Source organism: Limanda limanda, chromosome 12, assembly GCF_963576545.1.
Source record: "Limanda limanda chromosome 12, fLimLim1.1, whole genome shotgun sequence".
Classification (NCBI taxonomy): domain Eukaryota; kingdom Metazoa; phylum Chordata; class Actinopteri; order Pleuronectiformes; family Pleuronectidae; genus Limanda; species Limanda limanda.
The window spans coordinates 26,604,770-26,723,724 of record NC_083647.1 but is presented as its reverse complement, the minus strand read 5'-3'; the positions used below and the strand labels follow the sequence as shown (position 1 = coordinate 26,723,724).

At 44.3% G+C, this 118,955-nt stretch overlaps 1 protein-coding gene across 1 annotated transcript; it reads left to right on the top strand.

Annotated features, from left to right (window-relative positions):
- The first annotated feature begins 12,675 nt into the window (after positions 1–12,675).
- kcnh5b (potassium voltage-gated channel, subfamily H (eag-related), member 5b) lies at positions 12,676–114,768 on the top strand. The gene is made up of 13 exons (XM_061082835.1): positions 12,676–12,748; positions 17,611–17,734; positions 18,662–18,768; positions 20,294–20,422; positions 30,194–30,309; positions 32,476–32,868; positions 43,216–43,373; positions 44,637–44,908; positions 76,129–76,328; positions 76,596–76,655; positions 77,813–78,005; positions 87,378–87,574; positions 113,689–114,768. Exons 1-13 carry the CDS (start codon positions 12,676–12,678, stop codon positions 114,766–114,768), a joined length of 3,102 nt encoding a protein of 1,033 aa, XP_060938818.1.
- Positions 114,769–118,955: the final 4,187 nt, after the last annotated feature.

The window sequence follows — 118,955 nt, the reverse complement described above, 5'->3', positions numbered from 1 at the left end:
GCGACGTCTCGTCACATGACATGAAATCATTCTCCATAGATTCAGATTTTTTGCTCATTAATCTTCGTGTTGCAATGTTTTCTTCAGGTTATAAAATAATCCAGAGGATGTTTGTCTCTACATTAAATGTCACCGTACAAACAGGAAGCTGCTGCAGCAAGTTTGGTTCTTCAGGCAACGTCCCACTTCCCCTCTGCTTCACGCCGGGCATGATGGGAAATGAAGTCTTTGGATCAATTCATTAAAAATGTCTTCAATGTTATTTTTTTTTGTTTTTTTTTTTAGTTTCCCAACACTGACACTTTCTACGTTCACGTCCGAGCTGTCGTTAACCTGCGAGCGCACAGACGCCAAACCCCGGGCGCCAAACGCCATCGGATGTTTTGATCGTATCTTTCTATTGCGAAAGAGTTGTGTCCTGATGCTGCTGTGACCTCACTTCCTGTCGTCCAACACGTGTTTCTACTTTCGTGGTCGAGTTTCTGCTCTCGCTGTCGCAGACTTTATCCGATTCGATGACCTGAGGACGACTGAAGGAACACAGATCTGTTTCCATGTAAACGCACTCCTCCTCCTCCTCCTCTTCTTCCTCCTCCTCCTCCTGGGACTCACTTTACATCACGTGATTCTTCTCCTCCTTCTCTCTCTCCTTCTCCCTCTCTCTCTCTCTCTCCCGACCCACCAAAACCACCACGTGTCCCTGGAACCAGTCTGGCACTGGAACTCCGACTTCAGAAACAAACACAAAAAGAGAAAAGAGTCTTCAGAGGAGCGCCAAACAATCTTCCTCCTGGTGTGAAGAAGACGAGTGTCCCTCCTCATCGGGGGGGGGGGGCTGTGACAAAGAGAAGCCGACCCTGTACATTATTGAATGCAGTACACTGATAATCTTGTATCTTGTAGTAATTTAGCCTTTGTTTTGCTTAGGAATCTGTGGAGAGGCGTGTCCAGTATATAAAGAGGTATTATGGAAGAAGACTTCCTGGTATTTATGATAGTGCCCCCCCCACCCCACCCCCTCTCCCTCTCTATTACTTTCTTCTCCGTCTCTCGCTCCCTCTTTGGTTTTTATCTCATTTTGGATATTTTTTGCTGAAGTTTCTTTTGACCATTGGATATATTTTTTTTATTTTGGGAAGGGTGGGGGAGGGGTTTAGGGGTGAGGGTGACGGCAGGTAGGCCGGGGGTCAGAGGTCAGACCAGGGGGAGGGAGGGGAGGAACACGTCGTCGGGGGATGTGACGGTGACCCCCCCTCCTCCCGGGCAGAATTAATGTGTGCTTTAGAACGGCCCAGAAATAATATGATTTAAAAACTGAAAAAATAAAAAAAGATAAAAAAGGGTTGGAGAAATACAAATGTTTAATTATTTTAAAAAATAAAGAGATATTAAATTAAACCTGTTTTGTGATAAAGCCCAGACGCCGAATCGCTTTATTTACTGGGTTCACAGTGTGTGTCTGTCTGTGTGTGTTTGTGTGTGTCTGTGTGTGTGTGTGTGAGAGAATTCAACCTGACACTTTCTCATCTGTGAACATAAACAGATTTAATGCAGATTTAAAACATTTAGAAGTTTCATGTTGGGTTTCTAAATTTGAAATCAATCAACTAAAGAGGCAAGAGTGTGAGTTATAGTTTTAATATTTAATGTAATACAATTTAAGAAACAGCAGGGAAGCTGATGTTTCTCCAGAAGTCTTCACAGAACAGAACAATGATGAAGATCTGAGACTCGACTCTTTAACTTCTCTCTGTGACTCTTTGGCTCCGACTCACGACGTAGAATCTATAAAAAGGATCAAATGTCATTTTTAAAAAGCAGTTTTCACTGAACACAATAAGAAAATCGTGGCAGAACTTCTTGTTTGTGTGACCTCTCCATGACCTTTTCATGTTTCTCCTAACCAGAGAAAACTATCACTTCTGACGTCCTGGTTAAGGTGGAAGGTCAGATATGAAGGGTCATTAGTTAAGGTAAGGGTTATTTATTAAATGGTTAAGGTTTATAAATAAGTCAAAGGGAAGTCCTTATTAGGAACACTGCACAAACCTGTGTGTGTGTTTGAGGTTTTACTCATGTTGTGGGGACTTAAATCTGCACAGGGACAAAAATCAAATCGACATAACGTGAAACATTAAAATGTGAAGTGAAGAGATTACTTTTAAGATTCGGGTAATAAAGGAATAAACAATATCATCAGATTTATATATATTATAATTAAATCAGGTCTGTGTTTATGAGACATGTGAGTGTCAGTCATCTTATTATTATCATAAGAGACAAGAGATGAAGATGAAGAACTTCAGAAAGTCCTGATTGATGAATCCAAGAAGAAGAAGAAGTTCTCATGAACAGAGGACCAGGGGTCATTGAACGCACCATGACTGGTCTGATGATAGAAACAGGGATCAGTGTCTTTGGGCCTTAAACGCATCATGTGATTCAAAAATATGTTATCTTTAATCTTTGATGTTTATCTGGAAACATCTGGGATCATGTGAAGTGAACAAACAGAAGGTGAAGACATTTTAGACATTTTAAAGAGGAAAAGTATATTATTATTATTATTTCCTTGCAGTTGCATCCTCTTACCAGTAGTAGGTGCTGCAGCCCCCTCATCAGCCTACTTCCGGCATCACTCTCTGACCAATCAGAGCAGGAGGTTCATTCAAACACGGAAGCACCTGTTCAGGTTAATGAAGGAGCAGAGCGCGTGGTCACGTGATCGAGAAACTTTATCCTAGCAGAGGAAAGTTTAATTCAATGTTAAAATTAAATTAATGTTGTTTTCTTTCTGCTGAACTGGATCCAAACTGATCTCACATCCTGTTTTTATACAAATACATGAAGAGAGAGAGAGAGAGAGAGCAGTACCTCGGTCTGCCACTAGAGGTCAGCACAGACCTGCACTTCAGAGAGAAGTGTCTGTGTGAGTGTGTGAGTCAGTACAGTACACATTTTGTTTATTTAGCTGCAATATAAAACATGTTTTATATTAATGACTCATTTACAGTATCAAAAGTTTGTCGTTTTTAAATATGAAACAGTCGATTCCTTCAGCTCAGACTCGTCCTGCAGATCAGCTCCAGATGTTTTCAGCTCCAGATGTTTTCAGCTCCAGATGTTTTCAGCTCCAGATGTTTTCAGCTCCAGATGTTCAGGAGGCTCCTGGTGTTTCTTCTGGCTCCTGATTCTCTTTCTGTCATCTGTCGCATGTTTCCTGTGTCACTGTACTGATGTAAGGATTTAGTAATAGATTACTCAATTTCCTTTGGGATCAATTAAGTATTTTTATTTAGTCTCTCTAACTTTATCTCTATCCATCTTTTTATCTGTCTTTTATTTTGTTATTACTTATTTTAGTTTTTTCTTTTGTTTTGTGTTTTCTCTCTCTCTCTCTCTCTCTCTCTCTCTCTCTCTCTCTCAATCATTTCCTCTTCTGTCTTCTCCTTTTCCTTTCCTCTCCATTTTTCCTCCTTCGTGTCCATCTCTCTCTCTCTTTATTCTTCTCTTCTTCTCCTCTATCTTATCTCTGCTCTTATTGCTCCTATTTTCTACCTCTTTTCTCCTTGTTCCCTCTCCTTTTCTTGTGTCATCTGTCTTCCTTGTTTCTCCCTCCTCTCTCTCTCTCTCTCTCTCTCTCTCTCTCTCTCTCTCTCTCTCTCTCTCTCTCTCTCTCTCTCTCTTCTTTTCTTTCATTGCCGCATCACTTCAGTTCCCTCCTTTTTCTAATCATCTCCTCTCCTCTTTTGTTTACCTCCATCATTTCCTCTTCTGTCTTCTCCTTTTCCTTTCCTCACCATTTTTCCTCCGTGTCCATCTCTCTCTCTCTTTATTCTCCTTTACTTCTCTCCTCTCTTATCTCTGCTCTTATTTCTCCTTTTTTCTACCTCTTCTCTCCTTGTTTCCTCTCCTCCCCCTGTTCTCTTTTCTCCTTTTCTTGTGTCATCTGTCTTCCTTGTTTCTCCCTCCTCTCTCCTCCTCTCTCTCTCTCTCTCTCAGTCTGGATTTCCCTCCTCTCTTTAATCCCTGTGCAGTTATGAATGTTGTATGTATGTATATTTATATAAGCCTGTTAATCCCATATTGCTTCGGGCTAATCTTTTGCCATTTTGTGAATCTGGATAGAAAAACTAAAGATGCAGGAGTTGAATCCACGACGTCTCCGGGGAAGTTTCCTCCCATCAAAGCTTTTGAGGACGTATAGAAATCATAAAGACATTCTTCTTTTTTATTGTTAATTGATTTGTGAGCCACCGACAAAGATTTCTGGAATTGGTCGGGAGATAATTGACCAAAACCTTTGTATGTTTTTGTAATTGCTTGGACACGGTCGCTCATATCTACTTACGTTTACGTTAGATCCTCTCTTCATTCTAGTTGTGTGTGTTTTTGAATCGTAGCATCGAACCTGAACTCAATCCTTTGCTCGATCTGGGATTTCAATCAGTATTGTGCTGTTTTCACAATCTACAGTAAATGCAGTGAAGCAACATCTGGATCTTTGTGGAGCACTGCACTGTAGAAACATCAGCACATGGCTGGTTCTGGACTTGTTGTCAGAGGAGAGAAGAGGAATCTGCAGGTTTCACTCAGAACTCTGCAGCAGGTGGATTATGAATCATATCAATATCAATCAATATGATCCACAAAGAGTTGTTGTGATCGTTTGACACAAAGTGAAACCAGATAAAAGCTTTGAACACAGAAGTTTGAACACGTGTGAATCCTCCTGTTGCTTTTACATTTAATCTCGAAGCTTATTGAGCTTATTTATTTGTCTTTATTGTATTTGTGTGTTTTGGAAGTTTGAACCATCCAGAGACTTTTCAGCTTCTGTTTCAGTGATTCTGAAGGAAATCCCTCCTGAATCCCTGTGGTCGGACATCCACAGTACTACAGTACTCCACATTACTTCTTCTTCTTCTTCTTCTTCTTCTTCTTCTTCTTCTTCTTCTTCTTCTTCTTCTTCTTCTTCTTCTTCTTCTTCTTCTTCTTCTTCTTCTTCTTCTTCTTCTTCTTCTCCTTCTTCTTCTTCTTCTTTTTCTTCTTCTTCTTCTTCTTCTTCTTCTTCTTCTTCTTCTGTTTAATTCTGTTTCTACTTCCTTGGATTGGTCCAAAAGTCCAAACTATCCAAGTGTTTCACTCTGGAACAGAACCAGGTTCAGTTTGATCCAGAACCCAGAACTCCTCTTCTGCTGTGAGGAACCGTTCACACCTGATGTTCAGGTTCACACTGAACTGAAGAGTCTGAAGGTCTGAACCAAACCAGGTGTGAACGAGTCCCGACAGAAACACAATCAACCTTTTTTCAGATGCTGTTTTCCCCAAACTCTCCAGTTTTTTTTTCAGTCTTTAATATTTCAGCCTCTTGCAAAACCACATTCTTCTCGTTGCTGTGACAAACTGAGTCGTCCCTCGTGTCCTCCACAGTTTGATCATCACAGTCGAGGAGACGCTGCACGATTCAGAGTGAGAGAGGATCACAGATGTTGAAACGTAAAGAGTCACATCTCACTCCCTCACTTTCACAAACTGTCATTTCCTGCCGGTTTGAATCAGGCTTCATTCAGTTGATCTGAAAACCTGCTGAGTCAGCGTGACGCATCACATCTGCTTCAGTGGGATTTGTTTCCTGCTGTCGAGTCAAATCACATTTCACCAGTTTGTCTGAAGGATAAACTCTGATCAGTTATTTCAGATTCACCAGTTTGTGATTTTACGCTGATGAAGCAGAGATATTTTTGGATTGGATTCTTTCCATCTGGGCCATCGGCTCGTTTCATGTAAAACGCTCTTTGATGGCTTTCATCTCACTTATTTATATTTCCTCCTCATGTTGCAGCTCTGTCTGTGAATCGATCTCTGTAAAGCTGATGTGTTCAGAGGGAATTCTGGGAAAAGGAAAAAGAAGGAAGAGAAGACGACTGAAATCCATGAGGACTCGAAACATCCGTTTCAAGACAGAGTGGATGAATATTTAATGACTTAATGCATCTTCATCCTCTCCATCCTCCTCATCCTCCTCATCCTCCTCATCCTCTTGTTCATCCTCCTCATCCTCCTCACCCTCCTCATCCTCCTCATCCTCCTCATCCTTCTCCCCCTCTTCATCCTCTTCATCCTCTTGTTCATCCTCCTCATCCTCCTCACCCTCGCTCTTCCTCCTCATCCTCCTCATCCTCCTCATCCTCCTCACCCTCTTCATCCTCTTCATCCTCTTCATCCTCTTGTTCATCCTCCTCATCCTCCTCACCCTCCTCATCCTCCTCATCCTCCTCATCCTCCTCATCCTTCTCACCCTCTTCATCCTCTTCATCCTCTTCATCCTCTTGTTCATTCTCCTCATCCTCCTCACCCTCGCTCTTCCTCTTCATCCTCTTGTTCATTCTCCTCATCCTCCTCACACTCCTCACCCTCGCTCTTCCTCTTCATCCTCCTCCTCATCCTCATCCTCCTCACCCTCCTCACCCTCCTCACCCTCCTCATCCTCCTCCTCACCCTCCTCACCCTCCTCATCCTCCTCACCCTCCTCATCCTCTTCATCCTCCTCATCCTCCTCACCCTCCTCATCCTCCTCACACTCCTCACCCTCCTCACCCTCCTCATTCTCCTCATCCTCCTCACACTCCTCACCCTCGCTCTTCCTCTTCATCCTCCTCCTCCTCCTCCTCCTCCTCCTCCTCCTCCTCCTCCTCCTCCTCCTCCTCCTCCTCCTCCTCCTCCTCCTCCTCCTCCTCCTCCTCCTCCTCCTCACCCTCTTCATCCTCCTCACCCTCGCTCCTCCTCTTCATCCTCCTCATCCTCCTCATCCTCCTCATCCTCCTCACCCTCATCATCCTCCTCATCCTTCTATCTCTTCATCCTCCTCACCCTCGCTCTTCCTCCTCACCCTCTTCATCCTCCTCATCCTCCTCACCCTCAAATGTTTGCATTGAATAAAAACTTGTGTTGGATGTTTGAGAGATGGACATTTTTTAGTTTAACATTTAATTTATTTTAGAAGCTGCTGTTATTGTAGGTTTCATGAGCCGATAGTGAAATCTAGTCCGTTTGGTTTACGAGTGATGACTCAGCGAGTTGTGTACGAACATTTCCTCAGTGGCTCTGACTTGAGGATTCAGAGTTTTCGAACAATTTCCCAGACAGGAGCGAGTTCTGCAGATTATTCCCGACACCACATGAACGTGCAGTGATATTTATGAGTTTGTGTAACTTGGTGCAGATGGAAATAAAGATTTAAATGTGTTTCCCTGAGGAGACGAGAGGTTCGAGCTCCACTCAGAGACTTATGGTCTCATTTTGTTTTGCTGGTTCCTCGTGATGTTTATTGTTTCTGCTTCTAATCGTTTATCATGTTCGTGTCACATGATCTCATCTGAACCTCACATCACATATCTTTACCTCGTTCATCTCGTGTGATTATTATTTTTTAATATTCACGGTCCATTCTCCTCCTGCACCTCCCTGTGACGCAGCTTCCTTCCTGTCACTCTCTCCTCCCAGTTGATATGGAAACTGAAGACATTAATAACTGTGGCTGACGAGGTGACTCACTGTGTGTCCTGCAGAGAAACTTTTCCTCCAGACTGAAGATTAGTTTGTCAGTTTGCGTTTTTACCGACCGACGAACATTAAAACAGACTTTTCTACTTCCTCTGTCCTTCAGTCATCAGCGTGTTTGTCGTCTTCAACTCTAATTTAAGCAGAAACAGAATCTTAAAATACGACGGAGCTTCAGTTTGTCACTGAGGGAACGAGGGAGGACGGTGACTCACACAAAGTCCTGAGACGCTGCTCGACGATACAGATTCTACCAAAGTCTCGGACTAAAGAATCATGTAAATCAGAAGGTTTCTCCTCGGGGCGGCTGCTCTTTAATGTAAAAGCCTTCATCTTGTAATACTCGTCTCTAACGTCTCCACAGACGACCTGCAGCCAAACTAAAATCTGAGAAAAATGAAATATAAAATCGATGTGGACAATCCTCAGGGCGGCATCAATTTGATTCGTGATTTCCGAGGCAACGTGCTCGTTATAGTTTATTTCTTTTTCTGCATGTTGGGAAATTTGGCTCGAGGGTGAAAATCCAAACGCTTCGTCCTCTGAGGATCACGAGTGTTACTGTAAAGGAGTCAAACTTGGGAGTTGTGCTAAAATAGTCATGATAACAATCATGAATATACAGAAAAGGGTCGTTAGGTTTCTAGATATCATATCACGGATCAGTTATTACATGTTTCTGCTCATCAAGGGATCAGATGGTTGTAAATATCTATGGAAAGTGAAATTAGAACATATCTTTCAGAGAGAGAACTTCTGCTTCTTCTTGTTGACGATCCTCTAATGAGCCTCAGGTTTTACATCCAGCTTCCCGAGGCCGTTGACTCTTTACGAGCGACGGCTGCCGAGCAGGAAGAAGAAGAGAGGGACGAACAGGAAGCTCCAGAGGAACTGATCCAGGATGAGCCTCACGAAGCTGTGAAAGCTTCCACTCTGTCCACAGGACGAAGACCGAACCCGACAGAAAGAAAGTGTGAAGTGAAAGTGCAGCGGAAGACGCTTCGATAAACGCCACAGCCAGCGGTTCCCTCGCCCACCAGGTGACACCTCACTGTCGTTAAGCTGGAGGAGGCGGAGCAGGAAGTCCCACCGACGGGTTTACTGTCGGATCAGAGACCAGTGACGTCCATGTTCTGTGAGAGGAAGGTTCACTGATCCTGAGTCCAGATGATTCCTGTGTCACGATCCAGATCCTGGTCCCCAGAGGAGCCGAGGAGGACTTCTCCGAGAAATAAGTTTGTCACCTCCACCGAGTCGTCACATTTACAGGTTGTGTTTCTTTTTGTTGGTCTGTTAGCACGATTACCATCAAACAACAGAACAGATCTCCATGTAACTTGGAGAAAGGTTGTGCATGTGAATCTGCAGAATCTGGAGCTGCTCCAGAATTTAATAAGTTCTTCTCTGGGTCACATCCCTTCACAAAATCTTATGGAAATCCATTCGGCTGTTTTTGTGTAATTCTACTAAAAGACACACGCCCAAGAAATTGATTATAAAGCATCTTTTACGTCTTTATTATTTGATCTTATATTCTGCTCATGTGGTTCTTTTTCCTTATTAAAGTTTTGTTGAATCAAATAAACTACTGGACACAGAAAACTAGGGAGAAGTGATATCTCCACATCTTAAGTCTGTATAATGACGCTGCTTCTCGGGACATTAGAGGTGAATTCACGAGGCTGAGAGGACGGTGATGGTTTGTGTGTTGGGTTAGTGTGACACTGAAAACAACCTTTTCCCACTGAGGGTAATGGAGCTTTAGTTATTGACCATTACAGTAATTTAGGCTCCTGCTGGTCACATGACACAAAGAGACGCGTCTGGATAAAATCCTTTTAAAGATCTGATCTCTAAACCTGAACCTCAAACACCATCCTCTGCAACAACACTTTATTATTCAGCTTTGACCTTTGAACTGGGACCTGGACGTGTGTGTGTGTGTGTGTGTGTGTGTGTGTGTGTGTGTGTGTGTGTGTGTGTGTGTGTGTGATATTCAACCTCCTCCTTTCATTTTCAGGCCGATGAGAGTGAAACAAGAAGCTGGACTAATTAGTTGTTGGATCAATACGGAGGGATGCAGCTGTGTCTCCGTCCAGATGTTCAGGATCTGCATCGATCGGCGCTCGGGGGTTCGATTCCTCGACCCACTTCTCTTCTCTCTCTCTCCCTGCACGGATGAGGCAGCAGCTTCTTCTGTGTCACTGAGATGATTTGCTCATCGGGCTTCGTGAGGCCGGTGGCTCGAGCGCCGGTTCCACATGAACAACGATGGCCGCCTGCTGAATGCTGATTGGGCGTAATTGGGGGTTAGTCATGCAGTTTAATTAGAATGATCACAGTCATTAAATCCCTGTGGAGACTCGTCTCTGTCCAATGAGATCGGTCCGAGACACGTAGTGAAGAGATGCTAAAGTTTACTCAGCTGATGCACCTGTTCTGATTTTAATCTACTTTGGGATTATAACTCAAACGCTGGTTTTATGCAGAGAAGAAGATTGAATTCCTAAAACACCAAAATGAACAACTTCTCTTATTCTCGTGATGGAGCTCAGTCTGTGGTCGTTCCGCCTCCACGCAGCCCGACTCCTCCCACAGAGACTCGGTGGTTTGAGATCTGTGGTGCAACCCTCACACCAACACAAACGCTGACTCATCATTTTCACTTATTAATGACAAAACTATTAAACGAGCATAAAATAAATCCCATCGGTGCACGAGTCAGGATCCGAGGGTTTGTGAATCAGAGGAGGAGCAGGAGGCGGAGTCACACAACTTTATCTCCACAATATTCTATTTGGTCACGGCTCATAACTTCACCACTGTTGTATTATTTGTTCTTCATATAGAAGTTCAGCAGAGTTCGGAGAACATTTTCCATTCCTGTCTTTCTCTGAAGAATCTGCACCGTGACACTAACATCACATGATCGAAGAAGTCGACCAATCACAAAAGAGCTGGGGCCTGTCGACCAATCAGAGCAGACTCCAGGTGAAGAGCTAGCCTCGGGTGAAAACAATCACGAGTTCTTGTTTAATCGTCGTTCACACGATTCCGACACAAAAAGCCTCGAGTCATCTGTCAAACTGTCAAGCTCATCAACCTCTTCATCATCAGATACATCACTTCCTGTTGGAGCTCGTTAACTTCCTGTTTCAAGTTAAAACCCAATTCACTGATTTATTGAGACTTGTTCCCAGCAACACTTCAATAAGCCTCCTTATGTTTACTAGAGAGAGAGGGGGGTGGAGAAAGAGAGAGAGAGGGTGGGAGAGAGAGAGAGAATGACGAGGCACAACAGAGGTGCAGCAGACTGCAGCCGTCCCACCTGTGCTGTCACATGTTTGATTCCCCATGATGCAACTGGGCCAATTAAGGGCGTCCCCCGGGAGCCGTTGACACTTTGCACATTTACTGACGACACAGACGCAGCTGCAGAATGTCGACAGACGAGCTGACGGAGGCGGATCGGGGGGGTTAGAGAACGAGACGAGAGATTTGAGATTAGAGATTTGTGTCCATACATCTGTTATTATAGAGAAGTGATGCTTGGGGGGGAACGTTGTTTATTTATCTCTCATCTATTCGATCCAGGCTGAAATATCTCTGTAACTATAAGTTTGATTCGCCCGAAATGTTGGATTCGAACATTCGCGATCCCCTCGGGACAATGTGTGATAACTTTTCCGATCCTTTAACTTCCCAAATGTTCAATCGGCAAGTTCGATGCATTTGTTTATGAGTGAAAACCTGCGAGAGGACAGATTCACAGACTTCAGATCGGGCGTCTGCGGATACGAAGGCTTGGGCGAGTTTAACCAAAGACCAAAGATGGACTCGGTCTGGAAACACAAGGGCCTGTAAAGCTGTTTGTCACGTAGCTGTAGCTAGCTGAGGATATTTGTGGTTGACTCAGAGAAACGATGATGTTCTGTCCACAGTGGAATCAGATCAGGAAACAATCACATGAGGAGACAGTTAGTTTTTAGTATTTATGACTTCTGTCTTCATGTCCTATGTTGTAGTTTTCACTATCTTTCAGTCAAGTTGCATTCTCTTCGGTTGCATCAGTGTAGTCATGATTCTTATTGTACGTCCTGCTCTTATAAAGCATCTCCTCCTGAAACCTGAGCCGCTCCATCAGGACGTCAGTGCTTCATCTCAGGAGGAAACAAAGAAGCTAACGGAAACGACTCTAATGCTCGAGACTGTTTCAGCTTCGTGCAGTCGATGCTTCGGATGCAGAGTCGGAGCCGTCGGTAAACTGTGGTGTGGCTCCTGGGATCCCAGGGGCCCAGGGAGAACCAGGTGCTCCTCTCTGGGCTCCGGGGGTCCCAAGGGCCCATAGAGGACCACTCTGGGCCCCTGGGTTCCTGGGCTCCCAGGGGTCCAGATGGAACCAGGTGCTCCTCTCTGGGCTCCGGGGGTCCCAGGGGCCCCATTAACCCTTCATACAAGCTAATGAGCGTCCCTGATAAACGAGGTGAAACTGTTCTCACTGTGATCAACAACAGCCTGAAGAACCTTTCAGTGGTTTCAGTCACGTTTCGATGTTCTTATCAGTCTGATTCATAAACAGTGACTTTATCAATTATTATTCATCTGAAACACATCATTAGAAAGTGAGAAACGTATTAATTCATGTATTAGTTTAAGTGAATCACAGCTATAAGATGTATTACTTATTATGAAGTATTTATCTATTATAAATCTATGAAACATTTAGTAAACAGTTGATTAACATGTGAAATATCTGATTTTTGTATCTTCTGGTGTTTATGATTATTAGCAGAAAGAAACCCGATTTGAATTTGTCCTATAGGAAATGATCAGGATGTTTTTGTCAAGCTACACAACATGTTGTGTAGTTGTGTGTGTGTGTGTGTAGGTGCGCATCCTCTCGTGTCTGTAGAACACGTGTTGAGGACCGAGCCCTCAGCCTCCCGCACGCATGCGCCCTGGAGCCGCTGGGGGTGGGGGGGGGGGCAGCGGGACTGGCTCAGTGCGCACGGAGCCGCGGAGCGCACGGTACCATGAGCTGCTCCACCGGACCGACTGATCCTCAGAACCGAGCCCGGAGCCGAGCACCGTCCGAGCCGCAGCCGGGGCACGATGCCCGGGGGAAAGAGAGGGCTGGTGGCACCGCAGAACACCTTCCTGGAGAACATCGTCCGCAGGTCCAGCGGTGAGTCCGGATCCTGGGTGGGTCGGGTTCGGGTTCCCGGTTCGGACCCGCAATCCGCTGGGATGATTCTGTGCGTGAACCACGGAGCACGAACCCGCAGGAAGTCACTTTTATTCCCGCAGTAATTGGCTGTGGAGGAGTTGAACCCGCTGCCCCAGTGTCCGGGGATCCATCATGATGAGGACCGTTAGATGGACTGGTTCCACTGGTTCTACTGGTTCCACTGGTTCCACTGGTTCTACTGGTTCCACTGGTTCTACTGGTTCTACTGGTTCCACTGGTTCCACTGGTTCCACTGGGACACACGCACATGCAAAGAGATTTGATCTTTTTATCTGGGATTCTGTTTTCTCTGGTTTCATTCCCACCGCATCTTACTGGGTCTCGATGCTCCGGAGTCACTGGGAACTCTGGTTTTACGCAGCGTCACTGGCTGAATATGGAAAGTTGATCCCGGTCTGTAACTCGTCTGTTCGTGGGGATCGAACCCGTGACACCGGGAGCTGGTCGCTGGTCGGTGGTCCTCCGGTGGGAGTCGGTGGTTTCAGGGACCAGACTTCAGGAGGAGCGAGTCGTGATGTTTTCATTATGTAACAGGAGCAGGAGCAGGAGCAGGAGCAGGAGCAGGAGCAGGAGCAGGAGCAGGAGCAGGAGCAGGAGCAGGAGCAGGAGCAGGAGCAGGAGCAGGAGGTGCGTGTTGTCAGGAGACAGGTCGGGGAGTCAAAGTGAGGAAACCTCGATCAGCTGCAGATCTTCATCTCCTGGATGAGCAGCTGCAGCTTGTGCTTCCTCTTCTTCCTCCACATGCGCCACAAGCTGGAGCTGGACTCGTGATGGGATGGATTCCTCTACCTTCACCTCCCGGAGTCAGGGTGATGGGTGGAGATAAGGTCCTGGTCCAGAGAGGAGCTCAGGGGTCCTCAGCTCGGACTGAGGAGGCTTCGGTGCAGAGACTCGGATCAGGACGTGTGTATCTAGTTGTCTTCAGTCCTACGTGCTGCCAGAAATCAATACATCAGATACAGTGATGATAATAATAATAAGCTTTATTTATTGAGCACCTCTCAAGACAGTTTAAGGCAAACGAGAGGAATCAGTTGAAAAGCAGTAGAGCACAAATACAGAAATAAAACATGTGAAATATGAGAAAAGAGTGAAAGCAAGATAAAGTAAAACAGTTTTTAGAATGATTAAAATAGACGGTAAGGTCAGAACAAGGAGAGCGAACATCTATAGAAATATGTCTTTCGGAGTGGAAAGAGATGAAATGTACTTAAAAATTAACAATAACATCTTAAAATCAATTTGAAAAGTAACTTGAAGCCAATGAAGAGAAGCTAAATTCGGAGTTATTTGCTCTTTTAGCAGATTTGATGAGTCTGATCAAAAAAACAAAACAAAACCAATATATATATGTTTTGAAACTATATGAACATATTAATGAATGCATGAGAATTAAAATACAAAAGTGAAAAACTAATCAGACATTTAACAACCTTCCCACAAAATCTCATCTGAGTTTGTCGGAGTGCGACACAAAAAGATTTCTCAGTTTGCAAATATTCAAAACAGAGACATTTACTTGAAAAGTCACTGAAATTATTATTGAATTATCAGAAAACGTTGCAGATCAATTTTCAGTTGATTCGCTGACAAATCTTTTTTTTTTTTTATTCCAGAAAACAATTGCTGCTTTGCACGAAATGCTGAATCTGCAATAATCAGCGTACAGTTCATTGCATAATCTCTGAGTTATGTATTTAGTTTCTGTGGCTCCAGATAAGATCAATATTTTCTGAAAATGTCTGGAATGTGTTTGTTTCTCTGGATGCAACCGTGGAACGTGAGTTATGATCTGATCAAAACAGTTTGTTAAAGAAAATGTTGATTAAATCAGAAACAGTCTCGTCTGTGGGTTCTGGATCGAGACCTGAACTCCCATGATGCATCAGAACTCCCATGATGCATCAGAGGCTTCTCCTGGCTCATATCGGTCAAACTTTGCTTTTTCTGGGTAATTGATTACGTTGAAAGAAGAGAAGTGCAAAAGGTCGAGATGATTCTGTGTCTTGTTGTGCGAGTGTGCGAGTGTTGTGTTAACTCGTAGTCAGCTCTTTACTTTAAAGGTTACACACGTAGCATCCGACTTCGGGCTGAAAACAGGGAGGAGTCAATTTAAAAGAGTTAAAGTTCCTTTCTGTGCTGAAGTGTTGGAACAAAAGGGAAAAAAAGAAGAGGTTGATACTGTGGTTGTTGTTGTTGTTGTTGTTGTTCGTTAACAGTGTGGCCCTCACACACCTCAACCCCCCCCAGTGCTCTGCAGTCTCCTGGGATTTGTTTTAACCAGTGAAGAAGACGGGAACTCGTCCAGCTGCAGAACACTTTGAGGTTTCACAGGAAGAGAATAATGACGTTAGAGGAGAATTCAGTTAAAAGTGTCTTTTCAAAGTAAAACTGAACATTTATTCCAGGGATTTAAATCAGTGAAAGAAAACTGATGCTGCTCATATTCAGGTTGATCAGTTTAACTTGTGTTATTGCTGTAAAAAGTGATTGACACAGAGGAAAGAGTGAAATTGTGAGTTCTGCATGGTCGGTAAAAACTTTATGGATGAAAACACAAGCGAGCAAGAGATATTCAATGTTATTATAAGAAGTGCAATTTGTTTCGGATCATTACGAAGCGGTGACGGGACCGATGAGCCTCTGGTGTTTGGTTGAGTTGTTTTGGTTAAATATTGTAAAGCTGTAAAAGGGTTATGGTTAGTGTTATGGTTATGGTTTGACGTGATTGTTGGACGGACTTTGAATTTAATCTTCCTGCTACGCTTCTGATACAACAGAGGATTACAGTGAGAATGTTTTATTAAAGCTGTTATTGTTTTATATCATCAGACGTCAGAGCAGTGGAGTCGATGCAGCTGCTCACACATCTTCATTCACCTTCATCTGTCTGTGCTGCATCACAGGAGCGTGAAGCTCTGAATGCTGTTGCACACGTTTCTCCCCCCCCTGCTGTGAACAGAGTGCACTGTGGGTAACAGGCTCTTCCTGTATCGGTCTGTTCCAGATTCACCTGCCAACTGTTCCTCTGGCGAACAGGAAGTTCTCTGAATGATGAACGATTCACCGGAGGTAGAGCCGGCCGGGCAGCTGCTGAAGGACGCCAGCGGCTGTTTAGCAAATGTTTCAGCTCGTTAATTACAAACTGTGTAACTTTGCATTGTGCTGATGGTCGTCTCCAGCCGGACGGAGCTCCACCCGTCAGCTGCAGCTGCTCGAGCAACTTCCATCCGGGGTTTAAAAAACTGACCTGAGACACAGCCGGAGACGAGACAGAGAATCGATGACGGTGCAGATTTAGAGGATTGGCTGGGAAAAGGGTTTTGTGTTTGTGGGAAGAGGATTTTTAAATCCATTTAATTGTTGTCTTCATGTCACAATTCTTCTTTCTTTTTTTTCCGTCTTTGTTATGAAATGTACAGTTGAGAATATTCAGATTGAACAGTCTTTCATGACTCAGCAGCTTTTAATTCACTCTATTGGATCATATTGGATCTTCACAGATCTTAATTACATTTTTCATGCTGATTTGGTCGTAGGAGAAAACCATGGAACCGAAAAGTCTCGTGTCTCAGACGCTAATTAAGGAACTTTTTGGGGGAGACTCTGACTTTGGTAAAAAATTAAACTCCATATTGCTGTGATCTTTTATATTTGGAATATGCTGTTAAATATATGAAGCTGGAATAGAGCTTTATAAATGATATTAGAACAATCTCTCTCTCTCAATTCCTTTAAATTCTGGTGCGGTTCTGGATCAGGAGGCAGATCTAGATTTCTTTTCCACTTTTCACGGATCTTGATGAAATAAATCCGGCAGAGTTAAGAGATTCAATGTGTGATATTTGGTGCAGATCAGAATCTATTGAATTGAAATGTGGTTCCTTAAGGACACTGCTTCCACTCTACTGGTTATTACCAATGAGGTTGTGTTTCCATCAGCATCCTCTGGTTGGTTTGATGGTTGGTTCGTTTCCCAGCAGCAGAACTCAAAGTGGACCCAGTAGATCAACCCTCAGCTGGAAGGACTGGTTTACACTAACTGGACCGAACCGTGGACAACTTACAGAAGTGACCATGGAGCCGGTCCTCTGTGGGAGCCCACCTGGAGCCCACCTGGAGCCCACCTGGAGCCCACCTGGAGCCCACCTGGAGCCCACCTGGAGCACACCTGGAGCACACCTGGAGTCCACCTGGAGCCCACCTGGAGCCCACCTGGAGCCCACCTGGAGCCCACCTGGAGCCCACCTGGAGCACACCTGGAGTCCACCTGGAGCCCACCTGGAGCCCACCTGATGCCCACCTGGAGCCCACCTGGAGCCCACCTGGAGCCCACTGGTCCCAGTCCCTCAGACAAAACCCTGAAGAAGACGAGCAGCCCGGCTGGACACGGCACTGGTGTGATGAAATAATGAGACTACGCAGAAACCAATGAACAGATTCCCATGGAACTCGGAGGAAGGATGAGAAACTACTCACAGAATAATTCTGGGTTCCTGCAGCGTGATTGGATTCACCGTTGGGTCTCGGTGGAGGTTTGAGCTCGAGTGTCATTCTCGTTTCGTTGCTGTGATCCATCCTCCTCTTTCTGGCGGATTATTATTTAAGTTTTATTCTCCCAAGTATTTCCTCTTCTCTCTCTCGGTCTTGCATCATCATCGAGTCCCGACGGTACCCGAGTGGAAACCAGGACTCGCTTTGTTCCCTGGAACCCAGAAGCTCCGTGGTCTTTCATCTGTCTCTTCTCATTCGGTGCTGATGTCCTTCTCTCTGTCCTCTCTGTCCTCTCCGTCCACCAGAGACCAGCTTCCTCCTGGGAAACGCCCAGATCGTGGAGTGGCCCGTAGTTTACAGCAATGACGGATTCTGCAAGCTGTCAGGCTTCCACCGGGCCGAGGTCATGCAGAAGAGCAGCACATGCAGGTACGTGCATGTTATCGTGGTTTTTCTGTTAAACACAGTTTGGTAACGGAGCGATAATGTAACAGCTCTCACATTGAGGCTGAAGATTTCCTCTTTATATCCTTTGCTCACTCTCTCCTGCTGAATGTTTATTTCTTATTTAGCTCCTTCATGTGTTTTTAATGGTTTAAATGCTCCAGTCAAAGTGGAACGTATAAAAAACAATATATTCTTACAGGCCAGCGTCTTTATATCCACACAAGAGCAAACCATGACTCACTGTTTTTAAAATCTAAAACCATGTTCCCCCATTTATCCTGCAAAGAATCACTGTGTTCGCCCTTTTTATTCACTTTCATACATTATTAACAACGAGAAACGCGCCGGAGAGAAAGATTTAAAAGTTCAAACCCACGCAGCCGAGTTGTTTACATGATCCTCACCTCGTCTAGGAGAGAGAGAGTCGCTCTCGTATCAGGCAGCAGGAGAGTGGACCTCAGCAGAGTCATCCGGCCAAAATAACACTCAGTAGTTAATATCTGTGTGAATGTTTACAGATGTTTTACAGGCTCAGAAATCTGATTGTGCAGACACGGAGATAGACACACAACGATGCACACACATTTATATTGGGCCCATACCACACAAAGACTGAATGCACTGCGGCTGTGGGGAAAGACACAAATCTCTCAGAGCGATTCTACATTAGCAGAGATTCAAATGTCCTCAGACCTTTTAAGGAATAATCACAACCATTCCAGGAAGTGCAGACGATCCCAGATCCGTCACTCGCTGATCAATCTGTGCAAACGTAAAAACTTAACGGCCACTTTACGGGGAAGATTGAAAACGTCTGTGATGTACTAGAGCGGAGGGTCAGAGGTCAAATGGGTCGGGTCAGGATCGATGGCGTCTGTGTCTCACGCCGCTCGTCTCCTCCTCCTCCAGCTTCATGTACGGAGAGCTGACGGACAAGAAGAGCATCGACCAAGTCCGGGAGACGTTCGACAACTACGAGTCCAACTGCTTCGAGGTTCTGCTCTACAGGAAGAACCGTGAGTTCCTCCTCGTTAGCTTCTGACTTCCTGCTGCTCAGGGTTGGATTCGTGGATTCAGTGTTTTGTCTGTAAAAGTCTAATGTATCTGAAATAAGTGATGACATGTGTGATGTTGACATTCAGAGGTGATCTGGGACACGTGTCCACATTCTGATCAGAGGGAACTTGTCCTCTGATCTGCTCCAGTTTCATAACCACAGTGTTTCTACTCACTTTCACATTCTCTGATTTATTTTTGGCAACAACATCAACATTGAGCAACACACATCGATTTCCTTTTTTCTTTTTACTATTTCAAATGAGGACAATCTTATTTCACTGGAGAGCATTGATTAGCTCAGCCCTGCTCTCTCTCTCTCTCTCTCTCACACACACACACACACACACACACACACACACACACACACACACACTGTCTGTCACAGTCCGAACTGGCAGCATCACGTTTGATTCATGATATGGCGACATGTTAATTTGTGTATCAATATATTTGTCTTACTCTGTAAAGTAGCCTTGGGTGTAATTGTTATTAAAATAATAATAATGATTAATAATTAAGCTTGTATTGATCAGAAAATTATTCCCCATCATATGATGTCACGCATAGTGAATAAATCTCAGCCTTTAATTGGACTATGGTTAGAAATACAGTGAAGTATTGCATCATCTTTCCAACCAATACCAGTAGAGAGATGATCTGCAGCTCATTACATCGACCAATCATAAGTCTTCACGTGGCAGAATGACGTCACGTGTGAAGACGAACTATTTCATCCACAGTTAACTTTGTAAAATAAGTTGTAAAATGTATAACGACCTCATATAAATGGAAATATAGAGAACTACAACATCAACAGGTCGGAGTGGGTAGAGAGGGACGGATGCTTCTGTCCAACGTGTGGGACGAAGGGTGCAGACAGAAATGTGTCCCAATGAAATGTCCCAGTGTCTCTGAGCTAAACGCTGGAGGGACGAGCACGAGGCAGAAAGACAGAGAGAACCCAAAAGAATCAATTTCAAAATGGCTCAAATTTACTGACGAATCGGGGGAGCGAGGCCGGAGCGGAGAGCCGGGTGCAAACGAGACGGACGATGCATAGGAGAGCATGTTGTTGCTCTCCTATGCATGTTGTATTTATTGCGTTTTTATGTTTCTATGTTCATTGTTTGCACCAATAACCAGAGCAAATTCCTTGTATGTGTGAACGTACTTGGCAATAAAATACTTCTGATTCTGATGAAGTCAGGAAGTCGGGCGGAGGAAGAACAGCGAGTTCCCTGTGATGAACTTCAACTTGTTTCAGTTTGAACACGAGGAGTTTAAAACCCTGAGAGCTGCAGGATCAAGCTGTTCCTCACAGGGATCAAAATGTGGTCGAGGAATTAATTGAGCAGAATTGTCGGATGAAACTCTGCAAGGTTTTAAAGTTCTCTGTGTGGTTATAAAGTTAGGAAAGAAGAATTGAACTCTGATGAACTTCAGATAAAACTTCTAAAGACTTCTCTCCTGACGTCTTTACAGGAAGTCCCGTGTGGTTCTACATGCAAGTGGCTCCCATCAGGAACGAGAACGACAAGGTGGTTCTGTTCCTCTGCACCTTCAAGGACATCACGGTCTTCAAGCAGCCCATCGAGGACGAGAGCACCAAAGGTGAGGAGTGTCCCTCAGGAGGACAGGTTCTGCTGGAGGAGGACAGGTTCTGGAGGACAGGTCAGTGGACGTGAGGAGACGTGTGGACCTGAAGCAGCTGCTGGGTTCGAGAAGCTGAGTCTCTGAGTTGTGTGTTGTTGTCGTCGTTAGTTTCCTGGTTTGTTTTTGGACGGTAGAGATCAGAGGAGGAGATGAACCAGAGGAGTTCAGGGCTGATGCCTCCGTGTGGAAGGTTTCTTCATCCTCCTGCAGCCTCTTCCTCTTCCTCTTCCTCTTCCTCTTCCTCTTCCTCTTCCTCTTCCTCTCCTCCCTCGCCGTCCTCTTCACCTTCTTCATCCTCTCCCTGCTGTCTTCTTCCTCCACTTGTCTCTCTCCTCTTCTCTTCTTGTCCTCGTGCTGTTTTGTTGTGCGTTTGTCTTCTCCTTCCTCCTTCACTATCATTTATCTTCTGTTCCGTCCTACTCTCTTTCTCTCACTCTCACTTCTTCCACCTTCTTCTCCTTCTTGTCCTTCTTGCCATCTCCTTTTATTTCATCCTTATCGATTCTCCCGCCCATCTCCTTATTTAGTTTCCTTTACTTTCTCCCAAGTCATGGCTGATGCCTCCGTGTGGAAGGTTTCTTCATCCTCCTGCAGCATCCTCCTCTTCCTCTCCTCCCTCTATTTCCTTTGGTTTGATTTCCTCCCTCACCTTCCTCTTCACCTTCTCCCTGTTGTCTTCTTACTCCTCTTGTCTGTCTCCTCTTCTCTTCTTTGTCCTCTAATGTTTTGTTGTGCGTTTGTCTTCTTCTTCCTCCTTCATCCCCTCGTTCACCTTTCATCCTTCGTTCATGTTTCATGTTTATCTTCTGTTCCATCTTCCTCCCTTTCTCTCACTCTCAATTCTTCCACCTTCTTCCACCTTCTTCTCCTTCTTGTCCTCTCCTTTATTTCCTTTGGTTTGATTCCCTCCCTCACCTTCCTCTTCACCTTTTTCATCCTCTCCCTGTTGTCTCCTTCCTCCACTTGTCTTCCTCCTCTTCTCTTCTTGTCCTCCTGCTGTTTTGTTGTGCGTTTGTCTTTTTCTTCCTCCTTCACCTTTTCATCCTTCGTTTCTTTTCACAAATTCTTACTTGTTGTTTATCTTCGGTCCTGTCTTTGTCTCTTTCTCTCACTCTCACTCTCACTTCTTCCACCTTCTTCTCCTTCTTGTCCTCTCCTTCATTTCCTTTGGATGGATTTCCTCCCTCACCTTCTTCATCTTCCCCACTCTTCTCTTCTTGTCCTCGTGCTGTTTTGTTGTGCGTTTGTCTTTTTCTTCCTCCTTCATCCCCTCGTTCACCTTTCATCCTTCGTTCATGTTTCATGTTTATCTTCTGTTCCATCTTCCTCCCTTTCTCTCACACTCACTTCTTCCACCTTCTTCTCCTTCTTGTCCTCTCCTTTATTTCCTTTGGTTGGATTCCCTCCCTCACCTTCCTCTTCACCTTCTTCATCTTCTCCCTGTTGTCTTCTTCCTCCACTCTTCCTCTTCCTCCTCTTCTCTTCTTGTCCTCCTGCTGTTTTGTCGTGCGTTTGTCTTCTTCTTCCTCCTTCACCTTTTCATCCTTCGTTTCTTTTCACAGATTCTTACTTGTTGTTTATCTTCTGTCCTGTCTTCCTCTCTTTCTCTCACTCTCACTCTATCTTCTTCCACCTTCTTCTCCTTCTTGTCCTCTCCTTCATTTCCTTTGGTTTGATTTCCTCCCTCACCTTCCTCTTCACCTTCTCCATCTTCTCCCTGTTGTCTTCTTCCTCTTCCTCCTCTTCTCTTCTTGTCCTCGTGCTGTTTTGTTGTGCGTTTGTCTTTTTCTTCCTCCTTCATCCCCTCGTTCACCTTTTCATCCTTCGTTTCATCTTTCATGTTTTCACAGATTTGTACTTGTGGTCGTCCTCCTCTCTTTCTCTCACTCTCACTTCTTCCACCTTCTCCTTCTTCTCCTCCTTGTCCTCTCCTTTCTTTCCTCCTCATTGATTCTCCCGTCCATCTCCTTTCTTTGTTTCCTTTCCTTTCTCCCATGTTCTCTCCGTCCCAGTCTCTCGACACCTGTCCTTCCTACACACCTCTCTGTGCTGACGGATGAGAACGTGTCGAGCTGTCGGGTTGCGTTCGGGGGGGTTTGTCGGGGGGGGGGGTTGCCGGGGATCATGGGAGATGTGTGTGGCGGCGGCGTCCTCTGCTCCCTGACTGATGCACAGTGTCAGCTTCCTGCCCTCGGAGCCGCTGGCGGCGTCGCTGAGTGGGCGTGTTTGCCCTTTGACAAGGAACCCCCACCCTACTCCCACACACACACACACACACACACACACACACACACACACACTCACACTCACAGATGTAAACATGTTGTCGTGTAGTGTTAACTCGTCCATCAGCGACACATGAAGAACAGGTTGAACATGAAGTCAGAGATCGGAGCTGAAACTGTTTCATCATCGAGTCGACGTCGAACCTTTTCATAAAAATGATTTCCTCATTTCGAAAGGTGTTTAAATAATCTCTCAAACAACAATATTTCATTTTTAATGCATCTTCTCTTGCTTTTTTTCATTTTTACTCGAGTCCGTTGTGAAAATCTCACACAATCACAGTAAAAATCTTGTTATGTAATAAAAGAAAAGTCGTAATATTAGGAGAATAAAGAAAATGAAGGAAATGAGCAACAACTTGTAAAAGTACAAACAGATATTTTCTGTGAGAATCTTAAGATATAAGTGTCCTGATATCCTAATGTTGCATCATCCAGTCGAACCTTTTAAAAAAAATTATTCCTCATTTTGAAAGGTGTTTAAATAATCTGTAAAACAACTGGAAAACCAAAAGTTAACTGCCTTGTTAAAAACATAACATAATGCGGATCGGCCAGACTTCGTTAAGACAGAATCTCCTTGGCAACAAGACTGCACTTTGTTTTGGGGTGGGGGGAGGGGCATGTGGTGAAAAAATTTCTTATTTTCACCACAGGCTCCTCCTCTTCCTGTGATGGTGAAGTGTGTCACCAGGCGAGCACAGGACACGGTTTACACACTTGTGTAGATTCAACACGTTTCTTTTCACTGATGTTTTTCAGTATTTGAAATCGACTCTTTGTTCTCGTCCCAGTTCCCGAGGTGTGAAGTCGTTGTTCACGTGTATTAAATGTTTCAGAGCATTTCAACAAGACACGACTTTACATCATCTGCGTGATAACACAGAGCAAAGAACAGGTGGGATGAGGTGGATAAATAATTTAAAATGTTAATCGCGACAACGTGTGAGAGAGAAATGTGCTAAACTAACATGTGGCAGGTTCACATTAGAAGATTCTATTAGAGCCGGTTGTAAAACGTCTCCGTCTTTCCGACTGGAGGCGGAGTTCCTGTAAATGATTTGTCTGGATTAAATCTCTCAGACGATCCGACAGCACGTGAACTCGCAGTGAATCATTTGCTGTGTCTGTCAGCAGCAGAAGTGAAAGCTGAACAGGAGTCGGGTCAGAGAAGTGGAAGCTGTGGGGTTGTTCTCTTCAGCGTTTGCTTCGTCAGCATCTGGAAACGCTTCCCAGATGTCGTGACCTCAGCCTCAGGCTCCTCCCACACCTTCAATCCACCATGTTTCATCCGTACAGTTGTAGTTTGCCTTTGTCAATAAGCAGTGGGTTGATAAGAAGCAATAAAGGACAAGATGAGAATAAGAAAACGACTTTGAACCCTGAAAGAAGCACAAAGGAGCATCAGTGCAAACCATAGAGGAAACAGTGTGTTGTTGTTGTTTCTGCTCGTCGCACAAAGCAACACACAAACTGTGACGTCATCGTTTCCTTTGAAAACCTGCAGCCTCTTTGACTTCAGTGACTTTCCTGAAGCTGTTTTGTGGACGAGAGGCTCAAATATGTCATGTTTGCTTGAATAAATATCCAGATGTTTCGTGAGGAGCACTAAGAAAATTACATCACATATAATCAACTTCCGCAGAAATAGAGCGGCTGGTAAAGGATGTGATGGTTTTGGTCATAAATAATAAGACGTGTGAGTCGTGAGCTGCAGCTGTTGTGTTCAACGCAGACTGTAAATCAACCTTTTGTGTGACATGTTAATGAACCTCTGGAGTTAATGCAACCAAACATCTGTGTCCATGTGATAACAACCACACACACACACTCCGGATTGTGAGTTTATCAAATACATTTAACAAATAACCGGATTAAACAACGCGACTAAAACCCCGATGCAGTAATAAGTACGGATCAATAAGTAACAGGATCATTGTGATATTAAGAGTTTGATTCTCTCCATCGCAGCAGAGACGCACTTCAAACCAAACTGATTAAAGATCAGAGGAGTGAGATGTCTGTCCGTCTTCTGACTAGAGGACAAACCTCTGTCTCCTGCAGTTCGTCCTCGGAGTCGAGCTGCAGATGAGAATCTCCGTCCAGGATCCTCCGTGGTGCTGGTACCAGTTCTTCTCCTGCTGCTATTTTTAGCTCGGCCCTTTTGCTCTTTTTTTTTGTGTGTATTGAAACTCCCAGTTCCTTTGTGCTGGAGTCTGATGAACACACAGCGATGCTTCTACAGGGGGGGGGGGGGGGGCGGCAGCAGGAGCCGTGTTATTAACAGTGAGAAAAACGTGTTTACTCCTCCTGCAGCTTCTATGTTTCACAGAAGTGCCACCGAGACACATTCCTCCATTTGAACCTCCTGATGAAAGTGGTCCCGGGTTTTATTGTTCCTGAACACATTGTGGCATTGTTCTCCTGTATAATGCATGCATGCTGTAAGAGTGAATTATGCAGCCAGTGTACGGCCAGTATAGAACGAGCACTCGAAACCTCTGCTTAGGTAGAAGGAATAATACCACATGACAAGTCGAAGCCCTGGAGGAGAATGTTCTCACACAGGTCGTCGAGCCGCGACCTCCGTGCTCCTCGAGGACCGGAAACAAAGATGGACGACAGGTCTCCACTCTGCACAAAAAACAGGCTCCAGATTCGACATCTTGTACTTTTGACGTCTTTTGTAGTCTTCGACGTCCATTGATGAGTCGGCCTCAGAGTTTCACACAGTTTTCACATCATCAAATAACTAATTATGAACCAAACTTATCAGAAATCATGAACCCTCTGCTGGAGGAATGGATGAAATCTTCATTAATGACTTAATGAGTTTTGATCGGCTCCGGGCTCTGATTGGCTGCGATGGAAATGTGTCATTTGGCGAGATGGCGTCGAACTTGATGGTTAACTCGTCGTCTCCCTTTACTTGTGTTTTAAAAAACCTAATAATTTTGCTGTAACCACCCACAGCCCACGACATAACAGTAACTACAGCTGTTCGATAAAATCAGCAGTGTGTGAAGACATAACTGAGGAATCCTTCTCGCCGTGTTTATCTTTCCAAGTGCGTCAGTGCTTGAGCGGCGGCGAGCTAACTGACAGTCGCTCTCTGGGGCGCTCGTGACTCTCGGCTGTTTGCGATCCAGATTCCACTGTGAGCTGCAGAAGCTCCAGCGCAGCACTTCTCCTCCGGGGAAGGAAGTGGAGGAAGAAGAAGAAACCCTCCAGTTTGCTCTCAGAGCAGCGAGCAGTGGTGGGAAGTAACGAAGTAGAAGTACTTTGTTACTCTACTTAAGTAGATTTTTCACATATCTGTACTTTACTTGAGTACTTCTTTTCCTGACGACTTTTTACTTTTACTCGTTACATTTGAACAATAATATGTGTACTTTCTACTTCTTACATTCTCAAACTGGCTCGTTACTTGAGCAGCGGAGGTTGGCGCAGCTCTCTCTCTCTCTCTCTCTCTCTCTCTCTCTCTCTCTCTCTCTCTCTCTCTCTCTCACTCTCTCTCACTCTCTCTCATCTAGGGTTCAAAATTTGTAAAATTATACATTACATACATTATATTCATAGCGTTGTTATAATTTTTCAGTCAGTTGAGATAAATCTTGAGGAGAAACATTTTGGGTTGTTTTGTGTCTGTATAGGACTACTATAAAAAGCACTTTGTACTTTTAATTGTGGTACTTGTACTTTTACTTTTGATACTTAAGTACATTTCAACACCAGATACTTTTGATACTTAAGTACTTTTAATATGAGCTACTTTAAGACTTTTACTCAAGTCATTTTCTGACGGGTGACTTCTACTTTTACCGAAGTCACTTTCAGGTAAGATATCTGTACTTTTACTCAAGTATGGCTTTCAAGTACTTTGTACACCACTGGCAGCGAGCCTTGTTATCTGTGGCTGCACACTGTCAGTGTTATCGTATAGAACATCACAGGAAAGGGTCCGGAGATCAAGACGCACAATAAGTTACACAACAGCCTCTGTGCAGCGGCGTCCTCGAGGGGAGGCGAGCGCCCGGAGGAAACTGAACACACGATGTGGTGAAGTTCATCCAACGTCCTGGTGCCGAGTTGAGAAGTCAGGAGTTGAATTTGCCTCCATTTGAACAGGGAATGAAAAGGGCCCGGGCTGGGGGTTAAAAGCTATTTCAAAATCCACATTTTATTTGTAATGGTCCCGACAAAAAAGCGAGAGTTTCTATTAACTCAGACTCACTGACTTCCAGCTGAGACACAGGAAGTTTCATCTTCTGTGTTTGAGTTTTTAATCTGATGAGGATATGAAACCAAAGACAGGAAAGAAGAATCGAACATCATCATTTCTCATTAAGATCGTTCCGCCTTCCTTCTGCATAATAATAACAATAATAATAATTATTTATACTTTATGTTGAAAAGTGCTACACAAAAAGGAAATGAGGTAGAATAGGTTTAAATAAGGAAGTCATAAATAATAATGGTAACAATAATAATGGAGATAAAGAACAAGGCAGCTCAAGTAAATTCAGGAACTTTCCTTCTGAAGAAAATTTGTTATGTTTACTTGAAGAAGTTTTTAATGAACACTAGATTTAAAACCAAGATTTAATAGTTTTATATATACTATTGTTTATTTATCAATAGCAATGAGAAGGAAAATACACTTACTTCACTTACTTCACTCAGAGTACGTGTGAGAATGTCAGATACTGAAATGCTGAGAATATGAAACACATCCTACAAATCCTACATTTCTCATTAAGGTCGTTCAGCTTTCCTTCGGCGTAATAATTACAATAATGATAACTATTTATACTTTATGTTGAAAAGTGCTACACAGAAAGGAAGTGAGGTAGAATAGGTTTAAATAAGGAAGTCATAAATAATAATAATGGAGATAAAGAACAAGGCAGCTCAAGTAAATTCAGGAACTTTCCTTCTGAAGAAAGTTTGTTATGTTAACTTGAAGAAGTCTTTAATGAACAATGCATTCACAACAAAGATTTAATAGTTTTATATATAATATTGTTTATCAATAGCAATGAGAAGGAAAATACACTTACTTCACTTACTTCACTCAGAGTACGTGTTCAGCTTTCCTTCTGCGTAATAATAACAATTATAATAACTATTTATACTTTATGTTGGAAAGTGTTACACAAAAAGGAAGTGAGGTAGAATATGTTTAAATAAGGAAGTCATAAATAATAATGGTAACAATAATAATGGAGATAAAGAACAAGGCAGCTCAAGTAAATTCAGGAACTTTCCTTCTGAAGAAAGTTTGTTATGTTAACTTGAAGAAGTTTTTAATGAACAATACATTTAAAACCAAGATTTAATAGTTTAATATATACTATTGTTTATTTATCAATAGCAATGAGAAGGAAAATACACTTACTTCACTTACTTCACTCAGAGTACGTGTGAGAATGTCAGATACTGAAATGCTGAGAATATGAAACACATCCTACAAATCCTACATTTCTCATTAAGGTCGTTCAGCTTTCCTTCTGCGTAATAATAACAATAATGATAACTATTTATACTTTATGTTGAAAAGTGCTACACAAAAAGGAAGTGAGGTAGAATAGGTTTAAATAAGGAAGTCATAAATAATAATAATGGAGATAAAGAAGAGAAGGCAGCTCAAGTAAATTCAGGAACTTTCCTTCTGAAGAAAGTTTGTTATGTTAACTTGAAGAAGTCTTTAATGAACAATACATTTATATCTCTTTTAAAACCAAGATTTAATAGTTTTATATAGAATATTGTATATTCATCAATAGCAATGAGAAGGAAAATACACTTACTTCACTTACTTCACTCAGAGTGGGTGTAAGAATGTCAGATACTGAAATGCTGAGAATATGAAACACATCCTACAAATCCTACATTTCTCATTAAGGTCGTTCAGCTTTCCTTCTGCGTAATAATAACAATAATAATAACTATTTATACTTTATGTTGGAAAGTGCTACACAAAAAGGAAGTGAGGTAGAATAGATTTTAATACGGAAGTCATAAATAATAATGTAACAATAATAATGGAGATAAAGAACAAGGCAGCTCAAGTAAATTCAGGAACTTTCCTTCTGAGGAAAGTTTGTTATGTTAATTTGAAGAAGTCTTTAATGAACAATACATTTATATCTCTTTTAAAACCAAGATTTAATAGTTTTATATAGAATATTGTATATTCATCAATAGCAATGAGAAGGAAAATACACTTACTTCACTCAAAGTACGTGTGAAAACGTCAGATACTGAAATGCTGAGAATATGAAACACATCCTACAAATCCTACATTTCTCATTAAGGTCGTTCAGCTTTCCTTCTGCGTAATAATAACAATAATAATAACTATTTATACTTTATGTTGTAAAGTGTTACACAAAAAGGAAATGAGGTAGAATAGGTTTAAATAAGGAAGTCATAAATAATAATGGTAACAATAATAATGGAGATAAAGAACAAGGCAGCTCAAGTAAATTCAGGAACTTTCCTTCTGAAGCAAGTTTGTTATGTTAACTTGAAGAAGTTTTTAATGAACACTAGATTTAAAACCAAGATTTAATAGTTTTATATATACTATTGTTTATTTATCAATAGCAATGAGAAGGAAAATACACTTACTTCACTCATAGTACGTGTGAGAATGTCAGATACTGAAATGCTGAGAATATGAAACACATCCTACAAATAAGAGGATTTAACCAACGTGATTAAAAACCAGATGCAGAAATAATTAAAATGACATCTGTTGTTTTAATGTTGTTTAAAATGGTTTGATTATGAAATGGCTCCAATTAAGACTCAATCCAAGCTGTTGACGAGCTTCCTGGTTCTTAGATTTAATTCTCCTCCATCACTTAGCGATGATTTTATAAACCAGAGCCAAGTGAAGCGAAAACACCTTGATCGCCCCCTGCTGGCGGCCTGCAGTCTGCGTCATAAACAGTCTCGAACTGAGTGCAAGATGGCAAGATTTGTGTTTCAGGATCGCTTCACCTCTTTCATCTTCCTCATGTGAAGCTGGAACCAAACAGAAACCCACCAGTGAGCCCAGCTGACTCATGGTGACTTTGTGAACATTAGTATTCAACTGGTGAAAGTCTGTAAACACAAACTGGGACACGGGTAGAAAAAAGGACAACTCCTTCCTCAGACTGTGGTTTTCATCCCATTTATTAAAAGCACATATGCTGAGTTTCACTGCCGTTGATCCCCGGGAGGAGACTTTGTCCTTCAGCCTCTTCGTAGAGGTCGCAGGTCGCTGGACGTCCGCGGGACTCGAACCCCGAAGCCGTCGGTTTATCACTCGTGTTCCAGGACGCTCGGAGCTCCGGGCTCCTGCTGCGTTCACCTCATGTCGGGCTGCACTGTAAATCCACGAGTCAGTTCCTGTTTCTGTTCCTGATCCCTGATGGATGTGTGATCTCTGCAGGATGGACCAAGTTCGCCCGGCTGACCCGAGCGCTGACCAACAACCGCAACACGCTGCAGCAGCTGGCGCCCATCAGCCACCACGAGGTCAGCCACAAGCAGTCCAGACTGGTGGAGGTGAGCAGGAGCACACACACACACACACACACACAGACACACACACACACACACAGGGAACAACTCCCATGATCCCTCACTGCTCCACACTGTCATCAGACTCTTGCTGTTGAAGTTCTGTTTGAAAAGGCCTTAGATTTAATTTGTTTTTAGCTAAGAGACACTTAAGACTCCTCCACGTCCTTTGATTATTTCTGCACAAATGGAGCCTCATACAAAACATGATCCACATTCATCAGCGTTAAAGCAGCAGCACAGACTCATGGAGGCCACAACACGTAGTTTCTCTCTCGTCCTCAATACGTCCGTCCTCCACTCTCTCGCTCCCCGGGATCCTCTCTCCGCTCCCTGGACTGCAGGAGGCCATTAACGTTGCATGCTGGGTAGAGGGGACTGGGAGCCGTGGACACTCTGAATGATTGTGACGGCTGCTCGGAATTTAGAAAATGGGTTTCTGGGTGCAGGAGACGTGGACTCGTCCTCGCCTCACACCTGTTTTATTCATGAAGGTTTAAGTGCCTCGTTTCATCTCGAATTCAGAATTAGTTTTTGTCGTGAGTTTGGTCGCAGGAATCGAGGGAGGAGTCAGTGAAAAGAGAGAGGGAGAGGAACAAGCAAAGAGAGAGAGAGAGGGTTGAAGAAGAGAGGAAAGAGAACGAAATGGATTAAGTGAGGAAGCAGGAGGAAAGAAGTGTTAATGTGAGGAAGAAAGGAAGGAGAGGAGAGAAGGGGAGGAGCCTGTTATGATTCACAAACTGTAAACTGGAAGCTTGTTGACGTTCATGTGGAGGAAATCCATGTTTAATACTTTCACACACGCTTCACGTCACCGTCTGGAACAGTTGCTTCTGACGTCTCTATGCAATTAGGCAAAAGCTGCTGGACAGATTAACATGAAACCTGGTGGAAGGTTATGAGTTATGAGTTATGAAGTTATGAGTTATGAGGTTATGAGTTATGAAGTTATGAGGTTATGAGTTGTGAGTAGGGTTGCAAAGGGGTGGAAAGTTTCCGGTAAATTTCCGGAAACTTTCCGGAAACTTTCCATGGGAAGTTAAGCTCGGGAATTTGGGGAATTTTGAAAAAAAAAATTAAAAATAAAAAAATACACAAATTAAAAGCTGAGCAATAAAAACATCATTCAAAACTCTATTTTAAAGATGTATGGAACGTTGAGTTTCAACCCTCCACTGGTCATTCTTCCATCACATGCACAGATAACTCCCAGCATGCTTCACTCTACAGCAGGGCTATTGAGGCCTGCTGTAGAGTGCAGGACTAGTCAGGTAAGTTTCCATGATATTACTGGGAAAATATATTATCATGCTGATTGAGGATTGTTCATCTGTTCATCTAGCCTATTTCCATTCATTTATCCATCAATTGTCAAATATGTTTACAGACGATTCCAATAGTTTGGCTAACTATTTATATCTCTGGCATTGCATTAGTGTTTTTTTACAAACTTTGTTCTCATCTTATTCTACAGAACAATGCCACGTGCACTATCTCATGTGTGGAGACATTTCACCCCAAACAATGTGGCTAAAATCAGCCTATAACAACACAAAATGTTTATATTTATGTCTGTATATGACAAGGTAAATACATGTTAGTATAAATTATCCACAAAATTTCCAATTTATTCCCGTTAATTCCCGTATATTCCCGTATATTCCCGTTAATTCCCGTTAATTCCCGTTAATTCCCGTTAATTCCCATGGAAAGTTTCCAACTTTGAATATTCGCGGAATTTTGCAACCCTAGTTGTGAGATTATGAGTTATGAGGTTATGAGTGAGGGGAACGTGCACCTTTACCAACTACACTCTCAGGCGCAACAGTTCAAAGTTCTTGTGTGAGAGAGAGAGAACTTCATTATGAGCTCTGACTGTCTGCGTGGACGGTAACAACTTTATGGACGATACACAAGCATGCAGCAAATAGTGACGCACACAGTTACACAATGCAGCAAGGGGCCAAAACACCAAGTGAGAGATCTCGTATGTTTTTTAACAATAAGTGCAACAACCTTTGTGGGGTTTATTGTGCACAAATTGAAGTGCATCATATTTCTAGTCGTACATTAATAGTGAACTTTAACTCTCGTGATCTTGGTAAAAGAAAACAAACAAAGTGAGTCTTTACCTCTGTGTCTCGTCTCCAGGTGCTGCAGCTCAACTCGGACATCCTCCCTCAGTACAAGCAGGAGGCTCCGAAGACCCCCCCCCACATCATCCTTCACTACTGCACCTTCAAGACCACGTGGGACTGGGTCATCCTCATCCTCACCTTCTACACGGCCATCATGGTTCCCTACAACGTCTCCTTCAAGACCAAGCAGAACAACATCGTGTGGCTGGTGCTGGACAGCGTGGTGGACGTGATCTTCCTGGTGGACATCGTGCTGAACTTCCACACCACCTTCGTGGGGCCCGGTGGAGAAGTCATCTCCGACCCCAAGCTCATCCGCATGAACTACCTGAAGACCTGGTTCGTCATCGACCTGCTGTCCTGCCTGCCCTATGACATCATCAACGCCTTCGAGAACGTGGATGAGGTACGTTGGCGTTTGGGACGTTTTTCTCGGTTGTGAGACGAAGGTGAAAATGCTCAAAAGGGGAAGTGACGAGGATTTTAACACATTCGGAGGAAACTCTCAGCGAACTCTCCTGTGTCTCAAGGTTAAAAGGTTTACACAACCTGTGAAGTGTCGGCGCTTAAACTAGATTAACAGACATTGTGTTGCCTTTATTTTGTGTTAATACATTTCCTGTATTATCACAAAATCCTTCGTCATCATTTTATCATTAAATATTAGCGATTTTACATAAATTATGATATAAAAACATACAGATGAGGGAGTGAAGAGAAGTTTTCACATCTGAGATAACGAGTAGAAACAGCAGCAGCAGCTTAAACTATCACGTCTGCGTGGATGGTAAAAACTCTACGGAACCAAAATGTTCCTTTGTCTCAAAGTTAACAGGTTAACTCAGCCTGTGAAGTGTCGGTGCTTAAACTAGGTTAACAGACATTGTGTAGCTTATATTTTGTGTTGGTATATTTCCTGTATTTTCACAAATCCTGCATCGTGATTTTATTATTAAATATTACCGATTTTACATAAATTATGATATAAAAACATACAGATGAGGAAGTGAAGAGAAGTTTTCACATCTGAGAGAACTACTTCTTCCCGCTCACGAGTAGAAACAGCAGCAGCAGCTTAAACTATCACGTCTGCGTGGATGGTAAAAACTCTACGGAACCAAAATGTTCCTTTGTCTCAAAGTTAACAGGTTAACTCAGCCTGTGAAGTGTCGGTGCTTAAACTAGGTTAACAGACATTGTGTAGCTTATATTTTGTGTTGGTATATTTCCTGTATTTTCACAAATCCTGCATCGTGATTTTATTATTAAATATTACCGATTTTACATAAATTATGATATAAAAACATACAGATGAGGAAGTGAAGAGAAGTTTTCACATCTGAGAGAACTACTTCTTCCCGCTCACGAGTAGAAACAGCAGCAGCAGCTTAAACTATCACGTCTGCGTGGATGGTAAAAACTCTACGGAACCAAAATGTTCCTTTGTCTCAAGGTTAACAGGTTAACTCAGCCTGTGAAGTGTCGGTGCTTAAACTAGATTAACAGACATTGTGTAGCTTATATTTTGTGTTGATATATTTCCTGTATTTTCACAAATCCTGCATCGTGATTTTATTATTAAATATTAGCGATTTTACATAAAAATACAGATTAGGGAGTGAGAGAGAACTGCATTGATGCCGCTCACGAGTAGAAACAGCAGCTTAAATGATCACGTCTGCGTGGATGGTAAAAACTTTATGGAACCAAAACTTTCCCAAAAATGTGAATTAAATGATGCAGGAGGAGTCTTATCTCTGGATCTGGACGTCACAGAGAAAGTAAAGCTGTATTTTACACTCGTATTTAAACCTTAACAGTTAATCCATGGTTCACATTCCAAACCACGGGGGGGTCGATCCTGACTAATGGGGTTATTTGATCCAAGGCCTTTCTGCAGCTTATAGTCATTAAGCTCATAGATTGATAACTGATAGGTCACAGTTTTTATTAGTTCTGGCTGAGACGATGGATCCTAGTTTCTGAACGTGAAGAGAGAGAACGTTTCATTCCCAGTCGGCTCCGGCTGTAACAGCTTGAAATTCATTATTGAAATCCTCCAGCAGTCGCCCCCCCGATGCCTCTGAGGTCGTGTGCATGTTTAAACATCTGCCAACAGAAGATCAAGAGCCTGATCCAGAGCCTGGTGCTGGTTCTTCAGGACACAGAGCAGGAGCTGATGGTGCAGATGGAATAAAGCTCCATCAGCTGTTGGACTTTGACACTAACAGAGGAACCAGGTGTTTTTTCTGTGAATCCTAAATAACTCTGGTGTCTAATTAGTCTGAGAAAATACTGCTTAGGATAAATCTGCCCTTTTGGATTTGTGGGTGATTTTCCTTAATGAGACAAACTGGTTCGGAATCATTTTCACGGCTGTTTACACTCGTCAGATCTCAGGAGTCATATCAATAAGCCTCGGGTCCATGAGAGCTGATTTTCCACTTGGTTTCCTGCTGAATTAATTAGACCTGAGTGTGTGTGGGTGTGTGTGTGTGTTTGTGTGTCTGTCTGTGTGTGTGTGTGGGAGGGGGGTGGGACAACAAGTGATATCTGCTATTGTTGGACTCCAGCGTTTCTCTGTTTGTTCACGTTTCAGTGTTTAATCTGAGTGGGCGTGTTTTTCTCTGTTTGTGGAAATCACACTTCACATGCACGAGAACACACACAGACATTTTGTGGGTGTGTGTGTGTGTGTGTGTGTGTGTTCACGTGCATTGCGGTGTATGTGTGTCTTTAAGTTGTATTAATAGTGAAACCAGTATTTAAACTGCCAGCCGCTGAGTTTTCAACATCTTTTCGCTTCTCGTGCCAGAAGCTGATCCCACACCTCCCTCCGGTTATTCTTGTCTGGAAACACATCTCCACCAACACAACAACTCTGACACACAAACTGGGAAGGTTGGATAAAGGAACTGGTAACAAGCAGATTTAAACATTTGAAGGATTATTCTCCCAGCGACCGATGAAAAGCCAGTTTATAAATCTCCTGTAACATCATGAAGTCACTGCTTTCCACATTTGGTTCTTAGGTTTCATACTTTGTGTTTTATTCCTTCTGCCACAGAGTTGTCGTTGTAGTTTGTTGTTCAACAGGATTACACAAAAACTGTTGTACCTATTTTCCAGAAACTTGGCGGCAGGGTGAGGTAATGGTCCAGGAATCGTGTTTCCACTTTCTTTTAGATTGTGTGTTGGCCTTGATGAAGCTATTTGTTGAATTGTTTCTTTCCTTTCGCCAACTCTGCCTGGTTTCTTTTATGCAATAACCGTTGTACCTATTATCCAGATCCAGGAATCGTGTTTCCACTTTCTTTAAGATTGTGCGTTTGCCTTGATGAGTCTATTTGCTCTTCTAGTATAACTTTAAGTATTTGATGATTTGCTTGTTCCCTTCGACGACTCTGCCTGGTTTCTTTTATTTATATGTCTCGAGTGGATTCATGAAGTTGATCCTATTGAGGACCAGACGCTGGCTGAGAGAGACGAGGAATTCTTGGACATTTTCACCGACTTTTCTCTGGATTGATTGATTTGATTGAATATTTATTTAAGCCTCGGAAAACACATTGAGGGACAAGACCCTCATTTACAATGGTGCCAAGGGTACAATGAAGAGTTGATACATTGAAGAGTTAATACATTGAATAAATAAGAATGAAATAAATATGCAAATATATATATATATACAGCAATACAAGGTATAAAACAATTCGTCAATAAAATACTACGGCCAAGTCAACTAGCAGTTACAATCACTGCAGGAGAAGTCAGCTGTTCATGAGACCAGACTCCAGAACTCCCTCAATGAAACTAATGAGCACAACCTGAAAGATTTTTGGATCTCATTCCAAATGTAGGGTTCCTTATAACAGAAAGCTGTCTTCCCCAAGTTAGTGTTAACAGCTCTGGGAGCGGGTATTGTGGGTATTAATATTCCAGAACTCAGCGTAGAACCTGGTGTTTGTTGTGGTGTCTCCTCCGTCCTGCTGGTGTGTGTGTGTGTGTGTGTGTGTGTGTGTGTGGACACACACACACACACACACACACACACACACACACACACACACACACGCACACACACACGGGCTGAGAGGAAATCAATGGCACGTCCATTTCCAGCCACTGAAGTGGAGTCTCTCTTCGCCTCTTTGCTAAATTGACGTTTTTGTTGCCGCTTCCCCAGAATGATCCGTTTGGACGCTGAGAGGAAAGAGCAGAGGTTATTATGGGATGTTTACAGACTGAATTCCCCTGTTGCTGTGTCTGATGGTTGAATAGGCAGGATGTATTTTTAGTTGTGGTTTTGATGCAGGTTTGCAAAGCGTGTCGAGCCGTGCTAACATGCGTTCACACACACACACACACACATGTAGTTCTTCACGACTCGTGAGGAACGTACAACCATAAAGTCTATTCTTTAATTAACTGATCAGTGTTTGAGTTGTTATCTTTGAGCAGACACACAAAATACAGCATTAACTTTGAATCTACACATTAAATATCATTAATTTAATCCACTAATTGCGATTTGTGACAGTTTCTTCTTCTGGATTAAATATCTGTTGAATCCTGTAAAGCTGCTTTCCCAGTTTTCTACATCGTCATCGACGTTATTGTGTTTTTATTTTCCAATTTACTTCCAAACAGAATGAAAACGAGTTCCCACTGAGACGATATCAGTCTCGTCGGAGTTGGTGATGAAATATTCTGCTCATTAGCTTTTCTCATTCTGACACTTTCCAGCAAACGAGCTCTAATTAAAGCAGCAGAGAGGAAAGTGTCTCCGCTGAGCAGAGCAGCCGCAGAACCAACGAGTCGCTTTCAGTTCATTAGAGGAATTAAACGTGTCCCATCCTGAAAGTAAAGCAGCAACACAACAACTTAACAATCGTTAATGAATCCAAACACTTTCACAAAATACAGGAAAACAGCAGAGCCTTGAATTCTCTTCTTCAAACTATGCACATTATTTTAATAGTCTCTGTTATTATTCATCTTCATCCTGATGATGTTCAGCAGATTCGTTGCTTCAGTAGATTGTGTCCGAGAGAACAACAAGTCATATAAGAGCCGTTTTTATTTTAAAGTTTATGGATTGTTCTCTGTTTCTGTTCCTGGTGACATTTTGGATATTTTTTCTCATATTTGAAGGAGAGCAACACCTACTCCGAGACTCAGGTCAGCACAAAGTGATGTAACACTCTCATGAGGAGAAGAGGTGGTGTTAGGAGTCAGGGTGTGTGTGTGTGTGTGTGTGTGTGTGTGTGGGTGGAGGAGGTGTGTGTTGTGCTGGAACCTCCTGTGGATCCTGAAGCCCCCCCCCCCCCCCTGCTGTCACGGAGGAGCCCGGCGGGCCGATGGGAGTTCACAGCGGGGGGGTCTGCAGGCGCCGCGGCAGCTTCCAAAAGGTCGGATCCGGTTTGACCTTTCTGTGTGGCGTGCACGTCGCCACCGCCAAGCTGACAGAGCCGGGGGGGAGTCGGTGGGGGGGAGGGGGTGCAGTCAGGGGGGGGAGTCACACTGGGAGAGAGGGGGGGGGGGCGTCGCTGCGTCAGAGAAACTGTGAAGAAGTGACGGAGGAGTAAACAGGAGGAAGATGAAGAGACAAGAACCAGAAACACAGAGAAGAACAGATGAAGAGTTCAGATTCACGCATTTCTTAAAGCACGTCGCCCCCTACAGGTGGGACTAGGGTTGCAAAATTCCAGGAATATTCAAAGTTGGAAACTTTCCATGGGAATTAACGGGAATTAACAGGAATTAACTGGAAATGTTGTGGGTAATTTATACTAACTGTATTTACCTTGTCATATACAGACATAAATATAAACATTGTGTTTTGTCATAGGCTGATTTGAGTCCTGAGGAAACTTTGGGCACTTGACTATATGCTTCTGCATCGTTGTGTCATTCTTAACATAGGTCTTTGCACAGTATTTGCAAATGTACACAGCCTTTCCTTCTACATTGTTTGGGGTGAAATGTCTCCACACATGAGAGAGTGCACGTTGCATTGTTCTGTAGAATAAGATGAGAACAAAGTTTGTAAAAAAACACTAATGCAATGCCAGAGATATAAATAGTTAGACAAACAATTGGAATCGTCTGTAAACATATTTTAAAATTGATGGATAAATGAATGGAAATAGTCTAGATGAACAGATGAACAATCCTCAATCAGCATGCTAATATATTTCCCCAGTAATATCATGGAAACTTACCTGACTAGTCCTGCACACTACAGCAGGCCTCAATAGCCCTGCTGTAGAGTGAAGCATGCTGGGAGTTATCTGTGCATGTGATGGAAGAATGACCAGTGGAGGGTTGAAACTCAACGTTCCATACATCTTTAAAATAGAGTTTTGAATGATGTTTTTATTGCTCAGCGTTTAATTTGCGTTTTTTTTTTTTTTTTTCAAAATTCCCAAAATTCCTGAGCTAAACTTCCCATGGAAAGTTTCCGGAAAGTTTCCGGAAATTTACCGGAAACTTTCCGCCCCTTTGCAACCCTAGGTGGGACACAGGACTCACTGTGGATATATCACTCTATCAATCCGATTTCTTACTTCTTCTCTTCCTCTTCTTCTTCACCTCCTTCGCCCGCTCCTCTTTCCTCGGAGGGAGAGAAACCAGCGGAAACCGAAACTCGTGCAGGAAGATGAACGATGCTTCTCATTTGATTTTTAATATTTCCAACATTTGATATCGTGACATCCCCACCAGGAGTTTATATTTGATATCCTTCATGAATCAAACAGAAGATTATTAAAACCCAGTTTCTGCTACTTAAATATCTACAATGCTCATTATTCACTTTGACTTTGTTCATCCTCCAAACGCTGCAGGATTCACTAACTGTAATAACAGCTTTATAACATCTCCTTCTGCACTTCTGCTAAAAGCTCGACACCTTTTAAATGTTTAATGCTCCACGGGTCGAGGGGGGGGGGAGGCGTTAAGCTCCCGATGGCGTCAGGAAACACGCGATGCTGCGTCCTCGGGTTTGAGACTAATGAGAGACGCCCCCCCATTCAGTTGCTTGTGACTCCTGCCTCTACACGTGTGATGTTTCTGACTCGTCCTCTTTTCATCTCCTGTTGCTTCCTCATTTGGATCATTTACATACGAGCCGGGCAGCGTCCGAGTCCCGGGGGGGGGGGCCTTTGAAGCTGCAGGAGGGAGGGAGACCTGCATCAGAGAGAGAGGGAGAGAGAGAGAGGGAGGGAGGGAGACCTGCATCAGAGAGAGAGAGAGAGAGAGAGAGAGGGAGGAAGAGAGAGAGAGAGAGGGAGGGAGACCTGCATCAGAGAGAGAGGGAGAGAGAGGGAGGGAGGGAGGGAGACCTGCATCAGAGAGAGAGGGAGAGAGAGAGAGGGAGGGAGGGAGACCTGCATCAGAGAGAGAGAGAGAGAGAGAGAGAGAGGGAGAGAGAGAGAGAGGGAGACCTGCATCAGAGAGAGAGGGAGAGAGAGAGAGAGAGAGAGAGAGAGGGAGGGAGGGAGACCTGCATCAGAGAGAGAGAGAGAGAGAGAGAGGGAGGGAGGAAGACCTGCATCAGAGAGAGAGAGAGAGAGAGAGAGGGAGGGAGACCTGCATCAGAGAGAGAGAGAGAGAGAGAGAGAGAGAGAGAGAGAGAGAGAGAGAGAGAGAGAGAGAGAGAGAGAGAGAGAGAGAGAGAGAGAGAGAGAGAGAGGGAGGGAGACCTGCATCAGAGAGAGAGAGAGAGAGAGAGAGAGAGAGAGAGAGAGAGAGAGAGGGAGGGAGAGAGAGAGAGAGAGAGAGAGAGAGAGAGAGAGGGAGGGAGAGAGAGAGAGAGAGAGAGAGAGAGAGAGAGAGAGAGGGAGGGAGACCTTCGTCCAGTTCAGGTCAGAACCAAAAGTCTCCAGAGACGGAACAAGATGAAACTCAATATTCATTAAAACTGAGAGAATCTGTTTCTTTATATCTATTAAAAAACCGTCTCTTTGAATTCAATCAATCGGAACCAAATCACATTCTCATAGATGTTGGATCCACACCAAATCTGCACCGAAATCTAACGAGTTCCTCTCTGATGCTAATGACTTCCTTCCATCAGGTTCCATGGAAATCTGCTCCGTTGTTTACGGTGAAGAAAGTTCCAAATTATGATTCAGCACACTTAGTTACTTTACAGATTACTTGATTTTAAAAGTAACTTAGTTACTTTACAGATTACATGATTTTAAAAGTAACTTAGTTACTTTACAGATTACATGATTTTAAAAGTAACTTAGTTACTTTACAGATTACTTGATTTTAAAAGTAACTTAGTTACTTTCCAGATTACTTGATTTTAAAAGTTACTTAGTTACTTTACAGTTTACTTGATTTTAAAAGTAACTAAGTTAGATTACAAGTTACTTTATTAGTTACATTCAGCAGCTGCCGACAACACCCCCGCCGCCTCAATATAAAAATGACAACCGGTTTTGCCAACACTCACTATATTAGAGGTGCATTTTTAACAGTGATGTACACAACAACAACGTATAATGTATCTTTTAACATTTTAGGTTGAACTTAAAAACTATTTCCTGAAAAAATACATGTTTTTATAAAAATCTAATATTTTGTAACGGACTGGGTTCATGTTTATGTTTGGATTTGACGTATGTTCAGTAAAACACTGTGTTGAAGGAGTGTTCCGATATCCTGAGGGTCAGTGAAGGGGTCGGGGTGGGACATGTGACTGTTTGGACCAATAGGATGGGACTGTTGGAGAGGCCCTCATTGGCTGCTTGTGTTGGGGATCGGGGGGGGGCAATGAGGAAGTGAAGTGTTGTTGATGTGTGCGAGTGACGGAGTAAGAGCGAGAAGTGCAAATGTTTGTGTAGATGATAATATAAGTAACAAAAAGTAGACAAAATAGTAACGCACAGTGACTTGGAGGAGTAACTTTAATCTGATTACTGGTTTGGAAATAGTAACGCGTTAGATTACTTGTTACTGAAAAAAGTGGTCAGATTAGAGTAACGTGTTACTAAGTAGCGCGTTACCAGCATCACTGGTTATTACAAAACAAACGGTGGCTTTAATAGAGAATCTAGCTCCTGATGTCCGGGACCAGGACTGAACGGGTTCCTTCTGGGTCCGAGTCCCGTGGTTCCACCAGGTCTCACAGAACCTGCTCAGACGTTGTGTTGTGATCCTGTTGATTCCAGAGGATCAAAGATCAAAGTTCATTTCATCCGTGTGAGTTTAATAAAAAGCTTTGATAAGAAGCAGCTGGTTGTTCAGGAAGCTTCTCACTGATCCAGCTCCCGACAGAACTGGTCCTGATGAGTTTAACTCAGTGATTAACTGTGAATTCACCTCCAATCAGACAGGAACAGTTATTACAGATGAACTCTGATGTTCAGGCTGAAGAAACGTTCTCCACCTTCATCAAGCTGCAGCTTCCAGAGGAAACATGTAATAGCTGCTCCTCTTCCTCCTCTTCCTCCTCTTCCTCCTCTTCCTCCTCTTCCTCCTCTTCCTCCTCTTCCTCCTCTTCCTCCCCCTCTTCCTCCTCTTCCTCCTCTTTCTCCTCTTCCTCCTCCTTTTCTTCTTCCTCCTCTTCTTCCTCTTCCTCCTCTTCCTCCTCCTCTTCTTCTTCCTCCTCTTCCTCCTCTTCCTCCTCTTCCTCCTCCTCTTCCTCCTCTTCTCCTTCCTCCTCTTCCTCCTCCTCCTCTTCCTCCTCTTCCTCCTCTACCTCCTCCTCTTCTTCTTCCTCCTCCTCCTCTTCCTCCTCCTTTTCTTCTTCCTCCTCTTCTTCCTCTTCCTCCTCTTCCTCCTCCTCTTCTTCTTCCTCCTCTTCCTCCTCTTCCTCCTCTTCCTCCTCCTCTTCCTCCTCTTCTCCTTCCTCCTCTTCCTCCTCCTCCTCTTCCTCCTCCCCCTCTTCCTCCTCTTCCTCAGCAGTCTCCTGCTTCACTACATGATCTCATTCGACCTCCTGCTGACTCTCGTCTCCTCTCTCTCTCTCTTTGCTCCAAAATAAAACACTTATCCTGTTATTCTTTGTAATGTTGCTCTTCTGTGATGTTCACTCACAGTTTGCACAGTTTTGTTTCCTGCTGCTCGACGCTCGGCTCTGTTTTCTGTGGTAAAGCTGTGGATTGTGCCGACGCCCCGGGGTCTCCGCTGCTGCTGCTGCTGCTTCTGCTGCTAAATATTAGTTTATAATAAGTAAACTAAAGACATCACCATTGTTTATGTTGAGCGTCTCTCAGCTGTGTTTGGGAAGCAGGTGATGGAGAACAGGTTGTAAAGAGGCGGGCCTTCGGAGGACACGTGGTTAATGAGGCAGAGACACAGACACAGAACTGTGGTGACGAGATTCATAAATCGATTTGGTCTTTGACGATGTGTATTCGTTGGTTGTTGTTTTTGTTTTGTAGTCAAGAGAATAAAGTCATATTTGGCGACGTGTCATTTTACAAGTGGACAAGCACAGAAGAAGAATATCAGAACCTGTCGCCTGCATTAAAAAGGAGGAATGTGGAGCATCTTGTTAAGTTATACTTCAGTATAAACTATTTAATACTTTATTATCATTTTATTACAACTTTATTCTCGTAATATTACGACTATTCTGGTTATATTACCAATTTGTTCTCCTAAAGGGTTTTATTTTTGAGAAGTTCTTCAGCAGGTCCATAAAGATCCTGAATGTTTTGACTCACCAGTCTTTCTTGTCTTCCTCTTCCCTCTCTCCCTCCCTCTCTCCTCCCCCCCCCCCTGTGGCCCTCAGGGCATCAGCAGCCTGTTCAGCTCTCTGAAGGTGGTCCGCCTGCTGCGCCTGGGCCGGGTGGCACGGAAGCTGGACCACTACCTGGAGTACGGAGCCGCGGTGCTGGTGCTGCTGGTCTGTGTGTTCGGCCTGGTGGCCCACTGGCTCGCCTGCATCTGGTAAACACTTCTCCTCTCAGTTCAGAGGCATCCAGGGGCCTCCTGCTGGCTGCTGGGAGTTCACACGCTCTCCTAACTGTTCCTAATTGGTTACATATGCTAAACACTGCTCCTGCCCCCCCCCCCACACCCCCCACCCTACCGCCTGTACGTCACAGAGCATCTGCTGCTCCTCGGCGTTGTTTAGTTTCCTCCGAGTCAAACAACATCCAGTGATATGCACATCTCTCGATACCCTGTAGACAAGAAGAGAAATACTTCTTCTTCACTTTCTGTTCACAAATCCTTTGATTCATTCCTTCATTACAGATACTCGTCGACCATTAAACACAACTTCCTCCTCCTCTTCTTCCTCTTCCCCCTCTTCCTCCTCTTTCTCCTCTTCCTCCTCTTCCTCCTCTTTCTTCTCCTCTTCCTCCTCTTCCTCCTCTTCTTCTACACTTTCCGTTCACAAATCCTTTAATTCATTCCTTCATTACAGATACTCGTCGACCATTAAACACAACTTCCTCCTCCTCTTCTTCTTCCTCCTCTTCTTCCTCTTCCCCATCTTCCTCCTCTTTCTCCTCTTCCTCCTCTTCCTCTTCCTCCTCTTCCTCCTCTTCTTCCTCCTCTTCCTCCTCTTCCTCCTCTTCCTCCTCTTCCTCCTCTTCTTCCTCCTCTTCCTCATCTTCCTCCTCCTCTTCTTCTTCTTCCTCCTCTTCCTCCTCTTCCTCCTCTTCCTCCTCCTCTTCTTCTTCCTCCTCTTCCTCCTCATCCTCCTCTTCCTTCTCTTCCTCTTCCTCCTCCTCTTCCTCCTCTTCCTCCTCTTCCTCCTCTTCCTCCTCCTCTTCTTCTTCCTCCTCTTCCTCCTCTTCTTCTTCCTCCTCTTCCTCCTCTTCCTCCTCTTCCTCCTCTTCTTCTACACTTTCTGTTCACAAATCCTTTAATTCATTCCTTCATTACAGATACTCGTCGACCATTAAACACAACAGACGTGTTTCTCCTCGTACGTTTCTCCTGTAGAGCTCCGCCTCTCTTTCCACCTCCGGGAGATTATCGGAGGATTAATGCATTTCAATCTGAGAAGCAGATGAACGTGTCTGCAGATCTGTGAGCCTCATGCAAACAGACAGATCTCAGGAAGTGATGCATAAGATTAAATAAAGGGAGGATTTACTTATGCAAGGGAAAGAGAAGCAGCTCGGTGTATGTTGCACCGTTTGTCCCGGTCCCAGGGGGATGCACCACTGAAGCTCCTCCCTCTGGTCCGGTTCTCCTCAGGTACAGCATCGGAGACTACGAGGTCATCGACGAGGTCACCAACACCATCAAGACGGACAGCTGGCTCTACCAGCTCGGCCTCAGCGTCGGCTCGCCCTACCGCTACAACGCCAGCGGCTCGGGCCGGTGGGAGGGCGGGCCCGGGAAGGACTCGCTCTACATCACCTCGCTGTACTTCACCATGACCAGCCTGACCACCATCGGCTTCGGGAACATCGCGCCCACCACGGACGGAGAGAAGATCTTCTCCGTGGCCATGATGATGGTGGGATGTGAGTACCAGATAAAAGTGTAACCGCTGGTTTTGCTGTGTGACAGATTCCTGCTGGTTGTGTCTGGACAACGCTTTGTTTATGTTGTTGATGTGGTGTGAAATGGATCTGTTCCAATCAGAAGGAATCCCTCCTCTGCTGAGGCAGCTGCTCTGAGGAGAAATGCAGATTTGTGTTTTGTACATTGACGACTAAAGCAAAGTGTGTTGCTGTGTGGGAGTGTCATTACTAAAGCAGTGTTCATGATACACTTTACTCATGGGCCTCCTGGAGCTTTTGTGTTATTAGGCCTGAGGTTGTGTGATGTAGAGTCAGTTAGTTACTAAGACGTTTTCATTAATGTTGAAATATCATTTTGCATGACTCTGTCAGACTTTACATTGTTTACTGGGTGAAACGGCTGAATCTGTGCTGAGAGTCATTACCTCAGTCTGTGAGCTTATGTTGTGACCCCGGTCCTTTGGTTGGTTGACCTTTAAGCAAGATTATGCAAAAATTATGGATTTCCTACAAACCTGTGCAGACAGGTTAAGGCTCTAATCTGTGACTTGCTCGTGATCTAAAGGTTTTGAGATCCGAATGAACTGACTCACTGAAAGTACGACTCAAAAGCTGAAATGATCACAACGTGTAGAACATTTCCACCCATGCCCTCAAAGCACAGTCCAGAAGAACCAGACCTGGTTCCACCGGCGGCTCCACTGGTTCTAAAAGGACCAGTGGAGCTCAGCATGCAGACTGGGATCGAACCACCGACCCCGGGTTAGTGGGTGAGCCGCTCTCACTTCATCAGATCCTGGAGAACAAACTGTACGTGGGATGTTTTTGTTGCGTCTATTGAAGCCGTTATTATTTTCCTAATTATTTCTCTGAGCCATTAATCAGGACTGATCCTTGCTCATCATCATCAACTCGTTAATCTATTACTTCTCCCTGATCTCCAGCGGCTGCAGTCAACTCCGTGTCTGCGTCCCGACTGAAGTCTATTAATAGAACGGCTCCAGTGGAGTTCAAGTCCTGAGAAGCGTTTACAGTTTTCCATCGTGTGCGGCTGCGCTCGGCAGGAAACCTCGAGCTGATGATGAAAGCAGCAGATAAGTGAACAGGAGAATAGAAAGCAGCGTGTGACACACATGATTAATGGCAAGCGCCCCCCCCCCCACGGTTAATCTGAGGAATCATCGGAGCAAATTGAGGGAGCGATGAGTTATTAATGGTTAACAGCGAGAAGGGAAACACGCTGGAGGGTTTAGAGATATGGATTCTGCTCAAGGTCTTTGGCTCGGGCCGGAATAAAAAGGAACATTAATAAAACATTTGTCTTATTTTGAAGAGATTAACTCACGGCCACAGAATCGTTTTGTTTTCAACTTTCATCTTATTAATCCTGCATTTGTTTACTAGATTAATAAAATAAAAGATTGTGTAAAATATCAACAGAGGCCACGACGACCTGTGTTTTTATTTTTTGTCAAAATCTGCAGATTTATCACAGAAGCTTTTTGCTGCTTCAACTCTATATTTATTGGTATTAAGGTTTAAACTGATATAAATAAAAACAGAAATGACCTTATAACATTACAACAATAACATATGCAGTGGTGTAAACAGTGAAAAGTGACTGAGGCTCTGTTCTCTCAGGATCTTTTTTAATATTTCTGCTGACGTTTAATTCCGTGGTTGAATCAGATGTCGTCTGTCCACACGTGTAGAACAAGATTCAAGATCTGATCCATGAAATCCACAAGATGATTGACTTTGTTATGATGATTTCACACAAACATAGAAATAAAGAAAATAGAGAACGAAACCTCACAGTTTAAAAAGCGTAGATAAGACACTCGCACATAATCAGGATATTCAGATAAAGAGCATTAGTCATGATGACAAATGATTGTTGTGATGTTTCAACCTGAAGCTGCTGCTCGGCTTGTTTCTTGTTCGACATCAGATTGTTTGTTTTGAAGCTCGTTGCCGTCGGCCTGTAAACTGCTCTATATTATTATTTATCACTCTGTGTGTTTGCTTCGACAGTCGTGAGCTTGATCTCTTCATGCAGATGAGATGTGAACATGTGATGTTCAGGAAACCAGGAAAGAATTCGTAGAAAGACGTGAGAGACGGAGGAATAACGAGCGTCTCTGTTTCTAATGGTCATCATCAGCTGTTTGTGTCTCAGAGGAAGAATCATCAGAGGATTCTGGGTAATGGATTCTGTTTCATGTCGGCAACAAACACTTTGTAAAGATCATTTACACAAACACTTATAGATATTATGCAGAGTGTCATTGTTCAGTCTCTTCCAGCTATTGTGTTGTTTTCACACAAAGAGACTTTTTACTCTGATTTGAACTGCCTGGGTTCTGCAATGCATTCTGGTCCCACAGTTTTTTATTGATCATAACTTGACCTTAACCTGAACTTAAAATACTTGAAGCATTATTTATTGGTGTTAACTTCCCCAGCTGTGGCCCACACTGAGTCTGGTTCTCTCTTCTCCAGCTGCTCTTTGTGGGAGCTGCTGTGTTTCTCTATAATTTTTAAGGTTTCAACCTAAATATCTTAAGGGCCTTGAGATAATGTGTTATGATTTGACACAATACAAATACGATTGAATTACTGATATGATAAAGAAAGCTGCGGGTTCTTCACAGAGTCGATATGTTTGGGCTCGTAGCTTCAGCCGAGGCCAGAACCTCAAGTACCAGGACATTAGAATCGATTCCTCTCCGTCTATTCACTAAACCTCCATCTTGAGATACTTGTTTTATATTTTTGTAATTAGAAAAGTGATCAACCCTCCCACTGGTGAGTGAGACCTCCTGCTGTGTTCTCACATCATCTCTCACTACAGAAACTACAAACTTCCTCCACAAGAAAACTTCCTTGAACCATCGCAGGACCATTCTGACCCAAAAGGTTTTAATCTTGAATCACAAAACGCCTCAGAATGTTCTACAGCTCGATTTTAAGATTTATGAAACAGGAATTAAATGTTTGCTGCAGACCCGTGTGACTCTATTTCAAATGAGAGATATTCCCATGAGACAATAGAACATTTCCTTTATTTAATTTAGAATCTAAAGTGAATGAACCCTTGTTTGACAGATATCTTCAAATGTTTTTACAGATCAAGTTTCTATAATCAAGTCCCATTAGTGCTTAGATAACACAACCAGACTTAATTAGGTGTCTCAGTGTCTCTTCCTCTGTGCCGACACACAACCGTTTTTAAACTCGACAACTTTCCCTGACGAGCTCTTTCAGTGGGATGTGGTTTGGCCGGTTTTCTTAAGCAAAGACAAACTTACACTCGAGTCCTGAGATGGAAGGCGAGCTGCCAGTGGTTATTTTTAAGAAGGTGTCCGTATCTTACCTTAAAGTGTTTGGCAGGAAAACAACAATGTTCCTCCTCACTCCTACAAATCCATATTCATATTCAACTTCTATCTGCAGATGATCCGGCCTGTGGGTTGAGTACCACCATTTTAAAACCACAGAATCTTGTTTTGGAGCAACAGCGTTTTTATGTCTTTGTCTCGGTCCAATCTGTTCCTGCCCTGGAGTTCGGTGGGCAACTGGACATATTGTGTGTTCCTGGCATCTGGACAACACACAGCCTCAGCTGGGCAGTAAACAACACACAGACATGATCTGCTGCTCGCTGCCCGCGGGTCTGGCTGTGACTGATAGTCTTGCTGGCCGAGCATCACACACTGTGGGGGGGGGGGGTTCCTGATCTCAGCTTTACAGATTGTTCTGTGAGAACCCGGCTGCGTTCCGACATGGATCAGTTTCAGAACGTCGCAGAGCTTCAGCCGAGGAGGAGATACTCTGGTTCCACTTCCTGTAAAGGATATATTTCAAATGGGCTCAACACACGGCTGTTGTGTGTGGTTGTAAACGTGTTCTCCTACTGAACATCTACACACAACTGTGATGTCACCGTGCACCGACACGTCGTCTACATTCACATTATGTGTGAGATTCAAAAGTTATCTCTGTCGCTATGGTTACACCTGGCGTCTGCACTACTCTGCAGGTTTCAACGGCCCGAGACTGAAAAGTTGTGGGAACGCTGTTAACCCCTCCGGTTGTGATTCAGTCTGGAGACCATGACCCAGTCGGGTGTATACTCTTCCTGATTGGTTCTTATCAGTCACATGACTCCACTACCAGCGCTGACTCCTTACACTTCCTGTCAGGAACAGTTCCACATCGTCCCTGCTCTTACTTTTCTATACAAACAACCAACTGCTGAGGAGACAATCTACTTCCTGTTTACACCACATGACCAGTGTACGTGAACGGTCACGTGTTAGTCAATGTTGGTAAATAGGGACGACTGTGATCCAGATGTTCTGCAGCACACTGACAACGTCCTTCCACAAGAGGACAAACAGCAGCCAGAGAGATGTTTACAACTCAGCAGCCCACACATGGAATTCTATGTTAATGAATCAATAACAAATCAAAGAAGAATAAAGGGTTAGATAAACCTGGAAGTCAGGGTTGGTTTTGCTGTTTATAACGAAGATGGATGTGAAGATGAAGCGTTCACCTTCAGTGATGAAGGTCAGAGGCTGTTGTTCCCTCTGTCACTCAGCAGAATGGATCTGTCACTCAGCAGCTCAGTGATTGATTGATCAACACGATACGACTGCTTTGTGTTAATTACTCAGCGGCTGCGTGTCGGAGGAAACTCAGAGAAAACCCAAACCAAGCAACTCTCAGATTTTCTTTCTACTTAAAGGTTTTCAGACATCCTGGATACTTCATCATTAGCCTCAGATATTTGCAGGAACATTTTCTTGAGGTTTGGAAACGTAACCGAGCAACTGACACAGAGATGGACGATAAGACAGAATCTGTTGAGAAAAAACTAAGATGTAGGAAATGAAACTAAAAGACGATTGAACCGTTGAACCTGAAGTCCACACCGGGATCAAACGCCGGACTTCAGGTCTCGTGTGTGTTCCAACTCTTCAACCCGACGTCCGTCCTCTGACTCAAAGTTAATCCCACTTGACAAAGTGTCTCTGCTGGCGACAGGCGGCCGAGCAGGACACAGATGTCTCGTCTTGAGGGGAAACGGCAAACGGCTCCGACCCGGTGACTCCTGATTGGCCCTGTGGTCGAGCGCCGGGTTATGAGGCGACGGATCTGACAGCGGTAAGTGGAGCTGGACGGAGTTAATCAAGCAACGTGTTTGATCCGTGGACACAAATCAGACCGGATGCAGCTCAGGATCCTGTTGTGTCTCGAAGGTTCTGCTGACTCACAGACCAGCTCCTGCACACGATTATTATTATTTCTTATTCACATCCAGTCTTTGGGGGAAACACATGCTCCGTGTCTGGAAGTTTCTTAATAAACTCAGACCTGAATATCATTTCAGAGATTATATTCATGTAGCAGCAGGTCAACTGAACTTCTCCACTTTCCATGTACCTGTCTGTCTTTTATTTGGCTGTTTGTAGTACACTGTAAAATGAGGTTTATATTTAGTAGAATCCATTTACAGCAGCGGATCCAAACCTTTTTTACAGATGTCTGATGTCAGATGATAGTGATGACGATGATGATGATTCTACTAATAGCTCCTTCACCTTTTGTTTGTGCCATGAATGGATCACAAAGACCTCGGTTCTCTGGCTGTTCTAAGCATCTTACGATGGACATTGTTGTTGTTGATTTTATTACTTTTCTATTTACAGAATAACAAAACAAACATGTATAAAATGTGGGAGTGTCCAGCAGGTCTGGACCAAATGTCTCTCACTGTCAATCCAGGGCTTCTTAAAGATGCAATGTAAGTGTTGGTTGTGTCTCTTGATCATTTTGTTGTGTTTGGAAATCGTCCTCTTATAACAGTGGTCAGTTGGTCAGTGTTTGTCTGTTGTGTTGTTTTGTACAGTCCTCAGTATTCTGCTCTGCAACAGACAAACTGTGGAAGCTCTGATTTCCAGGAGGAAGTCGAGTCGAGTGAGAGACAAGTCATCATTATTTATCTTTGTTTGTGTTTTTACGGGAGAGCTTCACTTGCCACTTTCTATCTTCTATCCGTCTGTCCCCCTGTCTCCAGCCTGAGAGTCCGTCCGTCCCCCTGTCTGTTTGTTTGTAGTCGTCTCTTAACAATCGACCCACACTGATCCGGAGAACTGACGTCTGAATGCCTCTTCCTCCTGTTAGTGTGACAGAGGCTGATCTCCTCGTCCTCCTCCCCCCCCCCCCCCCCCCGCTGTCCTCCCACATGTCCCACACTCCGTTCTTCAGGAGACAGTTTCAGATGAATGTGTCTCTTAGCTGTGTCCGTGGCCGTCAGCAGAGAAGCAGCTCCTCTGAACTCGTGCACGCCGACCTGTTAGAAACATGTGATCACGATCCACTCTCTAGAAAACATGAAGTGGAAACTCACACACATACACACACACGTGAACACGCAACCCTTGCACACGGACACACTATAGCACAATGTATAGAGCCATGAAACTTTGATCACCACCATTAGAGGCTGATTAGCATAATAGCCCATCGTGATAATTCCCAAAGATGTAATTAAATTATGGCTTCAGTAAGTTGCACCGGGTTATTATTCGTGTTCACATCTCGACCGGCTCACCTCTGATCTCACGCTGCACACGACTGTGAAACTGTTTTAACATGTCATCATTAATAATATTAACAGTCCCACGCTGATCTCTGTCACGTAACTCAACATAAGCGCAGAATAAATGTCCTGAAGAACAGAAACTCGCATCGAAAACATGAAAAATTCCCAGTATAAGATCATGAATTTATTTAAGGAGCAGACAGTAAAAAACAAGCTTTCTCTCAGATTGTGCACAAAGTTAAAATGTTATGACGATAACAAGTTTCATATCAGTTCAAATAGATAATTATCACAGTAAACGTCACGTGTAGCCTATTTATTTGAATCCAGGAAACAAAAAGGAAATTGTGGGAAGTGTCTGAAGAACATTTTATTTATATTAAAAGGTTTTATAATATTTCTCTGAAGCACTTGTTCAGCCGTTATGCTCGTGCAGCACAATTTGATGCACACAACCGCACTGTACTGTAGCTTGTAATAACACACAAGGTAGATACTGCATCTACTATCCAATCATGACGTTTCAGCCTGTTTTAATATCATCAAATACAAACCAAGCTGATCAGAAACATGAACCGTCTTTGAGTAACAATGCGTACTCAGTGGTGGAGGAAGTACTGAAGTTTAGTACTTAAGTAAAAGTACAAGTACCCAGGAAAATATATACTTAAGTAAAAGTAAAAGTACTACATCAACAATCCTACTTAAGTAAAAGTAAAAAGTACTTACTTTTAAATTTACTTTAAGTATTAAAAGTAAAAGTACTCACGCAATGGGTTGTCTCTCAATGTCTAGGCTGTGCCATTTTGATAAAGAATGCAGATATAGCTACTGGTAATACTCATGCCTCTACAGATGTACACTACTAGTAATAATTATAAGCAACAACATTTGCAGGTATGGCCTGCCCCTTTAAGAAACGGGCCCAGAGAGTGACGTAGTGCACCTGGGTAACTTGCGCAAGAAGTGTGTGAATACGAGAAGTGAACGAGCACCTAGAGGTGATGAGAGTGTTGCTCCGGTGGACAGTATGTGTGTGTCACCCAGATGCGGAGCTGACGAGTGGGCACCCTCCATCGGCCCAGCGCTAAACAGAGTAGCTGATGGTTAGATAGTGATCAACTACGAACTTTAACAGGAAGAGTGGAAATGTGTTGGCGTTTGTGTGACTGTGTGTGTGTGTGTGTGACTGTGTGTGCGTGTGGAGCGCTGGCAAAGCCGCTCCGTCACAGCAACATTTTGGCGAAACTGTGTTCATAAAATGTAACGAGTAACGACTCATATTGTAGAAATGTAGCGGAGTAAAAGTATAGATAATAGCTGCAAAATGTAACGGAGTAAAGTAAAAAGTATGCACTATTATTTTTACTTAAGTAAAGTACAGATACGTAAAAATTTACTTAAGTATAGTAACGAAGAAAAAATACTTCGTTACATTTCACCACTGCGCGTACTTGGACCTTTTTAGTTTGGTTTAAGAAGCTTTGACTTGGGAGCTGTCGAGTCGTCCATGTTTATTTCCAGTCCAGAGACCAGATGATGATGCTGTTGATTTACAAACCAAACACAAGCCACGCCCACACGTTCCCAGGTGTAGAGCCCGTGCAGTTTGTATAAATCTCAGTTTGTTTAGGATCAGCCGGATTCACACGTTCCTGTTGGAGCTCGGCGTTAAACCAGCAGCAACCTGATCAATGTGTAGGCTGTTAACCAATCAGAGGAGAGCGTAGTCGTTCAGGAGCATCTGAGGCCAAGAGGAATTATTGTTGGTATACAGACTCAAAAACTACATCCTATAAATAACATGAAATATACTCAACTTGGCAGCGGAGCCGCAGCTCATGTGAAAGGACGGTTTTAACTTCAACTGTCTGTGGAGTGAAGCCTGAAAAATCAGATTTAAAAATATTCCTGTTGATCAAATTCTTCAAGGGAGAAATCAGAATGCAGCGAAAAATTATACTCACACAAAAACACATGATATTAACATCGTATAGATTATAACTCAGATTCTTTAATATTCTGAGAAAAAGTTTTCTTCCGGGCTCAAAAATGATCTGATCCTGCTCAAATATATAATTTAAATTTAATACAGAAAAACGAAATAAATCATGGAAAAATATCTTCCGTGCAGTTGTTCTGAATGAGTTTCCTGAGGTGGAGAATCTTGAATAATTATTAAATCCTCAGTATTGAACTGACAGATTAATGTTGAAGATCCTCAGAAATGTGTTTAGTTAGATTGGAGGTGAAGAAGCTCTTTGCTGGTTTCTCCTCCTTTCAGCAGCCGTCAGATCCTCTTCATGTAAAACAGTGAACCAGAGAAACCTTCACAATGACAGAGGAGCACATGAAGCTTGTGTAAGACCTTCTTCTTCTTCTTCTCGGCGTTAAGTGGCAAACTGAAAAGGTCACGGAGAAGAACAGATTTAGATCCATACGTAAACTGTGAAATGTGTCCAGAGTGTTATCCACCTTTCTCACCTCGGTTCTGTGGGTTCCTTCACACAGTCTCATTAACCGGGAGAGATGATTTTCATTCTCTGGACTCCGATCCGTGTTTGTTTGAGGTGAAGAGTCATCGCACATATTGTCAGAGAGGAAAAGGAATCATCAACTCCTGCTGCCTTTCTACGGGAGAGTTGTTATTTAATGATACAGAACAGAAAGATGTGAAAGTAGTTTAATAAGACGGCTGGACGACGGAGGTGAGGTTGGGTTACGACCACAGAGCGATGAGAAGGAGTCGCTGCTTTGATCCGGAGCTGCAGGTGGAGCTCCGGCTGCAGGTCGGGGGGGAAACGCTCAGGCTAACAAGTCCTTTCCTCTGTGGTCGGGCCTGAGATTCAATTCAGGACGAACGTGGTGAGGAAGCTTCACCGGCTCCCAACGCAGATCAGGATTCTGCAGAATGAACGTTCTCTACCTTCTCCCCTCATGTCACTCGTACCCGTCGAGTGGATATTAAAACTTGACACTTCAGAGAAAGTCATGGTCGAGGCGTTATGTTCATAGCATTACAGTTTAAAATGTTAATTTTATAGAAAATAAGGACAAAACCTCATCTATGGACAAGTTTTCGGCCTCATCAGGTGGAGTTAATTACACCGTCCAGTTTAAAACACTGATGGATGGATGGATGGATGGATGGATGGATGGATGGATGGATGGATGGATGGATGGATGGATGGATGGATGGATGGATGGATGGATGGATGGATGGATGGATAGATAGATAGATAGATAGATAGATAGATAGATAGATAGATAGATAGATAGATAGATAGATAGATAGATAGATAGATAGATAGATAGATAGATAGATAGATAGATAGATAGATAGATAGATAGATAGATAGATAGATAGATAGATAGATAGATAGATAGATAGATAGATAGATAGATAGATAGATTACTTTATTCATCCCCGAAGGGAAATTAAGTCGTCATAGCAGCCGGTATATTTGAATACAATAAAATACAAAACAATAGAATAAAATAAAATATATTGAGGTAGAAAGAATAAAAACAGATGAAATGATCTGATGAAACAGATCATTTCAAGAAGCTTGTGACTCGACTCAGGAAGAATCCTCCCGACAGGAAACCACTCAGTGATAATCTCACCCTTTGTTTCACTTCTTCTTTTGAGGAAAGACACAATTTTGAGGCTCGAGGCAAAGTGAGGTAGCGTGCGAGGTGGGGGGGGCAGGAGGGGGGGGGGGGGCTACCTGGGCTCAGAGCGAGCAGCCCGTGATGCGAGCAGCCAGGCGGAAGGACGCCGGCGGTTCGGCCCGGGCGTGATGGTCGTGTATCCTGAGAGGAAGAGACTCACAGGACTCAGCGGGAGAGGAGAGAGGGATCGTGGGTGAGAGGAGGAGAGATCAAAGGAAAGGGAGCAGGGAAGGAAACGAGCAGAGGAAGGAAACAAGCAAAGGAAGGAAGGATGCTCTCTCGCCCCCCCCAGCCAAGTATTTCACCGACTTAATTCTACGCCTGGTGCGTGAAGCGCTCCGGACTCATCTGGAGCCTGAAGCTGCTTCCACACAATCCCAGTACCCCCCCCCCATCCCCCCCCACCCCAAGTCCACTCAGGCTGCCCTCCAGTCAGGCCTGTGGGGGGGGGGGGGGGGGAGGGAGGAGAGGAGAGGGGGAGGAGAGGAGATGGAGGTTGGTGGAAATGATGCCGCGAGATGGTGGAGGAAGGGGATGAGAGGATGGAGCTGGAGGGAAAGAAGACAAGAGAAATGGGGTGTGACAGGAAGAAAAGAAGAAGAGGAGGAGGAGGAGGAGGAGGTGGAGGAGGAGGAGGAGGAGGAGGAGGAGGAGGAGGAGGAGGAGGAGGAGGAGGAGGAGGCAGCTCGGAGTGTCGCTCTCCGCTCCTCAGCTGAGATGCCCTGATTTGTTTGGAAAGAAAGCGCTAGAGAGAGAGAGAGAGAGAGAGAGAGAGAGAGAGAGAGAGAGAGAGAGAGAGAGACACTTGGATGGTGAAGGAGAGAGCGAGCGAGGGCGAGAGAGGGAGGCTGTACAGTGTGTGGCCTCTCTCTCTCCGACAGAAGCACGGAGTTTAGTCCACTAATCCATAAACAGACGTACTTACTCTTTCTCTTTTTGTCACTTTTCACTCTCTTATCCTTCCCTCTCTCTCTCTCTCTCTCTCTCTCTCTCTCCCTCTCTCTCTCCCTCTCTCTCTTTTCATCTGACTCATCAGTAAATCAGTGAATTCATCTGTGACTACCAAACGACCTCGATTCTGGAAACAGTCTGCCCCAGAACTCCCCCCCCCCGGAGGAGGTCAGTCAGGGGGGGAGGATGTTCAGTCGAGGGCCGAGGAAGAACTCGTTCAGATGAAGATGAAGATGGAGCTTTGCCGTGATATGATCTATAAACACTGAGGCTCACAAGCAAAGTTACTCATGGACGACTTGGTCCTAGTTTATAGTTTCTGTCTGAACAGAGTGAATCAGAAGTTCTGCTGAGACGTTCATGGTTCCCAGAGGATGAACCCTGCTGGTTTCAGTGGCTCCATTAGTCTGAAATGTGTTTGTGTTGATTGAAATATCTCAAGAGATATTGAACGACTTGTCTTGGAATCTAGAAACATTAAAGTCCCCCGACAGGAGGAGTTAGAATGAGGTTGAGTTTCCTCCTGAGGATCCGACAGTTCACGCTGCTAACTGCCTGTTCCTGCGAGATTTGATATTATCGTTATTTTTATTATATTTTATTGTTTGGGTAGATAAACATATTTTATTGTTTGCGTTGATAAACATATTTTATTGTCTCCCCCAAAGTGACAGAAATTATCTTTTTGACAGGGCTTACACTCAAATCACTTTTACGGTGGCTGAGCGGGAGCACACTTCAGATATTTGGTTATTTACTCACAGTTAATATTTATTGTGCCAGTTTCATCTCGTCTGTTTCCTCACACTATTTGTTTTTGAGATTAACATCATTGGAAACCACTTCTCAAAAAATACAGCTCAGTGATCATCAGGACACATTTATAAAACGGATATAGAGTCGCTGTGAAATGTGGAGTTTACTCGTGAACGTATCTGGATGAAAGTTTAGTTGTTTGTCTCCTTTTCTTCCATAAAACTCAAACTTTTTTCTGATAGTTCTCGGAGCACGTTGCTGATTTCCTGCAGCTCGTTGCTTTGCATTCACCCAGTTTCCTCCCAGTGACTCCTCCTCCTCCTCCTGGGATCTGACCAGTACAACACATCCAGGTTCCAGGAGCCTCAGCTGTTTAAACACCTCAGTGATGAACGACTCACAACTGAGGATGTGGTTTGATTAACATTCTCCCAGCTGCCTCCGGGTTCAGGTCAGGTCGGCTGTTAACGATCCTTTCACTTTGTCTCCTGAAGCCGAATCTGCGTCCCTCTGTCCTCTGGAGGTGGATCTGTGCAGCTGTCCCTCTGTCCTCTGGAGGTGGATCTGTGCATCCGTCCCTCTGTCCTCTGGAGGTGGATCTGTGCATCCGTCCTTCTGTCCTCTGGAGGTGGATCTGTGCAGCTGTCCCTCTGTCCTCTGGAGGTGGATCTGTGCATCCGTCCCTCTGTCCTCTGGAGGTGGATCTGTGCAGCCGTCCCTCTGTCCTCTGGAGGTGGATCTGTGCATCCGTCCCTTCTGTCCTCTGGAGGTGGATCTGTGCAGCCGTCCCTTCTGCCCTCTGGAGGTGGATCTGTGCATCCGTCCCTCTGTCCTCTGGAGGTGGATCTGTGCATCCGTCCCTTCTGTCCTCTGGAGGTGGATCTGTGCAGCCGTCCCTCTGTCCTCTGGATGTGGATCTGTGCATCCGTCCCTTCTGTCCTCTGGAGGTGGATCTGTGCATCCGTCCCTCTGTCCTCTGGAGGTGGATCTGTGCAGCCGTCCCTCTGTCCTCTGGAGGTGGATCTGTGCATCCGTCCCTCTGTCCTCTGGAGGTGGATCTGTGCAGCCGTCCCTCTGTCCTCTTGAGGTGGATCTGTGCATCCGTCCCTCTGTCCTCTGGAGGTGGATCTGTCCCTCTGTCCTCTGGAGGTGGATCTGTGCAGCCGTCCCTCTGTCCTCTGGAGGTGGATCTGTGCATCCGTCCCTTCTGTCCTCTGGAGGTGGATCTGTGCATCCGTCCCTTCTGTCCTCTGGAGGTGGATCTGTGCAGCCGTCCCTTCTGTCCTCTGGAGGTGGATCTGTGCAGCCGTCCCTCTGTCCTCTGGAGGTGGATCTGTGCAGCCGTCCCTTCTGTCCTCTGGAGGTGGATCTGTGCAGCCGTCCCTCTGTCCTCTGGAGGTGGATCTGTGCAGCCGTCCCTTCTGTCCTCTGGAGGTGGATCTGTGCATCCGTCCCTCTGTCCTCTGGAGGTGGATCTGTGCATCCGTCCCTCTGTCCTCTGGAGGTGGATCTGTGCAGCCGTCCCTCTGTCCTCTGGAGGTGGATCTGTGCAGCTGTCCCTTCTGTCCTCTGGAGGTGGATCTGTGCAGCCGTCCCTCTGTCCTCTGGAGGTGGATCTGTGCATCCGTCCCTCTGTCCTCTGGAGGTGGATCTGTGCATCCGTCCCTCTGCCCTCTGGAGGTGGATCTGTGCAGCCGTCCCTCTGTCCTCTGGAGGTGGATCTGTGCATCCGTCCCTCTGTCCTCTGGAGGTGGATCTGTGCATCCGTCCCTCTGTCCTCTGGAGGTGGATCTGTGCATCCGTCCCTTCTGTCCTCTGGAGGTGGATCTGTGCAGCCGTCCCTCTGTCCTCTGGAGGTGGATCTGTGCAGCTGTCCCTCTGTCCTCTGGAGGTGGATCTGTGCATCCGTCCCTCTGTCCTCTGGAGGTGGATCTGTGCAGCCGTCCCTCTGTCCTCTGGAGGTGGATCTGTGCATCCGTCCCTCTGTCCTCTGGAGGTGGATCTGTGCATCCGTCCCTCTGTCCTCTGGAGGTGGATCTGTGCATCCGTCCCTCTGTCCTCTGGAGGTGGATCTGTGCATCCGTCCCTCTGTCCTCTGGAGGTGGATCTGTGCATCCGTCCCTCTGTCCTCTGGAGGTGGATCTGTGCATCCGTCCCTCTGTCCTCTGGAGGTGGATCTGTGCATCCGTCCCTTCTGTCCTCTGGAGGTGGATCTGTGCATCCGTCCCTCTGTCCTCTGGAGGTGGATCTGTGCATCCGTCCCTTCTGTCCTCTGGAGGTGGATCTGTGCAGCCGTCCCTCTGTCCTCTGGAGGTGGATCTGTGCAGCCGTCCCTCTGTCCTCTGGAGGTTGCATCACCTCTTACACTCTCGGTCTCATTCCCTTTCATCCCGAGGCCGTCCTCTCCTCAGCAGCGTTGGAAAGTCACGGCGTTCTCCTGTAACCGAACGCTGAACCACCTTGGCTCTCTGAATAATAAATGTAAAAGCAGGAGTGTAGTTTTCTTGCTTTCCTTGCAGTGTTTTCATCACAAGGTCTTTTTTTATAGCTCTGCTCGACGATCTTGTGACCGAGATGCTTAAAGCAAAGCAAAGGACACACACTCGGAGGTTGTGATGTTTATTCACTGGATCTGCTGCTGCATGAGCTGCACAAACCACTGGAAGAGAAACGACCTCCAGCGTCGTCAACATTCCTCGATAAAAAAAAACCCATGAGAAAGCAAATCTCACCAGTGTAATGCGCTTTTTATCAAAAAGGGTAAAAACACAGAGGATGCTTCTGTCTGTAGTTATATCAACTCGTTATTTATCAGCGACTGAAACAGAAACAAGCGTCCGGTGGTTTCTTCTTCGTGTGTCGGACCTGCTGCTGAATTTCAAAATGTGTCACAGGAGCCTGAACGTGTCATTACAGGTTTCTATTCTTATTACTCCTCAGATTCCGGTTGTAACCATAGACTGGAAATAACAGGGAACATGTTCATAAACTCCACCTCCTCCATGTTAGCAGATGGAACATGGACCCAACTAAAAGATAAAATACACATCAGATACGTTTCTCTCTGCTTGTTGGTTCATTATCTTCTGATTGACAACACAACTGCTCTCACACTCGTGTTCAGTTTGACCACAATCTGACCAGTTGCAGTCCCTTCACCCACAATGCATTGTAAACATTTTAAATTGGGTGTCACGCTCTCATGCCAGTGGCGGTGGAGCTGCGGTGGAACATGCTCGACCCCCGGGGGAGGAAATGGGTTTCGGTGTCCGAACAAAAGACAAGGACGTGTGGACAAAGAGGACGAGCCACAGATCTGTTGTATGTTGTTCAGATCAAACACCTCAGGAATCTTCATCTCCACAGTGACCACAGGATCGTGTGTTTACTCGTGAAAGTAACACGATAAAACTCTTGAATTTAAATCTTAAAATCAACAAGTTCATGGTAAAGTGCAACGGATATCTTGAGTTATAGATAACAGATATGCAGCAACAATCATTTATTCCTCCTTCGCTGATTCAAAGTCACGACATCGGAAGAAAGAAAGAAGAGGTTTTCTAAAGCTTTTCCAGCGGAGGAGGATTTGTCAAAGTGAACTTTTTCAATAAACGTTCTCGTTGTCATCTTCAGAAAACACGGCGGATCCTTCTGTTTCTTTAAAAACTCATTTCCTCTGAGGGTTGAGTGACGACCAATAATGAACTGTTCTCTCTTACGTTCTGAACACGTTCAACTCCAGGAGGCAGGAAATTAACTTTTACCCAAAGGCCGTAGATCAAACTTCTTCTGTTAATCTTTCACCTGTCAAACACTGAGTCTCAGATACGAGGAAATATATCGGCTGCGTTTTCTTATGCTAAATTATAAAATTACCTGCCGGTGTGGATCTGCCGGGCAGACGGATGAGGGACGGTGTCAGGGAAGTTTATTATCCAGACGTTTAACAGCAGAGGAAAGTGAAACCTCAGCTTCACCCTGACCGGCGTCACTTAACTTGTTGACATGGCAACCACAGAAAGAACCCCTGACTCCTATTGTTTGGGGGGGGTTTTAGTTATGACTTGAGCTGAAGGAACATGTGCTGACGTCTCTGCACCTGATTCTGCCTCAAGAAAGATTTTCATAAGTGTGTAGAAGTAGAGAAGGAAACATGGAGACACTTTGCTCAGAACCAGAATAAATGAGTAGAGACGACTAGGGTTGCAAAGGGGTGGAAAGTTTCCGGTAAATTTCCGGAAACTGTCCGGAAACTTTCAATGGGAAGTTTAGCTCGGGAATTTTGGGAATTTTGAAAAAAATAAAACTATGCAAATTAAACGCTGAGCAATAAAAACATCATTCAAAACTCTATTTTAAAGATGTATGGAACGTTGAGTTTCAACCCTCCACTGGTCATTCTTCCATCACATGCACAGATAACTCCCAGCATGCTTCACTCTACAGCAGGGCTACTGAGGCCTGCTGTAGAGTGAAGGACTAGTCAGGTAAGTTTCCATGATATTACTGGAGAAAATATATTAGCATGCTGATTGAGGATTGTTCATCTGTTCATCTAGACTATTTCCATTAATCTATCCATCAATTGTTAAATATGTTTACAGACTATTCCAATTGTTTGGCTAACTATTTATATCTCTGGCATTGCATTAGTGTTTTTTTACAAACTTTGTTCTCATCTTATTCTACAGAACAATGCCACGTGCACTCTCTCATGTGTGGAGACATTTCACCTCATCCAATGTAGAAGGAAAGGCTGTGTACATTTGCAAATACTGTGCAAAGACCTATGTTAAGAATGACACAACGATGCAGAAGCATATAGTCAAGTGCCCAAAGTTTCCTCAGGACTCAAATCAGCCTATGACACAACAAAATGTTTATATTTATGTCTGTATATGACAAGGTCAATACAGTTAGTATAAATTACCCACAACATTTCCAGTTTATTCCCGTTAATTCCCGTATATTCCCGTTAATTCCCATGGAAAGTTTCCAACTTTGAATATTCCCGGAATTTTGCAACCCTAGAGACGACACACACAAATGTTTTTTCAGAAAAAAACCCTTATAGATATTTTAATCCTGGAACCAGTTCGATGAGATATGAGATGAATCGTGAAAATATCACATTTGATTCACAGCAACAATATAGGAAAACAGAAAAAATAAATAGTGGACGGGTTGGGCCCTAAAGTCCAGCGCTGCTTCTAGAATTGAACCTTTTCGAATTCTGACTTGAAATCTTTCACTCATCAGCATGTTAGAAATAAATCATGGTTGTTCTGTGGTTGTGGTAAATATTTAGATTACGTCCTTTTTACGTCTACCTTGGATGGTAAAAATATTATGGCTGAAAATAAAAACCTCCATTAAAGGGACTCTTACCTTTGTTGCATTTGAGAATTACAGCACATTCAAATCATCCCGCCTTCCTCCAATGCCCCACCCCCTCGTTCCCATCCGCGGTGTTTTTTTGAAGAAACTTTATTTACAAGCAGACTTTCAACCTACTGCCTCCGCGCACGCACGTGAGTTTTTGTTTACCAAAGCAATGGATTCGGTAAGTTATATACATTTACATTCACATGCCTTGATGACGCGGGCCCGAATGCGCCACAAGAAGCAGACGGAAAACCTGCAAGGTCCTTCGGTCCGAAGAATTTTATTGGTTGAAGTTTTCACTAAATATTATGAGAGTGAAATAATTGTTTGTTTTTACTCCTGGTGGGTCTGTCTTGCATTTTAGAGTGTCATTACCTTATTAATACCAATTTAACCTTATCCAAAAAAAGTGTAAAAATGCAACAAAGGTAAGAGTCCCTTTAATTGAGAAGCCGGTCGTCAGATGAGTACGTGTTTCTTCCGGGACACGATCACGTTCATGCTTATTAAAGAATGAAGCGTCACAGACCATCAGTGATCTATTATCAAACCTCTGTTCATTTAATATCTATATTAATATAATCGTCCTCCCTGGCCTCTGCTCTCACTCTACCTGGCTTCCTGTCGACCTGCATGAGGAACTTAGGAGCTGTGCGGAAGTATCAGTGACGTGTTTCAAACAGTGTTTTCTCTGCAGGAAACTTTTATAATCACAAAAAAAACGTTCTAACGCACATCTGGTGGAACTGGAACTCACCTCGTGAATCCCTCAGGTTACCAGCGACCATCTGAAGGAACATGTGTTGTGAGAAGTGGGTTAACACTTCCTGTCCAGTTCCACAGAACGTGAGTGAATAATATTAAATCACTTTGTTTTAAAAGTGTCCCACATGCCGTTAGTACGACTTTAGAGAAAAAGAATACTACAAACAATACTGCAGATGAATTTCACTACATTACACTAGAGCTCCTCCATAAATAATGAATATCAGTTTCATCTATTTAACGTGTGCTGTGCAAACCACTCCAGGGTTTGTGTTGTTAGGGATTCACCACGTTTCCATAAAATCTCTCGTTCAGGAGCCGATCGGTGAAACGTCTCCGAAGGATTCTATCGCTCGCATTTCTATTCAAATTTTTTTAATTTCTCTTTTAATTTGTGCCGGAGCCCACAGTGTGGAGTCACATGGGGGAGAGGGTCTGATTGAATCAAGCAGGTGCCAGGTGTGATAGATTGGTGCTCCTCCGGTTTAATTGCTGACGGTGAAGGAAACAGAGAACGAGCTGTGATTCACCTCCGCTCGGTACCTGTCTCACCTGCTGCTCCCGGCCCCGACAGTCAGAGAAACAAACTTCACAGGGAAGTGTGATAAAGCTCCAGATCCACAAGTTCTCCTCACTGGTGTGGACGTGACCTCGGATCCTCCTCCAGCCGCAGAACCCGAGCGGAGCAGCCAGTCAGACGAGACCTGGATCTGGAAGGTCGATCGATGTCTGCTGCAGGCGTCACCTGATGCTAGCGCCCTGTACCCTGTGGGGTCCGGTGACCAATCACAGAGCGGCTCTCACTCTCTAAACAACCTGCAGATCACAAGGTCTCCGCCTCTGGTTCCCCGGCTGAATCTCCAGATTCCTGTGGCCGAGGTTCAGAGAGTGAGACTGAAAGTGAAGATCTGGATCCAAATATAGATATGGATTAATAAGGAGACTGTCGGGACTCGGCTCTATTGACTTTATATTAATTTCTATTTCTATATCTTCTGTATTCTTGGTTGGAGCAACTCCCACGTGGCTCAATAAAGTATATTTCTATTTCTATTTCTATTCTGATGATTCTGAATTTGCTAGAGCTGGATTTTTTATTTTACTGCTTGAATTGAGACATAAGAAAATAAACTCACGTCTTTAAAAACAGGACGTAGCTGCAGTGTGAGAAAACTCCAGAGGAAAGAACCCGTTTGTTTTCATTAAACCGAGTCGACCGACCTTCGACCTGCGCTGCCTGTTCCGCTCGCTCCTGGTTCCACTGGTTCCATATCCCACTGAACCTCCTGACCCAGTAAACCCAGTTCTCCCTCTGGTGAGAATCTGCTCCCGGCGCCGCCTCGCTCACACAAACACATCCCTCTGTTCACCAGGCGCCGAGCGGCTCCATGCGAGTGCTCCTCCATGACTTCATTACTCCTGCAGAGGCCCTGGGGGGTCCCGGGGGGGCACCAGAGGCCCCCCGGCGCCCGGCTCCACCCCCGACGGACTTGTTACCTTCGGCGCTGGAACCTCGGAGGCGTCTTGTTTGTGCTGGTTGTGTTTCGGCCCCGTTAGTGAACCTGCAACACTCAGACCTGATGAATCAAACACGAGCAGCAGATCAATGATGTTTACTGTGTTTTCATTCTGAGGAATTTATTCAGTGAAACGAGAGAATAACGGAGAGAATAATCCTCTTCCTCTCTTTAAAATACAGTCTGTGCCAGGAATCAAGGTTTCCTCTCCTCCTTTGTCTTTGCTATTCCTCTTCTTCCTTCTCTTATTGTTTCTTTTCTTCGTCTTCTTCTCCTCTTCCTCTCTTCGTCTTCATCCTCTCCTCCTCTTCTCCTCAACCTTCCTCTTCTCCTTTGCCTTTGCTATTCCTCTTTTTCCTCCTCATCTTCTTCTTTCTTTTCTTCGTCTTCTTCTAATTCATCTTCTTCTCCTCTTCCTCTATTCATCTTCATCCTCTCCTCTTCTTCTTCTCCTTTGTCTTTTCTATTCCTCTTCTACTTCCTCTCATTCTTCCTTTCCCCCCTTATCCACCTATTCCTCTTCTTTTTTGTCCTCTCCCCCTCCTTCTCCTTCCTCTATTCCTCTTCTTCCTCCTCTTCCTCTTTCTTTTCTTTCTTCGACTTATTCTACTTCATCTCCTTCTCCTCTTCCTCTATTCGTCTTCATCCTCTCCTTCTCCTCCTCTTCCTCTTCTCCTTTGTCTTTTCTATTCCTCTTTTTCCTCCACTTCTTTTTCTTTCTTTTCTTGGTCTTCTTCCACTTCATCTCCTTCTCCTCTTCCTCTATTCGTCTTCATCCTCTCCTCCTCCTCCTCTTCTTCTCCTTTGTCTTTTCTATTCCTCTTCTACTTCCTCTCATTCCTCCTTTCCCCCCTTGTCCTCCTATTCCTCTTCTTTTTTGTCCTCTCCCCCTCCTTCTCCTTCCTCTATTCCTCTTTTTCCTCCTCATCCTCTTTCTTTTCTTTCTTCGTCTTCTTCTACTTCATCTCCTTCTCGTCTGCCTCTCTTCGTCTTCATCCTCTTCTCCTCCTCCTCTTCCTATTCTCCTTGGTCTTTTCTATTCCTCTTTTTCCTCCTCTTCTTCTTCTTTCTTTTCTTCGTCTTCTTCCACTTCATCTCCTTCTCCTCTTCCTCTATTCGTCTTTATCCTCTCCTCCTCCTCCTCTTCTTCTCCTTTGTCTTTTCTATTCCTCTTCTACTTCCTCTCATTCCTCCTTTCCCCCTTATCCACCTATTCCTCTTCTTTTTTGTCCTCTCCCCCTCCTTCTCCTTCCTCTATTCCTCTTCTTCCTCCTCTTCCTCTTTCTTTTCTTTCTTCGTCTTCTTCTACTTCATCTCCTTCTCGTCTTCCTCTCTTCGTCTTCATCGTCTTCTCCTCCTCCTCTTAATCTTCTCCTTTGTCTTTGCTATTCCACTTCTTCCTCCTCTTCTTCTTCTTTCTTTTCTTGGTCTTCTTCTACTTCATCTCCTTCCCGTCTTCCTCTATTCGTCTTCATCCTCTCCTCCTCCTCCTCTTCTTCTCCTTTGTCTTTTCTATTCCTCTTCTACTTCCTCTCATTCCTCCTTTCCCCCTTATCCAACTATTCCTCTTCTTTTTTGTCCTCTCCCCCTCCTTCTCCTTCCTCTTTTCCTCTTCTTCCTCCTCTTCCTCTTTCTTTTCTTTCTTCGACTTCTTCTACTTCATCTCCTTCTCGTCTTCCTCTGTTCGTCTTCATCCTCTTCTCCTCCTCCTCTTCCTCTTCTCCTTTGTCTTTTCTATTCCTCTTCTTCACCCTCTTATTGTTTCTTTTCTTCGTCTTCTCCTACTTCATCTCCTTCTCGTCTTCCTCTATTCATCTTCATCCTCTCCTCCGTCTCTTCTTCCTCTTTGTCTTTTCTAATCCTCTTCTACTTCCTCTCATTCCTCCTTTCCCCCTTATCCACCTATTCCTCTTCTTTTTTGTCCTCTCCCCCTCCTTCTCCTTCCTCTATTCCTCTTCTTCCTCCTCTTCCTCTTTCTTTTCTTTCTTCGACTTCTTCTACTTCATCTCCTTCTCCTCTTCCTCTATTCGTCTTCATCCTCTCCTTCTCCTTCTCCTCCTCTTCCTCTTCTCCTTTGTCTTTTCTATTCCTCTTTTTCCTCCTCTTCTTTTTCTTTCTTTTCTTTGTCTTCTTCTACTTCATCTCCTTCTCCTCTTCCTCTATTCGTCTTCATCCTCTCCTCCTCCTCCTCTTCTTCTCCTTTGTCTTTTCTATTCCTCTTCTACTTCCTCTCATTCCTCCTTTCCCCCCTTGTCCTCCTATTCCTCTTCTTTTTTGTCCTCTCCCCCTCCTTCTCCTTCCTCTATTCCTCTTCTTTCTCCTCTTCCTCTTTCTTTTCTTTCTTCGACTTCTTCTACTTCATCTCCTTCTCGTCTTCCTCTATTCGTCTTCATCCTCTCCTTCTCCTCCTCTTCTTCTTCTCCTTTGTCTTTTCTATTCCTCTTTTTCCTCCTCTTCTTTTTCTTTCTTTTCTTTGTCTTCTTCTACTTCATCTCCTTCTCCTCTTCCTCTATTCGTCTTCATCCTCTCCTCCTCCTCCTCTTCTTTGTCTTTTCTATTCCTCTTCTACTTCCTCTCATTCCTCCTTTCCCCCCTTGTCCTCCTATTCCTCTTCTATTCCTCTTCTTTTTTGTCCTCTCCCCCTCCTTCTCCTTCCTCTATTCCTCTTCTTTCTCCTCTTCCTCTTTCTTTTCTTTCTTCGACTTCTTCTACTTCATCTCCTTCTCGTCTTCCTCTATTCGTCTTCATCCTCTCCTTCTCCTCCTCTTCCTCTTCTCCTTTGTCTTTTCTATTCCTCTTTTTCCTCCTCTTCTTTTTCTTTCTTTTCTTTGTCTTCTTCTACTTCATCTCCTTCTCCTCTTCCTCTATTCGTCTTCATCCTCTCCTCCTCCTCCTCTTCTTCTCCTTTGTCTTTTCTATTCCTCTTCTACTTCCTCTCATTCCTCCTTTCCCCCCTTGTCCTCCTATTCCTCTTCTTTTTTGTCCTCTCCCCCTCCTTCTCCTTCCTCTATTCCTCTTTTTCCTCCTCTTCCTCTTTCTTTTCTTTCTTCGTCTTCTTCTACTTCATCTCCTTCTCGTCTGCCTCTCTTCGTCTTCATCCTCTTCTCCTCCTCCTCTTCCTATTCTCCTTGGTCTTTTCTATTCCTCTTTTTCCTCCTCTTCTTCTTCTTTCTTTTCTTCATCTTCTTCCACTTCATCTCCTTCTCCTCTTCCTCTATTCGTCTTTATCCTCTCCTCCTCCTCCTCTTCTTCTCCTTTGTCTTTTCTATTCCTCTTCTACTTCCTCTCATTCCTCCTTTCCCCCTTATCCACCTATTCCTCTTCTTTTTTGTCCTCTCCCCCTCCTTCTCCTTCCTCTATTCCTCTTTTTCCTCCTCTTCCTCTTTCTTTTCTTTCTTCGTCTTCTTCTACTTCATCTCCTTCTCGTCTTCCTCTCTTCGTCTTCATCGTCTTCTCCTCCTCCTCTTAATCTTCTCCTTTGTCTTTGCTATTCCACTTCTTCCTCCTCTTCTTCTTCTTTCTTTTCTTGGTCTTCTTCTACTTCATCTCCTTCCCGTCTTCCTCTATTCGTCTTCATCCTCTCCTCCTCCTCCTCTTCTTCTCCTTTGTCTTTTCTATTCCTCTTCTACTTCCTCTCATTCCTCCTTTCCCCCTTATCCAACTATTCCTCTTCTTTTTTGTCCTCTCCCCCTCCTTCTCCTTCCTCTTTTCCTCTTCTTCCTCCTCTTCCTCTTTCTTTTATTTCTTCGACTTCTTCTACTTCATCTCCTTCTCGTCTTCCTCTCTTCGTCTTCATCCTCTTCTCCTCCTCCTCTTCCTCTTCTCCTTTGTCTTTTCTATTCCTCTTCTTCACCCTCTTATTGTTTCTTTTCTTCGTCTTCTCCTACTTCATCTCCTTCTCGTCTTCCTCTATTCATCTTCATCCTCTCCTCCGTCTCTTCTTCCTCTTTGTCTTTTCTATTCCTCTTCTACTTCCTCTCATTCCTCCTTTCCCCCTTATCCACCTATTCCTCTTCTTTTTTGTCCTCTCCCCCTCCTTCTCCTTCCTCTATTCCTCTTCTTTCTCCTCTTCCTCTTTCTTTTCTTTCTTCGACTTCTTCTACTTCATCTCCTTCTCGTCTTCCTCTCTTCGTCTTCATCATCTTCTCCTCCTCCTCTTCCTCTTGTCCTTTGTCTTTTCTATTCCTCTTTTTCCTCCTCTTCTTCTTCTTTCTTTTTTTGTCTTCTTCTACTTCATCGCCTTCTCCTCTTCCTCTGTTCGTCTTTATCCTCTCCTCCTCCTCTTCTTCTTCTCCTTTGTCTTTTCTATTCCTCTTCTACTTCCTCTCATTCCTCCTTTCCCCCCTTGTCCTCCTATTCCTCTTCTTTTTTGTCCTCTCCCCCTCCTTCTTCTTCCTCTCCTCCTCCTCTTCTCCTCCTCCTCCTCCTGGTTCGCCTGCAGACGTCCAGCAGAGCTTTACAAGTCTTTACCTCAGAAAACCTGTTTGCTGTAAATCATCATAAGCACATGAAAAAACAGATTAAAAAAGGTGTCAGATGATAATAACACATGAGAAAGAAAGAAAATTGCTTTGATCATATTTTCCATTTTTTTAAATCCTGCTTTCATTTTGCCTCAGTTTTTTTACATCAATGCTTTGAAACGTAGAAATGTAGAAACGTATTTACTCAGGAATGAATCTATTTTTCACGGGATCGATTTGCAGCGTCTGACCTGTGAATGTTGATCTTAATCTATTTTTCTGTTTTCTGCAAATTACCAGAAAACATTTATCATTCAAACAAACTTCATCGAGCTTTTGAAGTTGAGGGGCACACATCAGGAAAACCTCATAATAATTATGATACACATAAGCTGTTTTGAAAAATATATATTTATCTGAATGTCTCTAGCTGATGATGAATTGCAGCTCTGAATTAATACTTATATACAAATTAGAAATCATAAGAACATTTTGACCTGGTCGGAGTTAGAGGTCAGTGTGACCTCGTGAACATGATGAACACTTTGATGGAATCCTCTCACAAACTTGGACTGAAGGATTCACTGATTAGATTTTAGTGGTCAAAGGTCAAACTGACCTTCAATGAATGGACACACAGCTACTGAGCCTGTGTTTCCATCTTCATCCCTCTCCTCTTCCTCCTGAAAACACTGAATCCTCAGTATTTTACTGAATTGAATGTTTCTGTCTGCTGTTGCTTCTCATACTTGTTCATATGGAAAGTTTGCTCACGTTAGTAAACATCATCTACCAATAGGGAACAGACATCTCCGACCATGTGATGTCACTGAACTCAGCTCCCCCCCCCACCTCTCTCTGTAAAACCCATTATGACTTTGACACGGCAGTGAGTCGTCTATTAAGTCGACCTGATGAGAAGTAAACAACGGCACATCGGAGAATTACTGTGGAAAAAAAACAACCTTATTAACTGAAAAGAGATTCACAATTACAGAAATGCTTGCGGCTGGAAGGGGGGGGGGGGGTGGGGGGGGGGGTAGCCTCAGCAGAGTTTTCAGTCGATATGTATTTGGAGACAATCAGCCTGAATGTTTAACTCTCCCAGAGAACGCTTGAAGCACAATTAGCGCTCGTCCAAACAGATTTGAAACCCAGCTTTTCTTTTTTCAAATGGTTTTCATCAAAAAATCATATTTCACACGATCACCGACGTCATGAAGAAGTCAGAAAATATCTTCATGCTTAATCTCTGCATCCTAATGGACAACAAACAGGACGTGAAGCTTATATAGGTCCAATCATGACTGGGGATCATGTGGTCAGAATGATGGCTCCACCTCCCTGGAGATCAGAACCTTATGACACAGGAAGGACTGGACACTTTCCAGTTTTCATTCAAAATAAGAATAAGCATTAAAGACGCTGATGGAGCCGAGTTACATCTCATTCTGAGGAATCCACAGATATTTAATTATCAAACTTATTATTTGAATGTTGACACGAGCGAATTCAGACTTAGATTTATTGATATATGTTTGTGGAAGGTTCTCTGTGCCTCTGTCTTTACATCTGGGTTGGAGTGTGTGTGTGTGTGTGTGTGTGTGTGTGTGTGTGTGTGTGTGTGTGTGTGTGTGTGTGTGTGTGTGTGTGTGTGTGTGTGTGTGTGTGCTGGTTGTCTTCTCGTGTAGAAGTGTTGTGATGAATGTCCTCCCGGCTCCAGGCGCTGACACTGTGTCTGCTGGACTGACAGATTCCTGTCGCTCACGTTCATTCACTGTGACAAATCCTCCTGAGCTCCTCGGGCCGATCGTCCCAGACCCACGAGAGGAGGAGATACACATGATACACACACACACACACACACACACACACACACACACACACACACACAGCAACACTTGCGTTACTTTGACCCCGGCTGAGCGACATTTGCTGCTTTTACCTCTTGTAGAAATATTTCATCATCCAGCTCCGTCTCTTTGTGACAATCTCATAAATAAAGATGAACTGAGGTGAATCGTCTCTTCCAGATATATATTTATATATATATATGTTAATGAGAACCCATATATATTTAAATTTATATATATACAGCATAATTCCACTGAAAGAGGAGCTGAAGGGATCAAACATAAGTTATACGACTGTTGACAGATTAAAACTCGGTGTTTTTTAAAGGATCAACAGTTTCTGGTGACCTCAGATTTTCACCAAATTGCTTCTAGACGTAGAAATAAGAGAAAAACTATAAGTTTCAATTCAGGTTTGTATAGAAACAACAATATCTGAATAGAGAAAAGTAGGGAAAGAGATTCATCAGTTCAGTGTCGAGGTCAAAACAAACAAACCGACTGAAACCAAGCGATGGTTCTGATATGTTTTTCCTCTTCAGTGTCACAGTCGATTCTGAGACGAACTTTCTCTCCAGTTGATCAGCGTCACTTTGACAGCGTCGCCCCCCCCCCCCCCCGTCCCCCCGGCTCCTTCGTCAGCTGATAGACGCGAGGAGATAAAGCTCTTTATCTCCTCCTCATCCTCCTCATCCTCCTCATCCTCCTCATCCTCCTCCTGTCTCGCTGTGGCCACCAGAGGCAGGACAACAGAGACACATGTAAATACCCAGACCCCGGGGGGGACAGACCAGATGTCAAACAGAGTCGACGACCTGCGTCCTGACTTCTGTGACCGAGGAGTTCAGATTCCTTATGGCTCCAGGGAAGTGCTTTTCACCGGCTGATGCAGAATCATGTTTGTACTTTAAGGATCCGATCAGTTTACAACAGATCTGCTGATGAGTTTCTGTGTTCAGAGGATCCTGCATTGATGTATCTGTAGTTAACTCTTAAGGCCGATTTATGCTACTCAGTTTTTACCGATATGGACAGATAGGACCGCCCTCTCCGAGCGCTTTGGAGAGCTTTTCGTGCACCTCTGATTTTTCTAATTATCCGTGGATATTTCGGAGACCCCACGGACAGCCCTTAGCTGTGATTGGTCCGCTAACGACATCATTTCCGGATTTCACATTTCCGGTTTTCTTCCGGTTTTCTTCCGTGTATCATAAGACGGCCGCGTTAAAATCCAAACACAACTACGATACGAATATGGATAGCGACATTGAAGAGCTTCTAGTGGAGGAGGTCCGGAGGTACGAGCACCTGTACAACAAACACACGTGGACTTCTTCTTCCCAGAAATGGGGTAGGCTTCTCTGAGCTCGTCTTCCGTTGCGCCACCTACTGTTTGGCGGTGAATTGTTTTCAGACGGACGGTCGTCGGAAAAGCATAAATCAAAAAGAGTCCGTGGTGTCCGTGCGTCCGTCTCCGCGACACGGATACGTAGAAGCATAATGGAGCCTTTAATTGTGTTTTCCTCATAAAGCCCCAGGTTCTATGAGCAGAGCAGCTTCACACAAATAGCAATAATAATTCAAGTGGTTTTGATTTATGTTTAACACTTTTTTATTGTTTTTTTGGGGGTAATCTAGTGGTTTTGATTTATAGCTCAGAAAACCATTGCGTTGCTTTTATTCATTCCCTGACTTAGTTGGAGGAAGTTCAGCTCTACACCTGAACTTTTACATTTTACATTCACAATACGTTTCCCATCAGATATGCTCTGTGTAAACAGAATAGTCCAGGCAAAGTAGCCCATTTTGGAGCCAAAAATAGAAGTAATTGTAAAAGAATTTTTTTCAGCATAGATCATTTCTATGAGGTGTCCAGAACAACATACTAAAAGTCCTAAGAAATCCTAGTTGAGGAAATATGTTTAATTCTCATCAATGTGCCAATAAGGCCTGGCAACAATACACCCCAATGGGGCTATTTTTTTCGTTTACTCCTATCAAAATAAAACTTTACACAATGAAAGTTACCATGAAACGTAACATTTTTTGTATTACAAGTTTCTTTGAAAATTAATTTTAATATGCAAGTGAGCTATACACTCATCGAATATGCCCAAAATACACCCAGCTCATGTGCTTGTCAAATTCATTTCAAAAGAAACTTGTAATACAAAAAAAGTTACTTTTCATCAATACTTTTACTATGTAAAGTTTTATTGTGGTAGGAGTAAAGGAAAAAATTAAGCCTATTTGGGTGTATTTTGGGCATAGTCGATTAGTGTATAGCTCATTTGCATATTCAAATTCATTTTCAAAGAAACTTGTAATACAAAAAACGTTACGTTTCATGGTAACTTTCATTGTGTAAAGTTTTATTTTGATAGGAGTAAACGAAAAAAATAGCCCCATTGGGGTGTATTGTTGCCGGGCCTTATTGGCACATTGATGATAATAAAACATATTTCCTCAACTAGGATTTCTTAGGACTTTTAGTATGTTGTTCTGGACACCTCATAGAAATGATCTATGCTGAAAAAAATTATTTTACAATTAGTCGGTCGGAAAACGCTACTTTGCCTGGACTAGAAGTGTAGTTTTCAGTTTGTAGTTTGTTTCTCCTCCTGTTGATTCCAGAGAGCAGTCCACACTTCCCCCCCGGTGTGGAGACTGACTCTCAGGTCTCAGGTGTGTGAGTTCACTCAGAGTTTCATTGAACCTCTTCACGTCCTGGTTTGTGTTTTGTGGGTCAAACCTCCGGCGCTGAGGAGACACCGACCGTCCACTCGTCCAATCAGGAGCCTGGGGTTCGGATTACAGTTCCAGCTGAAATCTGCAGGAACTAAAGAGGAACAGTGTTTATCTCCACACCTCCCCCCCCCCTGCTGTGTTTTAATGTGTGTTACAGAAACACACTCTCTCTCCTCTTTGTATTCTGCTTCACTCTTATTTTCTATATCTGATATTTACTCTTGTTGTTGACACGTTCGCTCTGAGCTTTAAAAAACAGCGTCTGTGTCTTTCTGCTTCTCTTTCTTTGGGTTTTCTTTTTCTCCTTCTCGTAAAAAACACTTTATCTCCACCAGGCAGTCGCTCTCTCTCTGCCGCTGTCTGTCCGTCCGCCTCCTTCCTCCCTGGACTCACTGATTGTGCTGCTTGTGTACTGTCATCACATCCCATTTAAAGTTGCTTCTTCTTCTTCTTTCCTTTCTTTTGTCATATTTATTGGCTGGCAGCAGCAGGAGGAGGAGGAGGAGGAGGAGGAGGAGGAGGAGGAGGAGGAGGAGGAGGCGGTTTGGGGTTAAAAGAGGGAGAACTATTTCGAGTGAGGTCTCTATGGAAACAGAAGCAGCGGCAGGGGGAGGAAGAGGAAGAGGAAGAGGCTGAGGCTGAAGACGAAGCTCGATGGCTCTAAGTTTCTGCGACACAGTAAAAACCAGTCGTTGATTCAGCCTGTCACCTGTCAGGACTAGGGTTGCAAAATTCCGGGAATATTCAAAGTTGGAAACTTTCCATGGGAATATACGGGAATATACGGGAATTAACGGGAATTAACGGGAATTAGCGGGAATTAACGGGAATTAACGGGAATAAACTGGAAATGTTGTGGGTAATTTATACTACCTGTATTTACCTTGTCATATACAGACATAAATATAAACATTTTGTTGTGTCATAGGCTGATTTGAGCCCTGAGGAAACTTTGGGCACTTGACTATATGCTTCTGCATCGTTGTGTCATTCTTAACATAGGTCTTTGCACAGTATTTGCAAATGTACACAGCCTTTCCTTCTACATTGGATGAGGTGAAATGTCTCCACACATGAGAGAGTGCACGTGGCATTGTTCTGTAGAATAAGATGAGAAGAAAGTTTGTAAAAAAACACTAATGCAATGCCAGAGATATAAATAGTTAGCCAAACAATTGGAATCGTCTGTAAACATATTTTACAATTGATGGATAAATGAATGGAAATAGTCTAGATGAACAGATGAACAATCCTCAATCAGCATGCTCATATATTTTCCCCAGAATTCATCAATAACTGCTGCTTAAACAAGTTCTGTTCTTCTTCCTGGAACAGTTTCTCCCTTTACAACACAAGACATCTATTTATTATCCACACTGCTTATCAGTTAAAGTCTTTACTCTAATCTGGAGCACCTGACGAACTGGGATTCAAACCAGGAACCTTCTTGCTGTGTGGCAACGGTGAGGTTGTGTTTTCATCTGCGTTTGTTTGCTGGTTTCCATGGTTACGCACCAACTCCAGGATGATTTACTATGAAACTGGGAGGATGTGGTACGAGTCAGTGGAGGAACTCATTAAAGTTCGGTGCAGCTCCACGAAGTTCTTCTGGCTTTCTTCACCGTTGTGAGACTGTCCAACATTTTCATGGATTATTCAGAGAATGATTCACAGATCTTGTTGAAAGAGATGAATCATGTTTAAGGGGCTGATGTGCGAGTGTGTGCGACTTGGTGCAGAGCCCAACACAATCCAGATGTAGTGAAAGTAGATGTGGTTTCATGTGGTGAAGCTTCGGTGAAGGGATGTGATCGACTGTCATTCCACTTTGATTCTGTTTCACGAGCTGCAGCCGTGGTCGGTTACGTTGGTTGTTTGTGTCGATATGAAGTTTGTGGTTTTTAAATGTATTTTTGAGGTTTTGATAATCTGTTGTTTGGATTTTGATGTAATGATTCTGCACAATGTTTGGGACACTTCTTACACTTTACTGCCCAGACTGTGGAAACATCTATTTGCGTGCATTTAAACAAACAAAGAAAGTCTTGGGTGTTATCAAGATGTATTTCAGATGCTATAAATCAGGATTAAGATTTATAATCTGTGCATTTTGTAAAGTGAATCCATGACTTTCCATCCAGCGGCTGAGTTCTGCCTCTTAAGTGTTTTTACAGATTGATTATTGATTATTTATTGGATCCAAACAACTAGTTTCCACAAAGCTACCATCTTAAGAATATGTGTGTGTGTGTGTGTGTGTGTGTGTGTGTGTGTGTGTGTGTGTGTGTGTGTGTGTGTGTTTGTTTCTTCAAGTTAAATTCAAGGAACTTTTTTAAAGAGAACCTCAGGTCAAGAAGAAGAAGGAAATTAGTAAAGCAAAACAAAAAAGGAAGAAATTGCCATGAAAACAAATTAGAGATGTGGCTCCAGAGTGTGTGTGTGTGTGTGTGTGTGTGTTATACTTAACCCCCCCCCCCTCTGGCTCTCCCTGTAGCTCTGCTCTACGCCACCATCTTTGGAAACGTGACCACCATCTTCCAGCAGATGTACGCCAACACCAACCGTTACCACGAGATGCTGAACAACGTGCGGGACTTCCTGAAGCTCTACCAGGTTCCCACGGGCCTGAGCGAGCGCGTGATGGACTACATCGTCTCCACCTGGTCCATGTCCAAGGGCATCGACACGGAGAAGGTGAGAGGTCAAGAGGTCACGAGGTCACGTGATACCAGCGGGAGATGCTGGTGGAGCCTCACAACCAGTCACCAGGCTCAAACTGGTTTTACATCATTTACCTCCAAAAATCCTGTGTTGTGAACCTGTGACCCTCAGAAACTGCAGCTGAGATAGAACATGTGTATGTTATTATATCATATCACTCAAAACCAATCAGTGGGACTTGGATTTGCCTTTAATTTAATTTAATTTGATTCTGTTTGACCCCTCTTGTCTCTTCTCCAGGTTTTGTCCATTTGTCCCAAGGACATGCGAGCTGACATCTGTGTCCATCTCAACAGGAAGGTGAATAAACTCCTGTTAATCTTTATCTGTTGTTAAAAACTAATTATATGAGTAACAATAATTTGTGTTATTCATAATATAATACACAATATTCTAATGCACCTTGTGTCGCTGTCAATGTGAGAAAAAGACCAGAAGAATTGACTGAAATTGTGAGAGCAGAGTTTTATTGAAGCTAAAAGATGTGAAATCGATAAATAACATGGATTCTTTTTTAAATTGTTTAAATTTACTAGAATTTAAAACTAACGATGAGATAATGGGAAAGTTTATTTATTAGAAAAACAAAGCTAAATTGTTGTCAGGACCCCTGTGGTTGTGTAGCTGTGGTTGTGTAGCTGTGGTTGTGTAGCTGTGGTTGTGTAGCTGTGGTTGTGAAGCTGTGGTTGTGAAGCTGTGGTTGTGTAGCTGTGGTTGTGAAGCTGTGGTTGTGTAGCTGTGGTTGTGTAGCTGTGGTTGTGTAGCTGTGGTTGTGTAGCTGTGGTTGTGTAGCTGTGGTTGTGTAGCTGTGGTTGTGTAGCTGTGGTTGTGTAGCTGTGGTTGTGTTGCTGTGGTTGTGTAGCTGTGGTTGTGTAGCTGTGGATGTAAAAAAAACAAATCGTACAAAGCTAAGTGGCAAGAAAACAATTTATTAAACATCAGAATAACAATAGAAAATGGAAGAAAAAGGTTTGTAATCGTAAAATTATTTTTAATTCAGAATTATTGAATCCAATCGAAATGAGTCGTCCTCACTGATTGTTGACAACGTTTTAAACTCAAGTTCCACTTCTTAACTTTGTGAACTTTAATAGTTTTTGTAGAAAGATTCTTTCTGTGTTTAAAGTTATTGTTCGGCTATAATTTGATTACACTGATGAAGGAAGTAACTAAAAGTAAAAGCAGCAATATCACAGCGTATAAGTACTTTATGACAAGTAAAAGTATTCGCATCCCAATATATTCTGATTATACTGTAAAATCATGTTAATTGAAACCGTCTGGAAAAGAGAGAAACACAACATTGATGCTCAGAAAGGTTTAAAAACACTGAGACTTCAATCAGCACGAGTTCAGTTAATCACAGGTCAGAGTTCAGCCTCCTCCTCTCTAACCTCTGACATGAGGTGAAACAGCTGAACTCCAGCGACTGAACTCTCCTCCTTCTTCTTCTTCAGGTGTTCAACGAACATCCGGCGTTCCGCCTGGCGAGCGACGGCTGCCTGCGCTCGCTGGCCGTGGAGTTCCAGACCATCCACTGCGCCCCCGGGGACCTGATCTTCCACGCCGGCGAGAGCGTGGACACGCTGTGCTTCGTGGTGTCCGGGTCGCTGGAGGTCATCCAGGACGACGAGGTCATCGCCATCTTGGGTACGTGGTCATGTCCTTTATCAGATGGGAGAAGGAAACTCCTGAAAAGTGACACTCACATGTGGATTGAAAGCTGTTTTTGTATCGTATATTGTTTGTTGTACGTCCTAGACTTTGTCATGTTGTTTCTTTCTGAACATTTATGAACAAAACCCTAACTGTCAGCTGCAGCCGTGTTGTGGATTTAATGCAGAAGAAGACTTTCACCAGCTCTTCAACACCAACGTTTCTTTATCATTGATCTGAGAAACATCACATGAGTCCAACTCAACTTTTGTTATTTTAAAGTGGGTTAAAAAAGGTTGATTTGTCCGGCACACGGTTAGAAAGGGTTTTCTGGTCCAGGCAATAAACTGAGATCCAGCTCCTCGTGTCTTTAAACTCCAGATGAGTGAGTTACACCGTGGTGGATTCATCAGGTGGAGAGAGAGATTCTCTGCAGAGGAAACGGTTTTGTGCATCACTTTGAGCATCGTGTGTGTGGAGTGTGTGTGTGTGTAACAACAGGAGTGTGCGAGCGTTGTTCTTCCACCTTCGGAGCATCTTATCTCTTTCTTGATAATTCAGCCGTAAACAGTGAAACTCTGCACCACTGACTTCACATTCCCTTCCCACTGCCTCCACACAGCCGGGGACCAGCCCTCACTTTAAGTCGAGCTAAACAAGATCTCGATCTTATCTTTTTGATTATTCGGAAGAAGGGGAAGGATAAAAACGAAAGAGAGTCTTCTCCTCCTCCCTCTTCTGTCCTGTGTCCCAGTTCAGGACAGATGGACATGATGAGAACTTTCCAGTGGCCTTTAAAGTTTTAACGGGGGGGTTATTAGATTAGATTTCTTTATTTATCCACACAACGGGGAAATTCACTTGTTACAGCAAAATAAGAGAAAAACTGAATTTAAATAACAGTGCCGAAGCAACAATAAAAAAGATCACAATATGTACACTACTAAACTACACATAATGAGAGTACAGAAACAAAAACAAAAACAACCTGCAAAACAGACACTGTGCAAAAGCAGGTACTGGGGAGAAAGTGGAAAGATGTAAGTGTTATTGTAATGAAAACAAAAATATTATAAGTAATATTGCGACAGTAGTGACCATGATACAGAAAAATAATTAAAAAGTAAGTGAGCATAATATAAATAAATAATGCTACAAGATAGCATAATGGAAATATAAATATTGCAATGTAACCATTATAAGTGACCATGATATAAATATAGATGTAAAGTGTTTAATATTATTGTGCATAGTAGTGATCTGAGTAAAAAATAAAAAATAAATAAGAAAAATAAAAATACAAATACAGCTATGGTGAGAGGTTGAGTGGAGATAGAGATAATAGACAGGGACTACAACATGGATCGATACTCGAGGATCGGAACATTTGGAAATGGGACAATCTAGTCCTGTCGCTGTGTCACAATCAAATCCAGCCCCTGAGTTCAGACACAGCTTTCAGAACAGCTGACAATAAAGTAGAGAAGAAAAGAAAATACTTTCATTTTTATAGAAAGTGGGTCAGTGGGTTTCAGGGAGAAAGTGAATCTGCTGCATGTCTTCAAAAATAATTCTCTTTGCCCAAGAAACCATATGAAACTCTCATGTGAGAACAGAGCTGTCGTTCTAATATTCTAATGCTTGAGTTTTGAAGACATCATTAATCCACAGAGAACAAGGGGGCGTGTGAACTTGAGCATGGAGTCACATGACCACAGTGTGACGTCGTGTCTGACTTTCAGGAATCGAACACGAACCGTCCTCTGCAGCCTCGTCCTTCACGTGCACGAGGAGGACGAGACGCTAACGGGATCGTTTCTGAGAATCAGTTTCTCATCGAGACGAGCTCACAGACAACGTGATGGTGAGATACGTCCTCAGCAGCCGATGAAGAGCAGCTCGTCATCATCAGGCTCCTGAAGAGCGTTTACTGAGAGAGAGAGAGAGAGATCATCGTGTGAAACGAGAGCGAGGACGAACCTGATGGGAGTCGTTAAGATTTAGACAAACACACACGAATCATTACAGACCGACAACGAAATAAGTCGACCTGACAACCACTGATGTTGTTTTAAAAGTTTATGACGACAACTTAGATTCTGATCGAGTCCTGGACGAGAAAAACAACTGAAAACTGGTTTTAACGGTTTTGTTAACATCGTCTGTAAAGTCGTGAGATTGTGACGACACTGTTAAAAACACGTTTGACTCGACAACAGAGTCGTGCAGAGAGAAAATCACCAAGAACTTTTTCTGCATCATCCCCTTGTAACACTTACTACTAGTTGCAGTTAAGTAGGTTAACAGGACCAGTTCCTAGGTTCGCAGGAGCAGTAAAATAGTTAAACAATGGAAATAATAAATATAGTGAACACACCACAGACAATAGAGTTAGTTGAAATGCCGGTTTCTTTTATATAAGAATAGAAAAGTAAGTAGTTTTAGATAGAATAACACGTAGGTACCATATAACACATTTACAATACAACTAACATAACACACATGTTACATACAAATCATATGAATTAAATTGAAGTTCAATCCAAGTAAAGATTTACCGTTTCCTATTTTTGGTTTTATCAATTCTATTTTGACTCCTGTTTAAATTGGTTTTAAACTGTAACTTAATATTATTGTTTACTTTCTATTTGAGTTATCTGTTATATCACTATATCACTACAACAGAATTATAAAAAGTTCTATTAAGTTCTCAGGCCTATTATTATATATTATATATATTTAAACATCTAGTTTGATTTTCCTATGTTATACCTCAGCTCTTTTAACCTGGGTTACACCCTCATCACAACAGAAACTCTGTCGATGTATAAAACTACTTCTACCTCCTGGTTTCCTCTGTCCAGAAGAGAAATGGTTTCCTGCAGAATGTTAGTTGCAGTTTACCTGAGCGACTATATATCTATATTTATACATTTGAGTAAATCCATGTTCAGGAAATGTGCTGGAAACCTCCAGTGATGCATATTTTTAATAATCAAAAACCAGTCAGCTTCTATCTGTAAATGGAATCCTTGTAAACTCCATGTTGCAGCACTGAGGACGATGTGGGTTCCGGACGTCTCCCACACAAACTGCAGCCGCTCCCGATCGGAGCCGTAGCGCTCGGCTGTGAGATCGTGATCCGTGATGTTAGAACCACAGATCCACTGCAGCAGATCCTGAGGATGAGCTGCAGCAGCAGTTAAAATAAGAAACCAGGAGGCAGGAGAGGAAAAAGAATATTAAAGAGATAAAACTCCACAGAAATAACAGAGGAGGTTTTGAGCAAGAGAAGAAAAGGGAAGACATGTTGTTTAGAAGGGACAGGAATCTGAAGCTTCTTCTTCTTTAACCTCATTAGTCGCCGAGTCTTAGAACAGTCTTCATCAAACTGCCTCATCACGTCCAGGACATTAATCAGCGGTTGTCATCAGCTGCTTCTGTTGCCGCGGAGAGACGGACGGGATTATTATCACCAGGAGAATATTGTTTCAACACGTCTGCACTCGGTTCCCACTTGTTTCCTCTGTCTTCAGAGAACTTTCTCCTTTCCTCTTCTTGTTCTCAGCACTTTAACCTTCATGAATATTAACCTCCGCTAACGGACATTTGGATATTTATCCCTTTTCTTCTGAGCCAAATGACGTTTAAATCACCGTCCAAAAACTCAAAGGTTTATGTGCATCTGTGTGTTCATGTAAATCGTTTGAGAAACCGTGACTTTAGAAATACACAATCTCTTTAAACCTGCAGTAAACACCTGCTCTCCACCCGTACTTGTTTTGTAACGTTTCCATCTGAACACACGTGGACGGTTTGCAGCAGCTGAGCTCGGAGGGGGATGGACAGATCAGAGGAGGAGGACAAGAGGATTAGAGCGGATGAGAGATTTTTTGGGGGGATTCTTACCTGCTCCAGTGATCTTCTCCTGTTTTCAGCTCCCTGCAGAGGAGGCTGGGAACAGGCACAAGATAACAGATACACTGTGGGAGAAAGGGAAGGAGGAAGATGAGATGCAGGAGGAAGAGAAGAGGGGTGATGAAGATTAGAGACGAAGGGAGAGTCAAAGAAACGGAGGAATGGAAATTGGAGCAGATGGAGGCAGAAGAAAAAGGTGAGGAAGCTGAGGGCTGAGCAGAGATGGACAGAGAGAGGTAGTGTGCAAGAAGAGAAGGAGGCGAGGAAAGGATGAAGGAAGGAAGGATGTGAGGTAGGATGAAGAGGAAGGAAGGATGTGAGGTAGGATGAAGAGGAAGGAAGGGGCAGTTTAATTGGAAAACAAGGGGGAGGAAAGGTTAGGATAGGAAGCGATAGAGAGAATTTTCCGAAGATTAAAAAGATTGAGGAAATGAGGCAAAGTGAGAAGAGGACGGAGGGAAAAAGATGAAGAAGAGGAGGAGGAGGAGGAGGAGGAGGAGGAGGATGAAGATGAAGGGTTAGTGTTGGTTTTTAAAGCCACTGATTTCCCAGAGCTGAGGAGGGAGGCGGCCTCATGAGAATCCTACAGGCTGCTCTCATTAGTGTCCACTGGCATCAGGTGCACAAACACACACTGACACACACTGACACACACTGACACACACTGACACACACTGACACACACCGACACACACTGACACACACTGACACACACTGACACACACTGACAACACACACACTCGAGCCACAAAGGTGCAGATATGAATATCAGTGTGTGTGTGTTTGTTATGACTCTTTACTTTCAGGTGACGGGCTGTGAAATGAGTTTCCTCTCGGGTATCACACACTTTGACATCTCACATATACGAGCGTGGACGAGCAAACACACACACACACACACACACACACACGCACACACACACACACACACACACATACACACACACACACACAGGAGAACGTAAACACAACACTTGTCCCACAGTAACAAGGCAATACCGTGGCAGTAATTACTCGTAACTAATGACCCTCTAATGTCCCATCGTCCACTCGACTCTCTCTCCGACAGGCAGGAGGAGTCGAGCTCAGAGAGTTTGACCTGATTTAAATTAAAGATCCTGATCATCGGAAACCGGTCAGAAACCTGCGATGATGCAACTTAAACATTTAACCAGATTCAGAAGAGACGCACGATGCTTTTCAGTTTCTCTTTCCTCCAGTGCAGACGCTACTCTAAGGGATTAGTGATAATCACCCGTAATGTTTTAACCATCCGAGGTAGACTCACCACAAGCTATGAGATTGTGATGCATTACGAAATATGTTTTATTCGCAATTTCAAGGAGAAATATTACACTACCCATAATCCTCAGGTGTCGTGGCGATGTCTCTGATTGGTGGAGCTCGTTGTTAAAGTGGAAATGTTACCAGAAAAATCCCGTTGGCATCATGAAAATAACAAATAAACACACAGTTTCTTATTATTATTATCATTTATTATCATTATAGGCAGAGCTGGTCGGCTCCTCTCTTATTATCTGGACGTTCGAACCTTCAGAATCGAGCGAGCAGCCGAATTAACAGACGAACACAAGCAGCCCTGTGGTCGTTGTTCTCTATCGATGGTTTCTCCTCTGCTCTCCGTCCGAGGAAGATTCCCTCGCCCTCCTTCTTTGTTTCGCCAAAGCGATGAGCTGATTAATTTTACTTGATCCATTATTCATGCTCGGTTATGAGAAGAGGGTTTCAGTCTGGTTTTCAATCCACACAGCAATATGTCGAGGCCCAGCGAGCAACACGTCAGCAGGGAGCAGAGGATTAAAGGAGAAATATATTAACCTCACAACATCCCGGTAAGACTCAAATAACAATCCAGAGGAAAAAGCAAATTAAAAGTTGTTCTGTTTGGAGTAAATTTATGGTTTTGGTCTCGTTTCTCCTCAGAAGAGCCACTGGTGTTCAGGAATATTACACATCGAAGATTGTACTAAAACACAAGCTCAGATAAATAAACAGAAATGCATTTTAGTTTATTTATTTTTCAGCATTCTACACAATCTCAAGTCAAGTAAAAACCTTTTAAAATAATTTCCTCCACACTTGTTCACTTCCTCTACAACACCAGGACCACCTGATAATGTTGTAGTCCCTGTCTATTATCTTTATCTCCACTCAACCTCTCACCATAGCTGTATTTGTATTTTTATTTTTCTTATTTATTTTTTATTTTTTACTCAGATCACTACTATGCACAATAATATTCAACACTTTACATCTATATTTATATCATGGTCACTTATAATGGTTACATTGCAATATTTATATTTTCCTTTATACTATCTTGTAGTATTATTTATATTATGGTCACTTACTTTTAATTAATTATTTTTTCTGTATCATGGTCACTACTGTTGCAATATTACTTATAATACTTTTGTTTTCATTACAATAACACTTACATCATTCCACTTTCTCCCCAGTACCTGCTTTTGCACAGTGTCTGTTTTGCAGGTTGTTTTTTGTTTTTGTTTTCTGTATATTTTTACTCTCATTATGTGTAGTTTAGTAGTGTATATATTTTGATCTTTCTTTTTTATTGTTGCTTCGGCACTGTTATTTAAATTCTGTTTTTCTCTTTTTTGCTGTAACAAGTGAATTTCCCCGTTGTGTGGATAAATAAAGAAATCTAATCTAATCTAATCTTCAACCTGACGTCCTCTTCATCATAATTAAAGTTCAACTGTCGCGATTGTCTAACGACTTTTGCACGTTAGCTGGTCATAAAACACTTATTCATCACATTTAGAAAGAACCGAGCTGCAAACATTTGCATATTTATCTAAAATAAACGAATTCATTAAAACAATTCCTCCTCCTCCATGATGTAAATACTGTCCGTGTGTTCATTGGACCCGACACAGTCGAACGTGGTAATCAATACTTTCATTATCTTAATTAATGGCCTCATTAGCATAAGTGGTGGTGATTAATACACTGATCGTTTTGGGGACATTCCAGCAAATCCCCCCGAGAACAGAACGAGTCTAATTAAACGTCTTTATTGTTTTTTTTCCGCTGCAGTTAACAAACCGAGAAAAACTCATCAATCAACTCGAGTCTAGAAATGGAAATAAATAAATAAATAAACGTTTTCCCTGGTGAAGCTCCGACGTGAACGTTGGTCTGAAGCCTCGGAGGAAAATCAGGTTTATTAGAAACGCTTCACATGTCAATATTAGTATCGTGTTTACGATACGGATCCTGAATGCTGCTGGATGTTAATGTCTCCTGCAGGATAATGACCTGAGAGGTTCCAGCAGCATCAGCAGCTGGAAGCCTCAGCCTGAGACGCGTCCTGCTGGACAGACGTCCTGCTCCGACAGATAAAGACGAGCCAGGACAGACTCCGGCCCACAGGCAATTTATTTTTCTGCTGATGGCAGATACAAGATTCATGAGCGCTCAAAATATTTGTCACGATGTTAACTGCGAGTTGATCGAGACGAGAACATGTCTCTGACACGTGTTCTCGTCAGCAAAATGTATCTGACACATGTGAATCTTCCACGACCCATGAGCAAAGTTTCATAACACAAACCTGCAGCATTGAAAACAAGCAACAACAACACAGAGTCAAAGACATAAAAGCAAAATAAAACATTTTAACCTCCTTTTCTATGTTGTGTTTATATCCCAATCAGGAAAATTTTAGATATTCTTATGACGCTATTTTCTAATGATGTCCTCATGATGTTATTTATACTGTTTGATGGCAAATGCTTATTAATCTATAAATTCTGTAAATCTTTGTTGGCTAAATTCAATCAGCAATTATTCTATGAGATTTGATTAATAACCGGTTTTAATATCTCAAAGCTCTGCTCCAGGATTCTCTCTCTTCCTCGTGGGCGGTACCTTCAGGTGAGACATTGCGTTAGGGGGTCATGACACCAACGTTTCCACCTCTGCCCACTTCATCATAACAGTCCTCGCTGGGATGTTTAACACCGCAGTGTCACAGCGGGTGCACACCCTCCCCTTCCCCCCCGCCTGCCCGCCCACAGCCCATGTGACCGAGTCCAACATCCGTCCTAATTGGCGAGAGGCTGCAGGTCTCCAGGGAGCTCATTGCAGACGAGTCCTGCTGCCTGAGGCGCTGCTGGGTGCCCCCCCCCCCCCCCCCCCCCAGGGCTCGGAGGAGGGAAGGAGATCAGAGGCAGTGGCTCGCCCGCTGGAGCTCTGTACGTCTGTGTGACGGCTCGTCAGACCCGGGTTCGACTCCTGAGTGAATCTCTTCAGGGGAAATAATCTGGAAGCATCTTTTACTTCTTGTACAAAATGTTCTCAACATGTACAATTCCACTTCTTGACTTTTTGTTTATGATTGAAATCAGGTTTTTCACAATGTTTCCGTCCAGAATCACTTTCTGCTTCGGATAAAATATGAAAACGTTTGTTCCTGTTTATTAATATGATTCCTAACACAACAAATCTGTTGTTATCAGAAGGAAACGGTGGCGTTGCCGAGGAGACGAAGTGTAAACATGGTGATTAGCATGAGGAATTTATGCTGGCACTTGATAAGTCAAGTGTCCAGGTGGCTGCGTCGGGGGGGAAGCCAGCGGAGAAAACCTTGAGACGGTCAGAGCTGCTCAAGAGGTTTGTTTATTTATCTCCTCCTAAGAAAAACACAACTTCTCTACGTAGAAATGATTTAAAAACTATTATATTTAAATCATATTTTCCTTTAAAAAGCACAGAACTGTGTCGATATGATCAGCAGCAGAATCCACCTTCGTTGAGCAGAAAGAGAAAAGAACAAAAACATTGATGTCAAACAGAAAATCCAAAGAAAGTTCAGGAGAAAAGGTTTTTCGTGTTCTGATCTTTTTGTTCCTCACAGCAGAGTTTGTTCTGTTAAAATTCTTATTTTACATTCCACAACCTGACTTTTTTGTTCCCAGTCAAACCATAACTCATTTTAGATTTTACTCTTTTCAAGCTCAAGTTATCTGTGAGTCCCAATTTTTTTAAAAGAACAATTTCCCTTGTTCCTGGTCTCTGGCACGTCTTCACCTTTTCATTTCACTCGGATCACGTTGGATCTGAAGCTGCACCTGTAAAAACATCTCATGATATCAGCGGCTGACGATGTCCATGGTGGAACCAGCAGCTCTGGTTGCTAGGGGCAGGTAAAACGGTTGCTAAGGACTAAAATAAGAGTGTTTGGCTCATGCAGAGATGCAGTCGCAGTTTTTTACAGTGAACATACGTCCATCAGCAGTTTGCTTTTACCCTTTCATTTGTTTTTCTAACATTAAACTGACTTATTTGATCAATATGATGACATGTGCTCGTCCAATATCAACATGTATGTGTCTCGGGCTTCTTGTATCTCTTGATCTGTTTGTCTCTGATTGTCCTCGTCTCGTCCCGCTGTCCTCTCAGGTAAAGGAGACGTGTTCGGAGACGTCTTCTGGAAGGAGACGACCCTGGCGCACGCGTGTGCTAACGTCCGGGCGCTGACCTACTGCGACCTCCACGTCATCAAGAGGGAGGCGCTGCTCAAGGTGCTGGAGTTCTACACGGCCTTCGCCAACTCCTTCTCACGCAACCTCTTCCTCACCTGCAACCTGCGCAAGAGGGTAAGTCTCCAGCTTCACTCCGACCCGTCTGGATTCTCATTCTGTCGGAGGAGACATGTTCTGCTCCATAACGCTGTGTCCAACCTGCTAACACGGATGAGACAGGGTTCATGAGCGTTATCGCAGCCGGCCAGCAGGGGGCGAGCAGGAGGATCTGGCTTTTGGAGCCTTGTCAAGTGGTCAAACTTCACTTTACACCCCCGGCCTTCCACCTTTGATATTCTCTGACATCGCTCATCGTCCAGGAGCTCGGAGACGCCCCCCCCCCCCCCCCCCCCCCCCCGCCCCCCCCGGCTGTCAGTCACAACCAGCAGAGCTTTATTACAGACGCCTGAGACGTCCAGTGGGAAATCTAAGAGGAAGATCAGGGTGTGAAGGGTTGAACTCGGCAATGAGAAGGTAGATTCCTTTCATTTTCATTTCCCTCCCTTTATTAAAAGTCGGTTTATTCAGAGACACATCCTCCGATTCTCTCTCCTTCCTTCTCTCGTCCGTTCCTCTGCTTTTCTCCCACAACACGTCTGTCGCTGTTTACTCGTCCTGACAGAGTTTCATTTTCATTCTTCCTCATATTCTCACAGCTAAATAACACTATGAATTATAAAGGTGATCCAAGTGGCCTCATTGTGTCCTGGTTCCTCCCGACTGGCAGGAAGTGTCCCGGCGCTCAGCAGCAGTTCACTGACGCTGTGTTTGTTTGTGTGCAACTTTTAAATCCATTGTTTATAGATTATGATTTATTGATGAGCCTCTGCGTGTGTTTGAACCCCCCCGCTGTGCCCGTTGGCCACATCAGTCTGCGAAGGTAGACGTTCTTTACTTTAAGTTCCAGCATCGTAAGAAGTTGTGTTTGTGTGTGTTGCTGTGGATGTGGGTCAACATGTTAAGGTCAACATGTACCTGTGGAGAAAGTCTTGTTCTCAGGTGTCGTCTCTCGATCCCATGACTCAGGACTCAGGATCGATCGGCTCCATCGCCGCGGTAACAACAGATATTGATATTGAACACATATTCTATTGATTGAGCTCATCCAGAGGAAATGATCTTTATACAGGAGGCAGATTTCTGTGGAAGTGGAGCTTTGTATCGATCACGTCTGAACGTTCACTGCCCTCACTGCTGTTGATTGGTAGATTCATGACCTCGGATCATAGTCTATATCGGTGATTTATCTGTCGCTCATTTGATGTTTGCTGTTGAGATCCTGAATAAAATCAAGCAATAATAGTTTGACCTAGAAAAGTTGGCTCAAAGTTTATTGTGACTGGGATGTTAGAGCTGAAATAATTGACTATTATCATCTGTGAGTCTGATCTGAGACAAATGCTGCATCTCAAATAACAACTGTGTCATGTGAAATGGAAATTATACTCCCATTTTATAATAATAGTAATAATAAACTTTTCGAAACAAGGTCACAAGATGCTTTTTAAAAATAAAAAATTGAAGACAAACAATAGGAATTAGTCAAAAGAAGGAAGCGATACAGGAAACAATTGAAAGCAATTTGAAGATCACGCAGCACTCGAGCACAGATACAAAAATAAAAAATGTCATAGATAAGTAAAGAGTGAAAACAAGGAGAAAATAAACATTATACAATTATTTAAATAGTTGTAAAGGTCAGAATTCAGTATGTAACATATTTGTGGTCCCTCTCTTTCCCCAACACGTCCACTGATGAAGAGGAGAAGTTTCCACTGCATGTTGCTATAGTTATAAATGTGAATGCAACAGTTTAAGTTGTGAGAGTAAATTTATTTAATGAAACTGTCTCAACTTCTCCCTGTAATCATCATCAAATTCCATAGTTCTTGTTTATTATCACAGGTAATTTTCTTGCAATTTGAAAAGAAGCAATTAAAAAGAGAAACTGTAGAAAATCTGTGGTTTTGTTTCTGTTTAGATTTCACAGGCTGAGAAGGGGGGGGGGGTGGGGGGGCAGACAGGCCTCTGAACCTCAAACTTCAGGTTCAGTTGAACTGTGTTTGTGTGGAAGGGAATAAAATCTCCATCAGCAGAGACAGGATTCTCATTTCCATCGTGTCCCCGGTGTGTCATGTAGGATGATTACACAGCAGCAGCTCCCGTTCAAATCTGCTCAGTGAAGTTTTAAAAACAATTTAAAAAGTAAAACAACCATTAGGATGAGATGACGGCTCCTGTTTCCAACACTCTTCATCAGGACTCTTCATCGCCACCTGCTTCATCCCAACGTCTCCTGATTCAGGAACAGTTCTGTAGCCTGTGAAGCAGCGGGTGAGATTCCCCTAAAATGCCTCTCTGAGGAGAACCGAAAGTAAATTGAAAGCTGTTCTTGAACCATCTGGAGTACATGCATGATCTTGGTCTCTTTTGAAAGGTAACATTCTGAACTTTCAGAATCAGTCTAAGTGCTACTTGTGATGGGAATTTTAATTCCCTGGTGAGGAAATAGACCATCAGACTGCGTGATACATTCAATAATATCAAAGTATTTAATTAAAGGTCAAGAAAACAATTTACAGTGAATAGAGTTGAATACAAACAGAGTTTCTGAGCAAACACTTGGCCAAGTGGGACAGAGCTATCAACACCACTACAGGTATTGAAGGTCTGACAATATGGATGAGAGGAAGGCTGTCTTAAATAAACAATCTGACGTAACAACATCATCTTCCCATATCACGCGGAACATCACAAGTTCAGTGGTTGGAACCTATCAGAGAAGAGGCAGCAGTCATCCTCCTCTCCTGAGGGAATAGACATTTGGAACATCAAATAGTATCAAGTTCATCCATGGCCAAACAAACAGACATCTACTGGTATCAGGCCGACGCAAACATTACTTAGATTTTATAGCGGGTGTTCTTTAGGTCATTCCACCTGTACTTTGAGCATAGTTTATGTGAACAACATGTTATTGTAACATTTCAGAAAGAGAACAGTTAGATTTAATAATTTCTGTGACACTACTGACATTGAGTAATAGCAGTTGGAACACAGTGAAGTAGAAGGTTTTTATTTCCGCCTGAATATTTGTTGTTAAACAGATGCCTGCAGATGACTCCAGCTGGGACTTATGAGCTGGAAAACACACTGGGACCCGAGCATGAAGCCTTGACTAGCCGTGGTTCAAATTTGATAACAATACCACAGAAAATGAATATTTCACAGATTTTTTCCTAAGGGCATGTCTAGGCGTTTTCCACAAAGGCCATTTGGAACCATGGTAACCAACCAGGCTAAAAAGGCGACTTTTACACTCAAAATCATACTTTTATATAAAGGAGGCAAATCCGGTCATATGGTTTAAAATGTATACAAATAAACATCTTTCATGTTGTTTACATCTCGATGATGGCTGCGCTGAGATACCTTGTGTAAACACGGGAACATGATGGTGAAGCGTGCGGAACTCGATCTCCTGAGTCCGATCTTTATTTCTCTGGATACGTGACGGTTGACAAACATCTTTCAGTCGGAGTCAGACGCAGCCCGAGGATCTCTGAGGGGCGTCGGCCTCAGGGATCCTCGCTCGCCGTGTCAATCATCCGATAATGGCCGACGTGCAATCTGCCTCCGTCAGCACTTCCCTCTCTCTCTCTCTACCTTTCCGAACCCAATCTGACTCTAATTCTCTCGCTTCATTCCATCCTGACTCGCTCCGTTTTCCTTCCCTGACGCCAGAGTATTCCTGAGCGTTTGCTCTCTCTCTCTTGAAGTACTTATTGTGTTTTTTTGCTTAATGTTAAATGTATGCACCTTTTTTACCATAGACGTCTGGCTCATCAGGCCGAAGCCGTGGTTCCGGCCTGTTTTTAAAAGAATCCATTACCTCCTCTCCGTCCTGTCGAGTGTTTCTTCTCCTTCATCTCAGATAGATGAGGATGGTTTAATGGATTCGTTTCAGATCGTTTCCCAGCAGAGAAACAAGAACCTACACTAACCAGCAGACCTGCAATAAATCAAGCCTTCCTGGAGGTTAATGTTCGGTGTGAAGCCGTTTGAGAGACGTGTCGATGTGTCCGTTACAGAAGAGGGAGTTTGTGTTGCCGTGGAATCGCTCTGGGTGTTTCTGTGGTTTTGAGGGAGGAGAAGAGGCTGAAGAACAGGAGCAGCTGAGCATCGGTCTGCAGGGAGAAGTTCACTGTGACGCCCGGAGGCAGCTTGTGTGTGTTTCCTCCTGGTTGTGAGACACACAATTTACACACCAGGTGTTCATATCCGTCCTGAGAGAACTGAGGTGTCTCAAACCTCGTCTCCTCCATGTTAGCAGACGGGTCACAGCCCCAGTTCACACCTGTTAGCTCCTGTTCTCTCCTGGTCTCTTCACAGTTGTGTTGATGCCATTTTCTCCACTTTTGTGTTGTGTTTTAAAAACTGCAGAGTTTCTCATCTGAGATCAACAAGAGATAAACACGTTCCCCAAAAAAGAATAACTCTACTGTCCAGAGCACTTTGTATTATTTCTGTTTGTATTGTATATTTAATGCCGGGTCAGCTTTTCTCTTCAGTCGAGAGCCTGACTCGGAAACTCAGTTTAAATTATGCACATGCTGATGAGACTCTCTTCTCTTTCAAACGTCCTCAGCGGCCGAACCCTTGTTCCCGTCTCGTTCTCTCTCGATTCATAAAGCGTGAAGACACTGTTGTTTATGTCCGTCACACACACGTCCAGTCTAGACTCTCAGACAGCGGCTCAATGCTGCTGAGTGATTTACAGCCGAGTCGGCAGTTTGATCCTCACAGGAAACGTTAGGATGCAAAGAGAAACAAAAACCCAGATGATAAATATCTGGTGATATTCATATCGGTCCTTCATGACTTGGCTGTCGTTAAACTAAAACCCTAAACTGTGGCGTTAACCTGATCTTCTGAATCATTTATCCAATGCGATACAATCCCAATAGCCCACAGAATAAAAATGATACAACCATTAATCATTAGGAATAGATATTAATTATTAGTCGTTATTCTCAGACAAGGTCGTTTTTTATCTCAGTGCTTTTTTGGCCATTTGTAGTCCCAGTCTGTCTCGATTTAAATGTTTTTATATATTATAATATGACATTTAATTTGAATATAACTAATATAATAACATGGATAGGGTTAGGGTCATTGATTCAGTAATAAAACAACCACTCTCCATATTCTCTCCATCTGTCGTTTACCCGTTCATCCTTCTCCCAAGAACCAAACCAGGAAACTTTGTTCATCCGTGAGAAAAACATGTTTGAGTTCTGAGGAACCTGATGAATCTCAAACAGATTCTTTGACACGATATTTATCAAACAAGATGCCGGGTTGTTTCTGCTCGGCTCCAGAAACAAACTGCTCGTAAAGTTTCTCTCCTCAAACTTACACAGAGTTGACTTCTATGAAATATATAACACCGAGCATCAGGCAAAACAAGTCGAGGCTCCTCATCACTCAGACCCGAGCAACAGAGTTAAAGGGCAGAGACGGTTCTGAATCAGAACAACCTGACTAGAGAGCCTCCTTCTCCTCGTGTGAATGTGAGGATGAATTCATTTCTCTGTGTTTGTCTTTTGTCTCCTGCGTGGTGTACCTGATGGATGAAGCATCATCTGTGGGTTCAGCTGTGTTTGGATTCGCTGGACAACAAGTCGTAAACTAGAGATGAGACTTTGGACGTGTAGAAGAACTTCAAGTTGGTGGACATAAAGTGAGAGAACCTTCAACTGAGAGCAGATCCTCGGTCTTCAGCCTCAGGAGAATCACCTCGGGGCCTGGGACAGATTTAGTGGTTTCTGATGTCGATAGTATGAAGAGAAGCAGGAAGAGTTTCACAGTCGCACAACCACACTGACCAGAGCTCTTATTATGTAAGTGCTGTAAACGTGAATCCGTCTTCTAACCACTCCCTCCCCCCCCCCCCCCGGCTGCTGGACGCCTCCTCACCCGTCTAACAGAGATTTATTACCTGTGGGAGAAAGTGCAGATTTTACCGTTTTATCCCCGAGTTCCGACTCTGGTTTGTTGCTAATGACGACTCATCGCAGGACAAATCATTTCCTTGGTCAAGAGACAGACATCAGCATTTAAACACGAAGATGCAAATATATGGAAGAGGAAACGCACTGTAATGATGACCGTGCATTTCACTGTTGGACGCAATAAACCACCTGAAACGCCACGGATTCACATTTCCTGTAGAAGCAATGAATCAACCTGCTGCTCTGTGAGATCCTAACGATGAGCCACGGAGGAGAAACGACTCTGCAGCTCCACAGAGGGTTTTAGCCGCTTGCAGCTGATCAGCGTTTTAGTTTTATTGTGCATTTAATTTATACTTTGACTTCAGCAGCGTTGTTTCCAGTCGTGAGGAAGCTTCAGAAAACGAGCTCAGATGAACGCAGCAAACAGGAGTGAAGCATTAAAGAGACAGATGCTTCTCCCAGGAGCTGGTGGAGACCAAAATCAGAGCTAAAAGGAGCGTGGATGTTGGAGTAAAATTAAACAGGTGCAAACAAACTCGACTATGAACGAATGCTGATATGTTTCCTACTCATTTAAGACGTATTATCACTTATCTGAGCTGTGTTTATAATTTCCTTTATTGAATTTGAATTTAGGTGATAGTTGGTTTGATAGCGGCGGCTGATGATGGATCCTGATAAGCGGCAGTGGACAATGACTGTGGACTATAGTGGATCCCATCTTGATGCTGGATCGTGATCTTGATGATGATGCAGCAGGACTGCTTGACATATAGGATTGAAGTTATCCTTCAAAATGTTTACCCTCATCGATGCTGCTAAAACCTTTATCTTGATGTTTTCCTTCACTTGACATCTGTGTCACTTGTGTCCGTCCTGGGAGACGGATCCTCACATGTGTCTCTCTGAGGTTTCTACATATTTTTACCTGTTAAAAGGGTTTTTAGTAGTTTTTCCTGACTCTTGTTGAGGGTTAAGGACAGAGGATGTCTCACCATGTTAAAGCCCTATGAGACGAATTGTGATTTGTGAATATGGGCTATACAAATAAAATTTGATTGATTGATTGATAGTTTCTAATAATTCTAATGTGTGGAGGCTGAAATCCAAACGCACACGTTCCCAAACGGATCTGAAATCCACAGCAGGAGGAACTTGGCTTCGGCTGAGTCGCAGTGTTTCAGAAACCTACATGAACGAGTAAACAGGAGCTGTGTTGGTCTGTTGTTGTGTTGTCGTGTTGTTGCTGTATCGTGGGTTTCAGGACAGCTTGTGTGCCGGGAGGGAAAGACTTCAGGCTTCTAGCAGCTCTGCTCTGGATTATTCATGTGACCGACACTGAGGCGGGGGGGCGGGGGGGGGGGGGGGGGGGTGTGCCACTTAATGAAACGTTCGGCCATATTCTTTTAAAACCAAGCAGACGGGAGGAAAAGGACATTTTTTTTATGTGGTCAGAGTAACTTAAGAGTAACTAAGTATACATTTACTCCTCCCCCTGTACTTGAATACAGAATCAGACTTAACGATTGTTGCATAGCTGAGTCATCGTTAATAAAGTTTTTACCGTCCACGCAGACACTCACTGTACATCATGGAAAAAATGGATTTGAATATTTGAGCCCAATTAAACTTCCTCTTATTATTATTATTATTATGGTTATTGTTTGTTTGTTTGTTGGCGTCTGGAATAAAAAACAACAACAGGGAGACAAACTCATCTTAAAGTCATCGGAACAGCAGATGTGTGGTATTACAACAACAACAACAACAAACTGCACGTGTGTTCTGAAAACACACACACACAGACACACACACACACACACACACACACAGCTCCACTTCTCCTACCTGTCTCATTACCCTCCCTTCAGCAGAATGTTCTCTCACTTCACTCTCTCTCTCTCTGAGGACACACACGTACAGTACAGTGTTGACAATACTTTTTTAAAATGACAGAAATTAATAACATTTCTGCTTCTATTGTCTCTATTTCTGTATCTATTACACTAAGCCTTGTGCTAAATGCATTCTGGGACATCCTTCATTAACCCAGGGCCTGAGGGACTTGTGCGTGGACAGGGTGTAAAGCGGGCGGCCGCCGGGGTTTGGCAGCCGGGCTTCAACCCGACGGTTCTCCGGGCTCTAAAAATAGAAATGTAGAACGTAACCTGGAGCGAACTGGCTCTCGGTGAAAGACGCTGAGCAGACGCTTCGGGCCAAACCTCAGGGAACAGAACAGGAAGTCCACAGGCAGCGACACACAACTACACACACGACTCACACACCACCACGGTGATTAGTGGTTGTTGCCGTGGGACGTCTCCAGATTTCAAATGGTGTTTGATTTACTAATGAACATTATTTTAGATTTATTTTATTTATATATTTATATATTTATTTTAGTTAGATAGATAGATAGATAGATAGATTGATAGATAGATAGATAGATTGATAGATAGAGAGAGAGATAGATAGATAGATAGATAGATAGATAGATAGATAGATAGATAGATAGATAGATAGATAGATAGATAGATAGATAGATAGATAGATAGATAGATAGATAGATAGATAGATAGATAGATAGATAGATAGATAGATAGATAGATAGATAGATAGATAGATAGATAGATAGATAGATAGATAGATAGATAGATAGATAGATAGATAGATAGATAGATAGATAGATAGATAGATAGATAGATAGATAGATAGATAGAAAGAAAGTGAACTGGATAGAAAGTCAACTGGATAGATAGATAGATAGATAGACGAATAGATAGATAGATAGATAGATAGATAGATAGATAGATAGATAGATAGATAGATAGATAGATAGATAGATAGATAGATAGATAGATAAATAGATAGATAGATAGATAGATAGATAGATAGATAGATAGATAGATAGATAGATAGATAGATAGATAGATAGATAGATAGATAGATAGATAGATAGATAGATAGATAGATAGATAGATAGATAGATAGATAGATAGATAGATAGATAGATAGATAGATAGATAGATAGATAGATAGATAGATAGATAGATAGATAGATAGATAGATAGATAGATAGATAGATAGATAGATGGATAGATAGATAGATTACTTTATTCATCCCCGAAGGGAAATTAAGTCGTCATAGCAGCCGGTATATTTGAATACAATAAAATACAAAACAATAAAATAAAAACTATGAGGTAGAAAGAATAAAAACAGAAACACAAGATAAATAGGTAGATAAGGTGCAGTGGCAAGATGATGGTAATAGTACTGATGATATGATGGTAATGTTATTGTTAGACAGTATATAAAAATAGTATAGTATATATAGTATATAATATAACATAATATATATTCATATATGATAGTAATTATACCAATATAATAGCAGTATATAGTAATAATGGCAGCAACAGTATATATATAATAATAGCAAATATAATAATAATAATAACATGTACACATGTATAAATATGTGTATATAGACTTATATATACAAAGAATACACAGAGAATATGATATAATATGATATGATATATAGTAGAGGTATAAATATAAGTATTTGACTATACAATAGATAATGTATATACTATGAGTGTAAGAATATATAGACAGAGTAGGGGAGCAAATGAAGTGACATTTAACAGAGGCATAAATCAATTAGCTTCATGTGTTACAGATTGTTTATCTGAAGGAGAGAGATATTTATAAATATGAAACTTACAATGATGATTTATTTATTAAAAGAAAACATGGAAAGTGTTGATTTAATATTTAAACAGTTATTTTTATGTCCTTTCCTGCTGGAAAGAGAGATAAGATTCAATTTACATTTGAATGACAATATGTTTTTAACTGTATCGAGATATGATTTAAACTTGGTTCATCTTACACCTGCTGTTCATCATGTGTCTCAGTTCAGTGCTTCATTGTCTCTGTAGCCGTGTCCCAGTTTTATACGTTGTCAGAGTGATTATCTGATTAGATTGTGCAGTAAATTCACTCTGGAGAAATCACAAAGTTCTTTGTATTTTATTGATCTATTAAGTTAAATAGTTCCACGTGTGTCAAACTTTTGAATTGTTCTGCCGTGAGAAGAACAGAGAGCTGAAAGCAAACGGATGAAAACAGGAGCGAGACTCTGGAAGAGTTTAGTTGAGATGAATTCAGATTCCAGAGGCGGAGCAGCTGCAGACAGGAAGATCTCAGCGGCTGCAATTGGGCCCAAGTGGGTTTGTCAGACTCTGAGTTTCTCAACAATCTATGTTTTTGGATTTTAAGTTTTATTCGGCAAATCAATTTCAAATGTGTGATAACAAGGAAACTTGGTTTGAACTCGTTGTTGCTCGTCAAAATGAATTATAGAAAAGCGTTATTTCTCCATTAGTTCACTTTGGTTTTCCTCTGTCACACACCAGAGCTGCACATCCTCTTTCTCCACCTCCTCCATACAAAGTGAAGCCAAACCATCCGGGTCGCCCCCTGGTGGCTGGACGCAGTATAGATGTTAGCTTCACTTTGAAACCTGGATCTGCTTCTTTTTCCACATTTTTTTCAGTTGTTCAGGAAATTAACTTCTTGTCAAAGACTAGAAAATCCTGTGGAAGTGTTAGAAACAATCTCAACGAGTTATTTATGATTCATATCGGAGACATTTTCACTCCCGGGTCGCTTGTTCGGCAGTTCTTCCTTTACGATCTTTTTTTGGCTCCTGAAACCAGCTGAGTGTAAAGAGCTGAGTCGTACCTCCTCAAATTAAAGCTTCTTCTAGTGCGTGAACACCAGAAAACTTCAGTGATGCAATATTCTTAAACCACAAAGTTCATTTTGTATTAATAAACAAGAGCTGATTCAAAGTGGATGAAGTGAAGCTGCAGCTCATGCTCACTGTCCCTGCCTCTGCATGAATGTGAGCGTTTTAATAAATGTATGTGACTGTAGAGCAGCAGCTTTGTGTGACTGTGTGTGTGTGTGTGTGTGTGTGTGTGTGTGTGACTGTGTGTGAGCGAGGTTGGTGTCGACCACAGGGAGTCGGCAGGAGCATCAGGGAGGAGGCGCAGCAGAGAGGAGAGCAAGTCATCCATGCTCACAGTCTCATTTCCCCCCCCCCTGGTAAATAATGAATAGCTGAAGTAAAGAGAGAGAATAAAAATGGCCTGGTCCCTCCTCGTGTGTAGAGGAAGACGAGGGTGGAGGAAGACGAGGGGAGAGGAAGACGAGGGGAGAGGAAGACGAGGGGAGAGGAAGACGAGGGGAGAGGAAGATGAGGGTAGAGGAAGACGAGGGTAGAGGAAGACGAGGGGAGAGGAAGACGAAGGGAGAGGAAGACGAAGGTAGAGAAGGACGAGGGTAGAGGAAGACGAGGGTGGAGGAAGACGAGGGGAGAGGAAGACGAGGGTAGAGGAAGACGAGGGGAGAGGAAGACGAGGGAAGAGGAAGACGAGGGTAGAGGAAGACGAGGGTAGAGGAAGACGAAGGTAGAGGAAGACGAAGGTAGAGGAAGACGAGTGGAGAGGAAGATGAGGGAAGAGGAAGACAAGGGGAGAGGAAGATGAGGGTAGAGGAAAACGAAGGTAGAGGAAGACGAGGGTAGAGGAAGACAAAGGTAGAGGAAGACGAGGGCAGAGGAAGACGAGGGTAGAGGAAGACGAGGGTAGAGGAAGACAAAGGTAGAGGAAGACGAGGGCAGAGGAAGACGAGGGTAGAGGAAGACGAGGGTAGAGGAAGACGAGGGTAGAGGAAGACGAGGGTAGAGGAAGACGAGGGGAGAGGAAGACGAGGGTAGAGGAAGACGAGGGTAGAGGAAGACGAGGGTAGAGGAAGACGAGGGGAGAGGAAGACGAGGGTAGAAGAAGACGAGGGGAGAGGAAGACGAGGGGAGAGGAAGACGAGGGGAGAGGAAGACGAGGGGAGAGGAAGACGAGGGGAGAGGAAGATGAGGGAAGAGGAAGATGAGGGAAGAGGAAGACGAGGGGAGAGGAAGACGAAGGTAGAGGAAGACGAGGGTAGAGGAAGAAGAGGGTAGAGGAAGACGAGGGTAGAGGAAGACGAAGGTAGAGGAAGACGAAGGTAGAGGAAGACGGGGGGAGAAGAAGACGAGGGTAGAGGAAGACGAGGGGAGAGGAAGACGAGGGGAGAGGAAGACGAGGGGAGAGGAAGATGAGGGAAGAGGAAGATGAGGGAAGAGGAAGACGAGGGGAGAGGAAGACGAAGGTAGAGGAAGACGAGGGTAGAGGAAGAAGAGGGTAGAGGAAGACGAGGGTAGAGGAAGACGAAGGTAGAGGAAGACGAAGGTAGAGGAAGACGGGGGGAGAAGAAGACGAGGGTAGAGGAAGACGAGGGGAGAGGAAGACGAGGGGAGAGGAAGACAAAGGTAGAGGAAGAGGAGGGGAGAAGAAGACGAGGGTAGAGGAAGACAAGGGGAGAGGAAGACGAGGGAAGAGGAAGACGAGGGGAGAGGAAGACGAGGGGAGAGGAAGACGAGGGGAGAGGAAGACGAGGGGAGAGGAAGACGAAGGTAGAGAAGGACGAGGGTAGAGGAAGACGAAGGTAGAGGAAGACGAGGGGAGAGGAAGACGAGGGCAGAGGAAGACGAAGGTAGAGGAAGACGAAGGTAGAGGAAGACGAGGGTAGAGGAAGACGAAGGTAGAGGAAGACGAGGGTAGAGGAAGACGAGGGTAGAGGAAGATGAGGGTAGAGGAAGACGAAGGTAGAGGAAGACGAAGGTAGAGAAAGACGAGGGTAGAGGAAGACGAGGGGAGAGGAAGACGAAGGGAGAGGAAGACGAAGGTAGAGAAGGACGAGGGTAGAGGAAGACGAGGGGAGAGGAAGACGAAGGTAGAGAAAGACGAAGGTAGAGGAAGACGAGGGTAGAGGAAGACGAGGGGAGAGGAAGACGAAGGTAGAGGAAGACGAAGGTAGAGGAAGACGAGGGGAGAGGAAGACGAAGGTAGAGGAAGACGAGGGTAGAGGAAGACAAGTAGAGGAAGACGAGGGTAGAGGAAGACGAGGGTAGAGGAAGACGAGGGTAGAGGAAGACGAAGGTAGAGGAAGACGAGGGTAGAGGAAGACGAGAGGAGAGGAAGAAGAGGGCAGAGGAAGACGAGGGCAGAGGAAGACGAGGGTAGAGGAAGACGAGGGTAGAGGAAGACGAGGGTAGAGGAAGACGAAGGTAGAGGAAGACGAGGGGAGAGGAAGACGAGGGGAGAGGAAGACGAGGGTAGAGGAAGACGAGGGGAGAGGAAGACGAAGGTAGAGGAAGACGAAGGTAGAGGAAGACGAGGGTAGAGGAAGACGAGGGGAGAGGAAGACGAAGGTAGAGGAAGACGAAGGTAGAGGAAGACGAGGGTAGAGGAAGACGAGGGTAGAGGAAGACGAGGGAAGAGGAAGACGAGGGGAGAGGAAGACGAGGGTAGAGGAAGACGAGGGTAGAGGAAGACGAGGGTGGAGGAAGACGAGGGTAGAGGAAGACGAAGGTAGAGGAAGACGAAGGTAGAGGAAGACGAGGGTAGAGGAAGACGAGGGTAGAGGAAGACGAGTGGAGAGGAAGACGAGGGGAGAGGAAGACGAAGGTAGAGGAAGACGAGGGTAGAGGAAGACGAGGGTAGAGGAAGACGAGGGGAGAGGAAGACGAAGGTCTCTCTCCGGACTCGTAGCAGGAAATGAGAAACACTAACAGGCTCTGAACAGGAGTGGACACAGTAAAGTCCACATGTTGGTTTTTCTGAGGCTGCAGCAGTTAAGGGCCGTGTGTGTGTCTGTGTGTGTGTGTGTCTGTGTGTGTGTGTGAGTGTGTGTGTGTGTGTGTGAGTGTGAGTGTGTGTGTGTGTGTCTTTGCACATTCCCTCTCGCTTCATGTGCCAAAACAATTAGTTGATGAGGAGATTCGTCGATCGATCGTCAGATTTGATGAATCAGGTCTTTCTCCCGTTTCCTTCTTGGCTCCTTCTTATTTTTTAATATTTCACAGTTACAGCAGCAGTTTGTCAAAATGTATAATATCTTGGTTATTATACATCGTGATATTCTTTAGCAAATTATCGATTTACGACTTTATCCATTCGAAGGCTGGAAGTCGTCCTGCGCTGCTGCTTCATCTGCGTCATGTTTCACTGTAGCTTCCTCTGTCTGTTTACATGCAGGTGTTTTACATATTTTTACATATTTTTATGTATTTTTTTTAGTTGATTCATAGAACCTCAGTTTAATTTATGTGACGTGTTCAACAGTTACACGTATGAAGAGTGAATTCTGATGTGACACACAAGATTGAAATACTGGTATTAATATATTGATTCTCTGGATAAATAGTTTATTTAACGTGTGACTATTTATTGATGTTAATAACTACAGACCTACACACTGTATGTGTGTGTGTACTGGAGTGTGTGTACTGGACTGTGTGTGTTGGTTTCTGTGTGTGTCACGTGTTCCTGGTGTTAGAGTCTCAACCCTCATTTTAATAATCAGTGATTAGCTCTGACACGGTGTTTATACCTCAAACCACAGAGTCTCTTTTAAATTGAAATATCTCTCTCTCTCTCTCTCTCTCTCTCTCTCTCTCTCTCTCTCTCTCTCTCTCTCTCTCTCTCTCTCTCTCTCTCTCTCTCTCTCTCTCTCTCGTTGTTTCTATTTATAGAAGCTCTGTGATGGGAGCTCCTTCTTCTGCAACGTTCCTCCCTCACCGCAGCTTTCCCTCGCCCACTATTATCGTTATTTCATTTTCTCTATGAGGCTGGATCGTTGTCAATAGTCAGATTCAACACACACACACACTCACACACACACACCCACACACACACACACACACACACACACACACACACCGGAGCCTGTGGTCCAGTTTGGATCTTTCTCTTCACTCCAGCTATTGTTGTGAGAGCCAATCCTGCGTCTATCCATCTCTGTGACTGCTGGTGTGTGTGTGTGTCTGTGTGTCTGTGTGTGTGTGTGCAACAAAGAACTGCAACTCAACAAAAAGAATTTAATCAAGTGCAGGATTGAGTGCACCCACACACATATCATGTGCATGCTCACACACACACACACACACACACAGACACACACACTCAGGCTCCAGGATTAAACTTCCCACGCCGGCTCCGGAGGTTATTACTCCACTTCCACCTGTCATGGTGACTCCTGCAGGGTGGGGGGGCGGGGGTGGGGGGGTCTCTGGGGAACACTGTGACGTGTGTGTGTGTGTGTGTGGGGGGGGGGGGGATCTGAATCACCTGCTGCTGCTCAGCCTCCGTGTGGGAGACCCGAGCGTGACTGATCTCAACATGTGTCGGAGACGCAGCCTGTTTACATCTTGTCTGTTTTTCTTCTAACGACACAAACAACGGTTCTCTGGAGGGTGGTAACCGACACAATGCATCATGGGAAGTCTGCTAATGTGGCGCTGAAGTGTTCTTTGGTTAGGGTAACGAGTCGAGTGAACCATGCAGTTTAGTCAAATGAAGTAAAAGGAATAAAATGAATTAGAGAAATCCCATTTCTTCAATCTCACAAATGGTTTAACAAAAATGAAAACTAGATGATTTGATTTGATTTGGTCTCAGGTTTGTGTCGTTATATTAATAATAATAATAAACTTTAGCAACAGATTTACATGAAGATACACGATGAAGATAAGAGCTGTTCTGTTGTTGCCTTGCTGGAGATCAGCACGTCTTTTTGAAACCATCTGGCTGTTTCTTCCTCCCGAGGTTTGACTCAATTCACGACCACCGAACAACAATTCAGTTTTTACCAATATTAAAAGTATAATGTGTACAAATATCACTTAAATACACACTGTACTTCCCTGCCCTATTAAACACACACATGCCAGGTATGAAGCTGATAGGATGAGCGGTTTGTGAGACAGACAGACGATCATGATGCTCAGATTTCTCGGCTTGTTTATTGATTTTTAAATTTGCATGTGGAACCCGTGTGGAACCCGTGTGGAACCCGTGTGGAACCCGTGTGGAACCCGTGTGGAACCCGTGTGGAACCTTCTGGTTCTGCTGCTTCACGTCTTCCTCTGAAACGCCTCCGCCGCTGTCAGCTCATGTTTCATTACCAGGAGTACTTTGCATAATTGCGTGTGTTTGGCGGCCGGCCGGTCGGCAGCTGCAGGCGAGATGTGTGGCCGTGTGGCGGCGTGCTGAGCCGCCTCCCACTTCCTGCAGCCGCCCTGCTGGTAATTACATAAACTCCTCCTGCATCAGAGCCGCTGCAGAGTCAGGTGGATTAGCAGTTTGTGATTCTCATCGTCCTGGTAATGAGTCACAGAGGAACAACAAGAACACACACACACACACACAGACACACACACACACCTGGCCTTCATTACAGCACTATGACGAGGAATGTTATCTCCCAGCATGCATTGCAGCAACCTCTAATTTCGTTAACTGGAGGGGAAACGCATCTGTTTAAGAAAGGAAGGAACCAGTTTCCTGGCTCTGGACTCTGGTCTCTGGTCTGTGGTCCCTGGTCTCTGGTCTCTGGTCTCTGGTCTCCGGTCTCCGGTCTCCGGTCTCCGGTCTCTGGTCTCTGATCTGGTCTCTGGTCTCCGGTCTCCGGACTCCGGTCTCCGGTCTCCGGTCTCTGGTCTCTGGTCTCTGGTCTCCGGTCCCCGGTCTCCGGTCTCTTGTCTCTGGTCTCTTGTCTCTGGTCTCTGGTCTCTGGTCTCTGGTCTCTGGTCTCTGGTCTCTGGTCTCTGGTCTCTGGTCTCTGGTCTCTGGTCTCTGGTCTCTGGTCTCTGGTCTCTGGTCTCTGGTCTCTGGTCTCTGGTCTCTGGACTCTGGTCTCTGGTCTCTGGTCACTGGTCTCTGGTCTCTGGTCACTGGTCTCTGGTCTCTGGTCTCTGGGCTCTGGGCTCTGGTCACTGGTCTCTGGTCTCTGGACTCTGGTCTCCGGTCTCCGGTCTCCGGTCTCCGGTCTCCGGTCTCCGGTCTCTGGTCTCTGGTCCCTGGTCTCTGGTCTCTGGTCTCTGGTCTCCGGTCTCCGGTCTCCGGTCTCCGGTCTCCGGTCTCTGGTCTCTGATCTGGTCTCTGGTCTCCGGTCTCCGGACTCCGGTCTCCGGTCTCCGGTCTCTGGTCTCTGGTCTCTGGTCTCCGGTCCCCGGTCTCCGGTCTCTTGTCTCTGGTCTCTTGTCTCTGGTCTCTGGTCTCTGGTCTCTTGTCTCTGGTCTCTGGTCTCTGGTCTCTGGTCTCTGGTCTCTGGTCTCTGGTCTCTGGTCTCTGGTCTCTGGTCTCTGGTCTCTGGTCTCTGGTCTCTGGTCTCTGGTCTCTGGTCTCTGGTCTCTGGTCTCTGGTCTCTGGACTCTGGTCTCTGGTCTCTGGTCACTGGTCTCTGGTCTCTGGTCACTGGTCTCTGGTCTCTGGTCTCTGGGCTCTGGTCACTGGTCTCTGGTCTCTGGACTCTGGTCTCCGGTCTCCGGTCTCCGGTCTCCGGTCTCCGGTCTCCGGTCTCCGGTCTCCGGTCTCCGGTCTCCGGTCTCCGGTCTCCGGTCTCCGGTCTCTGGTCTGGTCTCTGGTCTCTGGTCTCTTGTCTCTGGTCTCTGGTCTCTGGTCTCTGGTCTCTGGTCTCTGGTCTCTGGTCTCTGGTCTCTGGTCTCTGGTCTCTGGTCTCTGGTCTCTGGTCTCTGGTCTCTGGTCTCTGGTCTCTGGTCTCCGGTCTCCGGTCTGGTCTCTGGTCTCTGGTCTCTGGTCTCTGGTCTCTGGTCTCTGGTCTCTGGTCTCTGGTCTCTGGTCTCTGGTCTCTGGTCTCTGGTCTCTGGTGTCTGGTCTCTGGTCTCTGGTCTCCGCTCTCCGCTCTCCGCTCTCCGGTCTCCGGTCTCCGGTCTCCGGTCTCCGGTCTCCGGTCTCCGGTCTGGTCTCTGGTCTCTGGTCTCTGGTCTCTGGTCTCTGGTCTCTGGTCTCTGGTCTCTGGTCTCTGGTCTCTGGTCTCTGGTCTCTGGTCTCTGGTCTCTGGTCTCTGGTCTCTGGTCTCTGGTCTCTGGTCTGGTCTCTGGTCTGGTCTCTGGTCTCTTGTGTCTGGTCTCTGGTCTCCGGTCTCCGGTCTCCGGACTCCGGACTCCGGACTCCGGACTCCGGTCTCCGGTCTCCGGTCTCCGGACTCCGGACTCCGGACTCCGGTCTCCGGTCTCCGGTCTCTTGTCTCTGGTCTCCGGTCTCCGGTCTCCGGTCTCTGGTCTCTGGTCTCTGGTCTCTGGTCTCTGGTCTCTGGTCTCTGGTCTCTGGTCTCTGGTCTCTGGTCTCTGGTCTCTGGTCTCTGGTCTCTGGTCTCTGGTCTCCGCTCTCCGCTCTCCGGTCTCCGGTCTCCGGTCTCCGGTCTGGTCTCTGGTCTCTTGTCTCTGGTCTCTGGTCTCTGGTCTCTGGTCTCTGGTCTCTGGTCTCTGGTCTCTGGTCTCTGGTCTCTGGTCTCTGGTCTCTGGTCTCTGGTCTGGTCTCTGGTCTCTGGTCTCTTGTCTCTGGTCTCTGGTCTCTGGTCTCTGGTCTCTGGTCTCTGGTCTCTGGTCTCTGGTCTGGTCTCTGGTCTGGTCTCTGGTCTCTTGTGTCTGGTCTCTGGTCTCCGGTCTCCGGTCTCCGGACTCCGGACTCCGGACTCCGGACTCCGGTCTCCGGTCTCCGGTCTCCGGACTCCGGACTCCGGACTCCGGTCTCCGGTCTCTGGTCTCTTGTCTCTGGTCTCCGGTCTCCGGTCTCCGGTCTCTGGTCTCTGGTCTCTGGTCTCTGGTCTCTGGTCTCTGGTCTCTGGTCTCTGGTCTCTGGTCTCTGGTCTCTGGTCTCCGCTCTCCGCTCTCCGGTCTCCGGTCTCCGGTCTCCGGTCTGGTCTCTGGTCTCTTGTCTCTGGTCTCTGGTCTCTGGTCTCTGGTCTCTGGTCTCTGGTCTCTGGTCTCTGGTCTCTGGTCTCTTGTATCTGGTCTCTTGTATCTGGTCTCTGGTCTCTCTTATGGGACGAGACCAGTTGAAGTATAACAAACAAATGAAACTTCAGTTCCTCAGCTGTTGTGGAACTAGAGACGATCATATTTCATATTTCATATTTCATTTTCCTAATGTTTATCCTTGTTCAAGAACTAAAAAGTTCAGGTTCAAAGTTCAAACTACACTTTTAAACTCAGGTTAAACTACATGTTTTGATCTTGGATCTACTCGTCTGGTCTGAATGAGGATTATAAACCGAGTTCTGTTTCCTGTGGTTCATCTGAATGTGACCCGCTACACAAACAGGTCACGCTCCTCTCTAATGGGCTCCTCCGTCATTCCTGCACCCGGCCGCTTCCTGCCGGACGATTACAGTGATGAACGAGCGAGAGGAGAGAGAGAGAGCGCCTGGCGAGTGGCGAGTGGCGAGCGGCCGGCGAACAACAAACCATCAGCTGAGGAAGAAGAGGAGGGAGACAGATTCCTCCTGGTTCAGTGAGAGCGATGGAGGAGAATGACATCAGCTGAATAACCAGTGTGCACAGAGAGAGGAGGTCATCATGACCCACAATGCTTTGCAGCAAATTGCTTATGGGTCACATTTGATATGAGGAGGCGGAAATCTGTTTCCTGCTCCGATGCAGCTCAGAGACATCCAGCAATTTATTATGCTCGTGTTTTTAGATGATTTTAAATGACGTATAAATGCGATAAAATAACAAAATTAACACATTTACGCACGAAATGCGAGTTTGTATCCAACTGGTAAAATGTGTCATGCTCCTCCTCAGCGCCACCTACAGGCCGGAGGAGTCACACATGTTGTTGTGGTCATGTTAAGCCTGACTGTAAAATACTGGACGTAGTTTTCTTCTCTTTCTTTCACCTCGTTTATTTCTCCTCCTTTGACGTTTTCCTCCTCTTTCCTCGGGACGACTTTCACCTTCACCTACGATCTCTTGTTCCTCTTGTTATTCTTCTCTTCTCCTTGTTTCTCCTCCCTCCTCCTTCCTCTCTCCATTCACTTTGAATACATTTCCTTTTACCTTCCCTCCCTCTCCACCTCTTGTTACCTGTTCTCCACCTCCGTGAATCGCTTTGCCTCATTAGCAGAGTTCAGTATCTGCAGTGTCAGCATTAAACAGGCAAACACAGAACCATGCAGTGCATCCCATTAGAGGACAGAACACTGTACTGTACATATATATATATATATATATATATATATAAACAGCAGGATGCACATCTGTATCTAACAAACCGTCTGGGCTGCATTTAATCTCACTGAGTATTTCCTCCTCAGTGAGATCTGCAGCTTGTAATGTTTCCTCCTTCATCCCCCCCCCCCTCCAGCCAGAATATCATGACTAAAATGGAGACATTACTCAGCCCAACCCGCGCCCCCCCCCTGTTCTCTATAAACCCCAACACTCTCGCTCCGTTCTGAATATTTAACCAGTCTCGTAAACATAATGTTGGATTTGTTGTGTTCTCGTTTTGTCGACGCTGAAATCCGGTTTGTGTTTGAACTGTCGGTGAAAAACACTTTGAATTTCCGAGACGCACAAAGAAGAGATTTCTGAAGCCACGATGTTTCGAGCTCCAGCTGCCGGCAGCGGAGAGAGAGAAGAGCAGAATACATGTTCCTCCTTTCAGAATAATCACCTTCTCTCATCCTGATGTTCTGCCTCAAGGAAGTAAATTTAATAAATGCTCTTGTTGATAATTTACGAGACAGAAAAACATGTTCGACTTCTGAAAGTGTTTCACCGAGTCTTTGTAGCTGCTCCCACTGTCCCCACTGTAAACCATTAACATCTGGAGACAGAAATACAGAAGTAGATGAAGGAATAGATGAATAAAGAAATAAATAAATACACGTAGTAAAACAGATAAATACCTATTAAATTTTTCTAAATAAACCAGCTCAGGTCCCAGTTGGATTTTTAAACCCTTCAACTCTCCACCAGGAGGACGACTGGTTTTCTCTTGTGTTCGTTAATCACAGGTAATTAAAAAACATGGAATGAAAATATTGACGCGCGTGTGAATATCGAGTTAATTCAATTAGAACCTAATTAATTAAACTTTAATTAAGCTAATTAAATGAACCATCTAATGAATGTGATTCCGATCCTTTGAGGAGCTGAAAACATCCAGAGTTCAGTTTGTTGTAATAAGAGATGTATCTGTAACTGATGAAAATACACTTAATTCACAACACACTTTATCCCTGACAAGGTTAAAACCACATTATTTAAACAAAGATGGACGACATGACAGCTCCAGTGAAGCCAAAGCATCTGTATCGCCCCCTGGTGGTTAGCTGCAGTAAAGGTCATAAACCCCGCCTCCTCCACGGCAGCGGTATTATTCATTTTTAATATTGTTTAAATACTGGCACCATTTGACATCATGTAGGTCAATCTGGAAAACAAAGTTTGTAAAGACATTATGAAAATCTGATGAAAATATGTTAAAAATATCGTAAACAAACCACAGCTGAGTTTTTAAAAAGCCTCTCGACGAATCAAGAGGAGCAGATTCAAGTGCTTTCCTCTCTGGAGATGAATAAACAAGTTACACATTTGTACTCTAACACTTTAATGTCACCTACAATATTGTGTTTTTGCTTCCAACAACAAATTAAAGTCGTTAAATGAATCGTAAACACCCAGAAGCTGCGGGTTGTGTGTTGATCTCACAGCTGCTCAGCGTCTGTGTCGCCTCCTCTCACGACTTCTCACGTCTAGACGCCGCTGACGGATCCGTTCTGCATCATCACTCCTAACGGCCGGTCGTGGCGTGCGGGGGGGGGTCACAGCGGACGGCCCACTTCAGACCGTGAGCGCCAGCTGTCTGGACAGACAGACGGACAGAATAATGGGGTCAGAAGAAATGAGAGAAGGAGTCGGGGATTCGGTCCGATGCCACGAGGCCGGAGAGAGAAGACGAGTTGCAGCTGAGGGCGATTATTGACACGCCCACTCATCTTCTGGACACGCCTTAAAAGCTCTGACTGGCAGCTCAAGTCTTTACATTCCATTACAGTGATGGATCTGAGGAAATTACAGTGTTTAGCACAGGAGAAGTATTTTTCAGAAAGAGAGAGGGAAGATGTTAACCAGAGCTTCTCTGTTCAAGTGTCTGGGCCGAGCTTCAATCTGAGATGTTAGAGAACGTGAAAACTTAGATTTAAAACCATTTTATATCCACAAGTCTGAATAGTTCTTCTTATTCTTTTGTCTCTGTACATGAAAGTCTTACAGCGTTAGAATCGCGTCTCCATCCTTTACGTCCGTCTCTTCTTCACTTCGTCCACTGATGTCCTGACTGACGTGAGGACAGCCTCTTGTCTTCACTGTCTCCTGAATGCTCGCTGCCTACAGCTTCAGCTCATGTGTGACGTTGTCGTTGATTCACAACACGATTGCGTTACAGTTGTGTTCACAGTGCGTCCCTGAACACCTGCAGAGAACATTGACATTGAGACATTGAAACGTTGCTTTCTTCATCTGGTCAAATATGAGACTTTTAATCCCATCGCCCCAGAACCCATATCCCCTCCAGGTGTAAATTGGATAGATCCTCATCTGTTTGCATCTGTTCCCGTTTCCCCGGAGAACGAAGCTTCAGCTCTTCCTCTTAAAAGACGGCTTTCCCTATTTTTAACCAGCTTTGTTTGATTTCACTGTCGGTAAAAGAACACGATGTCCTTGTTGTAACCCACAGACAATCAGTGAGTGTGAGAAGCTTTTATCACTTGACAGAAGAAGCAGAACACGACGACGACGGGGGGGGCCTGAATGAAAACAGTCGTTTGCTGCAGGTGGTTGAGCAGGAAATGGTCCGGATCAATCTTCATACATTATAATAGTTTAGCAGCTTAGGTTTGTAATCTCAGGGGTTTGTGAGACTTTCTATGAGATTCTAATCAGCTTTTAATCTCTGAGAACTAATTCAATACAGATCCAGAGGAGTGTGTGTGTGTGTGTGAGTGAGAACATGAAGAACTGCTGAACGGTGAAGGAATCCAGGGTCTGAGGATCAGAAGCTCGCTCCTGCTTCTTCTCACAGAAACGTGAGGCTGCAGCTGCTGAAGGGAATCAAGAGGGAAGTTAGTTAATGAGGTTCATGGTTTTCGATCCCGTCACATCAGCATCATCGGCTCGTCTTCATCACTCACACACAAACACAGACCACACCTTGTTCTTTTCAGAAAGAGAAAGAAATAGAAGCCAAACACCAGCAGCAACTCTTCACTTGTGCTCAGACCACGCTGCACTTGTCTGTTGTGCAATAGGAGTAGACTTGACGTTGGCTAATTATTAATAATCATGAAATATGATTATTAAAATAATAAAAGATTATTTATTAAAAATAATTTAAAAAAATGATAAGGCCATAACTTATCGTAGAGGGGCACCACCCTGGTTACAGGGACCAACGAGTCAAACTATAATTATCAGTCTCATAATGATAAATGTCAAATCAATAATCTCAATATTTTAATTTTAATGATTATTTAATAAACAATGAAGGCTTCTGAGTTCGAGCACAGGCAATCATAATCCAGCTGTATTCACACACATATGCACAAATAATCACAGACTACAGATACTTTAATTACAAAAGCATTTATTAAAAAGGTGAAATAAAGTTATAGTGTTATTCAATGATTCATCATTTTAACAAGCTCCGATATTTCAAAGATAAACACAGCAGCAGCACTTATCACAATTCAGAAAATACATGTAACCTGCGGTCTACCTATGTATGTCTGTCTGTGTGTGTGTGTGTCTGTGTCAAAGTGTCTCTCTGTGTGTATGTGTCTATGTGTGTGTGTGTGAAATAAAGTTAGTGTTATTTAATGATTCATCATTTTAACAAACTCCGATATTTCAAAGATAACAACAGCAGCAACTTATCACCATTTAGAAAACACATGTATTCATCTATGTGTATCTGTGTGTGTGTATCTGTCTGTGTCTATCAATGTGTCTGTGTGGGTGTGTGTGTGTGTGTGTGTGTGTGTGTGTGTGTGAGAGAGCGAGAGAGAGAGAGAGAAAAAGAAGGGGGCGTGGCGATGACGCAGTCACGTCGTGACGTCACATCTAAGATGGCGGCCGATCATGATTTGTGGAATCAAGGCCTAAAAACTCTCAAAATGGTTGTGACTACAAAACAAAATGGCGGGTCCGTTATGAATTTAGAACCAGAATGGAGGGCGGGTCTAGAGATGAATAATCTCCAATGGCCGCCAGACCACGTGTGAGACACAAAGGAGGAGGTAGGACTAAAGGGTTCTTTGTTCTAGCTTAGTTTTGGCTTCAAAATGGCGGCCAGATGCGTTCAGGCCCTCTAAATATAGATTTAACTATGTTACATGAACTGTATTCTAAATACAGATCGGAACGGGTGTATAGGTCGGTTCAGATGGAGAGAGAGAGAGAGAAACATGCGAGGAGAGAACAAAGCTCTTAAAAATACGCCAGAGATAAGTTAACAGTGGTTCACCCCTCAGCCCTCAGGCGGACGTTGTGGGCCGAGGTTCTGATCGGTAAAATCACTGCAGACTCACACAGACGTTAACAGCGCGGCCGGAAGCTTTCCTCGCGGCCCTATTCACTGTAACACAAAACATTGCCGTCAGACCGGAAGCCGGAAGTAGCGGCTCGGAGTAGCCGGCTCGTCACGGCTAAAACAAAGAAGAAACACGGAGGTTCCACAAGCAAATACCCTCAAGAATTAAACAAAACGCTACGTATTAAAACTAACATCTTCCCAGACAACATAAGCCTCTCTTACTGTAACCATGGTTTCATGGGGTGCATGCGCGTTGGCGCGGATATCCCGGAAGTTCAGTGAATAGCTTGAAGTCTCTCAGGCGGGCTCCCGTGAGCACCGCAGCTGGGCTGAACCGGAGCGGATTCGCCGTGCTCCGTGGCGGGATGAGGCTTCGACTTCTTCGGTAGCAGCGGAGATCGTGCTGCCTTTCAGGAACGTGCGGCTGCTTGTAGCCGTTGTAGATCGTGTGGAGAAAGAATAAGAGTAAAGTCCGTGTCTCACTCGTCTCGCGAGTGAGATTCCTGTTTGGTCTTTTCAAGTTAAAACAGCGAAATGTCCTTTCAAAATAAAACTTCGACTGAGATAAAAGAAGAATACTGGAATGAGTTAAAATAAACGTCTTATCGCCTCCATTAGATTGCTGGGTTAATTAGGAAGACCCCGGGGGGGGGTCTAGTGGAACGTCAGCATCGGAGTAAAAGAGAGCGATTTCTGTGAGTTCAGCACAAGGTCAAGGGTCAGTGTGGCCAACAGCCAATTGAGATGTCAGGATTTGGCCACCAGGGGCGGGCTTCGCCCTCAGTGGACATCTCAGGTTTGATTTGTGATCTTGCAGAGTGGCCTGCAGCATCTCCCCCCCCCAGGGCCGGCTGGGGTGTCGACACCTAGGAAACTCTAGGGCTGGTCTCAGGATCGCGTTTAGGCCTCAAGTTTTACGAGCCTTTGTCTGATGGTCAGCACACTGGGAGTCTCCCCCAACATGTCATAGTTCATTTATTTATACGTGCTAATCCTCCGTCTCCTCCTCGGGCTCGGCAGAGGTTGAGGTTGAGGTTGGATGAGCAGGACATGTGGATGGAAGGTTGAGGTTGGATGAGCAGGACATGTGGATGGATGAAACGAGGGATCTTAGCAGGTGGAAATGGTCGGTTGGGTCGATTATGGATGAACAGTGAGAGCGGAGACTCCTCTGGATTCCGTCTGTTACTGAGCGACCTGCTCAGGTTGTCATCTATCGGGAGCGTTTTTCACTTTTAGAATAAAACTAGAATCAGCAGTGGGGGGGGGGGGGGCTGGCTGCCGGCCTGGCAGGGATTTGTGTCATTCCCAATGTAATTAGTGTGTAAGAGGAGCCAGGAGAGCGGCTGGCGCCAGGCTGAGTGATGCAGAGGGAGGTGTGGGGGGGGCAGGGAGGTGTGGGGGGGGGCAGGGAGGTGTGGGAGCACTGATGGGGAATCGAACACGCGGCTCCGTGCTCTGCAGAGTCAGGACACACGGACATGTCTTCCTCTTCTTCTCTTCTATCTGCAGTGATGAATGTGCAGCGCCGGGCGGGGGGGGGGGGCGCCACACAGGGATTTATTATTCATAGAATTCATATGAAATGAAAAGTGTTGTGATAAGAGCCGTGTGGTTCTCTCTCTCTCTCTCTCTCTCTCTCTCTCTCTCCGTACAGATCATCTTCCGTAAGATCAGCGAGGTGAAGCAGGAGGAGGAGGAGCGTCAGCGGGCGAAGCACGAGGTGCAGCTCTCCATCCCCCAGGACCACCCGGTGAGGAAGCTGTTCCACAAGTTCAAGCAGCAGAAGGAGCTCCGCAGCGGGGGGGCGCCGGACCCCGAGAGGAAGCAGCTGCAGGTGGAGCAGCACCTGCACCCCCGCAGCCTGCAGCTGGGCCACTCCAGCCTGCAGCACTCGCTGCCGCTCAGCCTGCAGCGCCCCCCCGCCGCCATGCAGAACGGGGCTCCGCCCAGCAGCAGCGTGCTGACGGTGTCGCAGGCCACGCCCACGCACGGCTCGCTGGCGTTCGGCCCCCCCGGGGAACCGGGCGCCAAACAGAACAGCTGTGACATCATGGAGCTGCAGCCCAGCGCCAGCGCCGGGGGGGGGGAAGCGAGCGTCCGGGTCCGGATCAGCTCCAGCCCGGTTCTGTCCAGACCGCCCCCCCCCCGGGCCACCGGCTGGATGCGCCTGAAGACCAACATGGCGCCGGTGGAGGCCCGGGGGGAGGGGCTTAACAACAACCTGAAGGCCGTTTCTGTGGAGATGTTGTCTCAAGAGGGCAAAGGTCAGGAGGCTCGGGGGGGTGGAGGTGTGGAGGAGGGGGGGGTCTCCAGTAACAACCCGCTCCGCAAGACAGACTCCTGCGACAGCGGCATCACCAAGAGCGAGCTGCGGATCGACCGGGCGGGGGAGGCGCGCACGCCGGCGGCGGTCACGCCCCTCCTCCACAGCCCCCTCCCCGGGGGGGCGGGGCCTCCTCACCCGTTCTGTCCCATCCCGGAGCAGGCCCTGCAGGCGGCGCTGCACGAGACCCGGCTGGAGCTGCGGGAGGAGATCCGGTCCGTGGGGGGGCGGCTCGGCGCCCTGGAGAGCCAGGTCGCTGAGATCCTCAAGCTGCTGTCGGACAAGCGGCGCCCGTCCACCGGGCCGCCGCCCACCGCCGCCGCCACGCCTAAAACCAAAATACTACGTCAGGACATCTTCACCGTCTCCAGGCCGGTGTCCCCCGACTCGGAGAAGGACGAGGCGCTCTGAGGCGAGCTCAGCCGGTGGCGTGCAGCGAGCCGGCGTCCCGGTGACCTCACGGCGCCCGATCACCGTCATCAGTCCACCGCTCCTCCTGCTCCGTCAGAGCCACGCACGCCACTGGTCTCGATTCCCTGAGACAATAAAAACTTGCTTCTCTAACATTTGCACACGGACTTTTCCCTCCAGGTCACGTGACCGTCGCCACGGTGACCGTCGCCACGGTGACCTGGGCCTGTTTCCTGTTGATTGTACATACTTCTCTCTACGCATGTCCAGCTGGATTCTGGTCTGCCGAAGAAACGACTGAACGACTTATTGCCTGTATATGATATTATGCAGTTGACTGCATGCACATGGAATCTAAAGAGACTTTTTGTTGAGCTTCACTGTAGATATGAATATTTTTCAATTGCCTATGTGGATATTCAGGGTTTGCACACAGGTAGCACTGCACCGAAGAGAGGAGGACGAGGGTGCATGGATCATTTAGAACGATGAAGGTTATTGTGTTTTCTTTGCCTGTGAGATGAAGTTTGATTCTGATCACAGATTTACACACGGGAAGTTTCCTGGTTTGAGCTAAATCCTTTTTATATTGTTAAGTGATCTTTCTTCTACGGAAGCGTATTGCATTCACTAAAAAAAAAAAAAAAAAAAAAATTGCCTTGGGTTAATTTTTTTTTCGAAAAACAGGATTATTTGTGTTTTTCTGTTTTTTTTTTTATTTTTTCCGGTTTTCCGAACTTTTTTATTTTCTGTTTTTACGAGATAAAAATCCTGTTTTTCTCCTGAAAAGGCGTTCCTCTTAATCCTGCCTACCTGCGACAGACTAATGTAGTCGAGCGGTTTGTTCTACTATTATTTATTATTATATTTTCCTTCACACTTTTCTCTATCGATAGAACCCCTTTCAAAACAAGGGTCCCAACCACCAACCTGCTTATAACAGGACCTACACATCAATCTTCTATAATAAAGCCACTAACGGGACAAAAATAAAAACTATCCTCTACCTATCTGTAGCATATCCCCCGAAAGATGGTCGAGACTTTCAACTGATGTTTTCAGGTTTATTTGACGCTACGTCTACAGACGCTATATCGGAAAACAGGAAAAATCCTGTTTTTCTGAGTTAAGTTTTCTCCGGAACAGGCGTTCCCCTTAATCCTGCCTGAAGCTCTCACTCGATGGAGTCTGGTTGCTGCTGCATCAGCCTGACCCTGCAACAGACTAATGTAGCCGAGCGTTTTGTTCTATTATTATTTATTATTATATTTTCCGTCACACTTTTCTCTATCGATAGAACCCCTTTCAAAACAAGAGTCCCAACCACCAACCTGCTTCTAACAGGACCTACACATCAATCTTCTATAATAAAGCCACTAACGGGACAACAATGGAAACTATCCTCTACCGATCTGTAGCATATCCCCCGAAAGATGGTCGAGACTTTCAACGGATGTTTTCAGGTTTATTTTACGCTACGTCTACGGACGCTATATCGGAAAAACAGGAAAAATCCAGAGCTTTTTATTTTTTTTTCAAATGAATGCAATACGCTTCCGTATGCTTCTTTATAATAATAATTTATATTTTTGACTACGGAGATGTCCTTGGCCTTGTTTGTATGTCCGGTGAACTCCTGAATGCTTGGAATCCTCCCGGTGTCTATGCATCAGCTCCAGATCCTTTCACCTGGTTCACATGTCGGTGGCAGAAGAAGCTTTTCACGTTCCCCTCCGTTCCTCTGCATGAATCAGGGATGGCAGGATGCACTTTGGGGTGAAGCTGGAACGACGGGAAGTCTTTGGAGAAATAACACAGAGTTTAGTTCACGTTAAAGTCCACTCAGCACAGTGACATGTAATCCCTCGGCCCCGGCGCCACCTGCAGGCGCTGACCCGCCGGCGTCCCACCGGAGAACGGGTTCCATGAGGAGCTGCCAGAGGCTCCAGTGATAAAACATGGAATACTCTACTTTTTATGATATCAGTTTTCTAAAGCTGCATGCGAAGGAGTAGTTTTATACTCCGGAGTGCGAACATGTGTGTGTGTGTGTGTGTGTGTGCGTGTATATACACACACACACACACACACACACACACACACACACATGCACAGTGATTCTTCATGTGAAACCCTGACAGGCAGATCAGATCGTATCGTTGTCAGAAGCTTTTTCAGGTCTTGTGAAATTCAGACGCTGTCGCACGTCGTCCTGCGGTGCGGCAGCGCTCGTCCGCAATATACACGCATGCACACACACACACACACACACACACACACTCAGTCATATTTAATAAGGCAGATCACAGATGTACAGTAGCCGTCATCAAAGTCTCAGTTGGTTTTATAAGTAGACTAAATAACAATGGACGACGTGACATCCGCGAAAGTGAAGTCAAACCGCCTTGATCGCCCCCTGGTGTCTAGCTGCAGTATAGGTCACAGACCCCGCCTCCTCCATGTCAACAAATGGGACATGGACCAAACTGAAAAGTCAAAGAACAAGTTAAATATATGTTTCTATCATCTTAGGGAAGTTGATGCAAGTGTTAGATTAGTTATTTGATGCTTTATAAACCGACTTGTTACTCAGCTTTAAACACGACGACTCGTCAGCAGCTTCCTGCTCGATCACGTTATCTCGATATCGAACACATCATTTAAAAACACAAACCCTGAGCAGCCTGGTCAGAACCTGCAGCTCTGCAGGAAACATAATCAATCTGATGTCAATGCTTTTGAAATTTACAAAAATGATGATTTATGGATGAAAACACAATTTTCAATCCCTCAAATCTTCCCACTGACGTCCGCCTGCATGTGTTTTCCACCCCCCCGCCCCCCCGCTGTCAGTGGACTGGAAAACGACGAGGATTATTAAACTTGTAATTTTAATTGGCGTGAAATCGCAGCAGATGAAGACGAGTTTAGACGCTTTAACTTCCTGTCACTTTATGCTAATCAGCTTTTTGCTTCGGAGAGAAAACAGCTTCTGGTTTTGCAAATGAAAACATTTTTTATTGAAATGTGAATTTTCTGCATGTTTTCTCTCACGTTTCACTTTTCACACTTCAACAGCCGAGAGTTGAGCGTTGTCTCTGCTGTCGGCCACTGAGCACATCCCCGGTCGGGGGGGTAAGTGCCTTGCCCAGGGGCGCCTCAGCAGCAGGTCGATGCAGGGAGGGATTTACAGGAAGGACTTTGAGGACGGTTACTTGTGTCGAGCAGCAGATTCATATCTCCTCATATCCTGCAAAGCTATGCAACATGTGATTCCCTCCGAGTTGATTTTTACATTTTAACATTTAATGTGAAAAGCTGCACCAGGATGAGAATAATATTTAATATTAACTTTATGTGTTTGAGGGATCGAGGGAGTGTTTGCTTTCATAGATCATTTATTCATATCCACAACTTAACTGAGGCGTTGCATAAAATCCAGATTAACTGATGAATTCATACTCATGACTTTGTGTTTTAATGGAAAACTTAAAAACTAAGAATCAACAGATACGAGCAGAAGGAACAAATAAGACTATATTTGAAACACGTAAATATAATTCTGATATAATGTATATTCTAGAGAAATTCAAAATGTAGATATAGAGCAGCTCCGGGCCAGAAGGTCCTGACTCCAACGCCTGGTCTGGACCCTTGAATTGACCTCTGACCTGCACCCGAGGCGTTCAGGCTGGTCTGGGGTCAGAGATACAAACAGTGCATGTGGAGCCATCAGCCACGGTTACAGACTGAGATGTTTTCAGTTTGTTTCCTTCTCAAAATGTTCTCAAGGTCTTAATTCCTCGACTCAGTTTGGAGGAAACATCCACTTTGATACACTCACACTTTGCTTATTAGTGATTTTTCCTACATTTCAGCTTTTAAACAGACGTCTGAGATACGTAGATTCTCTCAGAGTCGTTAGAGGCTTGTTGGGAAACGACGCTGGAGGAAAAGTGGCTGCAGCAAACACGTAAAAGAGTAAAATAACTCCCAGAATGCACCAAACCTGAGAGATTGATGTTTCTCTCTGGACCTGAGCCGATTGTCTGAGAGGGATTTCTCCAGATGTTGCAGATGTTGTTTGATCCATAACCTGATATCACAGCCGTCTGAGGTCACATCAACATGGAGCTGGACCTTGACTGCAACTTAAAACATGTTAATCAACAAATAGATTTAATCAT

Coding starts and splice junctions, on each gene's coding strand:
- kcnh5b (XM_061082835.1), top strand. CDS start 12,676: ATGCCCGGGGGAAAGAGAGGGCTGGTGGCACCGCAGAACACCTTCCTG. Junction 32,869..43,215: donor CCTTCGAGAACGTGGATGAG/GTACGTTGGCGT, acceptor TGTGGCCCTCAG/GGCATCAGCAGCCTGTTCAG. Junction 87,575..113,688: donor CCTGCAACCTGCGCAAGAGG/GTAAGTCTCCAG, acceptor CTCTCCGTACAG/ATCATCTTCCGTAAGATCAG.